Here is a 118,001-nt window from a genome sequence, read left to right as displayed (position 1 = left end):
CCCTCCGATAGTGCAGCTCTCCCTCAGTACTGCCCCTCCGACAGTGCAGCTCTCCCTCAGTACTGCCCCTCCGACAGTGCAGCGCTCCCTCAGCACTGTCCCTCCGAATGTGCAGCACTCCCTCAATACTGCCCCTCCGACAGTGCCGCTGTCTCGCTCATTCACTCCCTCCCTCTGTTCCTCACTCACTCACTCCTTTCTACCTCACTCACTCTTCACTCGCCCGCCCTCTTCACTCCCTCCCTCCCTCACTCACTCAATCTCTTCTTCGCTCCCTCCCTCACACTGCTTTACTCCCTCCCTCCTGCTTCCTCAATCTCTCTTCCCCCTCACTCTCTTACTCTCTCCCTCACCCTCCCTCCCTCCCTCTCTCTGTCTCTCCCTCGCTCCCTCTCTGTCTCGCTCTCTCCCTTTCTCTCCCTCCCTCTCTCTCCCTCTCACCCTCCCTCTCTCCCTCCCTCTCACCCTCCCTCTCTCCCTCCCTCCCTCCTTCTCTCCCTCTCCCACCCTCCACTCTCTCCCTCCCTCCCTCCCTCCTTCTCTCCCTCTCCCACCCTCCTCTCTCTCTCTCCCACCCTCCTCTCTCTCTCTCCCTCCCTCCCTCTCTCTCACCCTCCCCCTCCCTGTGAGGGGTTGCTGAGTGGGGACCAGGCCTCTCTGTCGGTACATCGTGACCTGAGGGAATGTGAGGGGGGGCTTCGAGCGACCTACAGCCTGGGCTTCAGTGAGCGATGCTGTGATCCTAGTCGCTGGGTTTTTGTGTAATCGCTTCCCCCGACCCCCTCCTTCTGAAATCCGGCTCCTATCCTGGTCTCTCCACAGGGGCCGCCTCAGCCCCCTGTGGGAATGGTCCTGAGCAGCGATCGGAGCGTTAGTGTATTTATTGATCTTTTGCATTAAGATGAAGTGATTTTCTTGCAATCACACAAAGTGCGATGTGGTTGTTGTATGAAGAGCGGTTTGTGTTGGTGAATATATCTGTCACTGTGGGACTCCCGGCGATGGGCCAATCACAGCATTTTCATACTGTGATTTTCCTGTGCACAGATTTCTCTGGAACTGCAATTTGCTGCATCAAAGAAGCGGAGTTTGCGGCTCGGGAAAGTGTCCTGAGATCCGGCAAAGGACTCATCGCTTTACACTGGACAACAATAAAAGCTCCTGCAGCAAGTGTCCTGGGCTCCGGATCCGGCTCCGCACCGGGTGTGGGAGGGTTCAGGGGGAGGGGATCAGGGAGGGGGAAAGGGACAGCACTGGGGTGGCCATGTTGGCAATCACTGCAGCTTGTGGGATCTCACTGTGCGGAAATTCACTGCCACATTTCCACATTGCAACAGTGACCAGACTTCAGAAGTATTTAATTGGCTGTAAAGCACTTTTCCATCTACATGAGAGGGCGAATGGGCCAATGCAGCACTCCCTCAGTACTGCCCCTCCGACAGTGCAGCACTCGCTTCGTACTGCCCCTCCGACAGTGCAGCACTCCCTCAGTACTGACCCTCCGACAGTGCAGCGCTCCCTCATTACTGCCCCTCCGACTGTGCAGCGCTCCCTCAGTACTGCCCCTCCGACTGTGCAGCGCTCCCTCAGTACTGCCCCTCCGACAGTGCAGCGCTCCCTCAGTACTGCCCCTCCGACAGTGCAGCACTCCCTCCGAACTGCCCCTCCGACAGTGCAGCACTCCCTCAGTACTGACCCTCCGACAGTGCAGCGCTCCCTCAGTGCTGCCCCTCCGACAGTGCAGCGCTCCCTCAGTACTGCCCCTCCGACTGTGCAGCACTCCCTCAGTACTGCCCCTCCGACAGTGCAGCTCTCCCTCAGTACTGCCCCTCCGACTGTGCAGCGCTCCCTCAGTACTGCCCCTCCGACAGTGCAGCTCTCCCTCAGTACTGCCCCTCCGACTGTGCAGCACTCCCTCAGTACTGCCCCTCCGACAGTGCAGCTCTCCCTCAGTGCTGCCCCTCCGACAGTGCAGCGCTCCCTCAGTACTGCCCCTCCGACTGTGCAGCACTCCCTCAGTACGGCCCCTCCGACTGTGCAGCGCTCCCTCAGTACTGCCCCTCCGACTGTGCAGCGCTCCCTCAGTACTGCCCCTCCGACAGTGCAGGGCTCCCTCAGTGCTGCCCCTCCGACAGTGCAGCACTCCCTCAGTACTGACCCTCCGACTGTGCTGCGCTCCCTCAGTACTGCCCCTCCGACTGTGCGGCGCTCCCTCAGTACTGCCCCTCCGACTGTGCGGCGCTCCCTCAGTACTGCCCCTCCGACTGTGCGGCGCTCCCTCAGTACTGCCCCTCCGACTGTGCGGCGCTCCCTCAGTACTGCCCCTCCGACTGTGCGGCGCTCCCTCAGTACTGCCCCTCTGACTGTGCAGTGCTCCCTCAGTACTGCCCCTCCGACAGTGCAGCACTCCCTCAGTACTGCGCCTCCGACAGTGCAGCACTCCCTCAGTACTGCCCCTCTGACAGTGCAGCACTCCCTCAGTACTGCACTGGGATTGTCGGTCTGGATTTTGTGCTTAAGTCTCTAAAGTGCGATTTGAATCCATGACCTTCTGACCCAGAGGCGAGAGTGTTGCCCACTGAGTCACGACTGACACCTGACAATTGGAGTGAGAAAAGGAGGCAATCTAATTACATATGAAGCATAAAATATGGTGAAAGTGCAGGTGAACTTTGACCTGTGAACCTTGACTGGCCACGGCTGAGAAATGATCCAATTTGCCCTGAGTTTATTTTACACAGAGGCTTCGAAGTTTTTACAGTAAAATAGGAGAGAGATTGTGTCCTGAAAATATTTCAGTCGATGGTGCACTAGACAGGGACATTAATCCTCATTTATTTCTTGTTCCGGAGATTCTCTTCCTGACCTGTCTCGGGAACTCTAGTAGAATATTTCCTGGTTTCACGGAATTATCATCAAAGCCCCTTTATCTGACATTTCACATATTAAATTTGAAAAGTCACTCACCGGGTTCAGAGTGTCTCCACTGGGCACTTTTATCTCAATTGAACGCTCCGCTCTTGCTGAACAGATTGTTTAAAGATTTATAGGCAGATTTAACATTTGCTTGTTGCTGATAACAGACAATGATTTGCATTTTGTGGAAGACTGCCCAGTTATGTCCTGTCCACAAAAAGCAGGACAAATCCAATCTGGCCAATTACAGCCCCATCAGTCTACTCTCAATCATCAGCAAAGTGATGGACGGTGTCATCGACAGTGCTATCAAGCAGCACTTACTGACCAATAACCTGCTCACTGATGCCAAGTTTGGGTTCCGCCAAGACCACTCGGCTCCCAACCTCATTACAGCCTTGGTCCAAACATAGACAAAGGAGCTGAATTCCAGAGGTGAGGTGAGAGTGACTGCCCTTGACATCAAGGCAGCATTTGACCGAGTGTGGCATCAAAGAGCCCTCGTAAAACTGAAGTCAATGGGAATCAGGGGGGAAAACTCTCCACTGGCTGGAGTCATTCCTAGCACAAAGGAAGTTGGTTGTGGTGGTTGAAGGTCAATCATCTCAGTCCCAGGACATCGCTGCAGGAGTTCCTCAGGACAGTGTCCTAGGCCCAACCATCTTCAGCTGCTTCATCAATGACCTTCCCTCCAACATAAGGTCAGAAATGGGGATGTTCATTGATGACTGCACAGTGTTCAGTGCCATACACAACTCCACAGATAATGAAGCAGTCCATGCCTGCATGCAACCAGACCTGGACGACGTTCAGGCTTGGGCTGATAAGTAACAGGTAACATTCGCGTCACAGAAGTGCCAGGCAATGACTATCTCCAACAAGTGAGAGTCTAACAACCTCCCCTTGACATTCAACGACATTACCATCGCCGAATCCCCACTATCAACATCCTGGGGGTCATCATTGACCAGAAACTTAACTGGACCAGCCACATAAATACTGTGGCAACAAGAGCAGGTCAGAGGCTGGGTATTCTGTGGCGAGTGTCTCACCTCCTGACTCCCCAAAGCCTTTCCACCGTCTACAAGGCACAAGTCAGGAGTGTGATGGAATACTCTCCACTTACCTGGATTAGTGCAGCTCCAACAACACTCAAGAAGTCAGACACCATCCAGGACAAAGCAGCCCGCTTAATTGGCACCACATCCACCACCTTAAATATTCACTCCCTCCACCACCGGCGTACCATGGCTGCAGTGTGTACCATCTACAAGATGCACTGCAGCAACTCACCAAGACTTCTTCGGCAGCACCTCCCAAACCCGTGACCTCTTCCAGCTAGAAGGACAAGGGCAGCAGGTGCATGGGAACACCGCCACCTCCAAGTTCCCCTCCAAGTCACACACCATCCCGACTTGGAAATATATCGCCGATCCTTCATCGTCGCTGGGTCAAAATCCTGGAACTCCCTCCCTAACAGCACTGTGGGAGCACTTTCACCACACGGACTGCAGCGGTTAAAGAAGGTGGCTCACCACCACCTTCTCGAGGGCAATTAGGGATGGGCAATAAATGTTGGCCTTGCCAGTGATGCCCACATCCCATATACAAATTTTTAAAAACTTTAGATTCGAGCCATTCCACATGGACTGGAAGTGGAACCCAGTGTTTGGGGAAATTATTTCCCTTTTGTTTACGGTTCTGGTCTCAGTACATGGACAGTGTGAAATGTCACTTTAATCAGCAATAATTCCACATGGGGAAAACTCCTGCTCGGCCCAGCTTTCCCCTCAAAGACACTCAAAGAAGGTTGTTTTTGTGACTGGAAGCCTGTGTCCAGTGGTGTACCACAGGGACCGCTGCTGGGTCCTTTGCTGTTTGTAGTGTACATTAATGATTTAGATATGAATGTAGGAGGTATGATCAGTAAGTTCACAGATGACACGAAAATTGGCGGAGTGGTAAATAGCGAGGAGGGAAGCCTCAGGCTACAGGACGAAATAGACGGGTTGGTTAGATGGGCAGAACAGTGGCAAATGGAATTTAACCCTGAAAAGTGTGAGGTGATGCATTTTGGGAGGACTAACAAGGCAAGGGAATACACAATGAATGGTCGGACCCTAGGAAGGACAGAGGATCAGTGGGACCTTGGTGTGCATGCACACAGATCCCTGAAGGCAGCAGGACAGGTAGATAAGGTGATTAAAAAGGCATATGGGATACTTGCCTTCATTAGCCGAGGCATAGAATATAAGAGCAGGGAGGTTATGATGGAGCTGTACAAAACGCTGGTTAGGCCACAGCTGGAATAGTGTGTGCAGTTCTGGTCGCCACACTATAGGAAGGATGTGATTGCATTGGAGAGGGTGCAGAGGAGATTCACCAGGATGTTACCTGGGCTGGAGTGCTTCAGCTATGAAGAGAGACTGGACAGGCTGGGGTTGTTTTCCTTAGAGCAGAGAAGGCTGAGGGGGGACCTGATTGAGGTGTACAAAATTATGAGGGGCATAGATAGGGTAGATAGAAAGGAACTTTTTCCCTTAGTAGAGGGGTCAATAACCAGGGGGCAGGAGGTTTAGAGGGGATTTGAGGAAAAGCTTTTTCACCCAGAGGGTGGTTGGAATCTGGAACTCACTGCCTGAAAGGGTGGTAGAGGCAGGAACCCTCACAACATGCAAGAAGCATTTAGATGAGCACTTGAAACGCCATAGCATACAAGGCTACGGACCAAGTGCTGGAAAATGGGATTAGAATAGACAGGGCTTGATGGCCGGCACGGACACGATGGGCCGAAGGGCCTCTTTCTGTGCTGTATAACTCTATGACTCTATGACGCTGTAAATAAACAGGAACATTAGGAGCAGGAAGAAGCCATTCAGCCCCTCCAGCCATTCAGAGCTATAAAAAGGGAATATGAAAGGAAACTTGTAAGGGATATCAAAATCAACACAACTTTTTACAATTATATTGGGAAAAAGAGGGTGTCAGGAGCAATGTTGACCCCTTAATATTATCAATGATAATAAGGAAATGGACGTATTGAATAATTACTTTGCGTCAGTATTTACAGTAAAGGAAGAGGATTGTATGCCGGAAATCCCAAGGAAACTAAATCAGGGACAGGGACTCAGTAAAATAAACGTAAGTAAAATAACAGTAATGAAGAGAATAATGGCACTAATCAGTGACAAATCCCCAGGACCAGATGGTTTCCATCCCTGGGTTTTAAAGGAAGTGGGTGGGCACATTGCAGATGCCCGAACTATAATTTTCCAAAGTTCTCTCGATTCAGGAACCGTTCCTTTAGATTGGAAAGTTGTGCATGTCACTCCGCTATTTAAGAACGGCGAGAGAGGGAAACCAGGGAATTATAGACCAGTTAGCCTAACATCTATTGTGGGGAAATTGCTGGAGTCTATAATTAAGGATAGGGTGACTGAACACCTTGAAAATGTTCAGTCGATCAGAGCCAGCATGGATTTGTGAAAGGCAGGTCATGCCTGACAAACCTGATTGAATTTTTTGAAGGGGTGACTAAAGTAGTGGACAGGGGAATGTCTATGGATATTTATATGGACTTCCAGAAGGCATTTGATAAAGTCCCACAGAAGAGACTGTTAACTAAGGTAGAAGCCCACAGAATTGAGGGTAAATTATTGACCTGGTTAGGAAATTGGCTGAGCGGCAGGAGACAGGCAGTAGGGATAATGGGTAGGTACTCTAATTGGCAGGAGGTGACTAGTTGTGTCCTGCAGGGATCTGTGTTGGGGCCTCAACTATTTACTGTATTAATGACTTAGATGATGGCATAGAAAGTCATATATGCAAATTTGCCTATGACACAAAGACAGGCGGCATTGTAGGCAGTGTAGATGGAAGCATAAAATTACAAAGGGATAGCGACAGATTAAGTGAATGGGCAAAACTGTGGCAAATAGATTTCAATGTAGGCAAATGTGATGTCATCTACTTTGGATCTAAAAAGGATAGAACCGGGTACTTTCTAAATGATGAAAGGCTAAAAACAGTGGAGGTCCAAAGAGACTTGAGGGTCCAAGTACATTGAACATTAAAATGTCATGAACAGGTACAGAAAATAATCAAAAAGGCCAATGGAATGCTGGCCTTTATATCTGGAGGACTAGAACACAAGGGGGTAGAAGTTATGCTGCAGCTGTACAAAACCCTGGTCAGACCACACCTGGAGCACTGGGAGCAGTCCTGGGCACCACAACTTAGGAAGGATATACTGACCTTGGAGGGAGTGCAGCGTAGGTTTACCAGAATGATACCCGGACTTCAAGGGTTATGAAGAAAGATTACACAAATTAGGGTTGTATTTAGAAGGTTAAGGGGTGATTTGATCGAAGTTTTCAAGATATTAAGGGGAACAGATAGGATATATAGAGAGAAACTATTTCTGCTGGTTGGGGATTCTAGCACTAAGGGAAAAAGTCTAAAAATTGGAGCCAGACATTTCAGGAGTGAAATTAGGAAACGCTTCTACGCACAAAGGGTGGTAGAAATTTGGAACTCTCTTCCACAAACAACAATTGATGCTAGATCAATTGTTAATTTTAAATCCGAGATTGATAACATTTTGTTAACCAAAGGATATGGGCCAAAGACCCATATGGAGTGAGGTCGCAGCTCAGCCATGATCTCATTGAATGGTGGAGCAGACTCGAGGGGTTGAATGGCCTCCTCCTATTTCTATGTTCCTACGATCCTAATTAGATAGTGGCTGATCTTTACCTGAAATCCATTAACTGCCTTTGCTTCATATCTGAGGGAGGGGCCTGTTAATTCTGATCATTGAGGGAGGGGCCTGTTAATTCTGATCATTGAGGGAGGGGTCTGTTAATACTGATCATTGAGGGAGGGGCCTGTTAATACTGATCATTGAGGGAGGGGCCTGTTAATACTGATCATTGAGGGAGGGGCCTGTTAATACTGATCATTGAGGGAGGGGCCTGTTAATACTGATCATTGAGGGAGGGGCCTGTTAATACTGATCATTGAGGGAGGGGCCTGTTAATACTGATCATTGAGGGAGGGGCCTGTTAATACTGATCATTGAGGGAGGGGCCTGTTAATACTGATCATTGAGGGAGGGGCCTGTTAATACTGATCATTGTGGGAGGGGCCTGTTAATACTGGTCATTGAGGGAGGGGCCTGTTAATACTGATCATTGTGGGAGGGGTCTGTTAATACTGATCATTGAGGGAGGGGCCTGTTAATACTGATCATTGTGGGAGGGGCCTGTTAATACTGATCATTGAGGGAGGGGCCTCTTAATACTGATCATTGAGGGAGGGGCCTCTTAATACTGATCATTGAGGGAGGGCCTGTTAATACTGATCATTGAGGGAGGGGCCTGTTAATACTGATCATTGTGGGAGGGGCCTGTTAATACTGATCATTGTGGGAGGGGCCTGTTAATACTGATCATTGAGGGAGGGGCCTGTTAATACTGATCATTGTGGGAGGGGCCTGTTAATACTGATCATTGAGGGAGGGGCCTGTTAATACTGATCATTGAGGGAGGGGCCTGTTAATACTGATCATTGAGGGAGGGGCCTGTTAATACTGATCATTGAGGGAGGGGCCTGTTAATACTGATCATTGAGGGAGGGGCCTCAATACTGATCATTGAGGGAGGGCCTGTTAATACTGATCATTGAGGGAGGGGCCTGTTAATACTGATCATTGTGGGAGGGGCCTGTTAATACTGATCATTGAGGGAGGGGCCTGTTAATACTGATCATTGTGGGAGGGGCCTGTTAATACTGATCATTGAGGGAGGGGCCTGTTAATACTGATCATTGAGGGAGGGGCCTGTTAATACTGATCATTGAGGGAGGGGCCTGTTAATACTGATCATTGTGGGAGGGGCCTGTTAATACTGATCATTGAGGGAGGGGCCTGTTAATACTGATCATTGAGTGAGGGGCCTGTTAATACTTTGGGCAGAGCTGGGCGCCCATGCTTCCTAGCCTAGAAGTGGGCAGATCCATTAACTCATTTGTGGACCCAACCGTGTCTGATGGCCAAAGTCTCAGCTTCCACTGCAGCACAAGCAGAAGCCACCCAACGTCTGAGTGCTGCAATCGAAGCTCAGACTGAAGTCATGCAAGCACAGACTGCTGCCATCATGGCTGGATTTACGAGTGTTGAAAGGGGATTGCAGGGGGTCACAGCAGTCTAGCAGTCTGTACTCCAGCAGATTACTAGGAATGCTGAGGCGCTACCCCTTTGGAGTGGCAGTGGCTCTGTGGAGGATGACAGCATTCATCCTCCCACCATTACCACTCCGCCAGTTGCCTTGTCAGCCAGCCTGACCAGACTGCTGCCACCCATGCCGAGGTGGTGCAGTCTGAACCGGGCCTACTAGGGCTAAAGCTCCTCGAGGTCACCCAGCAAGGCCATCTGCAGTCTCCCTCATTGAAAGTCAGCAGCCTTCCACCAGCTATGCTGCAGCCACTGGGGTAGCACTGCGTAGCAGCACCAAGATAGGCAAAGGCACACGCATGACAGTCACTAAGGGAATGCACAAGGGTGATTAGTTGAACTTTTGATGTCTGGATAAAGTTTGATTGAAAAGTTTTCTTTGTGGTGGCTTTTATTTGAGCATTGTGGCCAAGAGGATGGTCAATAACAGGGTAGGTAAAGTGTGCGACTAATGTTGAATGGGGAAGTTGGGTTGCGTTCACTTGTACCACAGGCAGATATTTCCATCCCGATTAGCCCAGCCAGAAAGTGGCTGGCTAGGTTACCTCCTTCCTTCCGCTTCCTCTTCTTCTGCCTCCTCCTCCTCCTCCTCCTCATGCTCCTGAGCTGGTGGCCGTATCCCTAGTGGCAAGGGCTGTGCCCTCATGATGGGCAGGCTGTAGAGGATACAGCAGACTATGATGAATCGGGACACACACTCTGGTGAGTACTGTAGGGCTCCTCCAGAGCGATCCAGGCAGCGGAAGCATTGTTTAAGGACGCCAATGGTCTGCTCTTTGATGTTTCATGTGGCAGCATGGTTCTCGTTGTACGCATGCTGCCCACATGTGGTTGTGTTGCGGAGGGGAGTCACGAGACAGGTGGTCAAGGGATAGCCTTTATCACCAAGTAGCCACCCTCTGGTTTGTCTTGATGACTCAAAGACTGAGGGAATAGTGGACTGGCGTAGAATAAAAGCATCATAACTGCTGCCAGAATACCAGACAGTCACCATCATGATATGCTGAACATGCTCGCACACCAATTGCACATTCAGTAAGTGGTAATCTGTGCAGTTGCGGTGCAACTCCGCATTTATATACAGTGCCCGCAAAGCTACGTGTGTGCAGTTGATGGCGCCCTGCACCATGGGAAGTCCGCTATCCTGGCAAAGCCACGTGCACGCTCCGCCGGCTTCTCTCTGGTCAGAGAGAAGACAATGAAGTCCCCTCTCCTAGCATAAAGAGCAAGTGTCACCTCTCTTATGCAGCAGTGGACAACGAACTGTGGGATGTTACAGATGTCGCCTGCTTCAGCCTGGAAGGATCGCAACGCGAGGAAATTCAGGGTCACGGTCACCTTCACAGCCGCTGGCAGCGCTGTCCTTGCCCTGGAATGAGGCTGCAGGTCTGGCTGCAAGAGTTGGCAGAGTTCCATGAGCACCTCCTTCGTAAATCCCAGACGTCTCATGCACTGTTCCTGGCTCAGGCTGAGGTAAGAGAATTGCTCGCGGAAAACCCTCGGTGGGTAAGGCCTCCTGCCGAGAGCCCTTCTCCCCCTCCTCCTCCTCCCCCCCTCGGCCTGTGGCTTGTCCTCTTCTTTGCTGCCTCTGCTCCATCTCCCTGTCATGCTGCAGGTCAAGGGGGAGGACAACTCGAGCACCCATGACTGGGAACAAGTGATCTGACCAGAACCCTTGAATTCAGAAGCAAGGCCTTCTCCAATTGCAGCACCATTCCTTGTCATCTGACCAACTTTAAACAACTCTAGAAAGCTGCAAACAGTTCCACAAACTCACACAGAGTCAGTAGAAATCAAAAAGCAAGTTACCTGAAAGTTGTTAATGATCCCTTTAAATATCACTGGTTGGGGAGGGGTCCTTCCTGCTGCTGAACACATGTTTAGCTGTGCGAGGTTAGGAGAGGGAGTTAGGTCCAGTGATGACGACGAAAATGGCAGCGCTGGCGTCAAATCAGCGTTGCACGCAGATTGACGTCACGATCTGCCTACTTACCATACTTCCAGGGCACGCGCCTAACGGCCACCCTAACCAAGATGGCGTCCAGCACAGCCCGCAACAAAAGTGCGCGCATGCTGCTCGAACACCATTTTGGTCCCAATTCGACACCCGTAGCGTCGAAACAACCGAATTTCTCGGCCGGTGTGTATTTCCAGCATTTTCTGTTCTTATTTCAGATTTTCAGCAGCCGCAGTATTTTGCTTTTGTTGAGATGATTCAGGCGCTGGTCTGAGGGACCAGACTGGAGTGAATCATTCCCTTTTACCCGGCGCGTACAACTACAAGAGCTGACACTGAGACACACACAGGCTGTACAGTCCCAGACTGGAGTGAATCGTTCCCTTTTACCCAGCGCGTACAACTACAAGAGCTGACACTGAGACACACACAGGCTGTACAGTCCCAGACTGGAGTGAATCATTCCCTTTTACCCGGCGCGTACAACTACAAGAGCTGACACTGAGACACACACGGGCCGTACAGTCCCAGACTGGAGTGAATCATTCCCTTTTACCCGGCGCGTACAACTACAAGAGCTGACACTGAGACACACACAGGCTGTACAGTCCCAGACTGGAGTGAATCGTTCCCTTTTACCCGGCGCGTACAACTACAAGAGCTGACACTGAGACACACACAGGCTGTACAGTCCCAGACTGGAGGGAATCATTCCCTTTTACCCGGCGCGTACAACTACAAGAACTGACACTGAGACACACACAGGCTGTACAGTCCCAGACTGGAGTGAATCATTCCCTTTTACCCGGCGCGTACAACTACAAGAGCTGACACTGAGACACACACGGGCCGTACAGTCCCAGACTGGAGTGAATCGTTCCCTTTTACCCGGCGCGTACAACTACAAGAGCTGACACTGAGACACACACAGGCCGTACAGTCCCAGACTGGAGTGAATCGTTCCCTTTTACCCGGCGCGTACAACTACAAGAGCTGACACTGAGACACACACGGGCCGTACAGTCCCAGACTGGAGTGAATCGTTCCCTTTTACCCGGCGCGTACAACTACAAGAGCTGACACTGAGACACACACAGGCTGTAGAGTCCCAGACTGGAGTGAATCGTTCCCTTTTACCCGGCGCGTACAACTACAACAGCTGACACTGAGACACACACAGGCCGTACAGTCCCAGACTGGAGTGAATCATTCCCTTTTACCCGGCGCGTACAACTACAAGAGCTGACACTGAGACACACACGGGCCGTACAGTCCCAGACTGGAGTGAATCATTCCCTTTTACCCGGCGCGTACAACTACAAGAGCTGACACTGAGACACACACAGGCCGTACAGTCCCAGACTGGAGTGAATCGTTCCCTTTTACCCGGCGCGTACAACTACAAGAGCTGACACTGAGACACACACGGGCCGTAGAGTCCCAGACTGGAGTGAATCATTCCCTTTTACCCGGCGCGTACAACTACAAGAGCTGACACTGAGACACACACAGGCCGTAGAGTCCCAGACTGGAGTGAATCGTTCCCTTTTACCTGGCGCGTACAACTACAAGAGCTGACACTGAGACACACACAGGCCGTAGAGTCCCAGACTGGAGTGAATCATTCCCTGTTACCCGGCGCGTACAACTACAAGAGCTGACACTGAGACACACACAGGCCGTACAGTCCCAGACTGGAGTGAATCGTTCCCTTTTACCCGGCGCGTACAACTACAAGAGCTGACACTGAGACACACACAGGCTGTACAGTCCCAGACTGGAGTGAATCGTTCCCTTTTACCCGGCGCGTACAACTACAAGAGCTGACACTGAGACACACACGGGCCGTAGAGTCCCAGACTGGAGTGAATCATTCCCTTTTACCCAACGCGTACAACTACAAGAGCTGACACTGAGACACACACAGACCGTACAGTCCCAGACTGGAGTGAATCGTTCCCTTTTACCCGGCGCGTACAACTACAAGAGCTGACACTGAGACACACACAGGCTGTACAGTCCCAGACTGGAGTGAATCATTCCCTTTTACCCGGCGCGTACAACTACAAGAGCTGACACTGAGACACACACAGGCTGTACAGTCCCAGACTGGAGTGAATCGTTCCCTTTTACCCGGCGCGTACAACTGCAAGAGCTGACACTGAGACACACACAGGCCGTAGAGTCCCAGACTGGAGTGAATCGTTCCCTTTTACCCGGCGCGTACAACTACAAGAGCTGACACTGAGACACACACAGGCCGTAGAGTCCCAGACTGAAGTGAATCGTTCCCTTTTACCCGCTGTGTACTGGACCGTGTGTATTAGCTCCTGTACTTGAGACACACATGGGCCAAACAGTCCTAGACAGTAGAGCCAGAATGGGACTTGTGGATAACTGTTAGAATCTGTCACTTTGTTTCTATACAAACTTTGCAAAACCTCTGGCTTTGAAATATAGCCTGTAATCACTGGTGCTTTAAATAATTACTAATTCGTACAATACAGTGACAGGTGGGGGCTATTATACACTAAAATAATTAGACCATTCTTAGGCAAATTGCCACCGCACTTGCGACCGACTGTGTCTGGGGGACTGATGAGACCGCATGGCTGTCATATTTCTGGAGCAGATGCCTCGGATTGGGTCAATGTGGGCTGAGGGGAAATGCCTGGCAATTTGTATAGGTAGGAGGCGCTCTGTTCAGCTGCCGCTGCGTCAGTGGTTTCTGCGGAGTGCTGGTGTGCCTTCTGGGCTGCCACCCTGGATCTGGCGTGCAGCAATCTGTCTTTCGACGCTTCCGAGAGAATAGTGTTAGCGGCTGTCCTTGCGGCATTGTTCTCCACTTGCATGACCAATTGCCTTGAGGGGGAGAAAAAGGAGATTGCCCCTCGAGTCAAATGCAGCATTCACTTTAACTGAGGTCAGCATTAATGCACTTCACTCTGCCCATTAACTTATGCTCATTAATGTCCCTCTGTTTATAATTATTCCTCTGTTTTAATTATAAATTATAAAAAGCAACACAAAATCCTGTGACCGTCTGTTTCCAATGAACATTAAAGAGGGAGTGGGGGAATTGATCGATGTTACTTCCGTATTCCAGTCGTAGAACAGGAGCAACGAGAAACAATTTTAGGGTGGTACTTTCCCCACACGATCCTTCTCCCACCCCTCTTCATCTCAACCTATCGGCATATCCTTCTATTGCTTTCTCCCACATGTGCCTATCTAGTTTCCTCTTAAATGCATCGATGCTAGTCATCTCAACCACTCCCTGTGGTAGCGAGTTCCACATTCTCACCACTCTCTGGGTAAAGAAGTTTCTCCTGAATTAACGATGGGATTTATTAGTGACTATCTTATATTTATGGCCCCTAGTTCTGGTCTCCCCCACAAGTGGAAACATCTTCTCTACGTCTACCCTATCAAACCCTGTCATAATCTTAATGACCTCGATCAGATCACCCCTCAACCTTCTCTTTTCCTGCCTGTTCAGTTTTTTCTGATCATTATAACCTCTCAGTTCTGGTACTATCCCAGTAAATCTTTTTTGCACCTTCTCCAGTGCCTCTGTATCCTTTTTGTAATATGGAGACCAGAACTGTGCTCAATATATGGCGACCAGAACTGTGCTCGGTATATGGAAACCAGAACTGTGCTCGGTATATGGAGACCAGAACTGTGCTCGGTATATGGAGACGAGCACAGTGCTCGGTATATGGCGACCAGCACTGTGCTCGGTCTATGGCGACCAGAACTGTGCTCGGTATATGGAGACCAGAACTGTGCTCGGTATATGGAGACCAGAACTGTGCTCGGTATATGGAGACCAGAACTGTGCTCGGTATATGGAGACCAGAACTGTGCTCGGTCCATGGCGACCAGAACTGTGCTCGGTATATGGCGACCAGCACTGTGCTCGGTCCATGGCGACCAGAACTGTGCTCGGTATATGGAGACCAGAACTGTGCTCGGTATATGACGACCAGAACTGTGCTCGGTATATGGAGACCAGAACTGTGCTCGGTATATGGAGACCAGAACTGTGCTCGGTATATGGAGACCAGAACTGTGCTCGGTATATGGAGACCAGAACTGTGCTCGGTATATGGAGACCAGAACTGTGCCAGGTATATGGAGACCAGAACTGTGCCAGGTATATGGAGACCAGAACTGTGCTCAGTATATGGCGACCAGAGCTGTGCTCAGTATATGGCGACCAGAACTGTGCTCAGTATATGGCGACCAGAACTGTGCTCAGTATATGGAGACCAGAACTGTGCTCAGTATATGGCGACCAGAACTGTGCTCGGTATATGGCGACCAGCACTGTGCTCGGTATATGGAGACCAGAACTGTGCTCAGTATATGGCGACCAGAACTGTGCTCAGTATATGGCGACCAGCACTGTGCTCAGTATATGGCGACCAGCACTGTGCTCAGTATATGGCGACCAGCACTGTGCTCGGTATATGGAGACCAGAGCTGTGCTCAGTATATGGAGACCAGCACTGTGCTCAGTATATGGCGACCAGAACTGTGCTCGGTATATGGCGACCAGCACTGTGCTCCGTATATGGCGACCAGCACTGTGCTCAGTATATGGCGACCAGCACTGTGCTCAGTATATGGAGACCAGCACTGTGCTCAGTATATGGAGACCAGCACTGTGCTCAGTATATGGAGACCAGAACTGTGCTCAGTATATGGAGACCAGAACTGTGCTCAGTATATGGCGACCTGAACTGTGCTCGGTATATGGAGACCAGAACTGTGCTCGGTATATGGCGACCAGAACTGTGCTCGGTATATGGAGACCAGAACTGTGCTCGGTATATGGAGACCAGAACTGTGCTCAGTATATGGAGACCAGAACTGTGCTCAGTATATGGCAACCAGCACTGTGCTTAGTATATGGAGGCCAGCACTGTGCTCAGTATATGGCGACCAGCACTGTGCTCAATATATGGCGACCTGCACTGTGCTCGGTATATGGAGACCAGAACTGTGCACAGTATATGGCGACCAGAACTGTGCTCGGTATATGGAGACCAGCACTGTGCTCGGTATATGGAGACCAGAACTGTGCTCGGTATATGGCGACCAGCACTGTGCTCAGTATATGGCGACCAGCACTGTGCTCAGTATATGGCGACCAGCACTGTGCTTAGTATATGGAGGCCAGCACTGTGCTCAGTATATGGCGACCAGCACTGTGCTCAATATATGGCGACCTGCACTGTGCTCGGTATATGGAGACCAGCACTGTGCTCAGTATATGGCGACCAGCACTGTGCTTAGTATATGGAGGCCAGCACTGTGCTCAATATATGGCGACCTGCACTGTGCTCGGTATATGGAGACCAGCACTGTGCTCAGTATATGGCGACCAGAACTGTGCTCGGTATATGGAGACCAGCACTGTGCTCGGTATATGGAGACCAGAACTGTGCTTGGTATATGGCGACCAGAACTGTGCTGAGTATATGGCGACCAGCACTGTGCTCAGTATATGGCGACCAGCACTGTGCTCAGTATATGGCGACCAGCACTGTGCTCAGTATATGGAGACCAGAACTGTGCTCAGTATATGGAGACCAGAACTGTGCTCAGTATATGGCAACCTGAACTGTGCTCAGTATATGGAGACCAGAACTGTGTTCGGTATATGGCGACCAGAACTGTGCTCGGTATATGGAGACCAGGACTGTGCTCGGTATATGGCGACCAGAACTGTGCTCGGTATATGGCGACCAGCACTGTGCTCAGTATATGGAGACCAGCACTGTGCTCAGTATATGGCGACCAGCACTGTGCTCGGTATATAGCGACCAGAACTGTGCTCAGTATATGGCGACCAGCACTGTGCTCAGTATATGGAGACCAGCACTGTGCTCAGTATATGGCGACCAGCACTGTGCTCAGTATATGGTGACCAGCACGGTGCTCAGTATATGGCGACCAGCACTGTGCTCAGTATATGGCGACCAGCACTGTGCTCAGTATATGGCGACCAGCACTGTGCTCAGTATATGGCGACCAGCACCGTGCTCAGTATATGGCGACCAGCACTGTGCTCAGTATATGGAGACCAGCACTGTGCTCAGTATATGGAGACCAGAACTGTGCTCAGTATATGGAGACCAGAACTGTGCTCAGTATATGGCGACCAGCACTGTGCTCAATATATGGAGACCAGAACTGTGCTCAGTATATGGTGACCAGAACTGTGCTCGGTATATGGCGACCAGAACTGTGCTCAGTATATGGCGATCAGAACTGTGCTCAGTATATGGCGACCAGAACTGTGCTCGGTATATGGAGACCAGCACTGTGCTCAGTATATGGCGACCAGCACTGTGCTCGGTACATGGCGACCAGCACTGTGCTCGGTATATGGCGACCAGAACTGTGCTCAGTATATGGCGACCAGCACGGTGCTCAGTATATGGCGACCAGAACTGTGCTCAGTATATGGAGACCAGAACTGTGCTCGGTATATGGAGACCAGAACTGTGCTCGGTATATGGAGACCAGCACTGTGCTCAGTATATGGCGACCAGCACTGTGCTCAGTACATGGCGACCAGCACTGTGCTCGGTATATGGCGACCAGAACTGTGCTCAATATATGGAGACCAGCACTGTGCTCAGTATATGGTGACCAGCACTGTGCTCAGTATATGGCGACCAGAACTGTGCTCAGTATATGGCTACCAGAACTGTGCTCAGTATATGGCGACCAGAACTGTGCTCAGTATATGGCGACCTGCACTGTGCTCAGTATATGGCGACCTGCACTGTGCTCAGTATATGGAGACCAGAACTGTGCTCAGTATATGGCGACCAGCACTGTGCTCAGTATATGGAGACCAGAACTGTGCTCAGTATATGGCGACCGGCACTGTGCTCGGTATATGGCGACCAGCACTGTGCTCAGTATATGGCGACCAGCACTGTGCTCAGTATATGGCGACCAGCACTGTGCTCAGTATATGGCGACCAGCACTGTGCTCGGTATATGGCGACCAGAACTGTGCTCAGTATATGGCGACCAGAACTGTGCTCAGTATATGGAGACCAGAACTGTGCTCAGTATATGGCGACCTGAACTGTGCTCAGTATATGGCGAGCAGAAGTGTGCTCGGTATATGGAGACCAGCACTGTGCTCAGTATATGGCGACCAGAACTGTGCTCGGTATATGGAGACCAGCACTGTGCTCAGTATATGGTGACCAGAACTGTGCTCAGTATATGGAGACCAGAACTGTGCTCAGTATATGGCGACCTGAACTGTGCTCAGTATATGGCGACCAGAACTGTGCTCGGTATATGGAGACCAGAACTGTGCTCAGTATATGGCGACCAGCACTCTGCTCAGTATATGGAGACCAGAGCTGTGCTCAGTATATGGAGACCAGCACTGTGCTCAGTATATGGCGACCAGCACTGTGCTTAGTATATGGCGACCAGAACTGTGCTCGGTATATGGAGACCAGAACTGTGCTCAGTATATGGCGACCAGCACTGTGCTCAGTATATGGAGACCAGAGCTGTGCTCAGTATATGGAGACCAGAACTGTGCTCAGTATATGGCGACCAGCACTGTGCTTAGTATATGGAGGCCAGCACTGTGCTCGGTATATGGAGACCAGAACTGTGCTCGGTATATGGCGACCAGAACTGTGCTCGGTATATGGCGACCAGCACTGTGCTCCGTATATGGCGACCAGCACTGTGCTCAGTATATGGCGACCAGCACTGTGCTCAGTATATGGAGACCAGCACTGTGCTCAGTATATGGAGACCAGCACTGTGCTCAGTATATGGCGACCTGAACTGTGCTCAGTATATGGCGACCTGAACTGTGCTCAGTATATGGCGACCAGAACTGTGCTCGGTATATGGAGACCAGAACTGTGCTCAGTATATGGCGACCAGCACTGTGCTCAGTATATGGAGACCAGAGCTGTGCTCAGTATATGGAGACCAGCACTGTGCTCAGTATTTGGCGACCAGCACTGTGCTCAGTATATGGCGACCAGAACTGTGCTCGGTATATGGAGACCAGAACTGTGCTCAGTATATGGCGACCAGCACTGTGCTCAGTATATGGAGACCAGAGCTGTGCTCAGTATATGGAGACCAGAACTGTGCTCAGTATATGGCGACCAGCACTGTGCTTAGTATATGGAGGCCAGCACTGTGCTCGGTATATGGAGACCAGAACTGTGCTCAGTATATGGTGACCAGCACTGTGCTCAGTATATGGAGACCAGAGCTGTGCTCAGTATATGGAGACCAGAACTGTGCTCAGTATATGGCGACCAGCACTGTGCTTAGTATATGGAGGCCAGCACTGTGCTCGGTATATGGAGACCAGAACTGTGCTCGGTATATGGCGACCAGAACTGTGCTCGGTATATGGCGACCAGCACTGTGCTCCGTATATGGCGACCAGCACTGTGCTCAGTATATGGCGACCAGCACTGTGCTCAGTATATGGAGACCAGAACTGTGCTCAGTATATGGCGACCGGCACTGTGCTCGGTATATGGCGACCAGCACTGTGCTCAGTATATGGCGACCAGCACTGTGCTCAGTATATGGCGACCAGCACTGTGCTCAGTATATGGCGACCAGCACTGTGCTCGGTATATGGCGACCAGAACTGTGCTCAGTATATGGCGACCAGAACTGTGCTCAGTATATGGAGACCAGAACTGTGCTCAGTATATGGCGACCTGAACTGTGCTCAGTATATGGCGACCAGAACTGTGCTCGGTATATGGAGACCAGCACTGTGCTCAGTATATGGCGACCAGAACTGTGCTCGGTATATGGAGACCAGCACTGTGCTCAGTATATGGCGACCAGAACTGTGCTCAGTATATGGAGACCAGAACTGTGCTCAGTATATGGCGACCTGAACTGTGCTCAGTATATGGCGACCAGAACTGTGCTCGGTATATGGAGACCAGAACTGTGCTCAGTATATGGCGACCAGCACTGTGCTCAGTATATGGAGACCAGAGCTGTGCTCAGTATATGGAGACCAGCACTGTGCTCAGTATATGGCGACCAGCACTGTGCTTAGTATATGGCGACCAGAACTGTGCTCGGTATATGGAGACCAGAACTGTGCTCAGTATATGGCGACCAGCACTGTGCTCAGTATATGGAGACCAGAGCTGTGCTCAGTATATGGAGACCAGAACTGTGCTCAGTATATGGCGACCAGCACTGTGCTTAGTATATGGAGGCCAGCACTGTGCTCGGTATATGGAGACCAGAACTGTGCTCGGTATATGGCGACCAGAACTGTGCTCGGTATATGGCGACCAGCACTGTGCTCCGTATATGGCGACCAGCACTGTGCTCAGTATATGGCGACCAGCACTGTGCTCAGTATATGGAGACCAGCACTGTGCTCAGTATATGGAGACCAGCACTGTGCTCAGTATATGGCGACCTGAACTGTGCTCAGTATATGGCGACCTGAACTGTGCTCGGTATATGGAGACCAGAACTGTGCTCAGTATATGGCGACCAGCACTGTGCTCAGTATATGGAGACCAGAGCTGTGCTCAGTATATGGAGACCAGCACTGTGCTCAGTATATGGCGACCAGCACTGTGCTCAGTATATGGCGACCAGAACTGTGCTCGGTATATGGAGACCAGAACTGTGCTCAGTATATGGCGACCAGCACTGTGCTCAGTATATGGAGACCAGAGCTGTGCTCAGTATATGGAGACCAGAACTGTGCTCAGTATATGGCGACCAGCACTGTGCTTAGTATATGGAGGCCAGCACTGTGCTCGGTATATGGAGACCAGAACTGTGCTCGGTATATGGCGACCAGAACTGTGCTCGGTATATGGCGACCAGCACTGTGCTCCGTATATGGCGACCAGCACTGTGCTCAGTATATGGCGACCAGCACTGTGCTCAGTATATGGAGACCAGCACTGCTCAGTATATGGAGACCAGCACTGTGCTCAGTATATGGAGACCAGAACTGTGCTCAGTATATGGAGACCAGAACTGTGCTCAGTATATGGCGACCTGAACTGTGCTCGGTATATGGAGACCAGAACTGTGCTCGGTATATGGCGACCAGAACTGTGCTCGGTATATGGAGACCAGAACTGTGCTCGGTATATGGAGACCAGAACTGTGCTCAGTATATGGAGACCAGAACTGTGCTCAGTATATGGCAACCAGCACTGTGCTTAGTATATGGAGGCCAGCACTGTGCTCAGTATATGGCGACCAGCACTGTGCTCAATATATGGCGACCTGCACTGTGCTCGGTATATGGAGACCAGAACTGTGCTCAGTATATGGCGACCAGAACTGTGCTCGGTATATGGAGACCAGCACTGTGCTCGGTATATGGAGACCAGAACTGTGCTCGGTATATGGCGACCAGCACTGTGCTCAGTATATGGCGACCAGCACTGTGCTCAGTATATGGCGACCAGCACTGTGCTTAGTATATGGAGGCCAGCACTGTGCTCAGTATATGGCGACCAGCACTGTGCTCAATATATGGCGACCTGCACTGTGCTCGGTATATGGAGACCAGCACTGTGCTCAGTATATGGCGACCAGCACTGTGCTTAGTATATGGAGGCCAGCACTGTGCTCAATATATGGCGACCTGCACTGTGCTCGGTATATGGAGACCAGCACTGTGCTCAGTATATGGCGACCAGAACTGTGCTCGGTATATGGAGACCAGCACTGTGCTCGGTATATGGAGACCAGAACTGTGCTTGGTATATGGCGACCAGAACTGTGCTGAGTATATGGCGAACAGCACTGTGCTCAGTATATGGCGACCAGCACTGTGCTCAGTATATGGCGACCAGCACTGTGCTCAGTATATGGAGACCAGCACTGTGCTCAGTATATGGAGACCAGCACTGTGCTCAGTATATGGAGACCAGCACTGTGCTCAGTATATGGAGACCAGAACTGTGCTCAGTATATGGAGACCAGAACTGTGCTCAGTATATGGCAACCTGAACTGTGCTCAGTATATGGAGACCAGAACTGTGTTCGGTATATGGCGACCAGAACTGTGCTCGGTATATGGAGACCAGGACTGTGCTCGGTATATGGCGACCAGAACTGTGCTCGGTATATGGCGACCAGCACTGTGCTCAGTATATGGAGACCAGCACTGTGCTCAGTATATGGCGACCAGCACTGTGCTCGGTATATAGCGACCAGAACTGTGCTCAGTATATGGCGACCAGCACTGTGCTCAGTATATGGAGACCAGCACTGTGCTCAGTATATGGCGACCAGCACTGTGCTCAGTATATGGTGACCAGCACGGTGCTCAGTATATGGCGACCAGCACTGTGCTCGGTATATGGCGACCAGCACTGTGCTCAGTATATGGCGACCAGCACTGTGCTCAGTATATGGCGACCAGCACCGTGCTCAGTATATGGCGACCAGCACTGTGCTCAGTATATGGAGACCAGCACTGTGCTCAGTATATGGAGACCAGAACTGTGCTCAGTATATAGCGACCAGCACTGTGCTCAGTATATGGAGACCAGAACTGTGCTCAGTATATGGAGACCAGAACAGTGCTCAGTATATGGCGACCAGCACTGTGCTCAATATATGGAGACCAGAACTGTGCTCAGTATATGGCGAGCAGAACTGTGCTCGGTATATGGCGACCAGAACTGTGCTCAGTATATGGCGATCAGAACTGTGCTCAGTATATGGCGACCAGAACTGTGCTCGGTATATGGAGACCAGCACTGTGCTCAGTATATGGCGACCAGCACTGTGCTCGGTACATGGCGACCAGCACTGTGCTCGGTATATGGCGACCAGAACTGTGCTCAGTATATGGCGACCAGCACGGTGCTCAGTATATGGCGACCAGAACTGTGCTCAGTATATGGAGACCAGAACTGTGCTCGGTACATGGTGACCAGCACTGTGCTCGGTACATGGCGACCAGCACGGTGCTCAGTATATGGCGACCAGAACTGTGCTCAGTATATGGAGACCAGAACTGTGCTCGGTATATGGAGACCAGAACTGTGCTCGGTATATGGAGACCAGCACTGTGCTCAGTATATGGCGACCAGCACTGTGCTCAGTACATGGCGACCAGCACTGTGCTCGGTATATGGAGACCAGCACTGTGCTCAGTATATGGCGACCAGCACTGTGCTCGGTACATGGCGACCAGAACTGTGCTCGGTATATGGCGACCAGCACGGTGCTCAGTATATGGCGACCAGCACGGTGCTCAGTATATGGCGACCAGAACTGTGCTCAGTATATGGAGACCAGAACTGTGCTCGGTACATGGTGACCAGCACTGTGCTCGGTACATGGCGACCAGCACGGTGCTCAGTATATGGCGACCAGAACTGTGCTCAGTATATGGAGACCAGAACTGTGCTCGGTATATGGAGACCAGAACTGTGCTCGGTATATGGAGACCAGCACTGTGCTCAGTATATGGCGACCAGCACTGTGCTCAGTACATGGCGACCAGCACTGTGCTCGGTATATGGCGACCAGAACTGTGCTCAATATATGGAGACCAGCACTGTGCTCAGTATATGGTGACCAGCACTGTGCTCAGTATATGGCGACCAGAACTGTGCTCAGTATATGGCGACCAGAACTGTGCTCAGTATATGGCGACCAGAACTGTGCTCAGTATATGGCGACCTGCACTGTGCTCAGTATATGGCGACCTGCACTGTGCTCAGTATATGGAGACCAGAACTGTGCTCAGTATATGGCGACCAGCACTGTGCTCGGTATATGGAGACCAGAACTGTGCTCAGTATATGGCGACCGGCACTGTGCTCGGTATATGGCGACCAGCACTGTGCTCAGTATATGGCGACCAGCACTGTGCTCAGTATATGGCGACCAGCACTGTGCTCAGTATATGGCGACCAGCACTGTGCTCGGTATATGGCGACCAGAACTGTGCTCAGTATATGGCGACCAGAACTGTGCTCAGTATATGGAGACCAGAACTGTGCTCAGTATATGGCGACCTGAACTGTGCTCAGTATATGGCGACCAGAACTGTGCTCGGTATATGGAGACCAGCACTGTGCTCAGTATATGGCGACCAGAACTGTGCTCGGTATATGGAGACCAGCACTGTGCTCAGTATATGGTGACCAGAACTGTGCTCAGTATATGGAGACCAGAACTGTGCTCAGTATATGGCGACCTGAACTGTGCTCAGTATATGGCGACCAGAACTGTGCTCGGTATATGGAGACCAGAACTGTGCTCAGTATATGGCGACCAGCACTGTGCTCAGTATATGGAGACCAGAGCTGTGCTCAGTATATGGAGACCAGCACTGTGCTCGGTATATGGAGACCAGCACTGTGCTCGATATATGGCGACCAGCACTGTGCTCAGTATATGGCGACCAGCACTGTGCTCAGTATATGGTGACCAGCACGGTGCTCAGTATATGGCGACCAGCACTGTGCTCAGTATATGGCGACCAGCACTGTGCTCAGTATATGGCGACCAGCACTGTGCTCGGTATATGGAGACCAGCACCGTGCTCGGTATATGGCGACCAGCACTGTGCTCGGTATATGGAGACCAGAACTGTGCTCAGTATATGGAGACCAGAACTGTGCTCAGTATATAGCGACCAGCACTGTGCTCAGTATATGGAGACCAGAACTGTGCTCAGTATATGGAGACCAGAACTGTGCTCAGTATATGGCGACCAGCACTGTGCTCAATATATGGAGACCAGAACTGTGCTCAGTATATGGCGACCAGAACTGTGCTCGGTATATGGCGACCAGAACTGTGCTCAGTATATGGCGATCAGAACTGTGCTCAGTATATGGCGACCAGAACTGTGCTCGGTTTATGGAGACCAGCACTGTGCTCAGTATATGGCGACCAGCACTGTGCTCGGTACATGGCGACCAGCACTGTGCTCGGTATATGGCGACCAGAACTGTGCTCAGTATATGGCGACCAGCACGGTGCGCAGTATATGGCGACCAGAACTGTGCTCAGTATATGGAGACCAGAACTGTGCTCGGTACATGGCGACCAGCACGGTGCTCAGTATATGGCGACCAGAACTGTGCTCAGTATATGGAGACCAGAACTGTGCTCGGTATATGGAGACCAGAACTGTGCTCGGTATATGGAGACCAGCACTGTGCTCGGTATATGGAGACCAGCACTGTGCTCGGTATATGGCGACCAGAACTGTGCTCGGTACATGGAGACCAGCACTGTGCTCCGTATATGGAGAACAGAACTGTGCTCAGTATATGGCGACCAGAACTGTGCTCGGTATATGGAGACCAGCACTGTGCTCGGTATATGGAGACCAGCACTGTGCTCGGTATATGGAGACCAGCACTGTGCTCGGTATATGGAGACCAGCACTGTGCTCGGTATATGGAGACCAGCACTGTGCTCGGTATATGGAGACCAGCACTGTGCTCAGTATATGGAGACCAGCACTGTGCTCGGTATATGGAGACCAGCACTGTGCTCAGTATATGGAGACCAGCACTGTGCTCAGTATATGGAGACCAGCACTGTGCTCGGTATATGGCGACCAGAACTGTGCTCGGTATATGGAGACCAGCACTGTGCTCGCTATATGGAGACCAGCACTGTGCTCGGTATATGGAGACCAGCACTGTGCTCGGTATATGGAGACCAGCACTGTGCTCGGTATATGGAGACCAGCACTGTGCTCGGTATATGGAGACCAGCACAGTGCTCGGTATATGGAGACCAGCACTGTGCTCGGTATATGGAGACCAGCACTGTGCTCGGTATATGGAGACCAGCACTGTGCTCGGTATATGGAGACCAGCACTGTGCTCGGTATATGGAGACCAGCACTGTGCTCGGTATATGGAGACCAGCACTGTGCTCAGTACCCTTTGGTGGGATTTTGTGGCATTTTACCTGTTCGAACATTTGGACGTTGAGTATACCGCTTGCGAATACCTGGATTTTTAGGCTTTCAAAACAAGCTGGAAGCGCCTGACAATTTGTGTCAACAAGGTTTCTTTGCTGATACATTCACTGAAAATGAAAGATGATTGCTGTGAACTCACTTGTGCGCCATGAAGTCCTTGATTTCTTCCTTTAGCTGCTTTGCTTGCTTCCTAACGCTCTGCGCCACCTCAAGTTTCTGTTGACGGATACTTTCATTCCTTTCCCTGATCTGACGCTTCAGCAAGGCCTCCGACATCACGGTATAGCGGGAGTTAAATTCTTTGGCGAACTGATGGTCCGATCTTCGCTGAGTCTTCTCTTCGAGGAACAGAAAGTTGCACTGGCGAACGAACTTCAGCGACTCTGCATGGTCTATCTTACGCTGCAGCAAGCCCTGCTCGCACCGCACTGTGTCCCCTTTATACTTTCGGAAAGGGTCGTAATTTCTCTCGAGGGCCTGCCCGTGAAGATTGCTCCTCGCTTGGTCTTCGGCCACTTTCAGCCGGCGGGTCAGGTCCGCGCGCACGCGCTGCTTCACTGCTTTCCCCCTGTCCCCGTAGGCTTTCTGAATCGCCATGAATGGCGCCAGGTTCACGCAGCCATAGGATTTGGCGTACAGCCTCTTGTCCAGGGTTACCGGCGGCTGGTAGGTGAATTTGGGCTGCGGTTTGTTCCGCAGCATCTCATGCAGCTGTTGAATGCCGAGGCGGACATCCTCTCCAGCTGCACAGCGAGAGAGCAGCAGATTGCCTGCAGGCTCCAGCTGGTGGATGATCGGATACGACTTCAAAATCTCATGGATATCTTTGTCAGCATCTTCTTCATCATCCTCCTCTTCCTCTTCCTCCTCCTTCTCCTCGTCCACCTCCTCGCCCATCGATGACTCTAATTCAAATATACCTGTAGAAAAAAGAAAGAACACTGAGAATACAGTATGTCCTTTCTCAAAATACAAGCAGGACACTGGATGGCTGTCAGTGAATTGTGAGATAGCAGGAATAACTGAAACATGGCTACACAACAAGACTGGCAACGAGATATTGCAGGTTCTAACATAATCAGAAGGGATAGGGAAAGAAGAAGGGGGAGGCGTAGCTGTACTAAAGAGAGATAATGGCCCAGAAATTCGGGTCGGGGGCCTCCCGCGGGTGCAAGCCCCCGACCTACACTTACCTAGCGCGCCGGCAGTTGAGCTCTTGGCCTGCGTGGAATTCCTCTCCGAGGCCTGTCCCAGAGGCCGGCGCGCTGTGCTGGCGTGTCCCAGGGGCGTAGTTAGTGCGAAGTGTCCCCTGGGATCACGTGAGCAACAGGCAGCCAATCGGAGCAGGGAATGCTCCATTCATAAGTCTTGACAGATAGACCTGTCAAAACGTATAAATGCTGAGGCTGTAAAACTGTACTTTACCTTCAAATAAATTTTTTAAAAACATCACACTTTGTAAATAAACTATAAATGACATTAAATAACTATTTTAAACAAAAATTTACATTTTTGAAAAAAATAATTTTATAAAAAAAACAGGGCTAAAAATAAACTTACCTTGCTTTAAAGTATTTAAAAGTAAAAAACCTGTGGAAAAAATGTTATAATTTTAAATAATTGACCACTTACCTTTGAAAATGAAGTCCTTACGGCTGCTTTTTACATTTCTAAAATGTACAGACTTACCCGCACGTTAAAACCTGAAAAAAAAAAGGAAGTTCAACGCGCACGCGCAGACTCCCGTGCGCACGCGTTCGACCTCTGAACCCCTTGGTTCAGAGGATCGGAAGTGCCGGTTTCCCGCGCATGCGTAGTGCATGCAAGATTCCGGCACTTCCATCGGGTCCACACGTGAGTACTCCGTCCGTACTCACGCGTTGGGACCCGAATTTCTGGGCCAATACAATGGCAGCAGAATAAAGCGACAGAACTAACAGAAGGTTAGAAACAGAATCCATCTGGATTGAAATAAAAGAGATGGGATCGATCACGCTAATAGGGGTATACTACAGATCACCTAATACAGTAGTGGAAAGGAGGTGGAGGAAGAGCTGCAAAGGCAAATATATGAAATGAGTAAAGGACATGGAATAATAATCATAGGAGATTTTAACTACCCCACAAATAAACTGGCAAGAAGAGGTAGCGAAAAGGGTACAGGGAATGGAGTTTTTACAATGTGTACAAGACTGATTTCTTACCCAGTATGTAAAAAGTCCAAGGTGAGAGGGAGCACTGCTGGATCTAGCAATGGGAAATGTACCAGAACAGATAATATAGAAACATAGAAGATAGGAGCAGGAGTAGGCCATTCGGCCCTTCGAGCCTGCTCCGCCATTCAATGCGATCATGGCTGATCATCCAAATTCAGTACCCTGTTCCTGCTTTCTCCCCATATCCCTTGATCCCTTTGACCTTAAGAAATATATCTAACTCCTTCTTGAATATATTTAATGAATTGGCCTCTACTGCCTTCTGTAGTAGAGAATTCCACAGGTTGAGTAGATTGGGACTCTACTCATTGGAGTTCAGAAGAATGAGAGGCGATCTTATTGAAACATATAAGATTGTGAAGGGGTTGGATCGGGTGGATGCAGGGAGGATGTTCCAGATGATGGGTGAAACTAGAACTAGGGGGCATAGTCTTAGAATAAGGGGTTGCTCTTTCAAAACTGAGATGAGGAGGAACTACTTCACTCAGAGGGTGGTAGGTCCATGGAATATGCTGCCCCAAAAAGCTGTCGAAGCTACATCATTACATAAATTTAAAACAGAAATAGACAGTTTCCTAGTAGAAAAGGGAATTAAAGGTTACGGGGAGCGGGCAGGAATTTGGACATGAGTCTAGGTTCGGATAGGTCATGGCCCTGTGGGTAGCGGAGCGGGCCCAGGGGCCGTGTAGCCTGATCCTGCTCCTGTTTTCGTGTGTCTAATGCTGTTAGATTCAGGAGATAGTCCTGTCATAGTGGATTGGCGGTTAGGATCAGATCAGCCATGATCTTATTGAATGGCGGAGCAGGCTCGAGGGGCCAATTGGCCTACTCCTGCTCCTATTTCTTATGTTCTTATGTTCACCACTCTCTGGGTGAAGAAATTCCTCCTCATCTCTGTCCTAAATGACTTACCCCTTATCTTTAGACTGTGACCCCTGGTTCTGGACTCCCTAACCACCGGGAACATCCTTCCTGCATCTAGTCTGTCCAGTCCTGTCAGAATTTTATAAGTTTCAATGAGATCCCCTCTCATTCTTCTAAACTCCAGCGAGTATAAGCCCAATCAACCCAATCTCTCCTCATACGTCATTCCTGCCATCCCAGGTATCAGCCTGGTGAATCTTCGCTGAACTCCTTCCATGGCAAGAACATCCTTCCTCAGATAAGGCGACCAAAACTGCACACAATACTCAAGATGTGGTCTCACCAAGGCCCTGTACAACTACAGCAAGACATCCTTGTTCCTGTACTCAAACCCTCTCACTACGAAGGCCAACATACCATTTGCCTTCTTAACCGCCTGCTGCACCTGCATGCTTAGAAGCAAGCATAGAGGAACATCTAGCCAATAGTGACCACACATAATAAGGTTTCAGATAAAGATTGAGAAGGACATATGTAAGACAAAAACCAACGTTGGTCTTTTGGTGAATTGGTAAAAAGCTGATTTTAAGGGGATCAGAATGGAACTAGGGAAAATAAACTGGAAAAATTTACTGACAAACAAAGAAATAGAACAACAGTGGGAAACATTTAAAACAGGGATCAAGAGAATCCAGGAGAAATATATCCCACAAAAAAGCAAGAACAAACTAGCCAGTAATGACACACAATGAATGGAGAAAGAAATAAGGGCAAAATTGAAACTAAAGAAAAAGGCATACACTAAGTACACAGACAACAAAGAGGATGACAAAAGGGAATATGTAAAGGTTAGGAAAGAAGTAAAAAAAAAATTAGGTAGGCAAAGAAAAACTACAGAATTAAATTATCGCGGAATATAAAAAGAAATAAAGTATTGTACAGACACACAAATAGCAAAAGGAAAATCAGGATCGGGATAGGACCACTAAGGGATACACACAATAAACTCACAGGTAATGATGGCGAAATGGCAGAAATATTAAATAATTACTTTGCCTCGGTATTCACCAGGGAGACTAACATGTTTAAGATAGAAAGGGGGAGATAATTGATAAACAAATCAAACTTGGTCTGGATGGATTGCATCCGCGTATATTAAAAGACGTTAGGGAAGAGATAGCAGAAGCACTATTACACATATATAAAAGTTAATTAGAAAAGGAAATAGTGCCAGAGGACTGGCGGACAGCTAGTGTGATTCCTATATTTAAAAAGGGAGGTAGAACAAGTCCAGAAAACCGTAGATTAATTAACTTAACATTGGTGGTAGGAAAGATAATGGAATCCTTACTCAAAGATGTAACGGAAAAACCATGTAGAAACTGAAAATATAATAAAGAGTAGTCAGCACGGATTCCAAAAGGGAAGGACATGCTTGACCAACCCTATCGAATTCTTTGAAGAAGTAACAGAAAGGGTAGATAAGGGTAATGCAGTAGATGTATTATATTTGGATTTCCCAAAGGCCTGCGATAAGGTACGGCAAAATAGACTCATGAGTCATGACTAAGGTCAGAACATATGGAGGGAAAAATTTGGTTGCTTTGTGCCTCCCGTTAGCACCCTAAGAGGGCGCTACTAGCGCCCGGGCGCGGCGATGTTTGCGCCGCTCACGAAATTGACCAGACATTTTGCGGCGACGCTAAACACTACCGCCACGATCTCCTGCGCCCGCAGATCGTGACATCAGTCAAGCGTGCAACGCCCTGGTAACGTCCCGGACCGGATATTGAGTGATGCCCCCTGCCTTTTCGCCTGCCGCTAGCAACGACAGGTTGAGGGGAACGTTTTGCAGTCGGGGAGGGACTAGGGGAGCGCTATTTAAAGGCGGCCGCTTGGTGCCTTTTTTTGTCGGTGACATTTTTGCACCACGCATTCTGAGAGAGAGAGACAGACTTCTGGAGAGATTCAACGCTGTGTGAAGGAGTTTTGGGTACTGAGCAGCACTTTGCAGGTTCATTTTGATTTGACCTTCCTTGCATCGATTTAGAAGAGACTATGGGGGCTGCACTCTGAACTCTTTCCCTGGGCCCCGCCATTGTTCTTTCCAGCAGATTTGATGTACAGGTCTCTCCAGGCAGAGATTCAAGCCTGCAATGAGCAGGGTGTGGATGGAGAGCAAGATCGACCCTCACCTTTAAGAACTGGCCGGCACCAGTGTGTCTGTGTTCCATTGCTGACTGACATCACCTGAGCTTTGCCAGCGCTCTGAGGTAGCGCCTCGCTCCTCGGTGTTAGCGCCTTTAGAGAGGTGTGCAGCGCCTGATTTAGCACTCCAATCACTCCCAGGGGTGATAGAAGCCAAGTTTGCAGTCGGAGGCGATAATTAGCGGCAGGCGCTAAACTTTGCGTCCGGCCGATAATTGCGCCCCAAACGGGGCGACACCGAATTTCTCCCCCATGGAGTCAGGGGACAAGCAGCAGAATGGAGAGCAAGCTGGCTACAAAACAGAAAACAGAGAGTAGGAATTAAAAGGAGTTACGCAGACTGGCAAAAGGTGTGAAGTGGTGTTCCACAAGGATTGGTGCTGGGACCACTGTCGTTCACCATTTAAATAAATGAATTGGACTCGGGAATCAGAAGTACAATTTCAAAATTTGTGGACAACGCCAAATTTGGGGTTGTAGTTAACACAGATGAGGACTGCAACAAAATACAAGACGACATTAATAAACTGCAGAATGGGCATGTAATTGGCAAATGAACCTCAATATAGATACAAAAGCAAAATACTGTGGATGCTGGAAATCTGAAATAAAAACAGAAAATGCTGGAAATGCTCAGCAGGTCAGGCAGCATCTGTGGAGAGAGAAACTGAGATGGCTGTGGAGGAGCCCTCACAGGCTCCCAAACCCAGAGGAGTCTAAGCAGGCGCAGCACCAGAGTGAGCAAGGTGCCTCTACATCTGCTGAAGCCACAGGGGAAGCACCACGTAGGAGCACACGTAAGACGAAGTTAAAGCACAAATAGTCACAAGGGTGGTCACTTGGGTGTTTTATAGTGTTGTTAAATATCGAGTGTCATCCTTTTGTGATGTAATTAAACAAAAGTGATGGCCAAGAGTTGAGTTTCTGGCCTATGCATTCTGGGAAATGGAAGTTCAAGAGTGAGGGCTCAGGGCTAATTCCATTTATAATGATGATGATGGTGAGAGTGGGCGGAAACCACCGTTTATTGGACAGCTGATGCATGAGGTTTTGAGAATGTCGGCCTTATATTCATCTCCATCTGCCAGCCACCTGTGTTTGAAGCGTAAGCTTACGCGAATCTGGCATGGATGAGTGCTTCCCTTGCCAGACGGCCAGCAATGCGGTCGCGTGCGGCTGTATTGGCCACATCCGGCCTCGTAACGTGTGGCTCCCCATCGTCCTCCTCATGCTCCTCTACATCCTCCTCCTCCTCTTCTTCCGAGGAGTGTGCGCGCTGAGCCACTTGTTCGTCCGGCAGCACTAAGCCGCGCTGCTGTGCGATGTTGTGCATGGCACAGCAGACCACGATGATTCTGGACACCCTGGCTGGTGCATACTGCAGGGCTCCACCAGATCTGTCAAGGCACCGGAAGTGCATTTTGAGCAATGCCGATGGTTTGCTCGATGATGCTTCTGGTGGATAAGTGACTCACATTGTAGCGCTCCTCAGCCTCCTCATCGGTGTCATTAGCCACTTTTTCAGGGAATAGCCCTTGTCGCCAAGGAGCCATCTGGAAAGTTGGGTTGGTGGATGGAAGAGCTGAAGCACAGTAGACTGACGCAGGATGAAGGAGTCATGGCAACTGCCAGGGTACTTAGCGCAAACATGCATGATGATCTTCCTGTGGTTACACACCAGCTGGACGTTCAGGGAGTGGAAGCCCTTGCGGTTGACAAACGCAGCTGGGTTGTGATAGGGGGCCCTAATGGCTACATGTGTGCAGTCTATGACGCCCTGCACCATTGGAAAGCCTGCCATATTGGCAAAGCCAACCGCACGCGCGGTCACACTTGGGCCATCCGTGGAGAAGTGGATGTAATTGTGCGCCTTTGCAAAGAGGGCATCGGTGACCTGCGTGATGCAGGTGTGTGCGGCCGACTGGGAGATGCCGCTGATGTCTGCAGCTGATCCCTAGAAGGAGCCCGAAGCAAAGAAGTTGAGTGCGGTGGTGACTTTGGCAGTCACTGGTAAGGAGTGTCCACACGCTCCTCTGGGTTCCAGGTGTTGGTGCAGCATTGCGCAGATGTCAGCGACTACGTCTCTCGAAAGTCTCAGCTTCCTTTGGCACTGCTGCTCAGTCATGCTGAGGAAGCCGATATTCTGCCTGTAAACCCTGTGTTGGGTGTATCTCCTGCAGCAAGGTGCAGCCCTGCGCTGAGGCCCTCCGCCCTGTGCAGCATCAGGTGGGTGAGGAAGAGGTTTGCGCTCCTGGTGCTGATGTTGCTGTCGTGGCTGGTTGTGCCTCTGCCGCAGCTGCTCTTCCTCCGAATCTGACGACCAGGGTGAGAGGATATAAATGGTACCCATCCCGTTGCTATAGATTTCAGTTGAGGCAAGAACCTTGCAAACGCACAAAGTGGCCTGAGATTATTCCAATCAGGTCACACTGCAGATGGCTCTCAGCTTGAACAGTCACAGGGTCAGTAGAGTTGCAAATCTTATCCCAAACGTCCAATAACAAAGTTGTAGCATTTGGATGTCAGCCATGTTGCAGGAGCGTTTTTAAGTGGCTGCAGCAACTGACAACAATTCATGTCCTCCAGAAACCTGACTCATTGCAGCTGGCGTGATTCTCGGAAGACGGGAAACAAGAGCCAAAAGACCCAAAATCGGAATTGCATATTAAAATAGGATTAGCAAGGCAGTTAACAGGTTGAAAAGAGAACGCTGAAGGGTGACCTGACAGAGGTCTTTAAAATTATGAAAGGGTAGGTGTGGAGAAGATGTTTCCACTTGCGGGGGAGACCAGGACTTGAGGCCATAAATATACAACATTCACCAGTAAATCCAATAGGGAATTCAGTAGAAACTTCTTTACCCAGAGAGTGGTGAGAATGTGGAACTCGTTACCACAGGGAGTGGTTGAGGTGAATAGCACAGATGCGTTTAAGGGGAAGCTGGATAAACACACGTGGGAGAAAGGAATAGAAGGATATGTTGATGGGGTGAGATGAAGTAGGGTGGGAGGAGGTTCGTGTGGAGCATAAACACCAGCACGGACCAGTTGGGCCGAATGGCCTGTTTCTGTGCTATAAATACTATGTAATACTATGTAACCCATTTACTGTGCCGCATAACTTGTCATCAGCAAACTCAGGGACACGGCTCTCTATTCCTTCATCCAAGTCATTTATAAATATAGTGAAACTCTAGGCCCCAGTACAGATCCCTGGGGGTCACCACTAGTCACATCCTGCCAATTGGAGTATATACCCAATGCCCCTACTCTCTGTCTTCTACCTCCTAATCAATTCTCTATCCAAGCCAATATGTTGCCTCCAATTCCACGTGCTCTCATTTTTGTTAACAGTCTCTTATGTGGAACCTTGTTGAATGCCTTCTGGAAGTCCATGTAAATAACATCCATAGGCATTCCCTTATCTAACACATCTGTTACCTCCTCAAAAAATTCAACTAGGTTCATTTTGGCTGCCGCTCCGGACTCGAACTCCATCACTTCCATCTCTCCCTTTCTCCTCTTTCTTCATTACTCTCCCCCAGCCTTCATGTCTCCTTCTCTTTCTCCGCTGTAATGTTCTCTACCCTCACTAACCCCTATTCGCCACTACTCATCATCCTCCCTCACTAACCCCCATTCTCCACTACTCATCATCCTCCCTCACTAACCCCTATTCTCCACTACTCATCATCCTTCCTCACTAACCCCCATTCTCCACTCATCATCCTCCCTCACTAACCCCCATTCTCCACTACTCATCATCCTCCCTCACTAACCCCCATTCTCCACTACTCATCATCCTCCCTCACTAACCCCTATTCTCCACTACTCATCATCCTTCCTCACGAACCCCCATTCTCCACTCATCATCCTCCCTCACTAACCCCTATTCTCCACTCATCATCCTCACTCACTAACCCCTATTCTCCACTACTCATCATCCTCCCTCACTAACCCCTATTCTCCACTACTCATCAGCCTCCCTCACTAACCCCCATTCTCCACAACGCATCATCCTCCCTCACTAACCCCCATTCTCCACTACTCATCATCCTCCCTCACTAACCCCCATTCTCCACTACTCATCATCCTCCCTCACTAACCCCCATTCTCCACTACTCATCATCCTCCTTCACTAACCCCCATTCTCCACTACTCATCATCCTCCCTCACTAACCCCTATTCTCCACTCATCATCCTCCCTCACTAACCCCTATTCTCCACTACTCATCATCCTCCCTCACTAACCCCCATTCTCCACTACTCATCATCCTCCTTCACTAACCCCCATTCTCCACTACTCATCATCCTCCCTCACTAACCCCTATTCTCCACTCATCATCCTCCCTCACTAACCCCCATTCTCCACTACTCATCATCCTCCCTCACTAACCCCTATTCTCCACTACTCATCATCCTCCCTCAGTAACCCCTATTCTCCACTACTCATCATCCTCCCTCACTAACCCCTATTCTCCACTACTCATCATCCTCCCTCACTAACCCCTTCTCCACTACTCATCATCCTCCCTCACTAACCCCCATTCTCCACTACTCATCATCCACCCTCACTAACCCCTATTCTCCACTACTCATCATCCTCCCTCACTAACCCCCATTCTCCACTACTCATCATCCTCCCTCACTAACCCCCATTCTCCACTACTCATCATCCTCCCTCACTAACCCCCATTCTCCACTACTCATCATCCTCCCTCACTAACCCCTATTCTCCACTACTCATCATCCTCCCTCACTAACCCCCATTCTCCACTACTCATCATCCTCCCTCACGAACCCCCATTCTCCACTACTCATCATCCTTCCTCACTAACCCCTATTCTCCACTACTCATCATCCTCCCTCACTAACCCCTATTCTCCACTACTCATCATCCTCCCTCACTAACCCCCATTCTCCACTACTCATCATCCTCCCTCACTAACCCCTATTCTCCACTACTCATCATCCTCCCTCACTAACCCCCATTCTCCACTACTCATCATCCTCCCTCACTAACCCCCATTCTCCACTACTCATCATCCTCCCTCACTAACCCCCATTCTCCACTACTCATCATCCTCCCTCACTAACCCCTATTCTCCACTACTCATCATCCTCCCTCACTAACCCCTATTCTCCACTACTCATCATCCTCCCTCACTAACCCCCATTCTCCACTACTCATCATCCTCCCTCACTAACCCCTATTCTCCACTACTCATCATCCTCCCTCACTAACCCCCATTCTCCACTACTCATCATCCTCCCTCACTAACCCCTATTCTCCACGACTCATCATCCTCCCTCAGTAACCCCATTCTCCACTACTCATCATCCTCCCTCACTAACCCCCATTCTCCACTACTCATCATCCTCCCTCACTAACCCCTATTCTCCACTACTCATCATCCTCCCTCACTAACCCCCATTCTCCACTACTCATCATCCTCCCTCACTAACCCCCATTCTCCACTACTCATCATCCTCCCTCACTAACCCCCATTCTCCACGACTCATCATCCTCCCTCAGTAACCCCCATTCTCCACTACTCATCATCCTCCCTCACTAACCCCCATTCTCCACTACTCATCATCCTCCCTCACTAACCCCTATTCTCCACTACTCATCATCCTCCCTCAGTAACCCCATTCTCCACTACTCATCATCCTCCCTCACTAACCCCCATTCTCCACTACTCATCATCCTCCCTCACTAACCCCTATTCTCCACTACTCATCATCCTCCCTCACTAACCCCTATTCTCCACTACTCATCATCCTCCCTCACTAACCCCTATTCTCCACTACTCATCATCCTCCCTCACTAACCCCTATTCTCCACTACTCATCATCCTCCCTCACTAACCCTCATTCTCCACTACTCATCATCCTCCCTCACTAACCCCTATTCTCCACTACTCATCATCCTCCCTCACTAACCCCTATTCTCCACTACTCATCATCCTCCCTCACTAACCCCCATTCTCCACTACTCATCATCCTCCCTCACTAACCCCCATTCTCCACTACTCATCATCCTCCCTCACTAACCCCTATTCTCCACTACTCATCATCCTCCCTCACTAACCCCTATTCTCCACTACTCATCATCCTCCCTCACTAACCCCTATTCTCCACTACTCATCATCCTCCCTCACTAACCCCCATTCTCCACTACTCATCATCCTCCCTCACTAACCCCCATTCTCCACTACTCATCATCCTCCCTCACTAACCCCCATTCTCCACTACTCATCATCCTCCCTCACTAACCCCTATTCTCCACTACTCATCATCCTCCCTCACTAACCCCCATTCTCCACTACTCATCATCCTCCCTCACTAACCCCCATTCTCCACTACTCATCATCCTTCCTCACTAACCCCTATTCTCCACTACTCATCATCCTCCCTCACTAACCCCTATTCTCCACTACTCATCATCCTCCCTCACTAACCCCCATTCTCCACTACTCATCATCCTCCCTCACTAACCCCTATTCTCCACTACTCATCATCCTCCCTCACTAACCCCCATTCTCCACTACTCATCATCCTCCCTCACTAACCCCCATTCTCCACTACTCATCATCCTCCCTCACTAACCCCCATTCTCCACTACTCATCATCCTCCCTCACTAACCCCCATTCTCCACTACTCATCATCCTCCCTCACTAACCCCCATTCTCCACTACTCATCATCCTCCCTCACTAACCCCCATTCTCCACTACTCATCATCCTCCCTCACTAACCCCCATTCTCCACTACTCATCATCCTCCCTCACTAACCCCTATTCTCCACTACTCATCATCCTCCCTCACTAACCCCTATTCTCCACTACTCATCATCCTCCCTCACTAACCCCTATTCTCCACTACTCATCATCCTCCCTCACTAACCCCTATTCTCCACTACTCATCATCCTCCCTCACTAACCCCCATTCTCCACTACTCATCATCCTCCCTCACTAACCCCCATTCTCCACTACTCATCATCCTTCCTCACTAACCCCTATTCTCCACTACTCATCATCCTCCCTCACTAACCCCCATTCTCCACTACTCATCATCCTCCCTCACTAACCCCCATTCTCCACTACTCATCATCCTCCCTCACTAACCCCTATTCTCCACTACTCATCATCCTCCCTCACTAACCCCCATTCTCCACTACTCATCATCGTCCCTCACTAACCCCTATTCTCCACTACTCATCATCCTCCCTCACTAACCCCTATTCTCCACTACTCATCATCCTCCCTCACTAACCCCCATTCTCCACTACTCATCATCCTCCCTCACTAACCCCCATTCTCCACTACTCATCATCCTCCCTCACTAACCCCCATTCTCCACTACTCATCATCCTCCCTCACTAACCCCTATTCTCCACGACTCATCATCCTCCCTCAGTAACCCCATTCTCATCTACTCATCATCCTCCCTCACTAACCCCCATTCTCCACTACTCATCATCCTCCCTCACTAACCCCTATTCTCCACTACTCATCATCCTCCCTCACTAACCCCTATTCTCCACTACTCATCATCCTCCCTCACTAACCCCCATTCTCCACTACTCATCATCCTCCCTCACTAACCCCTATTCTCCACTACTCATCATCCTCCCTCACTAACCCCCATTCTCCACTACTCATCATCCTCCCTCACTAACCCCTATTCTCCACGACTCATCATCCTCCCTCAGTAACCCCATTCTCAACTACTCATCATCCTCCCTCACTAACCCCCATTCTCCACTACTCATCATCCTCCCTCACTAACCCCTATTCTCCACTACTCATCATCCTCCCTCACTAACCCCCATTCTCCACTACTCATCATCCTCCCTCACTAACCCCCATTCTCCACTACTCATCATCCTCCCTCACTAACCCCCATTCTCCACGACTCATCATCCTCCCTCAGTAACCCCATTCTCCACTACTCATCATCCTCCCTCACTAACCCCCATTCTCCACTACTCATCATCCTCCCTCACTAACCCCCATTCTCCACTACTCATCATCCTCCCTCACTAACCCCCATTCTCCACTACTCATCATCCTCCCTCACTAACCCCTATTCTCCACTACTCATCATCCTCCCTCACTAACCCCTATTCTCCACTACTCATCATCCTCCCTCACTAACCCCCATTCTCCACTACTCATCATCCTCCCTCACTAACCCCTATTCTCCACTACTCATCATCCTCCCTCACTAACCCCCATTCTCCACTACTCATCATCCTCCCTCACTAACCCCTATTCTCCACTACTCATCATCCTCCCTCACTAACCCCCATTCTCCACTACTCATCATCCTCCCTCACTAACCCCATTCTCCACTACTCATCATCCTCCCTCACTAACCCCCATTCTCCACTACTCATCATCCTCCCTCACTAACCCCTATTCTCCACTACTCATCATCCTCCCTCACTAACCCCTATTCTCCACTACTCATCATCCTCCCTCACTAACCCCTATTCTCCACTACTCATCATCCTCCCTCACTAACCCCATTCTCCACTACTCATCATCCTCCCTCACTAACCCCTATTCTCCACTACTCATCATCCTCCCTCACTAACCCCCATTCTCCACTACTCATCATCCTCCCTCACTAACCCCTATTCTCCACTACTCATCATCCTCCCTCACTAACCACTATTCTCCACTACTCATCATCCTCCCTCACTAACCCCTATTCTCCACTACTCATCATCCTCCCTCACTAACCCCTATTCTCCACTACTCATCATCCTCCCTCACTAACCCCCATTCTCCACTACTCATCATCCTCCCTCACTAACCCCCATTCTCCACTACTCATCATCCTCCCTCACTAACCCCCATTCTCCACTACTCATCATCCTCCCTCACTAACCCCTATTCTCTACTACTCATCATCCTCCCTCACTAACCCCTATTCTCCACTACTCATCATCCTCCCTCACTGACCCCCATTCTCCACTACTCATCATCCTCCCTCACTAACCCCCATTCTCCACTACTCATCATCCTCCCTCACTAACCCCTATTCTCCACTACTCATCATCCTCCCTCACTAACCCCTATTCTCCACTACTCATCATCCTTCCTACTCTCCTGCCGCCGCTCTTGGCTTAACCCCCTTCTAAATAATTCCAAAGCTTCCCTCTGTGCCTCTCTTGGCACCCTTCGAAAGGTCCACTGAGACACTCGTCGCTGCCTCCTAGCGCGCAGCAATCCAAATTGCCCTATCTTACTCTCTTCCCATCCTAAGCAGCTGCTGCGAGCTAATCTCGCCAACCACCTCGTTGTCCCTCCATGCTCTGCCCCTCTGGACTACGCCAGTAAATTAGGTGTCATCGTCCCTCTCCGCTTTTCCCCTCAAAATGTACGATCATTTATAAATAAGGGCCATGACCTTATTGTGGGCAATCAAATTGACATCAAGGCATTGACGGAGACATGGTTCAGGGGTGTTAACACCCTTAATGAAGTTTCCCCACCTGGCTATACTTACCAACACATTCCACGCCCAAACCACAGTAGTGGTGATGTATTCCTTATATCTTGGTCTGTCTCCCTACTCCTCCGGCAACATCTCCTCCTTTGAGCGTCTCACCTTGTTCCACCCCTCACGTCTCTTTTAAAATCCTTATTCTGTATCGCCCACCCAAATACCACACCAATTTTCTCAATGAGATATCTTCTTGGCTTTCCTCCCTCTGTCTCTGCACCGAGCGACTTCTCATCCTTGGTGATTTCAACCTCCATCTCAACTCATCTTGCTCCCTCTCCTCTGAGTTCACTGCCCTCCTTTCCTCCCTTAATCTCTCCCTTCATGTCAACTCCCCCACCCATATACACGGCCACCCCCCGATCTTATCATCTCACGTGGCCTCGCTATCCCCTCCGTAACCATCACCGCGAAGGCAATCTCCGACCATTTCCTTTTATCACGCTCTACCCATATTCCCCTTCCTCCTCCTAAACCCACTTCTTTTCGTATCCGTCCCTGGATAAAACTTTCCCTCAAGTCCCTTACCACTGCACTTTCTAATTCCCAACTACATAGCCTTTGGCCTACTATTCTCCATGACATCTCTGCAGCTACTGACTTACTAAATCACACCCTCTTCACCACCTTTGATACACTTGTCCCCACTAAAATCATTGCACTCTCTCACCCTAGTCGTTCCCCCTGGTATACCCCTCCTCTCCGCTCCCTTAAGTCGAAGGGACACAGACTTGAATGTCTTTGGCAGACAACTGGTCTAATTTATCTGCTGCTGAAACCCTCAGTCATGCCTTTATCACCTCTAGACTTGGCTATTCAAATACACTCCTGGTTGGCCTCCCTAGTTCTACCCTCCATAAACTTGAGGTCATCCAAAACTCTGCCGCCCATGTATTAACTCGTACCAAGTTCCACTCACTCATCTCACCTGTGCTCGCTGACCTACACTGGCTCCCAGTTAAGCAACGCCTCGATTTTAAAATTCTCATCCTTGTTTTCAAATCCCTCCATGGCCTCGTCCTTCCCTATCTCTGTAATGTCCTCCAGCCGTATTATCCCCCTACACCTCTGTGCTCCACCTATTCTGGACTTTTGAACATCCCCGATTTTAATCGCTCCACCATTGACGGTTGCGCCTTCAACTGCCTAGGTCTTAAGCTCTGGAATTCCCTCCCTAAATCTCTCCACCTCTCTACTTCTCTCTCCTCCTTTAAGACTCCCCTTAAAACCTACCTCTTTGATCAAGCTTTTGGTCACCTGCCCCAACGTCTCCTTATATGGGTTGGTGTCAAATTTTGTGGTTTTTTGATAACACTCCTGTGAAGTGCCTTGGGACGTTTTATTATGTTAAGGGCGATTTATAAGTTGTTGTTTTTAGACATGAGTTAGCTTTTAGAAATCAATGTTGGCTCTCTCTAATCAGCTTATATTTGTTCAAATGCTCAGTCATTCTGTCCCTAATCAACAACTTAGAAACATAGAAGATAGGAGCAGGAGTAGGCCATTCGGTCCCTCGAGCCTGCTCCGCCATTCAATGCAATCATGGCTGATCATACAAATTCAGTACCCTGGAATTGACTTCCCCACAACAGATGTTAGATTAATAGGCCTATAATTTCCTAGTTTATTTCTCCTACCATTCTTAAATAGTGGAGCGACATTGGCAGTTTTCCAATCCAAGGGGCCAATTCCTGAATTGAGTGTTTTGGAAGATCAATGGGGCAAAGTTCGGTTGCTTTGCGCCTCCCAAGAGGGCGCTAACGGGGCGCAAAGCAACTAGCGCACGGGCGCGACGCCACGAACGCCTCCCGCAAAATTCAGCGGGAGGTTAGCGCTGGTGGTAGCTGGAAGCGTCCCGTGGCGTTGCGTCTCCAGCGATGACATCATCACCATGCGCAGCGCCCCGGCCGCAAACTTCGGTTGCGCCCCGACTTACTGCCGGACACCATGTCCGACAGGGTCAGGGCGGCCGGAGCGGTGATAATTAAAGGGGAGGTGCTGGGCGACCATTTTCTTTGCGACGCGTCAGCCCGGCACTCCTCGAGTCCGGGCTCTTTTGCCGGCACCCTGATCCCTGGTGGCCCAGCTGGGCCCCACCTCTTTAATAAGGGGAGGGAGGCCTGTAGTACCGCGGTGCGACGTGCCGTCGCGCGTGGCGCTGCTGCACATAGCGCCGCGATATTCCCTGGGAGCCCCCCCCAAGAGGGAGGGGGAGCGCTTCCAGTAGCGGCCCGACTCCTTCTTGGGGCGCTACCATTGAATTTCAGGCGCGGGGGGGTGAGAAGTTAGCGCCCCAAAGGGGGCGCGACCAAATTTTTGCCCCCATGATTATATCATCAACAATTTCCTCACCTACTTCTTTTAATCCCCTGGGGTGGAGTCCATCAGGTCCGGGAGATTTGTCTATCTTTAATCTAATTAGTTGCTCCATCACCATTTTTTTAAACTTATATTGAATCTAGTTAGTTCCTCCCCTTGATTTATTGTTAGATTTCCTGGTTTCTAAGGTATATGATCCTCATCTGCTTCTGTGAAGACCAGTACAAAGTAGCTATTTAGTGAGTCTGCCATTTCCTGATTTCCAATGACAATACCATTGCATCTGTCATTAAGAGGCCCACATTACTCTTTCTCTTGGTATATCTGTCAAACCTGTCGTGTTCTCCTTGCTATCCCTCGCATGCTTTACTCCTATTCCCTTTTTGCAGCTCTCGCCACTTTCTGGACATCCTTTTGCTGTTCTCTCCCAGTCCGCGGGATCTCGACTGTCCTTTGCTTTCGTATAAGCCCTTTATTTTCGTTTTATACCATAGAATAATAGAATCATGGAAATTTATGGCACAGAAGGAGGCCATTTGGCCCATCGTGTCTGTACCGGCCGACAAAGAGCTCTCCAGCCTAATCCCACTTTCCAGCTCTTGGTCCGTAGCCCTGTTGGTTACGGCACTTCAAGTGTATATCCAAGGACTTTTTAAATGTGATGAGGGTTTCTGCCTCTATCACCCTTTCAGGTAGTGAGTTCCAGACCCCCACCATCTCTCACTTCCCTTGTTGGCCAAGGTTATTTCATTGCTCTTGCCCTTTAGGGGTCTTGTAATCCACCAAATACTTTTTTGAACACCGCCTACTGTTCATCCAGAGGCTCTTTGCCGCCTGTTGTTTTTGTATGTTCATACGTGGTCCCAATCTTACCTGCTCGTGGGGCGAAATTCGGCTCTCTGAATGTTCTGTGCCTGAAAATGTTGCTTTTCTGATGCTTAAAGTTTGGCGTGTTCCACCTGCTCCACTGTGAAATGCGTGGGTAAATGCCAGAGGTTATTTCCTTGGCTTCACACCGATCCTAAACAAACAAACACAATGCAATGAGAGTAAACTGTTGAAATATATAATTGTCCGCTGTGAATAACTCAAATTATATAAACAGCCGAGTAAAGAGATAAAAAGAAAAATGCAAATGTTGAAACAGAAAATGCTGCAACTCTGTAGCAGGTCGAGCAGCCTCTGCGAGCTCAGAGGACAGCTGAACATTTCAGGTGGAGGCTTCACTGCACTGGAGAGTCAGCCCAGGATCCATGCTCAAGTCCCAGTGTGAGACTTCAAACAACATCCCTCTCACTCAGAGCGAGAGCACCACCAAATCAACAAAGGTAACACTTAAAGGACGTCCTGGCTAAGCTTGGCCCTGCCATTGACTTAGTATATTGCACAGACGCACACACAGACGTGCACAGATACACAGGCACATGCGCGCACACACAAACACGCAGACACACACACACTCGCACACAGACATGCACATGCAGACACACACTCGCAGACGAAGACATAGACACGCACACGCGCACACACACAGGCAGGCACACACAATTAGGAACTGGAATTCTGGCAAGTTTTCCACTCTTAAAAGCTGAATGTAACTCCCAGCATTGCCCTGGCTACCAGCTCTCTCCGGGGAACACACATGGGGCCTTCCTAGTTAGTATCACATCACATGGAGCATTTTACCCCTGAACCCAGTGGGACGGCCTCCAATACTATCTCCAGATACCTCAGCAATAGTTTTTAACATTGATTGCAAGGCAGAATTGTGCTGAGAAATCAAACCATATGTTAGAATAAAAGATTGCTGGACAAGATTTTGCTGGAAAAGACACAAACAACAAATTCGCTGACTGAGACTAATTGAATCACTGCACAGTGAGACATGCCACGCTTACGCATGGCTGGAACAAAGTTCGTCTCGTGTCCTGACTGGGACTAATTGGATCACTGAGGACTAACAAGGTTCACTGGTATCCTATCATCAAACTAATCACTTGTATCCTATTATCGAACTAATCACATTCCGCCGGGGAACAAGACGGAACGAAGACCTGAAGAGGCAGAATTGGCAACACAAGTGTGTAAACTCCTGACTGGAGGAAAATAACGATATGCGCTAATAAACGAATTGATTGGATGAATGTAAATGATCTAAAACCAACTTCTTGGAATTGTATATAAGCTCGGCACGTACTACAATCGGGGAGAAGGTGCTCTCGCAGACCGCGTGGTTGCAGACTCTTCTCGCAGAGCTCTGTCATTTAATAAAGTTGTCTCTCTTACTCAAAGTCTAGTTTCCGAGGAATCATTTTTCCTACAACACCATAGAACATTTCTTACTTCAGTTAATTCTTTGAATTCAGTAAATATAGAATTGCAGGATCTGAGATCATTTGTTTCAATGGAGAAATGGAGTCCATGAAGTATCTTCCATTCTCTTTAAGAATGAGTAGTTACTTGCAGTGCAGATGATAATGTAATAATGTAATGTATCAGCTGTATCTAAACGAACAAACACTTTGGGCTGAGGAGGCAGGTTTGGAGGCGAGACTACTGGAAAAGTCAAAAAGAATGGGAGCGGGTCCTGAACCCGCTCCCAACCCGCCTCCAATCAATCTTCCCGGGAGTCGGGTCCCCGATTTGCGCAGGGACCCAACTCCTAGCGGCGGGAAGAGGATTATAGCCAATTAACTACCCGTAAACAGGTAGTTAACAGGCAGTTAAGAGGCTTTTTCCAATTTTTAGACTTCTGCTGCAGGCTTGCCGGCGTCGGGGAACCCCGCCAGGGTAAGTGAGGCGTGCTGTGGGTCTGTTGTAATGTTTGTGTATAGATGACAGCTACAGAAGTGGTGTGAAGGTTCCAATGGGACACTGGGGAGTATCAGAGGTAAGGAAATGTTGGGAAAGTCACAGTTAATGTGTTTAGGTTTTTCTGTAGGTGACAAGCTTCAAAGTGTTTGCGTGGCCTTACCTCAATGGGAGAAGTGACAGATCGCTTCTGTAACCTCACCTGCAGCTGCAACCCGTTTCATCCTAAGGAGAGAGTCACTGGAGAGCCTGGCTGCAAGGGCTCACCTGTGTACAGTGATTGTCAGTCATAGTCATAGAGTTACACAGCACAGAAAGAGGCACTTCGGCCCATCGTGTCCGTGCCGGCCATCAAGCCCTGTCTATTCTAATCCCATTTTCCAGCACTTGGTCCGTAGCCTTGTATGCTATGGCATTTCAAGTGCTCATCTAAATGTTTCTTGAATGTTGTGAGGGTTCCTGCCTCTACCACCCTTTCAGGCAGTGAGTTCCAGATTCCAACCACCCTCTGGGTGGAAAAGTTTTTTCTCAAATCCCCTCTAAACCTCCTGCCCCTTACCTTGAAACTATGCCCCCTGGTTATTGACCCCTCTACTAAGGGGAAAAGTTCCTTTCTATCTACCCTATCTATGCCCCTCATAATTTTGTACACCTCAATCAGGTCCCCCTCAGCCTTCTCTGCTCTAAGGAAAAATACCCCAGCCTGTCCAGTCTCTCTTCATAGCTGAAACGCTCCAGCCCAGGTAACATCCTGGTGAATCTCCTCTGCACCCTCTCCAGTGCAATCACATCCTTCCTATAGTGTGGCGACCAGAACTGCACACAGTATTCCAGCTGTGGCCTAACTAGCGTTTTGTACAGCTCCATCATAACCTCCCTGCTCTTATATTCTATGCCTCAGCTAATGAAGGCAAGTATCCCATATGTCTTTTTAACCACCTTATCCACCTGTCCTGCAACCTTCAGGGATCTATGTACATGTACACCAAGGTCCCTCTGATCCTCTGTCCTTCCTGGGGTCCTACCATTCATTGTGTATTCCCTTGCCTTGTTAGTCCTCCCAAAATGCATCACCTCACACTTTTCAGGGTTAAATTCTATTTGCCACTGTTCCGCCCATCTGACCAACCCGTCTATTTCGTCCTGTAACCTGAGGCTTTCCTCCTCGCTATTTACCACTCCGCCAATTTTTGTGTCATCTGCGAACTTACTGATCATACCTCCTACATTCATATCTAAATCATTAATGTAAGCTACAAACAGCAAAGGACACAGCACCGATCCCTGCGGTACACCACTGGACACAGGCTTCCAGTCACAAAAACAACCTTCGACCATCACCCTCTGCCTCCTGCCACTAAGCCAATTTTGGATCCAATGTGCCAAATTGCCCTGGATCCCATGGACTCTTACCTTCTTGACCAGTCTCCCATGTGGGACTTTGTCAAAAGCCTTACTGAAGTCCATGAAGACTACATCAACTGCACTACCCTCATCCACACACCTGGTCACCCCCTCGAAAAATTCAATCAAATTGGTCAAACATGATCTCCCCCTGACAAAGCCATGCTGACTATCCTTGATTAATCCCTGCCTCTCCAAGTGGAGACTAATTTTGTCCCTCAGAATTGTTTCCAATAATTTCCCTATCACTGATGTTAGACTCACTGGCCTGTAATTCCCTGGTTTATCCCTACTACCCTTCTTGGTCTGATGAAACGGAGGAACTGAAAGAAATCAGTATTTGTAGGGAAATGGTGTTAGAGAAATTGATGGGATTGAAGGCCGATAAATCCCCAGGGCCTGATAATCTACATCCTAGGGTACTTAAGGAAGTGGCCCTAGAAATAGTAGATGCATTGCTGATCATCTTCCAGCATTTAATGGAATCTGGAACAGTACCCATGGATTGGAGGGTAGCTAATGTTACTCCACTATTCAAAAAAGGTGGTAGAGAGAAAACGGGGAATTACAGACCGGTAAGCCTGACATCGGTAGTGGGGAAAATGCTAGAGTCCATTATAAAAGATGTAATAACAGAGCACTTGGAAAACAGTGACAGGATCGGACAAAGTCAACATGGATTTACAAAAGGTAAATCATGCTTGACTAATCTACTGGAATTTTTTGAGGATGTAACTGGTAAAATAGATAAGGGAGAACCAGTGGATGTGGTGTATTTGGACTTTCAGAAGGCTTTCGATAAGGTCCCACTTAAGAGATTAGCGTGTAAAGTTAAGGCACATGGGATTGGGGGCAAGGTATTGACTTGGATAGAGAACTGGTTGGCAGACAGAAAGCAAAGAGTTGGAATAAACGGGTCTTTTCTCGAGTGGCAGGCAGTGACTAGTGGGGTACCGCAGGGATCGGTCCTAGGACCCCAGCTATTCACAATATATATTAATGATCTAGACAAGGGAACTAGATGTAATATATCCAAATTTGCAGAAGACACAAAGCTGGGTGGGCGTGTGTGCTGTGAGGAGGATGCCGAGAAACTCCAGGATGATTTGCATAGGTTGGGTGATTGGGCAAAAGCATGGCAGATACAATATAACGTGGATAAATGCGAGGTTATCCACTTTGGTGGCAAAAACAGGAAGGCAGATTATTATCTGAATGGCAATAGATTGGGAGAAGGGGAAGTGCAACGAGACCTGGGTGTCCTTGTGCACCAGTCGCTGAAGGTAAGCATGCAGGTGCAGCAGGCAGTTAAGAAGGCAAATGGCATGTCGGCCTTCGTAGCGAGAGGGTTTGAGTACAGGAACAAGGATGTCTTGCTGCAGTTATACAGGGCCTTGGTGAGACCACATCTTGAGTATTGTGTGCAGTTTTGGTCGCCTTATCTGAGGAAGGATGTTCTTGCCATGGAAGGAGTTCAGCGAAGGTTCACCAGGCTGATACGTGGTGAAGTAGCCAAATTACTGTTATACCTTAGTTTGTATGTTAGAATATGTATAATTTAGTTTTAATGTTAGAATATGTATAATGCAGCACCAATGTACAAGGTGGAGATAATGGGTTAATCCCTACCCTGAGTTAAATGATATAGAGGTCTGTATTGCCTTTACCCAGCTAAAGTTTTAAAACATGATTAAGTGACTTCAAGGCTGAGAGATTAAACTGCTGAAGGAAGATTAGGGAGGAGTTGGTTGGCCAGGCGAGGCAACACATATGCAGATAACGCACCTAAGAATTGGCTGATAGTAAATCACAACAACAGGGTTCCATTCTTCAAAGTCTAATTAGGATGTACTTGCTTTGCAGAAGGTAACTCGAGTCGAGGCAGAATGCCTGGGCCTCGCACCCTTAACGAAGTCTGTTATCTTAAGAAAACTTTCAACAAGCAAAACCACCTGGTTATGGGCAAATGGGTGGTTGTAAAGTAATAAAGATGAGGCCCATAGTCAGGAGGTGACAGGACTAACCGATAACAGAAATGTGGGATTGTGGGCGCAAGAAGATGAAATGTCCTGGTTTATAATTGCCACTTAGCTATAACTCTGTATATGCTGATAAGCTTTATCCCCGCCCCTAGGGAGGGGAGTTTGATTTTTGTATAACTGTGATTGTTGCTAGGGAATCGGTGGAGTCGGATCTGAGAGGGGTCTCATAAGGTTCTCCCCAGGCCTGTGAATAAAGACCGTTTTGAACCATCCTTCACTCGAAGTCTGTCATCTGTACCAAAGCTAAGCGTCGACTTTGTATATCACTTAGTCCGCTCTGAGGGCGAAAGGGTTAAGTGTCGACCTGACACAACAACAGGTCCGCTTTTCAGGATACAACAATTGGCGTCACAAACAGGATCACAGACTCTGACAGGAACGACGAGCTAAGAAGGGAGAGTACGTTTTAAATTACCACCTATAAATTAGAAAGCTCAGAACATACTGTGAGATCTGGTAAGGCTGTGATTAAAAGAACTAAAGTTGGCAGAGACAGACTCGAGAAAGGGGGTGCGGTCGAGTGTGCTGGGAGGCGGCGAATCCTCAGTGTGCCGGGAGATGGCGAATCATCAGTGTGCCGGGAGATGGCGAATCCTCAGTGTGCTGGGAGGTGGCGAATCATCAGTGTGCCGGGAGATGGCGAATCATCAGTGTGCTGGGAGATGGCGAATCCTCAGTGTGCCGGGAGGCGGCGAATCCTCAGTGTGCCGGGAGATGGCGAATCATCAGTGTGCCGGGAGATGGCGAATCATCAGTGTGCCGGGAGATGGCGAATCATCAGTGTGCTGGGAGGCGGCGAATCCTCAGTGTGCCGGGAGGCGGAGAATCCTCAGTGTGCCGGGAGACGGAGAATCCTCAGTGTGCCGGGAGGCGGAGAATCCTCAGTGTGCCGGGAGGTGGCGAATCCTCAGTGTGCCAGGAGGCGGTGAATCCTCAGTGTGCCGGGAGGCGGCGAATCCTCAGTGTGCCGGGAGATGGCGAATCATCAGTGTGCCGGGAGGCGGAGAATCCTCAGTGTGCCGGGAGATGGCGAATCATCAGTGTGCCGGGAGGCGGCGAATCCTCAGTGTGCCGGGAGGCGGCGAATCCTCAGTGTGCCGGGAGGCGGAGAATCCTCAGTGTGCCGGGAGGCGGAGAATCCTCAGTGTGCCGGGAGGCGGTGAATCCTCAGTGTGCCGGGAGGCGGCGAATCCTCAGTGTGCCGGGAGGCGGCGAATCCTCAGTGTGCCGGGAGGCGGCGAATCCTCAGTGTGCCGGGAGGCGGAGAATCCTCAGTGTGCCGGGAGATGGCGAATCATCAGTGTGCTGGGAGGTGGCGAATCCTCAGTGTGCCGGGAGGCGGCGAATCATCAGTGTGCCGGGAGGCGGAGAATCCTCAGTGTGCCGGGAGATGGCGAATCATCAGTGTGCTGGGAGGTGGCGAATCCTCAGTGTGCCGGGAGGCAGCGAATCCTCAGTGTGCCGGGAGGCGGAGAATCCTCAGTGTGCCGGGAGGCGGAGAATCCTCAGTGTGCCGGGAGGCGGTGAAACCTCAGTGTGCCGGGAGGCGGCGAATCCTCAGCTGTTGAGACAGCAAGGCCTCTAGGGTAAAGAGGTGGTTAAGTGGGCGGTAACTCCTACGACTAGTGGATCCTTGGGAGTCACGGGGTGACCAACACGGACAAGGGTGGTTGTCTATCCTAAACGCCTAGCCTGCGCCCGAATTAAGAGGATGTAGTCTCACGTGACGGCCAGGACCAAGTAGGTGTGGAGAACAAAACACCATAGGATCGTGACCCCGTGACGAGTGACTGTGCGCAACATAAGTGTGTGTATGAGTGAGTGATAGGGCAATATAAGAACCATTGAGAAGTAAGTCGGAAGCTATACAGAATGCCTAAAGAGAATGCAGAGATACAGGAGAAGGGAGCGTCCCCTTGGGGGGATCCCGGCTCCGTCACCCGCTATTTAGCGGACAAGAATCGAACACTTATCGAGAATATGAAAAAGAAAGGATGGGATCCCGAAGACAGTGCAAGAGAGTCAACGGGCGTGGTGGAAAGGACAAACCAGAGACAAAGAGGGTAAAGGGGGAATGGTAGTTTTAGCTTGCTACCAGAAACTATGTAATGAGTTGAAACAGAAGGAAAAGGGAAAAAGGGAAGAGAAAGAAGTTACAACTCCCAAACCAGGAGAAGAGGGACACCTGGTGGCGGCAGCCAGTTCCAGCAGTACGTCCCGATACCCAAACCCACCAGGAAAAGGTCATATAGACAGGGGTGGGTTAGGAGAGAAAACAGCAGGAGACAGTAAGGAAAGGGACTGGCGGGAGCCACTGCCTTGGCCAGAAGAAATTAATTCCCCACCACCCTATAATCCGATGGACCGCACGGTAAAAGTGGCCCCGGTAAAAACTGAAATAATCCCAGGACACCCAGAGATTCCCGGTACCGCCATGATCCCCGCAGCAGGAAACAACCCGGAAATTCCAGCAGTTCCAGCAAGACCCCAGATAATTCGAACTACCCACCAGCCCTTTAAACCCTGAGAGAAACAAATGCTGGTGGATCAATTACCGCAGCTGCTACATCGGGGGAATAACTACCCATTTTGGCAAAACATGAGGGCATTGAGGATCAGTCATAGTTTGCACAATAAAGATGTAAACCAGTTGGTACGAGCAAAAATTTCAGATGACCGTTGGGAACGTTTGGCCGGGAATTTCAGGGACGGAACTCGGTGCCTGGAGTGTAATCTCACCCCGCAACAGTCAGACCAAAACTGCGAGCTATTCAAGCGAGCAGCAGAAGAGGTTATGGGACAGGCCCCGGTATATTGGGCAGCCATAACCAATATAACTCAGGAGAAGGGGGAATCTGCCATAGATTATAGTAAACGGAAATGGGAAAGGTTTGTGGGATGTTCCGGCATCCTGAACCCCACCACAGAGAACCCATGTTTCCTGCAGTCATTTAAAGCCGGACTGGGTCCCGCACATCAGGCAGCCATACGATTAGGAGTTGTCACAATGAACAACTATGAAGACTTAATTAGATGGGCGACAGAGGTGGATAACATGCAAAAGGTTAAGATAGCTGCCGCAGAGGAGTTCGGGGAACAGGAGGAAACAGTGGGGATAGCAAGCTGTTACACTTGCGGGGAGGAGGGACATGTCGTTAAAGAATGTAAACAAAAGCAGAGAAGGGCTGACAGACCAGCATCGGATACAAGAGCAGTTTGTTTTAATTGTAACAAGCCAGGACATAAGAAAATAGACTGCTGGAAGAAAGGGGGAAGGGAAAACCAGGGGCCAAACCAACAAGGGGGACCCCAAAGAGGACAGCCAGGAGGAGACTGGGGAAGAGAGGATTTTAAAAAATGGATGAGGGAGGAAAGAGAGGAACAGGAGGAAAGGGATAGAGACAGAGATAGGGAAAGACAGCGACAAAGGGATAGGGAAGAAAGGGAGCTTAGGGAACATAGTAACTGGAAAAATACCCGAAGTGAGAGGCGGCATGGGTATGGTTCAGAGGATGGGGAAGAAGGCGACGCATGCACTATGAGGCAAATGAGAGACATGATGAAGAAGTTGAATATTAAATGAAAGGTAGCGGCCCTCGGGGAGAATGGGGAGGGGGATCCAAGGATGTTTGTTAACGCATTGGTAGGGGGCCGGCAGTGCAAAATGTTAATAGACACAGGAGCCACAATCTCACTGACAGACTTACCCTTGCCCCGAACGAAACTTTCAATGAATGTAACAGGAATCGGTGGACGAAAAATCAGGGCTTATAAGGGCGAAACAGTCTTACTAGAAATAGGATGTATAATAATACCTACACAGTTGTGGGTATGCGAGAACACCGAAGGAACAATTCTAGGGATAGACATACTGCGAGAAGTAGGAGCTTTAGTCGACCCTAAAGCGAATGAAGTGTACTGGCCACCAGATTATAAGTCAAACAAACAGGCAGCCCCGGGAAACAAAGCAGATCGGGTAGGGGCAATTAAAGTGATAGACCCAGAATGGGATAAGAAGGGACCGTGGGCAATCCCATGCAAAGAGTATATTGGGGTGTGGGCAACACATAAACAAGATTGTGGTTTAGTCCAAACCCCCCCGGTGAAAATACCAGGACCAATGCATCGCCCGCGTAAACAATATCCTTTAAAGGAGGAAGTCAAAGCTGCAGTACGGGGCATAGTGTTGGAATTAACCAAACAGGGAATCTTACGAGAAACTATATCTGAAACTAATTCCCCGGTATGGCCAGTGAGGAAACCAGATGCATCATTTCAACTGACAATAGATTATACAGAACTAAATAAGGTGACCCCAAAGGAATACCCGATAGTAGCAAGCCCTGCTACAATTTTTAATGGACTAAAGCCTGAACACAAAATGTTTACAGTATTAAACATTGCGAACGGATTCTGGTCCATACCATTGGATAAAGAATCGCACTAGATGGGAAACAATATACTTGGACGAGGGTCCCCTCAAGGGTTCCATAATAGTCCAGCTATATTCCACCGACACATGGCCAAAGCCCTGGAGGAAGTAGAATTAGAGGAGGACGGCAGTACTGTGTTGCAGTACGTCGACGACTTACTGATAGCTTCCACAAGCACTCAGGGGCATGTTAGAGCCTTGTCTAAAATTCTGAAAGCTCTTCAGGATGCAGGCTTCAAAGTAAACCCCACCAAAGCTCAAGTAGGGAAATCAGAGGTAACCTATCTGGGATATAACATCAGCATGGGCAAGAGAGCCATGCCAGAGGATCGAAAATGGGCTATAAACGATATGCCCAAACCTGTGAATATAAGGGGAGTGCGACAAGTAATGGGACTATTTAATTATAGCAGAAATTTTATTGAAGGATTCTCACAACTAGCTGCACCTCTGTATGAACTGACCAAAGGGGGAAAAGCTGCAGACGAACCCATTGAATGGACAGAGTTACAGGCAGAAGCCTTCGCTAAATTAAAACAGGCACTGACTGCCGCACCAGCCTTAGGGTTACCCGATATGGGGAGGCCATATCATGTCTTCTGCCACAATCACGGGGGGCATTACAGTGCAGTGGTAGCACAAAAGCATGGGGATAACATGAGACCTGTAGCCTACTATTCGACACAAAGATCCCCGATAGTAGCCGGTATGCCAAGATGCGTTGCCGCGATTGATTGTGCACGGTGGGCAGGCAAAGTGAGTGAACCTGTAGTAATGACAGGGGATATTGTGTTACATACACAACACACCCTAGTGGAATTGTTAAACACCGGACGATTAAAAACCGTCTCAAACGGCCGGAAGGCTGCTTGGGAGGCTGTCCTGTTACCTAAAGATAAATCCATACAGATAGTTAGAGACATGAGCCAGAACCCCGCAGCTATGATGGGAATGGAGGGAGAGGAACACTGTTGCACCAGTGAGGAAGAGTCAGAATATGTAGACAGAATCAGGGAACTGCCTTTGACACAGGCAGACCTAGAACTATATGTGGACGGGTCCTGTAAATATGTTAACGGAACACCACGAACAGGTTGGGCTGTGGTGACCGGAGATGGCACCGTCCAGAGGGAAGGAAGATTACCAGGGGGTAGTTCAGCGCAGGTTGGGCCGTGGTGACCGGAGATGGCACCATCCAGAGGGAAGGAAGATTACCAGGGGGTAGTTCAGCACAGGTTGGGCCGTGGTGACCGGAGATGGCACCGTCCAGAGGGAAGGAAGATTACCAGGGGGTAGTTCAGCGCAGGTTGGGCCGTGGTGACCGGAGATGGCACCATCCAGAGGGAAGGAAGATTACCAGGGGGTAGTTCAGCACAGGTTGGGCTGTGGTGACCGGAGATGGCACTGTCCAGAGGGAAGGAAGATTACCCGGGGGGAGTTCAGCACAGGTTGGGCCGTGGTGACCGGAGATGGCACCGTCCAGAGGGAAGGAAGATTACCAGGGGGTAGTTCAGCACAGGTTGGGCCGTGGTGACCGGAGATGGCACTGTCCAGAGGGAAGGAAGATTACCAGGGGGTAGTTCAGCACAGGTTGGGCTGTGGTGACCGGAGATGGCACTGTCCAGAGGGAAGGAAGATTACCAGGGGGTAGTTCAGCACAGGTTGGGCTGTGGTGACCGGAGATGGCACTGTCCAGAGGGAAGGAAGATTACCAGGGGGTAGTTCAGCACAGGTTGGGCTGTGGTGACCGGAGATGGCACTGTCCAGAGGGAAGGAAGATTACCCGGGGGGAGTTCAGCACAGGTTGGGCCGTGGTGACCGGAGATGGCACCGTCCAGAGGGAAGGAAGATTACCAGGGGGTAGTTCAGCGCAGGTTGGGCCGTGGTGACCGGAGATGGCACTGTCCAGAGGGGAGGAAGGTTACCAGGGGGTAGTTCAGCACAGGTTGGGCCGTGGTGACCGGAGATGGCACCATCCAGAGGGAAGGAAGGTTACCAGGGGGTAGTTCAGCACAGGTTGCCGAGAATGACAGCATTGACAGAAGCATTAAAATTGGCAGCAGGGAAACGGGTGAATATCTATACCGATAGTCGGAGTACATGATTATATGGCAGCTTGGAGTAGAAGGGGGTATATTGCCTCAGGTGGCAAACCCATACAGCATGAGGAATTAGTAAAGAATTGGTAGGTGCCTCAGGGTTACCCACTGAAACAGCTGTAGTGAAGGTAAAAGCCCACCAGAGGGGGAACTCCCCCACAGAAAGGGGAAACAGAGCCGCTGACCTTGCAGCCAGAAAAGTGGTGGAACAACAGATTGCAGCAGCAAACAAGAGCAACACCGAACCAGAAACACAGATAGACATAGCTGCTATAGCTGCATTGCCAGAAGATATAGATATATCCAAATTACATAAGGAAGTATCCCAGGAGGAGAAACAGCTATGGGAACGAGGGGGAGCAGGAGAAAGAGCGGGGGGGATGTGGAGGAAAGGGCAGCAGATATGTGCACCAGGCTGTATACAACAAGAATTAATGAAAATGTACCATGGTAGGCAACACACAGGTATATCCAATATGTTAAACAACCTCCAGCACTGCTGGTGGTGGCCCGGAATGAAACAGGCTGTGGACAGATTCTGTAGACACTGCCCCATATGTGCACAGTATAACATAGGGAAACTTGTCAAGGTAAAGTGGGGACATCAGCCGAGACCGAGAGGCCCATGGGAGAAGTTGCAGATAGACTTTACTGGACCTTTACCGAAATCAAAGGGGAAAATGTACTGTTTGGTAATAATAGATCAATTTACTAGATGGGTTGAAGCATTCGCCACTAGAGATTGCACGGCAACAACCGTAGCACGAATAATGGCAGAGGAGGTTGTACCACGCTGGGGGGTCCCGCTGCAGATTGATTCAGACCAGGGAACACACTTTACAGGGAAGGTTATAAAGGAAACATGTGCATTGTTAGGTATCAGACAAAGGTTCCACATACCATACCACCCTCAGAGTTCAGGGATGGTGGAAAGGATGAACCGGACTTTGAAATTATCCTTAGCTAAAGCAATAGAAGACACGGGGAAGGGATGGGCAGAGTTACTCCCGAGTATACTGATGAGACTTAGAGCAACTCCAAATAGAACCACGGGGCTGACACCTTTCGAACTAATGACCAGACGAGCAATGACACTGCCGGAAGGAGTCGCTACCGGGGGTGAGGATGTAGGGCCCCTGAAGGATAGAATTAGGAGATTTATTAAACAATTGTGTATGCAATTACACGCTCTCAGACATGAGGCCAAAGACCAACAGATTATACGGGGTCTAGAACAAGATGCATGGGACGACCAGAAGGAGGTCCCAGCAATAGGTAGCAAGGTGATGGCAAAAATAATACCAGCCAAACCAGGGCTAGCACCCAGTTGGTCAGGGCCTTACGAGGTATTAATGAACAGTGACACCTGAGCTTGTATAGATGAGTCCGGAACAGGTAAAGGAAGGTGGAAGCACTGGACTCAGTTAAAAATATATGACAAAGACAATGAGTAAGCCAGAGATGGTACCTTTTGAGGAGAGTGAGGAGTATGCTAGAAGGTATAAAGAATGGGAAGGGCAGTTTCTACATATATTAATGCTAGGGCTATGCGGGATGTTAATATTATACATCGTGGTTTGCATCTTTAAGTATATCTGGAAACAGAGCCACAGACCAAGAAATGAGCCAGACGTACAGCAGTTTGAACTGATAGAACGGATAAGAATGGCATAATTCTAATCGGCTGGTGACGACTGGCCCCCGCTATTTATCTTTACAGGAACGATAAATGCATAGAAAAATGAAGTGGAGCAGCATTCGCGCTCTCATCGGGATTCTATGGCTAAGTAGAAGCGCTGGGTCTAGTGGGAGGCGCGAGCAGCTCGGAAGTTTATGGTTAAATATACGCCCTGAATCTGTGATGGGGCTTCTGATGCTCTTTGGTATCGAACCGACTTCAGACATAATTATCATCCAGAATGGAATCAAGATGGCCACCAACAATACGCCACCATTAGAATTGGGGGTGGCTTCGGGAAACGGATGCGATATGACTGTGTACTGTGATTATTGTGAATACGAAAGTACAGCTAACGGGACTTTGTTTGTCCGGGTCACGGAGGGCGAAGGGATTAAAATAGAGTGTCTATGTACTAAGGACAATGTTCAAATAACTCCAAAGTTTCAAGTAGGAAAGGGATATTTCGTAGATACAGGATTTGGATTTTTTTTTTTATTCATTGATGGGATGTGGGCGTCGCTGGCTAGGCCTGCATTTAGTGCCCATCCCTAATTGCCCTTGAGAAGATGGTGGTGAGCCGCCTTCTTGAACCGCTGCAGTCCATATGGTGTAGGTACACCCACAATGCTGTTAGGAAGGGAGTTCCAGGATTTTGGCCCAGCGACAGTGAAGGAACGGCGATACAGGTCCAAGTCAGGATGGTGTGTGGCTTGGAGGGGAACTTGTAGGTGGTGATGTTCCCATGCGTCTGCTGCCCTTGTCCTTCTAAGTGGTAGAAGTCGCGGGTTTGGAAGGTGCTGTTGAAGGAGCTTTGGCGAGTTGCTGCAGTGCATCTTGTAGATGGTACACACTGCAGCCACAGTGCGCCGGTGGTGGAGGGAGTGAATGTTGAAGGTGGTGGATGGAGTGCCAATCAAGCGGGCTGCTTTATCCTGAATGGTGTCGAGCTTCTTGAGTGTTGTTGGAGCTCCACTCATCCAGGCAAGTGGAGAGTATTCCATCACACTCCTGACTTGTGCCTTGTAGATGGTGGAAAGGCTTTGGGGAGTCAGGAGGTGAGACACTCGCCACAGAATTCCCAGCCTCTGTGTAATCAATTGAGATTACACCAAATTACATTGGGCTCCCATATTTGGGACAGAATTCGAATACACAAAATTGGCCCAAAATAGGTAAAAGACAAAGGGGAATGATAGGATGTTATAATGTGGAACGCAAAAAGGGATCCAGGCGAGGACAAATATTACAGATGGAAATCAGGGAAAGGACGGAGGGGTTAGGGTTACAAAGAAAAAGCAACAAGCATAAAAACACCCTCACTCCACTGACCTGCCCACCAATGGAAAAAGGGGCACCCGGGGGTTTAATAACAAGGAAAACACAAGATGAGGTGTACTTTAGTGTAACCCATAGAATTATTAAGGTTGCCATTAATATGAGTACTCTAGAGATGCCCGCGATGTGCAACAATCATACAAAACAAGTTTGGAACTCCCTGTGGGTGAAACAATTAGAGGGTCCACAGGGGAAATCTCTCTTACAAAGACGTAAGAAGCGGGGAGTATTGGAAATGGCCGGAGCAGGGTATGTGGCCGGGTTAGCAACAGTGACTAGCTTGGACATAGAAGGAGTAAACGAAGGAGTAGAGGAACTACAAGCAAAAATAAAAAGGTTACTAAATCAAGCCACTGGAAATAGCCAGCAATTGGCACTGGCAGGGAAACAAACAATAATGCAATTGTTGGGGGTGGAAGAGGTAGTAGCCCCCCATGCAGAAACAATCAATACAATTATTGATCGACTTGACAATGCTTCTCGCCAAACCCATAAGGAACTAATATGTGCCATGTATGGCTCATGGCTATTATCAAATGCTTAGCACAACATGAGGCAAATAAATAATGGACAGATCCCTGACTGGATTACTAATGAGGATCTGGAACCTTGGATTGACACAAATAAAAGCCTATGTAAGGGGCGTAAAATGGGACAAGTATACTGGGCAGGCAATTGTCTGACCCCATGGACTAAGGTGATTGGCTTTGTACTGGCCATCCCACAACTCCCGGAAGAGGGACAGCCCCTATACGACGTGATTAATATAGGAGAGATACAAAGGGAAAGCTGGGTTAAATAGCATGATGTCCCTACCAAGGCACTTTGGGAAGGGGATGAAGATAATAAACAGAAGAATGGAACCTTAAGGGGGGTGGTAATGGACGGGTGCCACCACAAGGGAAGGACGTGGGCGTGCACACACCCCCCCACCGAGGGAGACACATCCGAGTGCGGATTCACAAGAACCACCAACTGCACCCTTGAGGTACACCCAAGGGGGATACACCGGACAAGGGTAGCACCAAGGAACAACGGGACATGTTGTGTCACCACAACTGAACAGAAATATGAATACCAAGATCTGACTTGTCCCATACCCCAACCAAACTTTTGTTTTGATCCAAAGATATCTACACAGATAGGACATCAATATATACACCCACCACGACCACAGGAAACAAAAACATGGTCACTTGATAGTATGGTACTTAATAAAGAGGTTGAAGCTTATGTCATACCAGAGCCCAAGGCAATTCCTAAGTTAGAGGAAGAGGAGGCTTGGAAGAAATTACGGCAGGAAACAAAGGAAATTTTAAAATATTATCATAAAATAGAGGAAGACTTAAAGAAACAACAAAAAGACATTGGTACAACATTAGTGGAAACTCCTTGGTACAATAAGATCTGGAATTGGGGGCTAAATGTCGATATACACCCTTGGATCAGGATCATGTCACACGTGCTGGTAGTTGTGCAACGCGCCGTATTAATGATCCTTTTGTTCTTACTTTGTGGATATTGCCGATGGCGAAAGAACCGCAACCTAGCACAGGCCAGAACCAAACGAATAACAAAGGAAGAAGAGAAAGAAACACTGTTGCTAATCACCAACGAGCAAGGGGTAGGGCGTGAGGAGAATTATTATGAAGATTGTGTTTAGGATTGCGGAAGTATGAGCACTAGACACCCTGGCTTGGTACCACTAGGGCGACGGTCCTCATAGCAAACAATCTTAAACTGCAGCATATTGGCCGTATTGGGTCAAAGTGACCAATGGGCCATAAGGGGGGACTGAAGTAGCCAAACTACTGTTATACTGTAGCGGTTCGTGTAGATCGCCACTAAATAAGAGAGTTTGACTTCGACGAACTATTAACAAGTTGTTTATTTACAGGAACAGACTAATTACATCAGGTAAGATGGCAGGTAAGATGGCTGACTGTAGGAGCACCGTGGTATAGGTCCTGTCCCAGCGGGGACTCCACGAGGACTGACTAGAAGTTTCTGAGCTCAACTGCCAGCAGGTTCTGAGCTCTACTGTTGGAAGGTTCCGAGCTCTGATGTCATGACGTCAGAGTACAGGAGAGAAGCCTGAGTATAGTAACAGACACATACAGTAAGGTAAGTTAAAGGGAATTATGTATCTCAATGTAAGGGAGAACCGGTGGTACCGCCACATAGGCCCCCCCAGAATTCGCTTAAACGAAAGTCCAAGGATGAGATGGTCTGACGCTGGTGGTCTCGGCGGTCGTGCTGTCTCGGCTTGGCGAGCGAGTTCCGAAGATGCTGCTCGTGAGGGGATCCGTACGCACATCATGGCGAATAAAGTGTATCCGTCAGGCGAAGGACCGTGGAGACGTGCGAAACAGCAGGCCTTGTCAGAGTGACGGGCAGGTTGGGCGGACGCGGGCGATGACTGATGTTGGAACAAGTCCTTGTTATAATGAACTCTGCAGGAACGCCAAACGAACGTTCCAGAAGGACTTGACAGGCGAGGTGAGTGAACTCGCCAACAGGTGAGCGAAACCTTCAGGAGGCTGGAACACGCAGAACGGTGCGTGCCATAGTGCTATGATGTTAACACAACAGAGGGTGAAGAGTTACTGCGTTAACCTGTGATCGGTGAGGCTAGCAACTTTCACGTGGCTGATCGCGGCCGCAGGATGCCCGTTGGACCCGTCCTCGATGTGTGCAGCTTCAGTAGACGTTTGCGTTTGTTAAAGGGAAAACTGGAGAAAGGGTGGCAACGGTCCAGGTTGTTGTTGTTGCTTTCAGGAGGGGTTAACTCTGCCTGGAGGGCGGCAACACTTGTAACAGTTGTAGATTTAGGAGAAAACAGCCGGGAGGGCGGCACGCCTTTTGTTCACGCCGAATCGTGTAGTAGGTAACACAACCAGCAGGCTGAAGGGCTGGTGCGTCGGCGGCGGAGAAGGAGTCGTCATTTTTCACGAGGGATGGGTCCTCGTGGTTCGCGAGGGATGGGTCCTCGTGTTTCGCGGGGGTGAGTCCTCGTGGTATCTCCGCAGGGCGCGCTCTGATTTTGTGGGCCCGAACATGCTGTACCCCGCGCTTGGAGAGATTTATACTTGCTGTCACTGTGGACGTAGAGGCGGACGATCCGTATGGCGGTAGGAAAGACGAGTACGGGGACCGTGAGCAAGTGCGTGGTCGGCGCCGCATCGATGTTCTTGTCGAACGGGGCTTCTACCGGTATAAAGCATGAGGGAGACTGTGGCTCCCTGGATTGCGGTAGCGACAGCAAAATGGCTGGTGCTTCCATGGCGTGCTTCTTTTGTGAAAATTGCTCACAAAAAAACGAATGGGGTCTGGTTGAGGTTTGTCCGTCTCAAACGGGATCTGCTCCAGACTGCGCTTACCTTGCGAATACGTTCGCAAAGACGGGGTCGCCTTTGGCGGAGTGAGGCGGTTGCTGTTCTGTGGTTGTTCGTCGGTTGTGCGTTGGTCGTCTTGTGGGAAGACGAGGTTCAGGCGCGCGTTGCTACCGTGAAAATCGTTCACGGACACGGGTTCACCAATTGTAGCGTTGGAATTGATGAGCTCCCATACTCACGTCGTTGGGTCACCAATGTAGCGATTGGTGTTCGTCAGTCGTCTTCTGTGAAGACGAGGGTCAGGCTGCGCGTTGCTACCGTGAAAATCGTTCACGGATACGGGGTCACCAATTGTAGTGTAGGAATTGATGCGGTCCCGTACTCACGTCTGTAGTGTATGTACCTTTAAGGGGGAGAACTACTTTTACAGCTCCTGTATCCTGTAGTACCGGCAGTGACCACACCTGTATATAAGCCCTGAGTGGTGCTCTGTACAGTCAGTTGCAGTTTGAACCTCATCCAGTAAACACCTGTTGATCGTTCCCTGCAGTCTTTGTCTGATTATTGAAAGGACACAACATTAAGATACCTGGATCTAACATTGGCGACGAGAAGATTCGAACCTACCTGCAACTCTGCATAAGGAGGTCGAGTCCAAAAGCACGGGCATTGCAGGGGAGGCTGTCGAGAGCCAGGCTTGGCCTTCCAGCCACGGTGGTCCAGCGAAACGGGCTGGCAACAGGTACTGCGCAGACTCTTCCCGGACAGCGGCGGCTAGAGCCGACCGAGCGGCACAGAAAGGGCCGAGCAGCGTCGACAGGGGAAGAGAGAGAGGGCAGAGCGCAAGGGACGCAGCCAGTGTTCAAGGGCCGAGCAGCGTCAACGAGAGAGAGCAGAGCGCAGCCGGTGTTCAGGACCGAGCGGCGTCAACGGGGGAGAGAGGCGAGAGAGAGCAGAGCACAGCCGGTGTTCAGGGGCCGAGCAGCGTCAACGGGGGAGAGAGGCGCGCAGGAAAACGCGAGGCGCTGCCATTGCCACGAGGACCGCAGAGAACAGCATTGGCAGCAGCGCAGGAGCAGTGCGCGAGGCCCACAGGGCGTCGCCATTTGCCAGGAGGACCGCCGAGAGCAGGGTTGGCAGCAGCGCGGGAGACGCCATTTTAAGCCGCTGCAGGGAAGAAAGGAAAGCGCGGGAGACGCCATTTTAAGCCAGTCTAACCACACCCAAAAATGCCGAAGAGTGGCAGTATCACAGCGTTCGACAATGAAGTCGAAGATTGGACAACATATGTCGAACGCAGAGAAGTATACTACAAGGCGAATGAAGTGCCAGATGACAAGAAAGCGCTGGTATTGTTGAATTCAATGGGTGCAAAAACATATGGCTTACTACGAAACCTAGTAACCCTAGAGAAGCCAGTAGAAAAGGATTTTGAAAACATAGTGTCAATCCTACAGGACCACTTAAACCCCACACCGCTGCTGATAGCAGAAAGATTTAAGTTTCACAGAAGGAACCAGCATAAAGATGAAAGTAATGCTGAGTATTTAACGGAACTGCGCAAGCTATCGAAACACTGCCAGTTTGGAACGGGACCAGCAGATACTTTAAGGGACAAGTTTGTGTGTGGGCTTCAAAGTGAAGGCACCCAGAAACGGCTTCTATCAGAAAAGGATCTTACGCTGGACAAGGCTTTCAGCATTGCAGTATCACACGAAGCAACCGCACGGGGCGCTGCAGAGATACAATGGAGACCGCAAGAATATGGCACAAATGAAATGTCATACGGAACAGTGAAGTGCTATCGCTGCGGCAGAACAACACACGACCATAATGATTGCTGGTTCAAGGACAAAGTGTACAGACAGTGTGGAAAAGTAGGACACATAGAAAGAGTCTGCAGCTCGGGAAAGAAAACCAGCAGCAAGAAATCTCCACAGGAGAAGTACAAGAAGGTACATAAGGTGACGGAGAGTAGTTCAGACGAACAGAAGAGTGATACAAACTCCGGAAGCAAGGAGCTGGGTTGTCTGAAACTACATAATGTGATCAAAACGGAGGATCACCAAACTATCTGGGTCACGCTCAAGATAGCAGGAGCCCAAGTGAAAATGGAATTGGACACAGGATCAGCCCTAACAGTCATAAACCGAAGGGACTACAAGCGGCTATTCTCACATATACCCTTGAGAGATACAAAGACTGTCTTGAAGACGTACACGGGGCAAAAAGTCTACCCCAAAGGAAAAATAAGGGTGAACGTTATATATAACGGCAAGGAAACACCAAAAATGGACCTATATGTATTGCCAGATGGAGGACCACCACTACTAGGACGTGAATGGATCCAGAAGATACAGCTAGATTGGCATTCCATACAAGCACTGACTGTAGATGCTAAAAAGGATGACGACGTCGCACCTGGATGACTGTCAAAAATGCTAACTGACGCACAAGAAGTGTTCCAGCAGGGACTCGGAACACTAAAAGGCATAACAGCGACGATCAAAATAGAGGAAAATGCAAGCCCAAAGGTCTTTAAGGCCAGACCGGTACCTTATGCGATCCGCCCAGCCGTCGAAGCAGAGCTGGAAGGTTTGGAACGTTCAGGAGCACTGTCCAAAGTGGACTGGAGCGAGTGGGCTACAGCCATCGTTCCTGTAATGAAGAGGTCGTTGAGTAATACGCCTGGGGAACCAAAGAAGGTTCGCATCTGTGGGGATTTTAAGGTGACAGTGAACCCAGTCCTTCACACCGTACAATATCCGCTTCCGCGGATTGAAGATATTTTCACCTCGCTATCTGGAGGGAAACGCTTCACTAAGATTGATCTGGCCCAGGCGTACCTGCAAATGGAGGTAGAAGAAGCCTCGAAACAGTACCCCACGATCAACACTCATAAAGGTCTCTACCAATACAACCGGCTGGTGTTCGGGGTAGCATCAGCTGCGGCTATTTGGCAAAGGGCAATGGATCAAGTCCTGCAAGGGATTCCAGGGACCCAGTGTTATTTGGACGACATCCTGATCACGGGCGAAAATGGCAGTGATCACCTCGCCAACCTGGAGCAGGTGCTCACTAGATTGAAGGAATATGGGCTCCGAGCTAATCGCCACAAATGCGAGTTTTTCCAGGAGCAGATCTCGTATTGTGGCCACGTTATTGATAAAGAGGGGTTACATAAGTCCCCTGAAAAGATTGAGGCAGTAATCAAGGCTCCAGCACCGGAAAATGTGTCACAACTGAGGTCGTTCCTCGGGCTGGTGAACTACTACCATAAGTTCTTGCCGAATTTGTCTACCGTACTACACCCACTGAACACCCTACTGCAAACGGGGGTACCATGGAAGTGGAGTGACGAATGTAAACGAGCTTTCCAGAAGAGCAAAGCATTGATCACATCGAAAGAGGTGTTGGCTCATTTCAACCCAGCACTACCAATTCGGTTGGCGTGTGATGCATCATCCTATGGCATTGGAGCGGTGCTGTCGCACAAATTCCCGGACGGCTCGAAGAGGCCAGTAGCCTTTGCGTCTCGGTCACTAACCTCAGCCGAGCGTAACTACGCCCAGATTGACAGGGAGGCCCTCAGCCTAGTGTGGGGAGTGAAAAAGTTCAATCACTATCTGCACGGGCAGAAGTTCACCTTGCTGACTGACCACCAACCACTTGTCTCCATCTTTAATCCAAAGAAGGGCGTTCCGGTGATGACTGCGCAACGGCTACAAAGATGGTCCCTTTTTCTAGGGGCGCACCAATATGATATCGAATATAAGGGCACGAAACAGCATGGAAACGCTGATGGGCTATCACGCTTGCCACTGCCTGATGTAAGAAAAAGGAGTCTCACACATCAAGTAACTTTAAAGTAAGCTTTAAGCAACTTATAAACACACTATATACAAGAGAGGTCTTCACCATGCCTCTGGTAGAAGCCGCTTACAATACTGAATAGTTCAGTATTTATACCAGTCCAACAGGAAGTGACATATGACAGGAAGTGATGTATGTACCAAGTTCATAGTTCATAGTTTACAGTTCACAGGAAGTGATGACATAACTTCCCGGAAGTTATTATCACATTCTTCCCTCCTGCAGGATTAGAAGGCTGTGGTCTTCCTTTTGTTCCGCAGCCGCCGAATGAGGAAGAGTCGCACCCATTTGGGTTCCCGTCGTAGAGGGTCGCTGGTCCGCTTACATGCGGTTGGCCATTGGTCAGAGTCTGTGTGGCCTGGATTACCCTGTGCAGGGTCGGGGAGATCATGGCTTCGTGTACGAGCCCCAATAGGTTCAAAGTCGGTCTGCCTCTGTTCAGAGGGAGGTGCAGAGCTGGTCTGTGGCGGATCAGTACTTTCGTGCGCGGTACTGGGAGGGTCGCAACTTTGAGTACGGGGTTCTACCGGCACCAAGCTAGTTGGTGTCTGATCAGGATCCTGGAGAGGGGTACCCGATAGGTCCCAAGAGTTTCCTGGTGAAATGCCATCACCCGATGTCCCACTAGGTCCTGGTGGGCAGGGAGCCAGATCCCGTAATGATACGGTAGATTCTCGGCCGTCGGAATATCGTATGTTTGCATAGGTGGGGTTGGCATCGGTTAGTTCGACCTCGTCTACGAGAGGGTCATTTTTAGACATCCGAACGTATCTTCGGAGTAATACAGGTCCAGGAGTAGTTAGCCATGACGGGAGTGATGTCCCATGAGATGAGCGACGCTGGAATCCAAAGAACCGCTCATGAGGTGTAGTATTTGTGGCTGTAGAAAGCAGGGACCGTATAGAGTGCAATGCATCCGGAAGCACTGCTTCCCATTGCTGGTCTGGTAGGCCCCGAGATCTTAAAGCGAGACGTACGGAATTCCAGATGATACCGTTATACCTCTCTACCTGCCCATTTCCGATGGGATGGTATGGTGTTGTTTTGCTTGTAGCAATTCCCCGTTCTGAGAGGTAGTCCTTGAGTTCCCTTGACATAAAGGATGGACCCCGATCTGAGTGACTATAAGCCGGCATGCCACAGAGAGAAAATACCTGCTCAAGACAGCAGATTACTGTGGACGCCAGCATATTGTAGCAGGGGAAGGCAAACGGAAAACGTGAATATTCATCAATCATGGTGAGCAAATATGTGTTCCGAGTTGAAGAGGGCACTGGGCCCTTAAAATCGATGCTAAGTCGTTGCATCGGTTGGGTTGCATGTGTGAGTATACCACCTGAGGGGCGGAAGAACTGAGGTTTTAATTCCGCACAAAGCCGGCATTCTGAGCATATTTTCTTTACATCTCCAGTAGAAAAAGGGAGATTCCGTGATCGTACGAAATGTAGCATGCGCGTAACGCCAGGATGACACAATCCATTGTGGACATCCATGAGAGTCGACGACGACATAGTGGAGCAGAATGCCCGTGTGAGGGTGTCCGGGGCCACATTCTCCTTGCCAGGCCGATAGAGAATGGTATAACCAAAAGAGGCCAGTTCCATCCTCCAAAGTTGTATTTTATTATTCTTAATTTTGGTTCGTTTTCGATTATCGAGCATGAAGGCGACTGATCGTTGGTCCGTGATTAATGTAAAGTGCTGGCGAGCTAGAAAATGGTTCCACTTCCGTACTGCCTCTATGATGGCTGTGGCTTCCTTCTCAACCGGAGGATAATGTAGCTCAGCACCTTGTAAGGTCCTGGACATAAATGCTACAGGACGACCTTCCTGATTCAGAGTAGCCGAGATCGCCACCTCCGAGGCATCACATTCGACTATGAAAGGGAGATTCTCATCGATGGAGTGAAGAGCCGCTTTCTCCAACTGTTTTTTGAGAAGGTTAAAGGCTGCAACTGCCGCTGTTCCCAATGGAAATGATCTAGCATGCAGCAAGGGTTGGATTTTGTCCGAAAAATGAGGAATCCATTTAGCGTAGTATGCAAACAGACCGAGAGCCCGACGTAAAGAAGCCGGATTCTTAGGTGACGGGAGCTCTTGGAGCGGGCGAAGTCTTTCTGGGTCTGGCTTAATGATACCATTGCCTACGCAGTAGCCAAGGATGTTGATGGTCGGTTGCGACTCAACAGATTTGGATTCATTGAAGGTTAAGTTATGGTGATGGAGGGCATCCCGAAATTTTTGGAGGTTGGCGTCGTGTTCCTGTTGATCGTGACCTGCAATAGTAATGTTATCAAGATAGGGAAAAGTGTCCCTTAGATTTTCCTGTTTAACCAGGCCATCCATTGCCCGTTGGAAGACAGCCACTCCATTAGTAACCCTGAATGGGAGGCGACGAAATTGGTACAGCCGTCCATTAGCCTCAAAGGCCGTGTACTGCTTATCTGAGACCTTCAAGGGTACCTGATGATAGGCACTTTTTAAGTCGTAAGTTGAGAACACTTTGTATTCGGCCAGTTTATTAACCATATCATCAATGCGTGGCAATGGGTAGGCGTCCAAGTTGGTATATTGATTGATGGTTTGCGAATAATCAATGCATAGTCGTTGTTTGTGAGGTTTTAGAGGGTTCTTGACAATGACGACTTGAGCCCGCCAGGGCGATGAACATGGTTCGATGATATCCTCTGCTAGAAGTCGAGAGATTTCAGCCTCAATAAAAGATTGGTCTTCCTGATTAAAGCGCCGCGATTTCGTTATTATTGGTTTGCATCGAGGCGGAATACTGGCAAATAATGAGGGTTCAGCCAGTGAAGCTGCTGATAATGCACAAAACGGTAATTTAGACGGTATATTAGAAATAGTAAGACCAGGTTTGGATCCGCCGAACTCAATAGTGAGTTTCTTATGCTGTTTCTGGAAATCCAGCCCTAAGAGGAGATCACTACATAAGTCCTTGAGTACCGAAAGTCAGGTGGCGGGATACATGCGACCATTAAGTGTCATATCAACAATACAAAAGCCGGAGATTCTGGTATTAAGTGATGACTGAGCCATCGCAATTGCCTGGTCCGATGGGAAGACATGTAGTTTCAACTTCGCAACAATCTGTTCTTTAATGAAACTATCAGTACTTCCTGAGTCAATTAAGGCATCTAAGGTATGCCCTTTAATTGAAACTTTTGTAGCTGCATGAGACAGGTTCTGTGGGCAAGCAGCTGTAATTGGTGTCGTTGCACAGAGAGTGGCTAAAACTCTCGGTGTGCTTCTTCGGGAGAGAGCTCGAGAGGAAGCTTGATAGGTCCTAGCTGGAGCATCTTGATAGGCCCTAATTGGGGCAGTTCGGTAGGCCTTAGCTGGATTGGCCCTCGTAGAGGCCCTTGATAGGCAAACTTTAGCAAAGTGTCCTTTTTTTTTGCAATAACTGCAGATTGCATTGCGAGCAGGGCAGGTTTTCCTAGGGTGAAAAGCATCTCCACAAAAGAAGCATTCCTTCCTAGATTGCCAAGAGGCTGCTAAAGTGGGGTCATCCTCCTCTTCTTCATCAGAATTATCAGAATTAGATTCCCCCATGATAGGGTTCACCTGAGACCGCTTGAATTGTCTGGTTGCAGTTACAGCAGCAGATTGAGATCTGGGCAGCTGATAGAGGTCTGCATTTCTCTTTGCCAAATCCAGAGAACAAGCTAGGTCAAAAGCTTTTTGTAGCTCAAGTGTTTTACTTTCTAGTAGACGCTGGCGTATAAATGGAGAGGCAATCCCGCAGATGAAAGCATCACGAATCATTTCTTCGCGGTACAGCTCAGCTGAGGCTGCCTGAAAGTTACAATCTATGCTGAGCCTGCGAAGTTCTTGAAGGAATTCGTTAATCGATTCCCCTGGCCCTTGTCGGGCTGTGGCCAGTAGATGTCTAGCATAGACCTCATTTGGAGTCTTGGCATACAGTTTCTTAAGTGCCCGAATCACCTCATCGTAATTATCCCATTCATCAACATATTCAAATACTATTGGGGTCACATAGTTGATAAGTATCCTCAGTCTAGCAGGAGCATCCGCTTTACATTCATCCAGAAAATTCTCAAAAGTACGGTACCAATGCTTCCATACCCTGCCAGCTGCTGGTGTGTTCGGGTCCAAGTCCAGACGAATAGGTCTAAGGATTCTCTCCATGATGGGTGGTTCCCTGGATCCTTAACTCCGAGTTTGTCCGAAGGTCTAGTATTTGTGAGTGTAAATACTAAGTTGCTTAAATTGATGTAAGAAAAAGGAGTCTCGTACATCAAGTAACTTTAAAGTAAGCTTTAAGCAACTTATAAACACACTATATACAAGAGAGGTCTTCACCATGCCTCTGGTAGAAGCCTCTTACAATACTAAATAGTTCAGTATTTATACCAGTCCAACAGGAAGTGACGTATGACAGGAAGTGATGTATGTACCAAGTTCATAGTTCACAGTTCACAGGAAGTGATGACATAACTTCCCGGAAGTTATTATTATTATCACACTGCCTACTGCAGAGGAAGCACCAGCAGTGGATCCTGTCGAAATATTTCATTCGACTATAATTGAATGCTTGCCAGTAACTAACGCTGGTATAGAGAAGGAGACCCGAAATGACCCGACACTGTCTCGGGTATATGATTTGACGGTGAAGGGATGGCCAGCACATGGCGACTCACTGTTGCCAGCATTCTCATCCAGAAGAGAACAGCTGTCAGTATGCCAGGGGACCTTGATGTGTGGATCCCAAGTGGTAATTCCACCCAAGTTAAGGGAGAGAGTGCTCAATGAGTTTCACGAAGGTCATCTGGGAGGGGTGAAAATGAAAAGCCTTGCTAGGGCTTGTGTGTGGTGGCCGGGGATCGAGCAGCAAATCGAGGACCTGAAAAAGAGCTGCTCAGGATGCCAGAAGGTCTAAAATGCACCACCACATGCCCCTCTACACCCATGGGAGTGGCCCTCATCTCCATGGCAACGGGTGCATATTGACTTTGCTGGTCCATTCATGGACTCAAATAGCCGTGGATGCGCACTCGAAATGGCCTGAGGTGATCAAAATGTCCTCCACCACCACGGAGAAAACTATTGCAGTCCTATGGACCATATTTGCCAGGAACGGCTTGCCAGAGCAGATTTGCTCTGATAACGGACCACAGTTTGTGTCCGAGGAGTTTCGAAGATTTATGAAAAGGAATGGGGTAAGGCATTACACATCCACCCCGTATCATCCAGCCACAAATGGATTGGCTGAGAGGTTCGTACAAACCTTTAAAAAAGCAGTAAAAGCCATGTGCGATGACGACATTCCACTGCAGCATAAGGCGGACAATTTCCTGTTAGCCTACAGAAATGTGACACATGCAGTCACCAACCAGGCCCCGGCCATGATGTTCTTTAACCGAAGGTTGAGATCGCGTCTGGATTTGCTCAGACCAAATGTACGAAGAGATGTTGAGAATAAGCAATTCCAGCACATCAATGAGAAGCCGACAAGGAGCTTCAATGTAGGGCAACCAGTCTTGGCCCGCGACTACCGAACAGAGAAATGGCAACCAGGAACGATATGCACACGGCAGGGGCCACTAATGTACACAGTGGATGTTGGGGAGAACATTGTGAGACGCCATGCTGACCAGATCCTAGAGTCACAGGAACGAGTCAACCCCATGTCTCGGCCATACGTACCTGGTGAGGAACCCGACGTACAGGTCGCATCTACCTCAGAAACAATAACATTGGAAGCTGATGAATCAACTGACGACAGGGTGTTAGAATCGCCTCCGCACCAAGAGCGAGACACTCGGGAAAGGCGTTATCCAGAATCAGGAAGCCTCCCCAAAGACTGAATTTATAAATAGACTATTTCCAGTTAATGTTGCATGTTAAAAGTGTTAATTGAAATTAGTTTGATATTTAATTGTTAAATGAGTGTTATGGTACTGTTAATCTAAAAGGGGAGGAATTGTAGTGTATGTACCTTTAAGGGGGTGAACTACTTTTTACAGCTCCTGTATCCTGTAGTACCGGCAGTGACCACACCTGTATATAAACCCTGTGTAGTGCTCTGTACAGTCAGTTGCAGTTTGAACCTCATCCAGTAAACACCTGTTGATCGTTCCCTGCAGTCTTTGTCTGATTATTGAAAGAACACAACATTAAGATACCCGGATCTAACAACGTCGTTGGGTCACCAATGTAGCGGTTCGTGTAGATCGCCACTAAATAAGAGAGTTTGACTTCGACGAACTATTAACAAGTTGTTTATTTACAGGAACAGACTAATTACATCAGGTAAGATGGCTGACTGTAGGAGCACCGTGGTATAGGTCTTGTCCCAGTGGGGACTCCACGAGGACATGACTAGAAGTTTCCGAGCTCAACTGCCAGCAGGTTCTGAGCTCAACTGCCAGCAGGTTCCGAGCTCTACTGTTGGAAGGTTCCGAGCTCTGATGTCATGACGCCAGAGTACAGGAGAGAAGCCTGAGTATAGTAACAGACACATACAGTAAGGTAAGTTAAAGGGAATTATGTATCTCAATGTAAGGGACAACCAGTGGTACCGCCACAATACCTTAGTTTGTATGTTAGAATATGTATAATTTAGTTTTAATGTTAGAATATGTGTAATGCAGCACCAATGTACAAGGTGGAGATAATGGGTTAATCCCTACCCTGAGCTAAACGATATAGAGGTCTGTATTGCCTTTACCCAGCTAAAGTTTTAAAACATGATTAAGTGACTTCAAGGCTGAGAGATTAAATGGCAGAAGGAAGATTAGGGAGGAGTTGGTTGGCCAGGCGAGGCAACACATATGCAGATAACGCACCTAAGAATTGGCTGATAGTAAATCACAACAACAGGGTTCCATTCTTCAAAGTCTAATTAGGATGTGCTTGCTTTGCAGAAGGTAACTCGAGACGAGGCCAAATGCCTGGGCCTCGCACCCTTAACGAAGTCCGCTATCTTAAGAAAACATTCAACAAGCAAAACCACCTGGCTATGGGCAAATGGGTGGTTGTAAAGTAATAAAGATGAGGCCCATAGTCAGGTGGTGACAGGACTAACCGATAACAGAAATGTGGGCTTGTGGGCGCAAGAAGATGAAATGTCCCGGTTTATAATTGCCACTTAGCTATAACTCTGTATACGCTGATAAGCTTTATCCCCGCCCCTAGGGAGGGGAGTTTGATTTTTGTATAACTGCGATTGTTGCTAGGGAATCGGTGGAGTCGGATCTGAGAGGGGTTTCAGAAGGTTCTCCCCAGGCCTGAGAATAAAGACCGTTTTGAACCATCCTTCACTCGAAGTCTGTCATCTGTACCAAAGCTAAGCGTCGACTTTGTATATCACTTACTCCGCTCTGAGGGAGAAAGGGTTAAGTGTCGACCTGACACAACAACAGGTCCACTTTTCAGGATACAATACGTGGGATGGCAGGAATGACGTATGAGGAGAGATTGGGTCGATTGGGCTTGTACTCGCTGGAGTTTAGAAGAATGAGAGGGGATCTCATTGAAACTTATAAAATTCTGACAGAACTGGACAGACTAGGTGCAGGAAGGATGTTCCCGATGGTCAGGGAGTCCAGAACCAGGGGTCACAGTCTAAGGATAAGGGGTAGGCCATTTAGGACAGAAAGGAGGAGGAATTTCTTCACCCAGAGAGTGGTGAACCTGTGGAATTCTCTGCCACAGAAGGCAGTAGAGGCCAATACATTAAATATATTCAAGAAGGAGTTGGATATATTTCTTAAGGCTAAAGGGATCAAGGGGTATGGGGAGAAAGCAGGGGCTGGGTACTGAATTTGGATGATCAGCCATGATCGCATTGAATGGCGGAGCAGGCTCGAGGGGCCGAATAGCCTACTCCTGCTCCTATCTTCTATGTTTCTATGTTTCTATGAACAATGGTACTACGTTAGCTGTTCTCCAGTCCTCTGGCACCTTCCCTGTGGCCAGAGAGGTTCTGAAAATTTGTGTCAGAGCCTCTGCAATCTCCTCCCTTGCCTCACACAGCAGCCTGGGATACATCCCATCAGGGGCTGGGGATTCATCTACTTTTAAGCCCGCTAAAACTGCTAGTACCTCCTCCCTCTCAATACTAATTTGTTCAAGTATATCACAATCGCCCTGCCTGATTTCTATGCCTACATCGTCCTTCTCCATGGTGAACACAGATGCAAAATATTCATTTAAAGCCTCACCTACATCTTCTGGCTCTACACAGATTGCCACTTTGGTCCCTAATAGGCCCTACTCTTTCCCTGGTTATCCTCTTGCCCTTAATATACTTATAAAACACCTTGGGATTTTCCTTTATTTTGCCCACCAGTGATTTTTTATGCCCCCTCTTCGCTCTCCTAATTTTTTTTTTTTTTTTTTTTAAGTACCCCCCTGCACTTTCTATACTCCTCTAGGGCTTCCACTGTTTTTAGTCCTTTGTATCTGCCAAAAGCCTCCCTTTTTTTCCTAATCCATTCTTGTATATCCCTTGACATCCAGGGTTCCCTGGGTTTGTTGGTCCCACCCTTGACCTTTATGGGAACATGTTGGCGTTGTACTCTCTCTATTTCCTTTCTGAAAGACTCCCACTGCTCTGATGTGGATTTTCCTACAAGTAGCTGATCCCAGTCCACTTTGGCCAGATCCTGCCTTATCATATTAAAATCGGCCTTCCCCCAATTTAGAACCCTTATTTCCAGGCCGTCTTTGTCTTTTTCCATGACTACCTTAAATCTCACCGAATTATGGTCACTGTCACCAAAATGCTCTCCTACTGACACTTCTACCACTTGCCCGGTTACATTCCCTAGAATTAGGTCCAGTACCGTCCCCTCTCTTGTAGGACTTTCTACATGCTGGCTCAAAAAGCTCTCCTGGATGCACTTTAAGAATTCCGCACCCTCTAAGCCTTTCACACTCTGACTATCCCAGTTAATATTGGGGAAGTTGAAATCCCCTACTATTATTACCCTATTATTTCTACACTTCTCTGAGATTTGCCTACATATCTGTTCCTCTATCTCCCCCTGACTGTTTGGGGGCCTATAGTACACTCCCAGCAAAGTGCTTGCCCCTTTTTGTTTTTAAGTTCTACCCATATGGCCTCATTAGAGGAACCTGCTAAGATATCATCCCTCCTTACAGCAGTAATTAACTCCTTGATTAATATTGTGATACCACCTCCTCTTTTACACCCACCTCTGTCTCGCCTGAAGATTCTATACCCCGGAATACTGAGCTGCCAGTCCTGCCCCTCCCTCAACCATGTCTCTGTGATAGCAACAATATCATACTCCCATGTGTTCATCAACACCTTCAATTCATCTGCCTTACTCGCAAGACTCCTTGCATTAAAATAAATGCCATCCAGCCTTGCCCTACTCCCTTGTGCCGTTACATATTTGCTCTGCCTTCCAAGCTGACTTGTTTTTTCCTCTATATTTGCTGTGCATCACCCCCTACTATAGCTCCACTCTGTATCCCATCCCCCTGCCAAGTTAGTTTAAACACCTTCCCCCCCCAACAGTACTAGCAAACCTCCCTGCAAGGATGTTGGTTCTGTTCCAGTTCAGGTGCAACCTGTCCGACTTGTACAGGTCCCACCTTCCCCAGAAGCAGACCCAGTGATCCAGGAAACTAAAGCCCTCCCTCCTGCACCAACTCTTTAGCCACGCATTAATCTGCTCTATCCTCCTATTCCTATACTCACTAGCACATGGCACCGGGAGTAATCCAGAGATTACAACCTTTGAGGTCCTGCTTTTTAATCTGCTACCTAGCTCCCTAAATTCTTGTTGCAGGACCTCATCCCTCTTTCTACCCATGTCGTTGGTACCAATGTGAACCACGATCTCGTACTGTTCGCCCTCCCCCTTCAGAATGCCCTGCAGCCGTTCAGTGACATCCTTGACCCTGGCACCAGGGAGGCAACAAACCATCCTGGAGCCACGTCTGAGGCCACAGAAAGGTCTGTCTGTTCCCCTTACTATAGAATCCCCGATCACTATTGCTCTCCCACTCTTTCTCCTCCCCTCCTGTGCAGCTGAGCCACTCTTTACAATCTATATTAACAATTTGGAGGAGGGGACCGAGTGTAACTTATCAAAGTTTGCAGATGATACAAAGATGGGAGGGAAAGTAGTGAGTGAGGACGACATAAAAAACCTGCAAAGGGACATAGACAGGCTAAGTAAGTGGGCAGAGATTTGGCAGATGGAATACAATACTGGAAAGTGTGAGGTTATGCACTTTGGCAGGAAAAATCATAGAGCAAGTTATTATCTTAATGGCAAGAAACTGGAAAGTACTGCAGTACAAAGGGATCTGGGGGTCCTGGTGCATGAAACTCAAAAAGTTAGTATGCAGGTGCAGCAGGTGATCAAGAAGGCCAATGGAATGTTGGCTTTTATTACTAGGGGGATGGAATATAAAAATAGGGAGGTATTGCTGCAGTTGTACAAGGTATTGGTGAGACCACACCTGGAATACTGCATACAGTTTTGGTGTCTATATTTAAGAAAAGACATACTTGCTCTCGAGGCAGTACAAAGAAGGTTCACTCGGTTAATCCCGGGGATGAGGGGGTTGACATATGAGGAGAGGTTGAGTAGATTGGGACTCTACTCATTGGAGTTCAGAAGAATGAGAGGCGATCTTATTGAAACATATAAGATTGTGAAGGGGCTTGATCGGGTGGATGCGGTGAGGATGTTCCCAATGATGGGTGAAACTAGAACTAGGGGGCATAGTCTTAGAATAAGGGGCTGCTCTTTCAAAACTGAGATGAGGAGAAACTTCTTCACTCAGAGGGTGGTAGGTCTGTGGAATTTGCTGTCCCAGAGAGCTGTGGAAGCTACATCATTAAATAAATTTAAAACAGAAATAGACAGTTTCCTAGAAGTAAAGGGAATTTGGGGTTACGGGGAGCGGGCAGGAAATCGGAGATGAGTCTAGGTTCGGATCGGTCATGGCCCTGTGGGTGGCGGAGCGGGCCCCGGGGCCGTGTAGCCTGGTCCTGCTCCTACTTCTTGTGTTCTAATTCTGTGTTAGATTTCAGGAGAGGGTTCTATTCACAGGGATTAGTGGAGACCTTGGGAACAGGCTGCCAGCTAGGAGTCCTTCAAGAGTAAATTGGGCCTGTTCCTGGCTGGGGTGGAGATCACCTCTTACAGAAGGTAAGTACTGCAGGAAATACAGGGACAGAGTGATCTCCTGGACGAGTTTCGATCGCCTAGCTGGGTCGGAGAGGAATTTCCCAGATTTTTTTATCCCAAATTGGCCATTGGGTTTTTTAATCTGGTTTTTCGCCTCTCCCGAGAGATCACATGGGTTCAGGTGGGATGGAGAGCGAAAGTAGATTTGAGGTTAGGATCAGATCAGCCATGATCTTATTGAATGGTGGAGCAGGCTCAAGGGGCCGATTGGCCTACTCCTGCTCCTATTTCTTATGTTCTTATGTTCGTAGTGCCACCAGCAGGCACCTCAAAGCACTGGAGAGGTACCACCAATGCTGCCTCCGCAAAATCCTGCAAATCCATTGGCAGGATAGGCGCACCAACGTCAGTGTTCTTGCTCAGGCCAACATCCCCAGCATCGAAGCTTTGACCACACTCGATCAGCTTCGATGGACGGGTCACATTGTCCGCATGCCAGTACGAGACTCCCAAAACAAGCACTCTACTCGGAGCTCCGGCACGGCAAGAGAGCCCCAGGTGGGCAGAGGAAATGCTTCAAGCACACCCTCAAAGCCTCCTTGAAAAAGTGTAACATCCCCACCGACACCTGGGAATCCCTGGCCCAAGACCACACAAAGTGGAGGAGAAGCATCCGGGAAGGCGCCGAACACTTCGAGTCTCTTTGCCAGGAGCAAGTGGAAGCCAAGCACAGGCAGTGCAAGGAGCGCACGTCAACCCAAGCACCCCACCCACCCAGCCCTTCAACCACCGTCTGCCCCACCTGTGACAGACTGTAGGTCCCGCAATGGACTCATCAGTCACCTGAGAACTCATTTTTAATGTGGAAGCAAGTCATCCTCGGTTCCGAGGGACTGCCTAAGAAGAAGAAGTGCCACGGACTTGGCTTTTGTTGCATTCCCCTGAGAAACCATCTCCCCCATCAGTATCCAAAACGGAAAATCAGTGGGAGAGGGAGATGGACCCAGGGGATTCCTGCACTACCTTCCTAGTTCTTTTACTCTGTCTGGTCGTCACCCATTTCCTGTCTGCCTGTGCACTCTTTACCTGCGGTGTGACCACCTCGTTAAACGTGCTATCCATGAAGATCACAGCTTCGCGGATGCTCCACAGTGACCCCAGCCGCAGCTCCGAAATGCAGATTTCGAGTAGCTGCAGTTGGAGACACTTCCTGCACGTGTTCGCCCTGGACACCTAAAGTGTCCTTGACTTCCCACATAGCACAGGAGGAGCACTCCACGCTGCCGAGCTGCCCTGCCATGTCCTACCCTTAATTTACTCCCTTTACTTCCTTTAAATTAAAGAATATTAAATACACTAGGGACCTTACTTCCCTTTAAACACTACTTACTCTAAACTAGAGACCTTACTTTTACTTTAACGACTGGACTGTAGAAATACTCACCAGTATTTACCAATCAGCGCTCCTTCCCTGGTTGTGACATCACTTTAGCGGTTTCGCAGTTGTTGTTATTTGACTGCTCCCGCTCTCGAACTCTTTCCTTGGTGTGAAGTAAGACTCAATTTCCAACTCGCAGCACTCTGTTTAAACCACACCCAGTGTTTGACAGCCCTCTATGCTGTCAAACACTGTCAAATCATGTCAAAAATTTATGGTTCGTGTGCCTTTAAGAAAACCGGCAGATGAAGTGTCATCAACTGATGTCCTCTGACACCGGCTTTCCCTTAATTGGAGAGCAAGCCCACAGGGCGGGCTTAACAAGGCCAATCAGGGGAAAATTGCGTCTGTGGGTCGGACGTCACTGGGGACGGGACTAGAACCCGGAAGTCAGCAGTCCCGTCCCCAACGCGACTCAGTGAGTAAAATCCAGCCCCTTATATCAAACAGTTTGGGGCTTTTTTTCTTCAAAGGTGACCTGATAGATGTCTTTAAAATAATCAATGGGTTGGACAGAGTAGATCTGGAGGGAATATTTCCACTTGTGGGAGAATCCAAAATTAGTGGCCATAAATACAAGATAGTTACTAATAAATCCAATAGGGAAATAAGGAGAAATGTCTTTACTCAGAGAGAGTGGTTAGAATGTGGAACTCGTTACCACAGGAAGTGGTTGAGGCGAATAGCAGAGATACTTTCAAAAGGAAACTAGACGAGTACATGAGAGAAAAGGGAATAGAAAGATATGCTGAAGGGCTGAGATGAGGTAGACGGAATGGGAGGAGACACGTGCGGAGTATAAATAGACGAGTTGGGCCAAATGGTCCATTTCTGTGCCGTATATTCTATGTAATTCTATGCAAACAGCACTAACAGATAAACAGCTCATGAAATCAGACGTACCTCTAACATCTCAAGCTGCAGTTTGTTGATGTCTATCTGTAAATGGACGGCATTACATTGACCATCCCGCTTGCTGCTGCTCTCTTCTACCTGGATAATCAATAATACAATTCCATTACCAGATATCTATTGATCAAATCTACCATTAAATAAACATTAGAAATACATTAGAGGCATTTTGAAAAAGTCTGATGATTAAGATTGAACTCGATTTTGTAACAGCACCATTTAAATAAAACCAATAAATAAATAGTAACTTTACATCACCAGCAGCTCTCTGAACAAAACCTATTGCCAGACGATATTTCCTATCTCCACCAGCATTGTTTACTGTGGCGCAAAATGAAAAGGGAGAGGCACAGATTCAAATAACTGAACTGCACCCATGGAAATTTTTTCTTTTATTCATTCACCAGATGTGGGCATCGCTGGCAAGGCCAGCATTTATTGCCCATCCCTAATTGCCGAGAAGGTGCTGGTGAGCCGCCTTCTTAAACCGCTGCAGTCCGTGTGGTGAAGGTACTCCCACAGTGCTGTTAGGGAGGGAGTTCCAGGATTTTGACCCAGCGACGATGAAGGAACGGCCGATATATTTCCAAATCAGGATGTTGTGTGACTTGGAGGGGAACTTGGAGGTGATGGTGTTCCCATGCGCCTGCTGCCCTTGTCCTTCTAGGTGGTAGAGGTCGTTGGTTTGGGAGGTGCTGTCATAGAAGCCTTGGCAAGTTGCTGCAGTGCACCTTGTAGATGGTACACACTGCAGCCACGGTACGCCAGTAATGGAGGGAGTGCATTTTTAAGGTGGTGGATAGCGTGCCAATTAAGCGGGCTGCTTTGTCCTAGATGGTGTCGAGCTTCTTGAGTGTTGTTGGAGCTACACTCATCCAAGCAAGTGGAGAGTATTCCATCACACTCCTGACTTGTGCCTTGTAGATGGTGGAAAGACTTTGGGGAGTCAGGAGGTGAGACACTCACCACAGAATACCCAGCCTCTGACCTGCTCTTTATGTGACTGGTCCAGTTAAGTTTCTGGTCAATGGTAAACCCAGCATTTTGATGGTTGGGGATTCGATGATGGTAATGCCATTGAATGTCAAGGGGAGGTGGTTAGACTCTTGTTGGAGATAGTCATTCCCTGGGACTTGTGTGGTGCGAATGTTACTTGCCATTGATCAGCTCAAGCCTGAATGTTGTCCAGGTCTTGCTACATGCACGCATAAACTACTTCATTATCTGAGGAATTACAAATGGAACTGAACACTGTGCAGTCATCAACAAACATCCCCATTTCTGACCTTATGTTGGAGGGAAGGTCATTGATGAAGCAGCCGAAGATGGTTGGACCTCAGACACTGCCCTGAGGAACTCCTGAAGCAGTGTCCTTGGGCTGAGATGATTGACCTCCAACAACCACAACCATCTTCCTTTGTGCTGGATATGACTCCAGCCAGTGGAGAGTCTTTCCCCCTGATTCCCATTGACTTCAATTTTACTAGAGCTCCTTGATGCCACACTCGGTCAAATGCTGCCTTGATGTCAAGGGCAGTCACTCTCACCTCACCTCTGGAATTCAGCTCCTTTGTCCATGTTTGGACCAAGGCTGTAAAGAGGTCTAGAGCCGAGTGGTCCTGGCGGAACACATATTGAACATTGGTGAGCAGGTTATTGGTGAATTGAAACTGGAAATTAAACTGACCCCACCCAGTGCCAATACACACTCCGACCCAGTGATCTGATAGACACTCACCCTTTATTGTGATGTGCATTCCAAGCACTAGAGTTCAAAGGCAAAACATTTGTCCTGAAGTTTCTTCTGAAGATTATAAATAAGCCTAAAACTCAGGGGGTCTCGAGGTGGGGCCAAAATATAAATTTCAAGTACTAAAACGGTCCTGATGTGCAGTGCCCAGTACCATGCTGACTCACCCACATACTGCCATTCTCCAGGGCATGGATGCCCCGTCTGCATAACGCAGCGTTCACCTGCATACGTATTAAACTTTGTTGTTTGCTTGTGTTTAAGAAAGCTCTAGTTTAGTAAAATAAAACATAAAAAACAGTAGCATTAGTATTTCAGTACCAGTTACTAGAATGTCCAGTTTTTAATAGGATAATGTTAACATTGATGAAACAAAACAAATTTGAATGTTGCCGGAGATGGCGATGGTATCGAGCTGGTGGGGTTGTTGCCGACCAGTGTTGAAGGACACCGACAGATATTTTTTGGTAAGCTGGTTGCCCCGGTGTGTGTGGAAATCTGGCACCGTCTCCAAGTCTCCAAACCATGCTACTGATAAACCGCACAGGCACAGAGTTCCTTTCTTCCCAGCACCACCACCACCTTCTCGGGGCAACTAAACCATTACAAATCCCTGCTTAGGCCCCAGCCGGAGTACTGTGGCCAATTCTGGGCACCACACTTTAGGAAGGATGTCAAGGCCTTGGAGAGGATGCAGAGGAGATATACAAGAATGGTGCCAGGGATGAGGGACTTTAGTTAAGTGGATAGACTGGAGAAGCCGGGATTGTTCTCCTTAGAATAGAGAAGGTTAAGGGGAGTGGACAATGGTAACGCAGTAGATGTAGTTTATCTGGATTTTCAAAAGGTCTTCGATAAGGTACCCCATAATAGACTAATGAATAAGGTCAGAGAATGCGGAGTCAGGGAATAAGTAGCAGAATGGATTGCTAGCTGGCTTCAAGACAGAGAGTAGGGGTAAAGGGTGGCTATTCACAGTGGCAGAAGGTGGGTAGAGGTGTTCCACAAGGATCAGTGCTGGGACCACTGCTGTTCACAGTTTATATTGACGATGTGCAACAAATTACAGGAGGACATTAATAAACTTGCGGAATGGGCAAATGAAGTTCAACACAGACAAATGTGAGGTATTACATTTTGGGAGGAAGAATAGGGAGGTCACTTATCACTTGGAAGGCGCGAGTCTAGGTGGGGTAAAGGAACAAAGGGATCTCGGAGTACAAATACACAAATCACTGAAAGTTGCGACACAGGTTAGCAAGGCCATTAAAAAAGCAAACTAAACACTAGGGTTTATTTCTAGAGAGATAGAATTGAAAAGTAGAGAAGTTATGCTAAACCTGTATCGAACCTTGGTTAGACCACATTTGGAGTACTGTGTGCAGTTCTGGTCGCCATATTATAAAAAGGATATAGAGGGACTGGAGAGGGTGCAAAGAAAATTTACAAGGATGATACCAGAAATGCGAGGGTACAGCTATCAGGAAAGGATGAACAGGCTGGATCCCTTTTCTATTCAAAAAAGGCTGAGGGGTGACCTAATAGAGGTCTTTAAAATTATGAAAGGTTTTGATAGAGTGGATACAGAGAGAATGTTTCCACTTGTGGGGAAGAGCATAACCAGAGGCCATCCATATAAGATAGTCACCAAGAAATCCAACGGGGAATTCAGGAGAAACTTCTTTACCCAGAGAGTGGTGAGAATGTGGAACTCGCTCCCACAGGGAGTGGTTGAGGCGAATAGTGTAGATACACTTAAGGGGAGGCTGGACAAGCACATGAGGGAGAAGGGGATAGAGGGTTATGCTGATAGAGTTGGATGAGAAAAGACGGGAGGAGGCTCGACTGGAGCAGAAACACCGGCATGGACTGGTTGGGCCGAATGGCCTGTTTCTGTGCCGTATATCCTATGTAATCCTATGTCTTTGATAGAGGTGTTCAAAATCATGAGGGGTTTTGATAGAACGGTGGGGAGAAACTGTATCCAGTGGCAGGATGGTCAGTATCAGCCTGGCCAGCACTGGGGTTATACAGGACTGCCGAGTGGGGCAGCGCATCCGAGAGGGTCTGGTCCCCGCGGAAACTTTCCCCAGCACGGGGTCAACACCTCGGGAGAGGGACTGGTCCCTGAGGAAACATTCCCCAGCACAGGGTCAACACCTCGGGAGAGGGACTCGTCCCTGTGGAAACATTCCCCAACACTGGGTCAACACCTCGGGAGAGGGACTGGTCCCTGTGGAAACATTCCCCAGCACAGGGTCAACACCTCGGGAGAGGGACTGGTCCCTGTGGAAACATTCCCCAACACAGGGTCAACACCTCGGGAGAGGGACTGGTCCCTGTGGAAACATTCCGCAGCACAGGGTCAACACCTCGGGAGAGGGACTGGTCCCCGCGGAAACTTTCCCCAGCACAGGGTCAACACCTCGGGAGAGGGACTGGTCCCTGTGGAAACATTCCCCAACACTGGGTCAACACCTCGGGAGAGGGACTGGTCCCTGTGGAAACATTCCCCAGCACAGGGTCAACACCTCAGGAGAGGGACTGGTCCCTGTGGAAACATTCCCCAGCACAGGGTCAACACCTCGGGAGAAGGTCTGGTCCCCGCGGAAACATTCCCCAGCACAGGGTTAACACCTCGGGTTGAGGGACTGGTCCCTGTGGAAACGTTCCCCAGCACAGGGTCAACACCTCGGGAGAGGGACTGGTCCCTGAGGAAACATTCCCCAGCACAGGGTCAACACCTCGGGAGAGGGACTGGTCCCTGAGGAAACATTCCCCAGCACAGGGTCAACACCTCGGGAGAGGGACTGGTCCCTGAGGAAACATTCCCCAGCACAGGGTCAACACCTCGGGTTGAGGGACTGGTCCCTGTGGAAACATTCCCCAGCACAGGGTCAACACCTCGGGAGAGGGACTGGTCCCTGTGGAAACATTCCCCAGCACAGGGTCAACACCTCGGGAGAGGGACTGGTCCCTGTGGAAACATTCTCCAGCACAGGGTCAACACCTCGGGAGAGGGACTGGTCCCTGTGGAAACATTCCCCAGCACAGGGTCAACACCTCGGGAGAGGGACTGGTCCCTGTGGAAACGTTCCCCAGCACAGGGTCAACACCTCGGGAGAGGGACTGGTCCCTGTGGAAACGTTCCCCAGCACAGGGTCAACGCCTCGGGTTGAGGGACTGGTCCCTGTGGAAACATTCCCCAGCACAGGGTCATCACCTCGGGAGAGGGACTGGTCCCTGTGGAAACATTCCCCAACACTGGGTCAACACCTCGGGAGAGGGACTGGTCCCTGTGGAAACATTCCCCAGCACAGGGTCAACACCTCGGGAGAGGGACTGGTCCCTGTGGAAACATTCCCCAGCACAGGGCCAACACCTCGGGAGAGGGACTGGTCCCTGTGGAAACATTCCCCAGCACAGGGTCAACACCTCGGGAGAGGGACTGGTCCCTGGGGAAACATTCCCCAGCACAGGGTCAACACCTCGGGAGAGGGACTGGTCCCTGTGGAAACATTCCCCAGCACAGGGCCAACGCCTCGGGAGAGGGACTGGTCCCTGTGGAAACATTCCCCAGCACAGGGTCAACACCTCGGGAGAGGGACTGGTCCCTGTGGAAACATTCCCCAGCACAGGGTCAACACCTCGGGAGAGGGACTGGTCCCTGTGGAAACATTCCCCAGCACAGGGTCAACACCTCGGGAGAGGGACTGGTCCCTGTGGAAACGTTCCCCAGCACAGGGTCAACACCTCGGGAGAGGGACAGGTCCCTGTGGAAACATTCCCCAGCACAGGGTCAACACCTCGGGAGAGGGACTGGTCCCTGTGGAAACGTTCCCCAGCACAGGGTCAACACCTCGGGAGAAGGACTGGTCCCTGCGGAAACATTCCCCAGCACAGGGTCAACACCTCGGGAGAGGGACTGGTCCCTGTGGAAACGTTCCCCAGCACAGGGTCAACACCTCGGGTTGAGGGACTGGTCCCTGTGGAAACATTCCCCAGCACAGGGTCAACACCTCGGGAGAGGGACTGGTCCCTGTGGAAACATTCCCCAGCACAGGGTCAACACCTCGGGAGAGGGACTGGTCCCTGTGGAAACATTCCCCAGCACAGGGTCAACACCTCGGGAGCGGGACTGGTCCCTGGGGAAACATTCCCCAGCACTGGGTCAACACCTCGGGAGAGGGACTGGTCCCTGTGGAAACATTCCCCAGCACAGGGTCAACACCTCGGGAGAGGGACTGGTCCCTGTGGAAACATTCCCCAGCACAGGGTCAACACCTCGGGAGAGGGACTGGTCCCTGTGGAAACGTTCCCCAGCACAGGGTCAACACCTCGGGAGAGGCACTGGTCCCTGTGGAAACATTCCCCAGCACAGGGTCAACACCTCGGGAGAGGGACTGGTCCCTGTGGAAACATTCCCCAGCACAGGGTCAACACCTCGGGAGAGGGACTGGTCCCTGTGGAAACATTCCCCAGCACAGGGTCAACACCTCGGGAGAGGGACTGGTCCCTGTCCAAACATTCCCCAGCACAGGGTCAACACCTCGGGAGCGGGACTGGTCCCTGGGGAAACATTCCCCAACACTGGGTCAAAGCCTTGCGAGAGGGACTGGTCCCTGTGGAAACATTCCCCAGCACAGGGTCAACACCTCGGGAGAGGGACTGGTCCCTGTGGAAACGTTCCCCAGCACAGGGTCAACACCTCGGGAGAGGGACTGGTCCCTGTGGAAACATTCCTCAACACGAGGTCAACACCTCCGGAGAGGGACTGGTCCCTGTGGAAACATTCCCCAGCACAGGGTCAACACCTCGGGAGAGGGACTGGTCCCTGTGGAAACATTCCCCAGCACAGGGTCAACACCTCGGGAGAGGGACTGGTCCCTGTGGAAACATTCCCCAGCACAGGGTCAACACCTCGGGAGAGGGACTGGTCCCTGTGGAAACATTCCTCAACACGAGGTCAACACCTCCGGAGAGGGACTGGTCCCTGTGGAAACATTCCCCAGCACAGGGTCAACACCTCGGGAGAGGGACTGTTCCCTGTGGAAACATTCCCCAGCACAGGGTCAACACCTCGGGAGAGGGACTGGTCCCTGTGGAAACATTCCCCAACACTGGGTCAACACCTCGGGAGAGGGACTGGTCCCTGTGGAAACATTCCCCAGCACAGGGTCAACACCTCGGGAGAGGGACTGGTCCCTGTGGAAACATTCCCCAGCACAGGGCCAACGCCTCGGGAGAGGGACTGGTCCCTGTGGAAACATTCCCCAGCACAGGGCCAACACCTCAGGAGAGGGACTGGTCCCTGTGGAAACATTCCCCAGCACAGGGTCAACACCTTGGGAGAGGGACTGGTCCCTGTGGAAACATTCCCCAGCACAGGGTCAACACCTCGGGAGAGGGACTGGTCCCTGTGGAAACATTCCCCAGCACAGGGTCAACACCTTGGGAGAGGGACTGGTCCCTGTGGAAACATTCCCCAGCACAGGGTCAACACCTTGGGAGAGGGACTGGTCCCTGTGGAAACATTCCCCAGCACAGGGTCAACACCTCGGGAGAGGGACTGGTCCCTGTGGAAACGTTCCCCAGCACAGGGTCAACACCTCGGGAGAGGGACTGGTCCCTGTGGAAACATTCCCCAGCACAGGGTCAACACCTCGGGAGAGGGACTGGTCCCTGCGGAAACATTCCCCAGCAGAGGGTCAACACCTCGGGAGAGGGACTGGTCCCTGCGGAAATATTCCCCAGCACAGGGTCAACACCTTGGGAGAGGGACTGGTCCCTGTCCAAACATTCCCCAGCACACGGTCAACACCTCGGGAGCGGGACTGGTCCCTGGGGAAACATTCCCCAGCACTGGGTCAACACCTCGGGAGAGGGACTGGTCCCTGTGGAAACGTTCCCCAGCACAGGGTCAACACCTCGGGAGAGGGACTGGTCCCTGTGGAAACGTTCCCCAGCACAGGGTCAACACCTCGGGAGAGGGACTGGTCCCTGTGGAAACATTCCCCAGCACAGGGTCAACACCTCGGGAGAGGGACTGGTCCCTGTGGAAACGTTCCCCAGCACAGGGTCAACACCTCGGGAGAGGGACTGGTCCCTGTGGAAACATTCCCCAGCACAGGGTCAACACCTCGGGAGAGGGACTGGTCCCTGTGGAAACATTCCCCAGCACAGGGTCAACACCTCGGGAGAGGGACTGGTCCCTGTGGAAACATTCCCCAGCACAGGGTCAACACCTCGGGAGAGGGACTGGTCCCTGTGGAAACATTCCCCAGCACAGAGCCAACACCTCGGGAGAGGGACAGGTCCCTGTGGAAACATTCCCCAGCACAGGGCCAACACCTCGGGAGAGGGACTGGTCCCTGTGGAAACATTCCCCAGCACAGGGCCAACACCTCGGGAGAGGGACTGGTCCCTGCGGAAACATTCCCCAGCACAGGGTCAACACCTCGGGAGAGGGACTGGTCCCTGCGGAAACATTCCCCAGCACAGGGTCAACACCTCGGGAGAGGGACTGGTCCCTGCGGAAACGTTCCCCAGCACAGGGTCAACACCTCGGGAGAGGGACTGGTCCCTGCGGAAACGTTCCCCAGCACAGGGTCAACACCTCGGGAGAGGGACTGGTCCCTGTGGAAACATTCCCCAGCACAGGGTCAACACCTCGGGAGAGGGACTGGTCCCTGTGGAAACATTCCCCAGCACAGGGTCAACACCTCGGGAGAGGGACTGGTCCCTGTGGAAACATTCCCCAGCACAGGGTCAACACCTCGGGAGAGGGCCTGGTCCCTGTGGAAACATTCCCCAGCACAGGGTCAACACCTCGGGAGAGGGACTGGTCCCTGTGGAAACATTCCCCAGCACAGGGCCAACGCCTCGGGAGAGGGACTGGTCCCTGTGGAAACATTCCCCAGCACAGGGTCAACGCCTCGGGAGAGGGACTGGTCCCTGTGGAAACATTCCCCAGCACAGGGTCAACACCTCGGGAGAGGGACTGGTCCCTGTGGAAACATTCCTCAACACAGGGTCAACACCTCGGGAGAGGGACTGGTCCCTGTGGAAACATTCCCCAGCACAGGTCAACACCTCGGGAGAGGGACTGGTCCCTGTGGAAACGTTCCCCAGCACAGGGTCAACACCTCGGGAGAGGGACTGGTCCCTGTGGAAACATTCCCCAGCACAGAGCCAACACCTCGGGAGAGGGACTGGTCCCTGTGGAAACGTTCCCCAGCACAGGGCCAACACCTCGGGAGAGGGACTGGTCCCTGTGGAAACGTTCCCCAGCACAGGGTCAACACCTCGGGAGAGGGACTGGTCCCTGTGGAAACATTCCCCAGCACAGGGTCAACACCTCGGGAGAGGGACTGGTCCCTGTGGAAACATTCCCCAGCACAGGGTCAACACCTTGGGAGAGGGACTGGTCCCTGTGGAAACATTCCCCAGCACAGGGTCAACACCTCGGGAGAGGGACTGGTCCCTGTGGAAACATTCCCCAGCACAGGGTCAACACCTCGGGAGAGGGCCTGGTCCCTGTGGAAACATTCCCCAGCACAGGGTCAACACCTCGGGAGAGGGACTGGTCCCTGTGGAAACATTCCCCAGCACAGGGCCAACGCCTCGGGAGAGGGACTGGTCCCTGTGGAAACATTCCCCAGCACAGGGTCAACGCCTCGGGAGAGGGACTGGTCCCTGTGGAAACATTCCCCAGCACAGGGTCAACACCTCGGGAGAGGGACTGGTCCCTGTGGAAACATTCCTCAACACAGGGTCAACACCTCGGGAGAGGGACTGGTCCCTGTGGAAACATTCCCCAGCACAGGTCAACACCTCGGGAGAGGGACTGGTCCCTGTGGAAACGTTCCCCAGCACAGGGTCAACACCTCGGGAGAGGGACTGGTCCCTGTGGAAACATTCCCCAGCACAGAGCCAACACCTCGGGAGAGGGACTGGTCCCTGTGGAAACGTTCCCCAGCACAGGGCCAACACCTCGGGAGAGGGACTGGTCCCTGTGGAAACGTTCCCCAGCACAGGGTCAACACCTCGGGAGAGGGACTGGTCCCTGTGGAAACATTCCCCAGCACAGGGTCAACACCTCGGGAGAGGGACTGGTCCCTGTGGAAACATTCCCCAGCACAGGGTCAACACCTTGGGAGAGGGACTGGTCCCTGTGGAAACATTCCCCAGCACAGGGTCAACACCTCGGGAGAGGGACTGGTCCCTGCGGAAACATTCCCCAGCACAGGGTCAACACCTCCGGAGAGGGACTGGTCCCTGCGGAAACATTCCCCAGCACAGGGTCAACACCTCGGGAGAGGGACTGGTCCCTGTGGAAACATTCCCCAGCACAGGGTCAACACCTCGGGAGAGGGACTGGTCCCTGTGGAAACATTCCCCAGCACAGGGCCAACACCTCGGGAGAGGGACTGGTCCCTGCGGAAACATTCCCCAGCACAGGGCCAACACCTCGGGAGAGGGACTGGTCCCTGTGGAAACGTTCCCCAGCACAGGGTCAACACCTCGGGAGAGGGACTGGTCCCTGTGGAAACGTTCCCCAGCACAGGGTCAACACCTCGGGAGAGGGACTGGTCCCTGCGGAAACATTCCCCAGCACAGGGTCAACACCTCGGGAGAGGGACTGGTCCCTGTGGAAACATTCCCCAGCACAGGGTCAACACCTCGGGAGAGGGACTGGTCCCTGTGGAAACATTCCCCAGCACAGGGTCAACGCCTCGGGAGAGGGACTGGTCCCTGTGGAAACATTCCCCAGCACAGGGTCAACACCTCGGGAGAGGGACTGGTCCCTGCGGAAACATTCCCCAGCACAGAGCCAACGCCTCGGGAGAGGGACTGGTCCCTGCGGAAACATTCCCCAGCACAGGGCCAACGCCTCGGGAGAGGGACTGGTCCCTGTGGAAACATTCCCCAACACAGGGTCAACACCTCGGGAGAGGGACTGGTCCCTGTGGAAACATTCCCCAGCACTGGGTCAACACCTCGGGAGAGGGACTGGTCCCTGTGGAAACATTCCCCAGCACAGGGTCAACGCCTCGGGAGAGGGACTGGTCCCTGTGGAAACATTCCCCAACACAGGGTCAACACCTCGGGAGAGGGACTGGTCCCTGTGGAAACATTCCCCAACACAGGTCAACACCTCGGGAGAGGGACTGGTCCCTGTGGAAACATTCCCCAGCACAGGGTCAACACCTCGGGAGAGGGACTGGTCCCTGTGGAAACATTCCCCAGCACAGGTCAACACCTCGGGAGAGGGACTGGTCCCTGTGGAAACATTCCCCAGCACAGGTCAACACCTCGGGAGAGGGACTGGTCCCTGCGGAAACATTCCCCAGCACAGGGTCAACACCTCGGGAGAGGGACTGGTCCCTGTGGAAACGTTCCTCAACACTGGGTCAACACCTCGGGAGCGGGACTGGTCCCTGTGGAAACGTTCCCCAACACAGGGTCAACACCTCGGGAGCGGGACTGGTCCCTGCGGAAACATTCCCCAGCACAGGGTCAACGCCTCGGGAGAGGGACTGGTCCCTGTGGAAACATTCCCCAGCACAGGGTCAACACCTCGGGAGAGGGACTGGTCCCTGCGGAAACATTCCCCAGCACTGGGTCAACACCTCGGGAGAGGGACTGGTCCCTGTGGAAACATTCCCCAGCACAGGGTCAACACCTTGGGAGAGGGACTGGTCCCTGTGGAAACATTCCCCAGCACAGGGTCAATGCCTCGGGAGAGTAGGGAAGATAATTAGTAAAAAATACAAACATTAAAAACAAAACAGCATAAAAAATAGCATCAATGATAAAATAACAGTGAAATGATAAACAAGGCATGACAAAGTGTCTGCAACAAATAAATCTAAATGAGCAAAAACAAATGACACATAAAGAGAGAAAAGGAACTTAAAGGAGTTATAAATCGAAAAAGTATGAAACCATTTAAATTAGTAATACTACAGTGCAACACAAAATTAGAAAAGCAACAAGTGATTTGACAAAAAGAAATGTTTTAACAATTAGTGTCACCGAACCAGAGAGAGAACAATGTTGTCAATCCGGTGATGTGCCTCAATAATTCCGAGACTCGATGTTAGCGAAACAAAACAAGGCTTTTATTAACTTAGAAAGTAACACGTAAGAGAGAGAGGTATCTTCCTTCTGGAGACTGAGGCCAGACTGAGCTAGCTTACAAAAGGGGCCAGGTATGGGCGGAGCCCTACACACAGCACATTCAAGCACATTCCAATAAACAATACAATGAGGACTGGGGGAAGGGAAATGACACTGAAACCGACCACAGTCACAGGCAGTGATGAATGGAATATTTCATCACATCCGGTTTATAGAATACAGCTTGTGAAACAAGAACACATGTAAATCAATCAATACCCCAGCTTCTTTCTGGTCAAGTACCCACGGATCCATCGCTGAAGGATCAGCACTGGAGAGTGACGGGCAAGAATGCTGTTTATGGTGGAGATCAGATTCCTGATCTGCTTCAACCCACTCCGCCAGCTCGCGATCTGTGTGAGAGGTAAAAGCACCAACGGGTGATTGCATTTCAGTGCGAGGTCAAAGGGCTTGTTCATACTGTAACAGCATCGAGAATTTACCAGCTAGCACTATTCGTCTTCATTGAGCCACGCGAGTTAGAGAAAGAAGAATTCTGTTGTCTCTTTTAACAGTCAACTGATATCAAATACTCCTGGTAGAAGTTACAACAATAGCTTGCATTTACATAGCACCTTTAATGTAGTAAAACGTCCCAATGCGCTTCACAGGAGCGTTATCAAAGGAAATTTGACACAGTTACATAAGAAGATATTAGGAAAGGTAACCAAAAGCTGGTCAAAGTAGATGATTTTAAGGAGTGTCTTATGGAGGAGAGAGAGAGGCGGAGAGGTTTAGGGAGGGAATTCCAGAGCTTAGGGCCCAGGCAGCTGAAGGCACGGCCGCCAATGGTTGGGGAATTAAAATCGGGGATGCGCAAGAGGCCAGAATTGGGGAAGCGCACAGATCTGGGAGGGTTGTAGGGCTGGAGGAGGTTACAGAGATAGGGGGAGGGGGCGAGGTCATGGAGGGATTTGAAAACAAGGATGGGAATTTTTAAATCGAGGTGTTGGTGGACCGGGAGCCAATGTGGGTCAGCGAGCACAGGGGGTGATGGGTGAACGGGATTTGGTGCAAGTTAGGACACGGGCAGCAGAGTTTTGGATGAGCTCCTAAACTAATCCTCAGTGCTGTATCATTGTCTGTTGAACATCAACACATAAATGGCCAACAGTGAAAGGGGCAGATGAGGTAAAAGTGAACAAGCTACTTATCCTGGTCAATGAGTACAGGGCTAGCGGGCACCTACAAAATTCACAATCCTCCAACAAGGTTCGAGAACAGATGAAACTTACATTCCCACATGATAGTGAAAAGGTTCCGGAGGAGATGCGATGGTATCTGTTGAGAGCAGGATTGAGGGAACATTGTAGAAAGGTTTAACAGCACTGCTGTATGTTTCTTCAGGTGAGCTGCCCACCTAACACCACTGCAGGAATAACGTGACCACCAGAACTGCAGCGGTTCAAGAAGAGGACCCATCAGCACCTTCTCAGGATGGACAATAAGCGTGGCCTTCCCAGCATCGCCCCGCCCTGCAACCACATTTTTTTTTTAAGTTGCAGAAATGGGGTGTTTCCTAAATTAGAAGATGAACAGTTTGGGGGAGGGACCGTGATAGCAGTCATCAAATATGGAGTCTAGCTAAGAGGTGAGATGGGCTAAATGGCCTATTTTTTCACTGTATCATAGAATCATAGAATGGTTACAGCACGGAAGGCGGCCATTCGGCCCATCGAGCCCGTGCCGGCTCTCTGCAAGAGCACCTCAGCTAGTCCCACTCCCCCGCCCTTTCCCCAGAGCCCTGCAAATATTTTTCTTTCAGGTACTTATCCAACTCCCTTTTGAAAGCTGTGATTGAGTCAGCCTCCACCACCCTTTCAGGCAGTGCATTCCAGATCATAACCACTCGCTGAGTAAAAAGGTTTTTCCTCATGTCGCCTTTGGTTCTTCTGCCAATCACCTTAAATCTGTGTTCTCTGGTTCTCGACCCACCAATGGGAACAGTTTCTCTCTATCTACTCTGTCCAGACCCCTCATGATTTTGAACACGTCTATCAAATCTCCTCTCAATCTTCTCTGCTCTAAGGAGAACAACCCCAGCTTCTCCAGTCTATCCACATAACTGAAGTCCCTCATCCCTGGAATCATTCTTGTAAATCTTTTCTGCACCCTCTCAAAGGCCTTCACATCCTTCCTAAAGTGCGGTGCCCAGAATTGGACACAATACTCCAGTTGAGGCTGAACCAGTGTTTTATAAAGGTTCATCATAATTTCCAGACTTTTATACTATGCCTCTATTTATGAAGCCCAGGATCCCATAAGCTTTTTTAACTGGTTTCTCAACCTGCCCTGCCACCTTCAACGATTTGTGCACATGTACCCCTAGGTCTGTCTGTTCATGCATCCCCTTTAGAATTGTACCATTTAGTTTATATTTCCTCTCCTCATTCTTTCTACCAAAATGTATCACTTTGCATTTTTCTGCGTTAAATTTCATCTGCCACGTGTCCGCCCATTCCACCAGCCTGTCTATGTCTTCCTGAAGTCTATCACTCTCCTCCTCACTGTTCACTGTACTTCCAAGTTTAGTGTCATCTGCAAATTTTGAAACTGTGCCCTGTTCACCCACATCCAAATCATTAATATATATCAAGAAAAGCAGTGGTCTTGTTACCGACCCCTGCGGAACACCACTGTAAACCTTCCTCCAGTCTGAAAAACAACCGTTCACCACTACTCTCTGTTTCCTGTCACTTAGTCAATTCCGTATCCATGCTGCCACTGTCCCTTTTATTCCATGGGCTTCAACTTTGCCTGCAAGCCTATTATGTGGCATTTTGTCGAACACCTTTTGGAAATCTATATACACCACGTTAACTGCATTACCCTCATCAACCCTCTGTGTTACCTCATCAAAAAACTCGATCAAGTTGGTTAAACACGATTTGCCTTTAACAAATCCGTGCTGGCTTTCCTTAATTAATCCACACTTGTCCAAGCGACTGTTAATTTTGCCCCTGATTATTGTTTCTAAAAGCTTCCCCACTACCGAGGTTAAACTGACTGGTTTACATTTGCTGGGTTTATCTTTACACCCCTTTTTGAACAAGGGTGTAACATTTGCAATTCTCCAGTCCTCTGGCACCACCCCCGTATCTGAGGAGGTTTGAAGATTATGGCCAGTACCTCCGCGATTTCTTCCTTCACTTCCCTCAGCATCCTAGGATGCATCCCATCCGATTCAAGATAACTCCTGGGCTGGCAGCTCCTTTCTGAGCTACTCTTCTCTTCAACTCTATCCGTGGTCATCCATTGCCATCTTTTGCCCTTTATTCCCCCAATCTCCTTTCTTCCATTGCTTCAGATACCTTGCCTCTGATAGTGAAGGCATTTCAGCCCAAACCCCAAGTTTAAAGCTCCCCCTGAAGAGTCGACTGGCCATCCCCTGGCCCAGCGTGTCTTTGTTCTCACTGAGCTCTTTCCACTGCTGGAACTCTGCTGAAACTTGACCTCTTATCACTGGATTCCTCGTGAGCAGGGCTTCGCTGACTACACGGTTTGACTCAGTGGCTGTGGCGTTGCTCTGCTTTTCAGTCACTTCAAGTCTGATGCTGCGAAATTCTTTTGTCAAATTGGTTTCCGATCTCCTGGACTTCTCTGGACATCTAGGCTACGTTTCTGCTTTGAATGACACTGGATTACACTACGTTTCTGCACTGGACCACACTGGAGAGGTACCACCAATGCTGCCTCTGCAAGATCCTGCAAATCCATTGGCAAGATAGGTGCACCAATGTCAGTGTTCTCGCTCAGGCCAACATCCCCAGCATCAAAGCTTTGACCACGCTCGATCAGCTCCAATGGACGGGTCACATCGTCCGCATGCCCAATACGAGACTCCCAAAACAAGCGCTCTACTCGGAGCTCTGGCACGGCAAGAGAGCCCCAGGTGGGCAGAGGAAATGCTTCAAGGACACCCTCAAAGCCTCCTTGAAAAAGTGCAACATCCCCACCGACACCTGGGAATTCCTGGCCCAAGACCGCACAAAGTGGAGGAGAAGCATCCGGGAAGGCGCCGAACACCTCGAGTCTCTTCGCCGGGAGCAAGTGGAAGCCAAGCGCAGGCAGCGCAAGGAGCACACGTCAACCCAAGCACCCCACCCACCCGCCCCTTCAACCACCGTCTGCCCCACCTGTGACAGAGACTGTAGGTCCCGCATTGGACTCATCAGTCACCTGAGAACTCATTTTTAAGGTGGAAGCATGTCATCCTCAGTTCCGAGGGACTGCCTAAGAAGAAGGAACTGGATTACAGTAAGATTTACCTGCTGTGTCTCTATCTCTGCTGCTAAAAGATTTTGATCTTTAGACTGTGGCTGTGTCTCTGCTGAATGGATTCTACTGGTTTTTGCAGCTCTGCTGGCTTCTAGGTAGCAGTTGCTGCTTCACTTGCTGTCCGGTGACTCGTTCTACAGCTTTTCAGCTTTGCTGGTCGCTGATTTGTGGTTTTACTTTTTCTCCACCACTTTGATCTACGGTGACCCCCAACTTGCGTCAATGTCACCATCATCTTTCGGCATCACTACCGACTCTCATTCCTACAACAACAACCTCCATCCTCCAACTCTTGACCCTTCAAACAGCTTCGAGACTTCACTCGCCTGCTTTGGACAGCAGTTCGTCAATGCTTCGTGCTGGCCCCATCCTGTTTACATCGGCTTTGACCTTCCGTGACTTTGACCCTGGTCTCCCTACTATTGTCTCCAACCTATTCCCTGCTGCCAGGAAATGTTTTTTTTTATTCGTTCATGGGATGTGGGCGTCGCTGGCAAGGCCAGCATTTATTGCCCATCCCTAATTGCCCTTGAGAAGGTGGTGGTGAGCCGCCACCTTAAACCGCTGCAGTCCCTGTGGTGAAGGTGCTCCCACAGTGCTGTTAGGGAGGGAGTTCCAGGATTTTGACACAGCGACAATGAAGGAACGGCGATATATTTCCAAGTCAGGATGGTGTGTAACTTGGAGGGGAACTTGGAGGTGGTGGTGTTCCCATGCACCTGCTGCCCTTGTCCTTCTAGGTGGAAGAGGTCGCGGGTTTGGGAGGTGCTGCTGAAGAAGCCTTGGCGAGTTGCTGCAGTGCATCTTGCAAATGGTGCACACTGCAGCCACGGTACGCCGGTGGTGGAGGGAGTGAATGCATAAGAGGTTAGCGTGCAAAATTAAGGCACATGGGATTGGGGGCAAGGTATTGACTTGGATAGAGAACTGGTCGGCGGACAGAAAGCAAAGAGTTGGAATAAACGGGTCGTTTTCCGAGTGGCAGGCAGTGACTAGTGGGGTACCGCAAGGATCGGTCCTAGGACCCCAGCTGTTCACAATATATATTAATGATCTGGACGAGGGAATTGGATGTAATATCTCCAAATTTGCAGACGACACAAAGCTGGGTGGGAGGGTATGCTGTGAGGAGGATGTCATGAAACTCCAGTACGATTTGGACAGGTTGGGTGATTGGGCAGAAACATGGCAAATGCACTATAATGTGGATAAATGTGAGGTTATCCACTTTGGTGGCAAAAACAGGAAGGCAGATTATTATTTGAATGGCAATAGATTGGGAGAAGGGGAAGTGCAAAGAGACCTGGGTGTTCTTGTGCACCAGTCGCTGAAGGTAAGCATGCAGGTGCAGCAGGCGGTTAAGAAGGCAAATGGTATGTTGGCCTTCATAGCAAGAGGGTTCGAGTACAAGAACAAGGATGTCTTGCTGCAGTTGTACAGGGCCTTGGTGAGACCGCACCTTGAGTACTGTGTGCAGTTTTGGTCACCTTACCTGAGGAAGGACGTTCTTGCCATGGAGGGAGTGCAGCGAAGATTCACCAGGCTGATACCTGGGATGGCAGGAATGACGTACGGGGAGAGATTGTGTCAATTGGGCTTGTACTCACTGGAGTTTAGAAGATTGAGAGGGGATCTCATCGAAACCTATAAAATTCTGTCAGGTCTGGACAGACTAGATGCAGAAAGGATGTTTCTGATGGCTGGGGAGTCCAGAACCAGGGGTCATAGTCTAAGGATAAGGGGTAAGCCATTTAGGACTGAAATGAGGAGGAATTTCTTCACCCAGAGAGTGGTGAACCTGTGGTATTCTCTGCCACAGAGGGCAGTGGAGGCCTGTTCATTAAATATATTCAAGAAAGAGTTGGATATATTTCTTGAGGCTAAAGGGATCAAGGGATATGGGGAGAAGGCAGGGACAGGGTACTGAATTTGGATGATCAGCCATGATCTCATTGAATGGCGGAGCAGGCTCGAAGGGCCGAATGGCCGACTCCTGCTCCTATCTTCTATGTCTATGTTTCTATGTGGTGGATGGGATGCCAATCAAGCGGGCTGCTTTGTCCTGGATGGTGTCGAACTTCTTGAGTGTTGTTTTTGCTGCACTCATCCAGGCAAGTGGAGGGTATTCCATCACACTCCTTACTTGTGCCTTGTACATGGTGGAAAGGCTTTGGGGAGTCAGGAGGTGAGACACTCACTGCAGAATACCCAGCCTCTGACCTGCTCTTGTAACCACAGTATTTATGTGGCTGGTCTAGTAGTAATTAATGTATTCCATTAATTACTACATTTAAACAGCCCTTTATAACCTGAGCTTTTCCCATGTCCGTTCGCGTGCGCACTTTGGCTGCCGCTCCGGACACAGGCTATACCTTCCACCACTTGCCCCGCTCAGACCGCCGTGGTGACGGTGTGGCTCTCATCACCAAATCACACCTGGGTCTGTCCCCCTACTCCTCAGACACTTTCTCCTCCTTTGAGCATCTCACCTTATTCCACCCCTCTCACTTCTCATTTAAAATTCTTGTTCTTTACCGCCCACCCAAGTACCATAAAAACTTTATTAGCGACATCTTCACTGCTTTCCTCCCTCAGCCTCTGCACGGAATGACTTCTCATCCTCGGTGATTTTAACATCCATCCCAATTCACCATGCTCTCTCTCCTCTGAGTTCACTAGCCTCCTATCCTCCCTTAATCACTCCCTCCATGTAAATGCCCCAACCCATATTCACGGCCACCCCCTCGACCTTGCCATCTCTTGCGGTCAGTCGCAGAGAAGGCCATCTCTGACCACTTCCTCGTACAGCTCTCCACCCACATCCCCCTTCCATCCCCTCCAACCCTACTTCCTTCTGTGCCCGCCCCTGGAATAAACGCTCTCCCAACTCTCTTATAACTGCACCTATGAAATCCCAACTGTCCGGCCTTTGGCCCTCCATTCACCATGACATTTCTGCAGCTACCGATCTGTTCAACCACACCCTCACCACCACTTTTGATGTAGGGGGTGAAATTGGGCACCTTAGCGCCTCCTGTTAGCGCCTCCGGGGGGGCGGGGGAGGGGGCTAACGGGGCACTACCGGCTTTGCGGCGATAGTACCAACGCCCGCAAAATTGAGGTGGAGGTTTGCGGTGGCGGCAACCACTAGCGCCGCACTCTCCTGCGCCCGGAGATCGTGATGTCATCCGGGTGCGCCACGCCCCGGCTCTGGAATTCACTCTCGCCCCCCTGCCCGAGGGCCTGACGTTAGCAGCGACAGGTAGAGGAGGCGGAATGCAGTCGGATGAACACTGGAGGAACGCGATATAAAGGCGTCAACTTCCAGGTTTTTTCTTTAGTCGGCAAACAATGCTGCCTTGTCAGTTTGACAGAAGCAGGCAGGCGGTTTCAGCGATTCGAGTGTTTTCAACTTGAAGGAGTATTCTGGCTGAGAAAAATGTATCACTTTCATTTGGGTTACCTTTGATCGTGCAACATTTCCGTCATTTAATAGAGGCTGTGCTGGCACTGGAACTCGCTCTCCAGCATCACCGTCGGAGGCAGAGAGAAAGATTGCAAAATGTGGCTGGAGTGAGGAGGGCCAACAGGGCTCTCCACAGGAGGCCTTACCCTCCCAGGGTATTCCGGCAGCATTTCTCCTACATCAATCTCACTGAGGAACAGTGTCTTAGAAGGCTCCACTTCACCAAGGGCATGGTCACAGAGCTCTGCCACCTCCTGCAGCCAGACCTCGAGACTCACATCAGGAGCACCACGTCTCTCTCAGTGGTAGTAAAGGTCACTGTCACCCTCAATTTCTACGCCAGCGGATCCTTCCAGTGTACATCAGGAGACATATCTAAAATATCGCAGTTCGCCGTCCATTGCTGCATCCGCGAGGTCTCAGATACTCTCTACAGAAGGAGAAGGGACTAAATTTCCTTCCCCATGACCAGAGCGAAGCAGCGTGAACGTGGCTTTGCCAGGATAGCGGGCTTCCCCATGGTGCAGGGTGCCATTGACTGCACCCACGTCGCCTTGCGGGCACATCATAACAATTCTGCGGTATTCCGTAACCGCAATGGCTACCACTCACTAAATGTGCAGTTGGTGTGCGACCACACACTGCGCATCCTCACCGTCAATGCCTGCTATCCTGGCAGCAGCCACGATGCCTTCATCCTGCGCCAGACCGGTGTGCCAGCTCTGTTCCAGCCACCACATCATAAGTGGATGGCTGCTGGGAGACAAGGGCTATCCGCTCTCCACCTGGCTCATGACTCCCCTCCGCAACCCCAGCACCCGTGCCCAGGAATTTCTTCACCCAGAGAGTGGTGAACCTGTGGAATTCTCTACCACACAAGGCAGTTGAGGCCAATTCATTAAATATATTCAAGAAGGAGTTAGATATATTTCTTAAGGCTAAAGGGATCAAGGAATATGGGGAGAAAGCAGGGACAGGGTACTGAATTTGGATGATCAGCCATGATCTCATTGAATGGCGGAACAGGCTCGAGGGGCCGAATGGCCTACTCCTGCTCCTATCTTCTATGTTTCTATGGACGACATTCCGGCTTGGGCTGATAAGTGGCAAGTAACATTCGCGCCACACAAGTGTCAGGCAATGACTATATCCAACAAGAGAGCGTCTAACCACTGACTCTTGACATTCAACGGCATTACCATCACCAAATCCCCCAACATCAGCATCCTGGGGGTCACCATTGACCAGAAACTTAACTGGACCAGCCACATAATTACTGTGGCTACAAGAGCAGGTCAGAGGCATGGTATTCTGCGGCAAGTGTCTAACTAATGATGGAATTAATAATGGAGAACGGGGAAATGGCAGAGACTCTGAACAAATATTTTGTATCTGTCTTCACTGTAGAAGACACTAACAACATCCCAAAGATGGATAATCAAGGGGCCACAGGGAGGGGGGATCAAAAGACAATCACTATCACCAAGGAAATAGCACTCGGTAAAATAATGGGACTAAAAGACGACAAGTGGAAAACAAACTGTTTCTTTCCCTCAACAACAGAAATAGGCACCAACCTGTGAAGGTACGGGGAGATGAATAAAGAAATCTGGACTTAAAGGTTTGAACTGGTTACTTTTCGGCCAGTCCTCAATGACCTCCTCATCTGCAATGACAAAGTTGTCCAACACTTTGAGAGACCAGATGTTGTTGACGAGGTAATGCCGATACTTCGGTACGAGGCTCACTGGGGTGTCGAACAGGGTCAGAGCAACGAGGCTTGGGCAGGAAAACAGAGGCTCGAGACTGTTCAGGTCTCCAATGATGTTGTCATGGAGATATAGGACCTGCAGATACTTCATATCAGACCAAAAGTATTCATCCGGGAGATCTGTAATCTGATAATCATCAAAAACAAATATTAGTACATCATAGCCATTCGCAGGGGAGTGGGACTAATTGGATAGCTCTTATAAAGAGCCGGCACAGGAACAATGGGCCGAATGGCCTCCTTCTGTGCTTTATCATTCTAACTATACATGATACTGCAGTAAAATGAACCTCATCTGAAGGCGTAATGCTACTTGATCTGAAGAATCACTCAGCTATCAAGATTTATTTTCTCCACCTAGTTTTATAGGATACATTTGGCCCATTCTGCCTGTGCTAGCTCGCTGAAAGAGTTAATCACTTGGCAAAACTTTTGCCTCGGAGTCAGAAGGTTATGGGATCGAGCCCCACACCGGCAGTTGAGCGCAGAATCCAGGCTGACCCTCCAGTGTGGTACTGAGGGGGCGCCGATGTTCAAATGAGATGTTAAACTGAGGCCCCGACTGCCTGGTCAAGTGGTCGTAAAGGGCCCCTCGGGCACTATTCAGAGAAGAGCAAGGACTTCTCCCGGTGTCCTGGTCATATTTCATCCCTCAACCAACAGATTCAATGGTCATTCATTCATTTGCTGTTTGTGGGACCTTTCTATGCGCAAATTGGCTGGCGTGTTTACCTGCAAAGCAGCGCTACATTTCAAAAGTAATTCATTGGCCCTGAAGCACACTGAAACAGAACCACAAACAAGAAAGGCAGTATATTAATTCAATCCCTTTCCTGCTCACAGATCATCTAATAGGAAGAAGAGACGAGGAAGAAACAACATGTTGATGTGTATTTATATAGCACCTTTAATGTAGTAAAATATCCCAAGGCGCTTCACAGGAGCAATTATCAAACAAAATTTGACACCGAGCCACATAAGGAGATATTAGGATGGTGACCAAAAGCCTGGTCAAAGAGGTAGGTTTTAAGGAGCATCTAAAGGAGGAGAGAGAGGCGGCGAGGTTTAGGAATGGAATTCCAGAGCTTAGGGCCCAGGCAGCTGAAGGCACGGACGCCAATGGTGAACCAATTAAAATCGGGGATGCGCAAGAGAACCAAAATTGGAGGAGCACAGAGACCACAGAGGGCTGGAGGACGTAACGGAGATAGGGAGGGGCGACGCCACGGAGGGATTTGAAAATAAGGATGAGAATTTTAAAATTGAGGCGTAGCTAGACTGGGAGCCAATGTAGGTCAGCGAGCACAGGGGGTGATGGGTGAACGGGACTGGGTGCGAGTTAGGATACGGGCAGCAGAGTTTTGGATGAGCTGAAGTTTATGGAGGGTGGAAGCTGGGAGGCCGGTCAGGAGCATTGGAATAGTCAAGTCTAGGGGTAACAAAGGCAGGGATGAGGGTTTCAGCAGCGGATGAGCTGAGCTGAAGGGTGTGGCGTCGAGCGACGTTATGGAGGTGGAAATAGACGGTCTTAGTGACAGCGCGGATATGTGGTCGGAAACTCATCTCAGGGTCAAATACGACACCCAGGTTGCGAACGGTCTGGTTCAGCCTCAGACAGTTGCCAGGGAGAGGGATGGAGTCGGTGGCTGGGGAACGGAGTTTGTGGTGGGGACCAATTTTCATCTTTCTAATCATTGCCAGACGATATCTTCCCAATAATTAGTTGGAGGGAATTTCGGCTCATCCAGTACTGGACGTCGGACAAGCAGGGTGACCAATTAGAGACAGTGGAGGGGCTGATCGAGGTGAGGTGGAGCTGGGTGTCGTCAGTGTACACGTGGAACCTGACGTCATGTTTTCGGATGATGTCGCCGAGGGGGTCAAGGATAGATCCTTGGGGGACCCCAGAGGTACGGTGCAGGAGTGGGGAGAAGCCATTGCTGGTGATTCTGTGGCAATGAATGGATAGATGAGAATGGAACCAGGCGAGTGCAGTCCCACCTAGCGGGACGACAGAGGAGCGGTGTTTGAGGAGGATGTGGTGATCAACTATATCAAAGGTTGCAGACAGGTCGAGAAAGATGAGGAGGATTAGAAAGAAAGAACTTGCATTTCTATAGCGCCCTTCATGAACTCAAGACGTCCCAAAGCACTTCACAGCCAATGAAGTACTTTTCCTGAAGTGTAGTCACTGTTGTAATCAACATTCCCTCGAAGCTGCGTGGCCGGGACCGGCTTTCTCAATCTTAAATTTCGTGCGGTGAATAGGCCATGTAGCCTCTTAAAGGGGTCGCACACTCAAAACAATATCAGGGGGAACATTGGTTGTAATGTAGCACACAGCAGCAGATTTTTGCACAGCAAGATCCCACAAACAGCAATGTGGTTATTACTAAATCTGTTTTAGGGTGTTGGTTGAGGGATAAAAATTGACAAGAATTCCGTGGAGAACTCACCCGCTCTTCTTCGAAAAAGTGGCCATGGGATCTTTTACGTCCATCTGAGAGGGCAGACGAAACCTCGGTTTAACATCTCATTCAAAAGATGGCACCTCCGACAGTGCAGCACTCCCTCAGTACTGCCCCTCCGACAGTGCAGCGCTTCCTCAGTACTGCCCCTCCGACAGTGCAGCGCTCCCTCAGTACTGACCCTCCGACAGTGCAGCGCTCCCTCAGTACTGTCCCTCCGACAGTGCAGCACTCTCTCAGTACTGCCCCTCCGACAGTGCGGCGCTCCCTCAGTACTGCCCCTCCGACAGTGCAGCGCTCCCTCAGTACTGCCCCTCCGACAGTGCAGCGCTCCCTCAGTACTGACCCTCCGACAGTGCAGCGCTCCCTCAGTACTGTCCCTCCGACAGTGCAGTGCTCGCTCAGTACTGCCCCTCCAACAGTGCAGCGCTCCCTCAGTACTGCACCTCCGACAGTGCAGCCCTCCCTCAGTACTGCCCCTCCGACAGTGCAGCGCTCCATCAGTACTGCCTCTCCGACAGTGCAGTGCTACCTCAGTACTGCCCCTCCGACAGTGCAGCACACCCTCAGTATTGCCCCTCCGACAGTACAGCGCTCCCTCAGTACTTTACCTGACAGTGCAGCGCTCCCTCAGTACTGACCCTCCGACAGTGCAGCGCTCCCTCAGTCCTGCCCCTCCGACAGTGCGGCGCTCCCTCAGTACTGACCCTCCGACAGTGCAGCGCTCCCTCAGTACTTAACCTGACAGTGCAGCGCTCCCTCAGTACTGCCCCTCCGACAGTGCAGCACTCCCTCAGTACTGCCCCTCCGACAGTGCAGCGCTCCCTCAGTACTGCCCCTCCAACAGTGCGGCGCTCCCTCAGTACTGCCCCTCCGACAGTGCGGCGCTCCCTCAGTACTTTACCTGACAGTGCAGTGCTCCCTCAGTACTGCACTGGGAGTATCAGCCTGAATTCTGCGCTCAAATCTGATTCAGGCGAGAGTGCTACCCAATGAGCCACAGCTGACAAGTGCCTTGCAAGGTGTGTTGCTCAGCAACGTTAGAAGTATATGGCCTCCATTCAACATGTACCCAGATGAGACAGCTGAGAGCAGGGTTTACCATGTTGAATGCAATGGGTGCCACACCATGCCCTTCTACTCTCATAGTCATAGAGTCATAGAGTTTTACAGCACAGAAAGAGGCCCTTCGGCCCATCGTGTCTGCGCCGCCCATCCATCCCTGTCCAGTCTAATCCCATTTTCCAGCATTTGGTCCATAGCCTTGTATGCAATGGCATTTCAAGTGCTCATCCAAATGCTTCTTGAATGTTGTGGTGTGGAGATGCTGGAGTTGGACTGGGGTGGACAAATGTAAGAAGTCACACAACACCAGGTTATAGTCCAACAGCTTTATTTGAAATCACAAGCTTTCGGAGCGCTGCTCCTTCGTCAGGTGAAGTGGAGAAATGCATAAAGATGCATCTCTACACAGATGCGGCCGGACCTGCTGTGATTTCCAGCCAAAAAAAATGTTTTTTGTCTGTTTTTTTGTTTTTCATACAGACCCCAGCATCTGCAATATTTGACCCCTTGTGACCCCACCTCATTGTTCTTTGATGTAATGTTTCCCTGGCTGACCTGTTTGGACACCATTCACACCTTTGACTGCTGTGATTATCTCTCTGCCGAGGTGCGATAAATGGCAGTTGGAAAGGTTACCTGTAAACATCTGACATGATTCTCTGACTATATAAGCTGTGTCTTTATGCATTTCTCCACTTCACCTGAAGAAGGAGCAGCGCTCCGAAAGCTTGTGATTTCAAATAAAGCTGTTGGACTATAACCTGGTGTTGTGTGACTTCTTACATTCTTGAATGTTGTGAGGGTTCCTGCCTCTACCACCCTTTCAGGCAGTGAGTTCCAGATTCCAACCACCCTCTGGGTGAAAAAGTTCCTCCTCAAATCCCCTCTAAATCTCCTTCTCCTTACCCTGAATCTATGCCCCCTTGTTATTGACCCCCCTACTAAGGGGAAAAGTTCCTCTTTATCTACCCTATCTATGCCCCTCATCATTTTGTACACCTCAATCAGGTCCCCCCTCAGCCTTCTTTGCTCCAAGGAAAACAACCCCAGCCTGTTTAGTCTTTCTTCATAGCTGAGGCGCTCCATCCCAGGTAACATCCTGGTGAATCTTCTCTGCACCCTCTCCAAAGCAATCACATCCTTCCTATAGTGAGGCGACCAGAACTGCACACAGTACTCCAGCTGTGGCCTCACCAGCATTTTGTACAGCTCCATCATAACCTCCCTGCTCTTATATTCTATGCCTCGGCTAATGAAGGCAAGTATCCCATATGCCTTTTTAACCACCTTATCTACCTGTTCCGCTGCCTTCAGAGATCTATGTACATGTACACCAAGGTCCCTCTGACCCTCTGTACTTCCTAGGGTCCTACCACTCATTGTGTATTCCCTTGCCTTATTTGTCCGTCCAAAATGCATCACCTCGCACTTTTCAGGGTTAAATTCCATTTGCCACTTTTCCGCCCATCTGACCAACCCGTTTATATCGTCCTGTAGCCTGAGGCTTTCCTCCTCGCAATTTACCACCCCACCAATTTTTGTGTCATCTGCGAACTTACTGATCATACCTTTTACATTCTCATCCAAATCATTTATGTAGATCACAAACAACAAGGGACCCAGCACCGATCCCTGAGGTACCCCACTGGACACAGGCTTCCAGTCACAAAAGCATCCTTCGACCATCACCCTCTGCCTCCTGCCACTCAGCCAGTTTAGGATCCAACGCGCCAAGGCACCCTGGATCCCATGGGCTCTTACCTTCTTGACCAGTCTCCTATGCAGGACTTTGTCAAAAGCTTTACTGAAGTCCATGTAAACCACATCCACAGCATTTCCCTCATCCACCCCACTAGTCACCCCCTCGAAAAATTCAATCAGATTTGTCAGACATGATTTACCCTTGACAAAGCCATGCTGACTATCCCCGATTAATCCTTGCCTCTCCAAGTGGAGACTAATTTTGTCCCTCAGAATTTTTTCCAATAATTTCCCTACCACAGATGTTAGGCTCACTGGCCTGTAATTCCCTGGTTTATCCCTGCTACCCTTCTTGTATAATGGTACTACATTAGCTGCTCTCCAGTCCTCTGGTACATCCCCTGTGGCCAGAGAGGTTCTGAAAATGTGTGTCAGAGCCCCTGCAATCTCCTCCTTTGCCTCCCACAGCAGCCTGGGATACATCTCGTCCGGGCCTGGGGATTTATCCACTTTTTGGCCTGCTAAAACCGCTAGCACCTCCTCCCTCTCGATGCTAATATGTTCAAGTATGTCACAGTCCCCTTGCCCGATTTCTATGTCTGCATCGTCTCTCTCCATAGTGAACACAGATGCAAAAAATTCATTTAAAACCCCGCCTACATCATCTGGCTCTACACACAGATTGCCACTTTGGTCCCTAATGTGCCCTACCCTTTCCCTGGTTATCCTCTTGCCCTTAATATACTTATAAAACATCTTAGGATTTTCCTTTATTTTGCTCGCCAGTGTTATTTCATGGCCCCTCCTCGCCCTCCTAATTTCTTTTTTAAGTATGCCCCTGCACTTTTTATACTCCTCTAGGGCTTCTTCCGTCTTTAGTCTTTTGTAACTGCCAAAAGCCCCCCTTTTATTTCTAATGCATTTTTGTATATCCCTTGTCATCCAAGGTTCCCTTTGCTTGTTGGTCCCACCCTTGACCTTTACAGGAACATGTTGGCGTTGTACTCTCTCTATTTCCCTTCTGAAAGTCTCCCACTGTCTTGATGTGGATTTTCCTATAAGTAGCTGCTCCCAGTCCACTTTGGCCAGATCCTGCCTTATCATATTAAAATCGGCCTTCCCCCAATTTAGAACCCTTATTTCCGGGCCGTCTTTGTCTTTTTCCATGACCACCTTAAATCTCACCGAATTATGGTCACTGTCGCCAAAATGCTCTCCTACTGACACTTCCACCACTTGCCCGGCTACATTCCCCAGAATTAGGTCCAGTATCGCCCCCTCTCTTGTAGGACTTTCTACATGTTGGCTCAAAAAGCTCTCCTGGATGCACTTTAAGAATTCTGCACCCTCTAAACCTTTCACACTCTGACTATCCCAATTAATATTGGGGAAGTTGAAATCCCCCACTATTATTACCCTATTATTTTCGCACTTTTCTGAGATTTGCCTACATATCTGTTCCTCTATCTCCCCCTGACTGTTTGGGGGCCTATAGTACACTCCCAGCAAAGTGCTTGCCCCCTTTTTGTTTTTAAGTTCTACCCATATGGCCTCATTAGAGGAACCCGCTAATATATCATCCCTCCTTACAGCAGTAATTGACTCCTTAATTAATATTGCAACACCCCCTCCCTTTTTACACCCCCCTCTGTCTCGCCTGAAGATTCTATACCCCGGAATATTGAGCTGCCAGTCCTGACCCTCCCTCAACCATGTCTCCGTGATAGCAACAATATCGTACTCCCATGTGTTCAACAACAACTTCAGTTCATCCACCTTATTTGCAAGACTCCTTGCATTAAAATAAATGCCTTCCAGCCCTGCCATATTCCCTTTTGCCTTCACATATTTGCTCTGCCTTGGTTTTTTTCCTCTGTATTTGGCTGTAAATCACCCCCTGCTATAGCTCCACTCTGTACCCCATCCCCCTGCCAAGTTCGTTTAAACCCCCCCCAGCAGTGCTAGCAAACCTCCCCGCAAGGATATTGGTTCCCCTCTGGTTCAGGTGTAAACCGTCCGACTTGTACAAGTCCCACCTTTCCCAGAAGCAGACCCAGTGATCCAGGAAACTAAAGCCCTCCCCCCTGCACCATCCCTTTAGCCACGCATTCATCTGTTCTATCTTCCCATTCCTATATTCACTAGCACGTGGCACCGGGAGTAATCCAGAGATTACAACCTTTGAGGTCCTGCTCCTTAATCCTTCACCTAGCTCCCTAAATTCTTGCTGCAGGACCTCATCCCTCTTTTTACCTATGTCGTTGGTACCAATGTGGACCACGACCTCTGGCTGTTCACCCTCCCCCTCCAGAATGCCCTGCAGCCGCTCAGTGATATCCTTGACCCTGGCACCAGGGAGGCAACAAACCATCCTGGATTCACGTCTACGGCCACAGAAACGCCTATCTGTTCCCCTTACTATAGAATCCCCTACCACTATTGCTCTGTGGAGCACTGCGCTGTCTGGGACAGACGGTTTCCCTCCTGTTAACTCTGGAGTGACTGTCTGTAAATAGTAATGCATTGCCAGTCAAGCACTTTGGGACGTACAGAGGACAGGATGAGGCACAAGTTCTTTCGACAGCCCACGTACACAGGAATGCAATGAGTCTCACTCACTAGCTCTTACTATGCACTGGTTAGTAGCTATACTGTTGCTGCAAACATTTAACATTCGGGACACAGATCTGTCATTCTTAGATTTCCAATTGTGCGACATTGTTTTGTTGAGCACACATCCTGCCTCACTTACATGGTTTCCATGGAGATCCAGCTTGATTAAATTTCGACAGTATGAGAGGGGTTTAATATTAGTGATGTAATTCCTGGACAGGATGCAAATCCTCAGAGCCGGGCAATTGGTCAAGTCGCCCAGGTTTATCAGATAATGTCCGGACAAGTTTACTACCACAATCTCCTCCAGTTTCTTCTCTTTGTCCATGTGATCCATCTCTCCATGCGACAGGATTAAGGATTTTGAAGGCGACACAAGGTGACTGTTATCTACAAGACCTCTCTTATCTGTGGAGATCTGTGGGATACACGACACCAAGGAGTGAGAAAGGTGAAAAAATGTTAACCACGACCAGGACAAATGCAGAGGCTAGAGTGTATTTTCTGTAGAAAGCATTCCTCTCTTCCCCATCTCTTTTAAAAAAGCACATCATCTAGGCTGACACTTCAGTGCAACACTGAAGGAGTGCTGCATTGTCGGGAGGTGCTGTCTTTCGAAATGTCTAAACCGGGGCCCCTCTGCCCTCTCAGGTGGACATCCTAAATGGCCACCCCTTTATCCTGAGACTGTGACCCCTAGTTCTGGACTCTCCAGCCAGGGGGAAACAGCCTCTCAGCATCTAACCTGTCAAGCCCGCTAAGGATTTTATACCTTTCAATGAGGACTGAGATGAGGAGAAATTTCTTCACTTGGAGGGTTGTGAATCTTTGGAATTCTCTACCCCAGAGGGCTCTGGATGCTCAGTCATCATTGAGTATATTCTTGGACTCTAAGGGAATCAAGGGATACGGGGATCAGGTGGGAAAGTGGAGTTGAGGTCGAAGCGGAGCAGGCTCGAGGGGCCGTATGGACCACGCCTGCTCCTAGTTCTTATGTTTTTATATAATTGCAGCAGGACTATCTTACTCTTGTACTCCAACTCCCTTGCAATAAAGGCTAGCATACTGTTTGCCTTCCTAATTTCATGCTGTGCCTGCATGTTAACTTTCTGGTGATTTGTGTACAAGGACACCCAAATCCCTCTGAATCCCAACATTTCCCAGTCTCTCACCTTTTAAAAAATATTCTGCTTTTCCATTCTTCCTACCAAAGTGGATAATTTCACACTTCCCCACATCATACTCCATCTGCCACCTTTTTGCCCACTCACTTAACCTGTCTAAATCCCTTTGCAGCCTCTCACAGCTTACTTTCCCACCTAGCTTTGTATCGTCAGCAAACTTGGATACACTGCACTCAGTCCCCTCATCTAAATCATTGATATAGATGATAAATTGCTGAGGCCCAAACACTGATCCTTGCGGCACCCCACTATTACACACTGCCATCCCAAGTATTCCGTTTATTCCTACTCGCTGTTTTTTGTCCGTTAACCAATCCTCTATCCATGCTGCCCCATGAGCGCTAATCTTGTGTAACAACCGCTTGTGTGGCACCTTATCGAATGCCTTCTGAAAATCCGAATATAGTCCATCCACTGGCTTCCCCTTATCTACACTGCTAGTTACGTCCTCAAAAAACGCAAATAGATTTGTCAAACAATATTTCCCTTGACTCTGCATAATCATATCGTGATTTTCCAAGTGCTCTGTTACCATGTCCTTAATAATGGATTCCTGCACTTTCCCGTCGATGTCAAGCTAACTGGCCTGTAGTTCCCCGTTTCCTCTCTCCCTCCTTTCTTGAATAGCGAGGTTACATTTGTTACCATCCAATCCGCTGGGACTGTTCTAGAATCTAGGGAATTCTGGAAGATCACAACCAATGCATCCACTATCTCCGCAGCCACCTCTTTTACAACCCTAGGATGCAGGCCATCAGGTTCAGGGGATTTGTCGGCTTTTAGTGCCATTAATTTCTCCAGTACTTTTTCTTGACTAATATTAATTACTTTAAGTTCCTCACTCTTTAGACCCTTGGTTCCCCATTATTTTCGGTATGTTCTTTGTGTCTTCTACTGTGAAAACAGGCACAAAATATTTGTTTAACATCTCTGCCAGTTCCTTATTCCCCAGTATAATTTCTCCTGTCTCAGCCTCTAAGGGACCCATATCTACTTTTGCTATCTCTTCCTTTTTATATACTTGTAAAAGCCCTTACAATCTGATTTTATATTTCCTGCTAGTTTACTCTCATTCTATCTTATCCCTCTTGATCAATTTACTGATGTTTAAAACCCTCCCAATCCTCAGGCTTACTACTCTTTTGCAACATTGTCAGTCTCTTCTTTTAATCTAATACTACCCTTAACTTCTCTAGTTAGCCACGGATGGATCACTTATCCGGTGGTGTTTTTATTCCTCAAGGGTATCTATATTCATTGAGAATTATGAATTATTTCTTTAAATGTTTGCCATTGCTTATCTACCGTCATATCTTTTAATCTAATTTCCCAATTTATGCCAACCAACATGCCACTCATACCTCCATAATTGGCTTTGTTTAAATTTAAGACACTAGTTTTAATTTAGCCACATCACTCTCAAACTTAATATGAAATTCTATCATATTATGATCACTCTTCCCTAGAGAATCCTTTACTACAAGGTTATTAATTAAACCTATCTCATTACACAATACTAGATCTAAAATAGCCTGTTCCCTAGTTGGTTCCTTGAGGGTTGGGAGAGACAAGAGCCCGGAAAACTGGCTTTAGAAAGTTCGAGTGCTCCAAATTCATCCGTCAAGGTTTCGGGGGCACATGGAAGTGTCCTGATAGCCAGTCCGCTGCTGAGGGGAGTCTGCAGACAACTGTTCCACGGGTCAGAACCGGCCAACAGACTGCATGTTTACCACGCCTGTTTAGGGTGTTAGAGTAAGTAACTGGGGGTTAAGGTTTAGGGTCTTAAGGTTTTAGGCTGTTAAGGTTAGTGACTAGGGTATTCGGGTTAGTGACTGGGGTATTCGGGTTAGTGACTAGCATTTACAGTGTTCGGGTTAGGACTGGGGTTTAGGGTTAGTCGTGTCAGCCGTAAGTCAGTTGGTAGCACTCTCGAATCTGAGTCAGAAGGTTGTGGGTTCAATTCCCACTCTAGAAACTTGAGCACAAAAATCTAGGCTGACACTCTAGCACTGTTGGAGGTGCTGTCTTTCGATTGAGATGTTAAACCGAGGCCCCATCTGCCCTTTCAGGTGGATGTAAAAGATCCCACGGCACTATGTTGAAGAGCAAGGGAGTTCTCCCCGGTGTCCTGGGGCCAATATTTATCACTCAACTAACATCGCTGAAACAGATGATCTGGTCATTATCACATTGCTGTTTGTGGGAGTTTGCTGTGCACAAACTGGCTGTCGCGGTTCCAACATTACAGCAGTGACTACACGCCAAAAAGTACCTTTGGCTATAAAATGCTTTGGGAAGCCCTGAGGTCGTGAAAGGTGCTATAGAAATGCAAATCTTTCTTTTCTTTCTTAGTGACTAGGGTTTAGGGTGTTGGGGTTAGAGTGTGGATTACTCAAAGGGCAGCGCCTCCCAGTGTGGCCCCACCCTCAGTGAGACTCCGCCAGTGAGACCCCTTCCCCAGTGAGACACCTCCAGCGGTGAGGCTCTTCCCCAGTGAGACCCCCTCCAGTGGTGAGGCTGTTCTCCAGTGAGACACCTCCAGCGGTGAGGCTGTTCCCCAGTGAGACCCCCTCCAGTGGTGAGGCTGTTCCCTAGTGAGACCCCTCCAGTGGTGAGGCTGTTCTCCAGTGAGACCCACTTCCCCAGTGAGACCCCCTCCAGTGGTGAGACTGTTCCCCAGTGAGACCCCTCCAGTGGTGAGGCTGTTCCCCAGTGAGACCCCTCCAGTGATGAGGCTGTTCTCCAGTGAGACCCCCTCCAGTGGTGAGGCTGTTCCCCAGTGAGACCCCTCCAGTGGTGAGGCTGTTCCCCAGTGAGACCCCTCCAGTGGTGAGGCTGTTCCCCAGTGAGAACCCTCCAGTGGTGAGGCTGTTCCCCAGTGAGACCCCTCCAGTGGTGAGGCTGTTCCCCAGTGAGACCCCCTCCAGTGGTGAGGCTGTTCCCCAGTGAGACCCCCTCCAGTGGTGAGGCTGTTCACCAGTGAGACCCCTCCAGTGGTGAGGCTGTTCTCCAGTGAGACCCCTCCAGTGGTGAGGCTGTTCCCCAGTGAGACCCCTCCAGTGGTGAGGCTGTTCTCCAGCGAGACCCTCTTCCCCAGTGAGACCCCCTCCAGTGGTGAGGCTGTTCCCAGGTGAGACCCCCTCCAGTGGTGAGGCTGTTCCCCAGTGAGACCCCCTCCAGTGGTGAGGCTGTTCCCCAGTGAGACCCCTCCAGTGGTGAGGCTGTTTCCCTGTGAGACCCCCTCCAGTGGTGAAGCTGTTTCCCAGTGAGACCCCTCCAATGGTGAGGCTGTTTCCCAGTGAGACCCCTCCAGTGGTGAGGCTGTTCCCCAGTGAGACCCCTCCAGTGGTGAGGCTGTTTCCCTGTGAGACCCCCTCCAGTGGTGAAGCTGTTTCCCAGTAAGACCCCTCCAGAGGTGAGGCTGTTTCCCAGTGAGACCCCTCCAGTGGTGAGGCTGTTTCCCTGTGAGATCCCCTCCAGTGGTGAAGCTGTTTCCCAGTAAGACCCCTCCAGCGGTGAGGCTGTTCCCCAGTGAGACCCCTCCAGTGGTGAGGCTGTTTCCCTGTGAGACCCCTCCAGTGGTGAGGCTGTTTCCCTGTGAGACCCCTCCAGTGGTGAGGCTGTTTCCCTGTGAGACCCCCTCCAGTGGTGAAGCTGTTTCCCAGTGAGACCCCTCCAGTGGTGAGGCTGTTTCCCAGTGAGACCCCTCCAGTGGTGAGGCTGTTCCCCAGTGAGACCCCTCCAGTGGTGAGGCTGTTCCCCAGTGAGACCCCTCCAGTGGTGAGGCTGTTCCCCAGTGAGACCCCTCCAGTGGCGAGGCTGTTCCCCAGTGAGACCCCTCCAGTGGTGAGGCTGTTCCCCAGTGAGACCCCTCCAGTGGTGAGGCTGTTCCCCAGTGAGACCCCTCCAGTGGTGAGGCTGTTTCCCAGTGAGACCCCTCCAGTGGTGAGGCTGTTCCCCAGTGAGACCCCCTCCAGTGGTGAGGCTGTTCACCAGTGAGAAACCTCCAGTGGTGAGGCTGTTCTCCAGTGAGACCCCTCCAGTGGTGAGGCTGTTCCCCAGTGAGACCCCTCCAGTGGTGAGGCTGTTTCCCTGTGAGACCCCCTCCAGTGGTGAAGCTGTTTCCCAGTAAGACCCCTCCAGAGGTGAGGCTGTTTCCCAGTGAGACCCCTCCAGTGGTGAAGCTGTTTCCCAGTAAGACCCCTCCAGTGGTGAGGCTGTTTCCCAGTAAGACCCCTCCAGCGGTGAGGCTGTTTCCCAGTGAGACCCCTCCAGTGGTGAGGCTGTTTCCCTGTGAGACCCCCTCCAGTGGTGAGGCTGTTTCCCTGTGAGACCCCCTCCAGAGGTGAGGCTGTTTCCCAGTGAGACCCCTCCAGTGGTGAGGCTGTTTCCCAGTAAGACCCCTCCAGTGGTGAGGCTGTTTCCCTGTGAGACCCCCTCCAGTGGTGAGGCTGTTTCCCTGTGAGACCCCCCTCCAGTGGTGAAGCTGTTTCCCAGTGAGACCCCTCCAGTGGTGAGGCTGTTTCCCAGTGAGACCCCTCCAGTGGTGAGGCTGTTTCCCAGTAAGACCCCTCCAGTGGTGAGGCTGTTTCCCTGTGAGACCCCTCCAGTGGTGAGGCTGTTCCCCAGTGAGACCCCTCCAGTGGTGAGGCTGTTTCCCTGTGAGACCCCTCCAGTGGTGAGGCTGTTCCCCAGTGAGACCCCTCCAGTGGTGAGGCTGTTCCCCAGTGAGACCCCTCCAGTGGTGAGGCTGTTCCCCAGTGAGACCCCTCCAGTGGTGAGGCTGTTCCCCAGTGAGACCCCCTCCAGTGGTGAGGCTGTTCACCAGTGAGAAACCTCCAGTGGTGAGGCTGTTCTCCAGTGAGACCCCTCCAGTGGTGAGGCTGTTCCCCAGTGAGGCCCCTCCAGTGGTGAGGCTGTTCCCCAGTGAGACCCCCTCCAGTGGTGAGGCTGTTCCCCAGTGAGACCCCTCCAGTGGTGAGGCTGTTTCCCTGTGAGACCCCCTCCAGTGGTGAAGCTGTTTCCCAGTAAGACCCCTCCAGAGGTGAAGCTGTTTCCCAGTGAGACCCCTCCAGTGGGACCCCTCCAGTGGTGAGGCTGTTTCCCTGTGAGACCCCTCCAGTGGTGAGGCTGTTTCCCTGTGAGACCCCCCTCCAGTGGTGAAGCTGTTTCCCAGTGAGACCCCTCCAGTGGTGAGGCTGTTTCCCAGTGAGACCCCTCCAGTGGTGAGGCTGTTTCCCAGTGAGACCCCTCCAGTGGTGAGGCTGTTTCCCTGTGAGACCCCCTCCAGTGGTGAGGCTGTTTCCCTGTGAGACCCCCCTCCAGTGGTGAAGCTGTTTCCCAGTGAGACCCCCTCCAGTGGTGAAGCTGTTTCCCAGTGAGACCCCTCCAGTGCTGAGGCTGTTTCCCAGTGAGACCCCTTCAGTGGTGAGGCTGTTTCCCAGTAAGACCCCCTCCAGTGGTGAGGCTGTTCCCCAGTGAGACCCCTCCAGTGGTGAGGCTGTTCCCCAGTGAGACCCCCTCCAGCGGTGAGGCTGTTTCCCTGTGAGACCCCCTCCAGTGGTGAAGCTGTTTTCCCTGTGAGACCCCCTCCAGTGGTGAAGCTGTTTCCCAGTGAGACCCCTCCAGTGGTGAGGCTGTTTCCCAGTGAGACCCCTCCAGTGGTGAGGCTGTTTCCCAGTAAGACCCTCCAGTGGTGAGGCTGTTTCCCTGTGAGACCCCCCTCCAGTGGTGAAGCTGTTTCCCAGTGAGACCCCTCCAGTGCTGAGGCTGTTTCCCAGTGAGACCCCTTCAGTGGTGAGGCTGTTTCCCAGTGAGACCCCTCCAGTGGTGAGGCTGTTCCCCAGTGAGACCCCTCCAGCGGTGAGGCTGTTTCCCTGTGAGACCCCCTCCAGTGGTGAGGCTGTTTCCCAGTGAGACCCCTCCAGTAGTGAGGCTGTTTCCCCGGCACCTACCGGCGGCGGCGGCCGGACTCTCGCCTCGGCACACTGCGGCAGCTCCTTGCCCCCAGCAGGCGCCATGACGCGGGGCCTGTGCTGGGGCCTAGGGCCGGGGGTTGCTATGGGAAACAGCGGCGCTTGCACTGCGGCTTTAGCGCATGCGCGGCCACCCGGGGCAGCCAATGGTCTCCGAGACAGACCGCGGGCCCGCCCCCCTCCACAGGCCCCGCCCCCCGTCCCTGACCCCCCCCCCCGTCCCCGACCCCCCTGTCCCTGACCCCCCTGTCTCCTCACCCCCCTGTCCCCGACCCCCCTGTCTCTCAATTTTCAATTTCAATTTCAATTTAAATCGCTTTATTGGCATGATAAGTCACATCTTATGTTGCCAAAGCATCAAAATACATTTATGGTTTTAGCACATAAACGCAGTTCTATTCATACAGTGTAATAAAACAGGTATATCCCTGAGTGTATAAACATACATTCGCATTGTCTATATATATATTTTTTTCTTAGTTTAACTGGTTGTCCCCTCTGTTCATGGCAAGCTGTAACATAGTGCGCCGCCAGTGTTATACAGCTTCTCTCCTCTCCCAGTAGGAATGGGAGTTTTTTGGTTGTCATTCAGATTTCTGAAATCAGGGCATATTTGTGAGAATTTTTGGTAGAAATTCTCCTGATGCCCTGATATTTTCCACAAGCTGTGAGGAAGTGCATCTCTGTCTCCACCACTCCCTGACTGCAGTGAGAGCATATCCTGTCCCTCTCTTGGCAGCCTGGTCTGCCTGTGTCTGCCTTTTTTCGATCGCTAGGCTATGTTCGCTAAGTCTGTACCTTGTCAAGGTTCTTCTCAGTTTGTTATCCCTTTTACCATGGTCAGGTAATCAGCTATGTTGTATTGTCTGTTTAGGGCCAAGTAGCAATTGAGTTTGCTTTGGGTTTTTGTTGTTTTCTGCCCAATATGTCAGATATTTTTCCTTTTGCTTAGCGACCGATTGTGTTGGGTCGAATTCTTTGTGTTACCCTGTCACTGTCCTGGGTCACCCCCCCTGTCCCTCTGTCCCTGACCCCCCCGTCCCCGACCCCCCTGTCCCTGACCCCCCTGTCCCCCCTGTCTCTGACCCCCCCTGTCCCCCACCCCCAGTCCCCCTGTCTCTCACCCCCCCCGTCCCCCTGTCCCCGACCCCCCTGTCCCCGTCTCTCACCTCCCCTTCCCCGTCTCCCTGTCCCCTGACCCTCCCTGTCCCTGACCCCCCTGTCCCCCCTGTCCCTGACCCCCCGTCCCTGACCCCCGTCACTGACCCCCCTGTCCCCCTGTCTCTCACCCCCCCGTCCCCCTGTCTCTGACCCCCCTGTCCCTGACCCCCCCTGCCCCCGACACCCCTGCCCCCGAACCCCCTGCCCCCGATCCCCCCTGTCCCTGACCCCCCTGTCCCTGACCCCCCTGTCCCCGCTCTCACCCCTCCTTCCCCCTGTCCCTGACCCCCCTGTCCCCCTGTCCCCTGACCCCCCTGTCCCTGTCCCCCCTGTCCCTGACCCCCCTGTCCCCCCTGTTCTCTGACCCCCCCTGTCCCCCACCCCCCAGTCCCCCTGTCTCTCACCCCCCCGTCCCCCCTGTCCCCGACCCCCCCTGTCCCCGTCTCTCACCTCCCCTTCCCCGTCTCCCTGTCCCTGACCTCCCTGTCCCCTGACCCCCCTGTCCCCCCTGTCCTGACCCCCCGTCCCTGACCCCCGTCACTGACCCCCCTGTCCCCCTGTCTCTCACCCCCCCGTCCCCCCTGTCTCTGACCCCCCTGTCCCTGACCCCCCTGCCCCCGACACCCCTGCCCCCGACCCCCCTGC

General features: G+C 50.1%; 1 protein-coding gene across 2 annotated transcripts; it reads right to left on the bottom strand.

The window, feature by feature from the left end:
• Positions 1–13,531: 13,531 nt before the first annotated feature.
• LOC147122430 (leucine-rich repeat and IQ domain-containing protein 3-like) lies at positions 13,532–116,255 on the bottom strand. 2 transcript variants are annotated; one of them, XM_085983584.1, is made up of 9 exons: positions 116,175–116,255; positions 109,176–109,454; positions 100,996–101,316; positions 91,894–92,027; positions 81,660–81,762; positions 79,734–79,823; positions 44,096–44,243; positions 26,237–27,017; positions 13,532–13,967 (listed from the first exon to the last, which is right to left on the bottom strand). In XM_085983584.1, exons 1-9 carry the CDS (start codon positions 116,238–116,240, stop codon positions 13,721–13,723), a joined length of 2,169 nt encoding a protein of 722 aa, XP_085839710.1. In that variant the 5' UTR covers positions 116,241–116,255; the 3' UTR covers positions 13,532–13,720. The 2 variants fall into 2 exon arrangements, with proteins under 2 accessions (XP_085839710.1, XP_085839711.1); XM_085983585.1 differs by lacking the exons at positions 81,660–81,762; positions 91,894–92,027.
• Positions 116,256–118,001: the final 1,746 nt, after the last annotated feature.

Source organism: Somniosus microcephalus, chromosome 3 (genome assembly GCF_052327205.1).
Source record: "Somniosus microcephalus isolate GS21.2 chromosome 3, FLI_Smic_1.0, whole genome shotgun sequence".
In the NCBI taxonomy this organism is placed as follows: Eukaryota; Metazoa; Chordata; class Chondrichthyes; order Squaliformes; family Somniosidae; genus Somniosus; species Somniosus microcephalus.
Note: the sequence above shows the minus strand (reverse complement) of the source record. Positions and strands in the feature narration are given on the sequence as shown.

Coding starts and splice junctions, on each gene's coding strand:
- LOC147122430 (XM_085983584.1), bottom strand. CDS start 116,240: ATGGCGCCTGCTGGGGGCAAGGAGCTGCCGCAGTGTGCCGAGGCGAGA. Junction 44,244..79,733: donor TGCAGCTTGAGATGTTAGAG/GTACGTCTGATT, acceptor TTGTTTGTTTAG/GATCGGTGTGAAGCCAAGGA. Junction 13,968..26,236: donor AAGGACTTCATGGCGCACAA/GTGAGTTCACAG, acceptor CTCCCCCTCAAG/GCAATTGGTCATGCAAGTGG.